This window comes from Hemiscyllium ocellatum, chromosome 22 (assembly GCF_020745735.1).
Source record: "Hemiscyllium ocellatum isolate sHemOce1 chromosome 22, sHemOce1.pat.X.cur, whole genome shotgun sequence".
In the NCBI taxonomy this organism is placed as follows: domain Eukaryota; kingdom Metazoa; phylum Chordata; class Chondrichthyes; order Orectolobiformes; family Hemiscylliidae; genus Hemiscyllium; species Hemiscyllium ocellatum.
In genome coordinates, this window is record NC_083422.1 from 55,640,903 (window position 1) to 55,785,081 (window position 144,179).

General features: G+C 46.0%; 3 protein-coding genes across 3 annotated transcripts in view; 1 reads left to right on the forward strand and 2 right to left on the reverse strand.

Annotated features, from left to right (window-relative positions):
- Positions 1 to 21,007: 21,007 nt before the first annotated feature.
- as3mt (arsenite methyltransferase) lies at positions 21,008 to 85,498 on the reverse strand. Its single transcript, XM_060842507.1, has 11 exons — positions 85,421 to 85,498; positions 76,066 to 76,111; positions 71,658 to 71,785; positions 67,001 to 67,151; positions 64,627 to 64,763; positions 57,828 to 57,897; positions 56,154 to 56,235; positions 54,623 to 54,754; positions 41,322 to 41,464; positions 38,645 to 38,779; positions 21,008 to 21,657 (listed from the first exon to the last, which is right to left on the reverse strand). The coding sequence occupies exons 1-11, from the start codon at positions 85,456 to 85,458 to the stop codon at positions 21,556 to 21,558; spliced, it is 1,164 nt and encodes a 387-aa protein (XP_060698490.1). The 5' UTR covers positions 85,459 to 85,498; the 3' UTR covers positions 21,008 to 21,555.
- Positions 85,499 to 96,775: 11,277 nt separating this feature from the next.
- Positions 96,776 to 118,093, reverse strand: borcs7 (BLOC-1 related complex subunit 7). The gene is made up of 5 exons (XM_060842508.1): positions 117,933 to 118,093; positions 109,806 to 109,868; positions 108,020 to 108,063; positions 106,949 to 106,969; positions 96,776 to 98,042 (listed from the first exon to the last, which is right to left on the reverse strand). The coding sequence occupies exons 1-5, from the start codon at positions 118,080 to 118,082 to the stop codon at positions 97,991 to 97,993; spliced, it is 330 nt and encodes a 109-aa protein (XP_060698491.1). The 5' UTR covers positions 118,083 to 118,093; the 3' UTR covers positions 96,776 to 97,990.
- A 19,433-nt stretch (positions 118,094 to 137,526) lies between these two features.
- The window catches only part of LOC132826540 (steroid 17-alpha-hydroxylase/17,20 lyase), a 22,574-nt gene continuing 15,921 nt past the window's right edge, over positions 137,527 to 144,179 (forward strand). The window contains exon 1 of the mRNA XM_060842509.1: positions 137,527 to 137,838. Coding sequence (XP_060698492.1) covers positions 137,527 to 137,838 — 312 coding nt within the window. The remainder of the gene's footprint in view (positions 137,839 to 144,179) is intronic.

Sequence of the window (144,179 nt, forward strand, 5' to 3'; positions counted from 1 at the left end):
GGCAGATGTTCGCAGTTAGAGGGACGGCTGGAAAATGGGAAGCCTTCAGAAATGAGGTAACAAGAATCCAGAGAAAGTCTATTCCTGTCAGGGTGAAAGGGAAGGCGGTAGGTATAGGGAATGCTGGATGACTAAAGAAATTGAGGATTTGGTTAAGAAAAAGAAGGAAGCATATGTCAGGTCCAGACAGGATAGATCGAGTGAATCCTTAGAAGAGTATAAAGGAAGTAGGAGTATACTTAAGAGGGAAATCAGGAGGGCAAAACGGGGACATGAGATAGCTTTGGCAACTAAAATTAAGGAGAATCCAAAGGGTTTTTACAAATATATTAAGGACAAAAGGGTAACTAGGGAGAGAATAGGGCCCCTCAAAGATCAGCAAGGTGGCCTTTGTGTGGAGCCACAGAAAATGGGGGAGATACTAAATGAATATTTTGCATCAGTATTTACTGTGGAAAAGGATATGGAAGATTTAGACTGTAAGGGAATAGATAGTGACATCTTGCAAAATGTCCAGATTACAGAGGAGGAAGTGCTGGATGTCTTGAAACGGTTAAAAGTGGATAAGTCCCCAGGACCTGATCAGGTGTACCCGAGAACTCTGTGGGAAGCTAGAGAAGGGATTGCTGGGCCTCTTGCTGAGACATTTGTATCATCGATAGTCACAGGTGAGGTGCCGGAAGACTGGAGGTTGGCAAACGTGGTGCCACTGTTTAAGAAGGGCAGTAAGGACAAGCCAGGGAATTATAGTGAGCCTGACCTCAGTGGTGGGTAAGTTGTTGGAGGGAATCCTGAGGGACAAGATATACATGTATTTGGAAAGGCAAGGACTGATTAGGGGTAGTCAACATGGCTTTGCGAATGGGAAATCATGTCTTACAAACTTGATTGATTTTTTTGAAGTAACAAAGAAGATTGATGAGGGCCGAGCAGTAGATGTGATCTATATGGACTTCAGTAAGGTGTTTGACAAGGTTCCCCATGGGAGACTGATTAGCAAGGTTGGATCTCATGTAATACAGGGAGAACTAGCCGTTTGGATACAGAACTGGCTCAAAGGTAGAAGACAGAGGGTGGTGGTGGAGGGTTGTTTTTCAGACTGGAGGCCTGTGACCAGTCAGATCTCATGTAATACAGGGAGAACTAGCCGTTTGGATACAGAACTGGCTCAAAGGTAGAAGACAGAGGGTGGTGGTGGAGGGTTGTTTTTCAGACTGGAGGCCTGTGACCAGTCAGGGAATTCCTAGAGGCATGGCACTCATCCACAGATTCAATCAACAAACATCGACCTGGACCCAATGTACCGGCCACTGCAGCGGACAGCTGGAACTGACAACCGGAAGCGGCAGATTCAAACCACTACAAATGCCGGAGGAAAGATCACAGAAGTGCTTCACAGGAGGCTCCCAAGCACTGAGGATGTCACCTAGACAGGGGATGAAACATCTGCAACACAAATTTCCAGCTCGGCGAACAGAACCACAACAATGAATTGGAAGGGTTTGGGGGGATATGGGCCGGGAGTTGGCAGGTGGGACTAGATCGGGTTGGGATGGACGGGTTGGACCGAAGGGTCTGTTTCTGTGCTGTACATCTCTATGACTCTAAAACAGGAAATGGGGGAATGCTACACTCGCATTGGCCATCAGTTAGCTTCAAATTTTGGAACTCCTTGTCTCTGTCTGTGAGCAATGGTTTCTGGGATTTGGAAGACCCATCTTTCCCAGTCACAAAGAATCATTCTGCTGAAACATTTGCTGTAAGTCAAATGGAAACCAGTCTCTGTGGATACTGCAATCTGATTCACCACGGTCACCACTTACAGCAATGGGAAGAGACGTTCCAGCCCGGAAAGGGTCCAGAGGAGGTTCTCAAGAATGATGACTGGGGTTGAATGCCTTACTATTTGAGGAGCAGTTGATGACTCTGGGTCTGTACTCATTGCAGTTTAGAAGGATGAGGGGGGATCTAATTGAAACTTACACAACACTGAGAGGCCTGGATAGAGTGGACATGGAGAAGATGTTTTCACTAGTAGGAGAGACTAGGACCCAAGGGCACAGCCTCAAAACAAACGGATGACCCTTTAGAACTGAGATGTGAAGGAATTTCTTCAGCTAGAAGGTGGTGAATCTGTGGAACTCATTGCCTCACAGGGCTGTGGAGACCAAGCCATTGAGCGTGTTTAAGACAGAGATAGATAGATTCTTGATTAGTATTGGGATCAGGGGTTTTTATATTGGATTGGGTTAGATTAGATTCCCTACAGTATGGAAACAGGCCTCTCGGCCTAACATGTCCATACTGATCCTCAGAAGAGTAACCCACCCAGAACCATTCCCCGACCTGACATTTACCCCTGACTAATGCACCCTATAGGAAATTTAGCATAACCAATTCACCCAACCTGCACATCTTTGAATTACAGGGAGAAGGCAGAGAACGGGTTTGAGAAACATCTCAGCCAAGGTGGAGCTATGGTTACTAATAACTCCTCACACAGTGGTCAGTGTACCTCAGTGCCTAAAAAGATCAGCTGAGTTAAGGGTGATATAAAGATTGTCAGATATAAGGATGACAGATACTTAGGCAGCACGGTGGCTCAGTGGTCAGCGCCAGGGACCCAGGTTCGATTCCAGCCTCAGTTGACTGTCTGTGTGGAATTGTACATTCTCCCCGTGTCTGTGTGGGTTCCCTCTGGGTGCTCTGGTTTCCTCCCACAGTCCAAAGATGTGCAAGTTAGGGTGGATTGGCCATGCTAAACTGCCCCACAGTGTTCAGGGATGTGTAGGTTAGGTGTTTTAGTCCGCGGTAATTATAGGATAATAGGGTAGGGGAATGGTTCTCATGGGTTACTCCTCCGAGGGCCCGTTTCCACACTGTAGTGATTCTAATTCTAAGCACTAGAGATAAGGGATATGGGACCAATTTGTGTAGATGAAGTTAAGAACCAGTTCAGTCATAGAGTCATTGATAGCTACAACACAGAAAAAGGGCCTTGGGCCCATCGAGTCTGCACTAGTCTAAAACAAGCACCTAACTATTCTAATCCCATTTCTCAGCATTTGACTTCTAGCCTCGGTCATTCCATGGTCTCAGTGAACTGCATTGAGGAGCTGAATGGTTTCCTGCTATTCCAATATCATGCTGGATGTCTCTGTGCGGGTGAGGGGGGGGGAGTGAGAGGATGCAGGGAACAAGCCAGAAATGTTTAAGTATACCTTATTAGGGTCTTCTCCCATTACGAAAGGGGGAGGAGACCCAATGGGAGGGAAGCAAGTAGCTACAACCTATAGAACATAGAACAACACAGCGCAGAACAGGCCCTTCAGCCCTTGATGTTGCTCCGACCTGTGAACTATTCTCAGCTCGTCCCCCTACACTATCCCAAAATCATCCATGTGCTTATCTAAGGATTGTTTAAATGCCCCTAATGTGGCTGAGTTGACTACATTGGCAGGTAGAGCATTCTACGCCCTTACCACTCTCTGAGTAAAGAACCTGCCTCTGACATCTGTCTTAACCTATCACCCCTCAATTTGTAGTCATGCCCCCTTGTACAAGCTGATGTCAACATCCTAGAAAAAAGACTCTCACTGTCTACCCTAACTAATCCTCTGATCATCTTGTATGTCTCTATCAATCCCCTCTTAACCTTCTTCCCTCCAATGAGAACAGACCCAAGTCTCTCAGCCTTTCCTCATAAGACCATCCCTCCAGACCAGGCAACATCCTGGTAAATCTCATCTGCACCTTTTCCAATGCTTCAGCATCCTTCCCAAAATACGGGGATCAGAACTGTACACAATATTCCATGTGTGGCCACACCAGCATTTTGTATAGTTACAGCATGAACTCAATCCCTCTACCAATGAAATCTAACACACCGTATGGCTTCTTAACAGCACTATCAACCTGGGTGGCAACTTTCAGGGATCTATTGTTTCACTGAGACTCCTACACGTCATACAGATATGCCCCTTCATGGCAGGTTACTTTGGACATTAGCCCCTCTCCCAACATCTTTCTGGGGACCGCGCCACCACCCCCCTCTCCCCGTCCAGTATAGCATGAAAATCTTCAACTCTTACATCTCCCTCCAACAGTGTGCACCTGCTATTTAGTAATTTGACCAGCAGATGGTGTCATTTGATTACTTTCTACAAGAGGAGACTATTCCACATTCTTTCAGAGAACTGTCTGGCCATTCGGCCCTTTTGGTTTGGACTAGCACCATACTAGCAAATCCTTTCCGATGCCTCTGACTATTTTATTGCTTTAAAGGTGCAACCAACAATGAGAGCACATGTTTCTGTTAGTTTGAAATACTTATTCTTTTTTGAATACTATAGAACGATAGATAAACATACAGATGAAAATGAAATGGTGTCGCTTAGATAGGCTTCAGATTTTTTTCCTCAGGTTGGTGCAAATTGAGGGCAGAAGGGCCTGTACTGCGCTGTAATGTTCTATGTTCTACCTTCTATCGAACATGGAACAGTACAGGCTCTTCAGCACTCGATATTGTGTTGACTTTTTATCAACTCTAAGATCAAACTAATCCACATACCTTTCATTTTACTGGTCTCTATCTCATTATTCCTCCATAGAAGGTCATTCTGTGTTCGAATAACTCTGTGTGAATCTCTGATCTTTGTCACCAAGATACCAATTAATGAAACAATTTTACATGAATTAAAACCCTTATCAATTGGCAACCTAAATCCTTCTTAAACATCTTTGCCAACAGGAAAACAAAAAGGTATAGAGGATGTCTTAGCTACAACAGTCTCTATTTGTTTTGGTAGTATCATCAATCCCCATTGCTCCTTTTCTGTCTCTTTGTCGAATTTGGGTTTTACAGTCACACTTCTAAGCTTTGTTTGTTGTAAGCGACAATGTGCGAGTTTACCACAGTGCCATCCAGGACAAATCAGCCCACTTGACGGACACCTTACCCACCACCTTCAACATTCACACCCTCCACCACCGACGCTCAGTAGCAGCAGTGTGTGCTACCTACAGGATGCACTGCAGAAATTCACCAAAGGTCCTCAGACAACACCTTCCAAATGTATGACCACATCCATCTAGAAGGATAAGGGCAGCAGATAGAGAGGAACACCACCACCTGCAAGTTCCCCTCCAAGCCACTCACCATCCTGATTTGGAAATATATCTCAGTTCCTTCACTGTCGCTGGATCAAAATCCTGGAATTCCCTCCCTAAGGGCATTGTGAGTCATCCCACTGCACATGGACTCCAGTGGTTCAAGAAGGCCATTCACCCCCACCTTCTCAAGGGGCAACTAGGAACAGGTAGTAAATACTGGACCCAGCCAGTGACACCCATGTCCCACAAGTGAGTAATGAAAATGAATGCAGTGCCCAGATGGGTAAGCATATGGCAGCTGTGAACGACAAAAGTCTGATTTTACTTCAGCAATTCCTCCTTGTCCCCCCCGTGTGGAAAGGGTCCAGCTGCTGCAGAAATGTGTGGACTAATCTCTGAACACATTGCATTAAAGGTAAAGCAGACCATATGGCTGCACTCTCATTATAGAGAGACTTGGGGGGAGGGTTTAACCTGAGGGTCACCGCACCTCAGGTGAGGGGAGAGGTTAAGCAGGAGAGTCCTTCATGAGAACCCCAGCTGGTGATGGGAATTGAACCCAGGCTGTTGGTGTCCCTCCGCATAACCATCCATCCAACTGAGCTAACCTTGACTGTTACAGTGAGGATGGAAAATATTGAAAAGTCAATGTCAAGGGCTCTTATGGTGATATGACAGAGTCCCTACAATGGATCCAGGAGGGTTCAAATCCCACCTGCTCCAGGGGAATGCAATGATCTCTGTAAAAACCCAGAATCCAATTCATCTTAGTCTGGTGACAAACCCAACTTGAAACAGGGAATGGGTTTAATTTAATTACAAGGCACTCTGCTGATTGGCAGCTTCTTTTCTGCTCAATTTTCTTGTCTAATTCACTTTACTCTCAAATATAAATCATGCCATTTACAGCATATCGACTGATTGACATAACTGTCTGAGGTGAAGTGACTTCTGTGACTGACCCTCTGTTCCTGTTTGGTGAATTCATTCACTTGCTCTTTCCCAATGGACTGAGCTGCAGCTGCCCAGTCAGAGGGTCAGCTTAGACTCAGTGAGTGACCCTTGGGTCTGACGCTACAGACAACTTTCACTCCAGAGGCAATGATCTGAGCAGATAATCCAGCAGGACGCTGCACTCTTAAAGCTGCTGCATTTCAGGACAGGCATTAAAGTGTGGTCTTGCTAGACAGAACTGAGAAAGGGTCACTCAACTCAAAACAATAACTCTGCTTTCTCTCCACAAATGCTGCCTGATCTCCTGAGTTTCTCCAGCAATTTCAGATTATGCTGTCTGAGTGCGGGTCAGGAGATTTGAGAGAGAAGCTGAAACATTGGTTCGGGTGTCCTGGCCGGTAATTATCCTTCAACCAACAACAGAGAATCAGATTGTCCTGTCATTATCACAAACAGGGAGTTGGGAGTAACATTCTCTCTAAGGTCCATGCACGGCAGTCACTTCCACCAATCGGTGTGCGTGCGGAACCTCAGAGAGGAGGCACATTGGAACGTCGACAGATAAGCAGGTTATAGGGAACGCAGATTAGGAAGAGGATCAGGAACCTCAGTCCCTGGAGACTGCCTCTTGTTATTTTTGCAGATCAGAGCTACTTTGATTACTCCACATTCACGTCTATAACCTGCTCATGGGATCCTCCGGTGCACTTTCTGGCTGCATTAGAGGCAGTATGAAGAGAGGTTGAGCCTGTTAGGCCTGCACTCATTGGAGTTTAGAAGAATAAGAGGCGACTTTATTGAAACAGGCAAGACCCTTGGGGGGAACCGAAGGGACTGCGGATGTTGTAAATCAGAAATTGCTGGAAAAGCTCTGCGAGTCCGGCAGCATCTGTGGAGAGAAATCAGAGTTAACGTTTTGGGTCCGGTGACCCTTCCTCTGTTTCTGTTCCTGAAGATTCTTTGGGGACTCGACAGGGGAGATGTGGAAAAGTTGTTTCCCCTTGTGGCAGAGTCCATGACCAGACAGTATCATCTCAGAATAAGGGGCTGAGATAAGGAGGAATTTCTGCTCTCAGAAGGGAGCGAATCTGTGGAATTCTTGACTGCAGAGGCCTGGCAAGGCTGGGTCATTAACTTCTTTTAGATTTAGATTGAGATTTTATTGTCACATGTACTCAAGTACAGAAGTACAGTGAGAAGTGTACAATGTTGTCACACACAGTGTCATCTTAGGTATAAAGCACAAAATGCAGATGCAACATAGCAACGGAAAGAGTTAAAAATGTTAAGCATTGCCTTCATAAAATAAGAAAAAAAATAAAGATTAGATTACCTACAGTGTGGAAACAGGCCCTTCAGCCCAACAAGTCCACACCAACCCGTTCCCCCCCTGATTAATGCGCCAAACACTATGGGCAGTTTAACATGGCCAAATCACCTAACCTGCGCATCTTTGGACTGTAGGAGGAAACTGGAGCACCCGGAGGAAACCCACACAGACACGGGGAGAACGTGCAAACTCCACACAGTCAGTTGTCCGATGCTGGGATTGAACCTGGGACCCCGGTGCTGTGAGGTAGCAGTGCTAACCACTGAGCCACCGTGCCAGTATAAAGTAACAGCTAAGATTAAAGTCCATCTTAATTTAAATTAGAAATTAAAGGAATAAATTAAATGTTCAGCAGTCTTTGATGAGTCCTCCACTTAGCTCACTCTCTGGGAGACCCCAGCTGCCTGTTCTCCACATCGTCACCGCCAATACAGAGACCGGGGTGGAGGTGGAGCTCCCTCATTGCTCACTCTCTCATGCTGCGTCGCCATGCCATCGCTGCTGCTGAAACTGCTGCCTCCCTGATTTCCTTCTGGGGCCTCAGGAACACACCCGGCGGGGCCCACTCACACACCAAAACACTGCCATGAACCGCCAGGAGATTGGGCCGAGACAGGCGGGAGATCAGGCCGAGTGATCCAGCTGAGAGACCAGGCCAAGAGACAAGGCCAAGAGACCAGGCCGAGTGACCAGGCCAAGAGATAAGGCTGAAACAGGCCGAGTGACCAGGCCGAGTGACCAGGCTGAGTGACCAGGCCAAGAAGGCTGAGAGACCAGGCCGAGTGACCAGGCCAAGAGACCAGGCCAAGTCAGGCCGACTGACTGGGCAGAGTGATCAGGTCAAGGTACTGAGCCAACAGACTGGGCCGAGAGACCCAGTGATCAGGCTGAATGACCAGGTCAGGATCCACCACGAGACGCCGAGAGACCAGGCTGAGACACCACCACAGGCACCTCGCCGGATCCCCGCTGAGACCAGGAAGATACACCAAGAGAGAAAGGAAAAAAGAGAAGGAAACGAGAAATAAAAGGATGGAGTGGACAAGCTCTGGCGGGAATGTTGTACTCTGTGGACATCTTGGATCTTGTTTAAGTCTATCAAAGTCTGAGGCAGACAGATTTTAAATCCGCAAGTGTTAGGGGGAAAAGGCAGGAAAGTGAAATTGAGTTTTACTAGATTAGCCATGATCTCATTGAATGATGGAGGAGACTCAATGGGCTGAATGGCCTACAGCTCCTTCTGAGTCATGTCATTTCCTACATTACATCAGTGAATAAACAGTAAGGTCAAGTCACCATAATCCCATGGGGCTGCTCTCTCGTTACAGAGGTGGTTCGACCTGAGGGTCACCCTGCCTCAGGTGAGGGGAAGAGGTTGGGAAGGAGAGTCCTTCGTGGGAACCTCAGCTGGCGATGGGAATTAAATCCCTCCCGTTGGCAGCTGCTCTGTATTGCAAACCAGCTGTCCAGCCAACTGAACCAACTTGTCACTGGCTGAATGAGCTGGTAAGCACTTTGTGAGATTGTCAGAATACAGCAGGCCTTATCGATTCCTCTGTGATCCATTGGATTCTTCCTCGGTTGGAGTTGTTCCTTAATTTTCCACCTTCGGTAATCTGTGTGCTTGCCCTTGTACACATCAGAGAGAAAACAAATGACCTGTTGGTGTAGGATCCTAATTTCCGGGAAAATGCAGGGAGCAGATCCAGGGGGATATCACTGAGGCATCAATTAAAAACCAGGATCATCCTTCACTTACTTCAAACAAATTCAATTGTCATTCTAAACAATGGGGTAATGTTTGGCTGCTGGGTGATGGATGCTATACTATGTCTTTACTACATTAAAGGGCCTCTAGAAATGCAAGGTGCTGCTTTTAGTGGAACCTCCAGGAATATAAGAGCCCCAGAAGGAATAGGAACAGCAGTAGGCCATCCAGCCCCTCAAGCCTGCACTGCTATTCAATCAGCTCTGACACTACTCGCATCCACTTTCCTGCACCGCCCCACCCCCCCACCCCAAGCCGGGATTCCCCTGATTAAGAACGATGCAGGAATTATTGAATATCCTGCAGTTGGTGTGCGGAGGCTATGACACAAAAATAACTGATGGCCTTGGCAGAACTTAGTGAATGAAACATGATCTGCTGTTTGTTTGAAACCTTGGTCAGGCCTCACAGAGAACATTGTGTCCCAGGATAGGTACGGAGGCGATGGCAAGGTTCACTGAGGGGCCATGGGATCAGTGCTTTGTGTAAAATGCCCCCACCGGGGTTACCAGAAAAGGCTCAGCAAACGGTGCCCTCCGCTTTAGGAAATCATTGCACGTCAGTCCCTACTCTATACCACAGAGGAGCGGAGATTGAGACCAATTCTAGATCTTGTGGGAACAGAGACTAGCAGTTACTAGCGGTGTTCCACAAGGATCTGTTTTGGAACCATTGCTGTTTGTCAGTTTTATAATTGACCTGGAGGAGGGGCTAGAAGGTTGGGTGAGCAAGTTTGCGGATGATACGAAAGTCGGTGGAGTTGTTGACAGTGAGGAAGGATGTGGCAGGTTACAGTGGGATATAGATAAGTTGCAGAGCTGGGCAGAAAGGTGGCAAATGGAGTTCAATGTAGCTAAGTGTGAAGTGATTCACTTTGGTAAGAGTAACAAGAAGATGGGGTACTGGGCTAATGGTCGGATACTTGGTAGAGTGGATGAGCAGAGGGATCTTGGTGTCCATGTACACAGATCTCTGAAAGTTGCCACCCAGGTAAATAGTGCTGTGAAGAAGGCATATGGCGTACTGGCTTTTATTGGTAGAGGAATTGAGTTCCTGAGTCCTGAGGTCATGTTGCAGTTGTATAAGACTCTGGTGCGGCCTCATCTGGAGTATTGTGTGCAGTTTTGGTCGCCATACTAGAGGAAGGATGTGGGCACTGGAACGGGTGCAGAGGAGGTTTACCAGGCTGTTGCCTGGCATGGTAGGAAGATCGTATGAGGAAAGGCTGAGGCATTTGGGGCTGTTTTCATTGGAGAAAAGAAGGTTTAGGAGTGACTTGATAGAGGTGTACAAGATGATTAGGGGTTTAGATAGGGTTGACCATGAGAACCTTTTCCACATATGGAGTCAGCTATTACGAGGGGGCATAGCTTTAAATTAAGGGGTGGTAGGTATAGGACAGATGTTAGGGGTAGATTCTTTACTCAGCGAGTCGTGAGTTCATGGAATGCCCTGCCAGTAGCAGTGGTGTACTCTCCCTCTTTATGGGCATTTAAACGGGCATTGGATAGGCATATGGAGGATAGTGGGCTAGTGTAGGTTAGGTGGGCTTGGATCGGCGCAACATCAAGGGCCAAAGGGCCTGTACTGCGCTACATTTTTCTATGTTCTAAGAGACTAAGGCCAACATTCCAGTGCAGCACTGAGGGAGCTCTGCACTGTTGGGGGCACTGTCTTTCAGAGGAGATGTTAGACTGATGCTCCACTCAGCTGGTTATAACCGTTTCCGGGGCACCATTTTGCTGCCATGGATGGTATCCATCCCTCAAACATCAGCTTATGATCACATCTGCTCACTGAAACAACTCCACAGAGGCTGGTATCCCATCACCAACTCACCTTTTATTTAACCGTGCACAGGACATGGACTCTGCCCAGCCAGCCCTTGACGTCATGACAATCCCTAAGACTCCTGTTTATTTTTTTTATTTTTATTTTTAAAAAAATTTTTCTTTTTTTTACTAACCCCCACACTACCGCCTAACTGCGGTAGTGCTTATTTTTTTCCCCAGCACCCATAGTGTGTGTGTGTGTGCAGGTGTGAGACACAGTGAGAGACACAAAGTGCATGTATCTTTATTCAATGTCCACCACCAGGAAAATAGGAAAACTCCTGAGTAGCCAGTGACAAGCAGTGCCCTTCACAAAAGGGCAATGCTGTGTGATCAAACAGTGAAGGGGAGGGCAGGGATTAAATCAAAATAGAGTTGGAGGGGGAAATAATGCACTCCACTCCCTGCGGCACCCACCTCTCCCTGAGCAACTCCAGGGTGTTGGTGGACACCGCGTGCTCCTTCTCCAAGGACACCCAGGCCCTAGAGACTCCTGTTTATATCTGTCAGCCTGGGCTCCCTGATTGGAGCCAGGTTGACATCCACAATCAGGGGAACTCACACTCAATGAGATCCACCTGTCCCTCACCTTTCCCAGTTATACACACGTATAATCAATAAAGTGGGTGTGGAATAGAAACGTGACTCTGTAACAGTGCCACAACCAAAGCAGAACCAAGGTGGCTCACTGAAGGCCATACATTTGAAGAATGCAGCTTTTGATTTCCTTTCATGGGATATGGGAATCTCTGACAAGACCACACGAGGCAGACTGGTCATCAACAGCCCATGGCATCCAAGGAAAGTTGGAACAAAACATGGCCCCACTGACAGGGAGTAACGTTCAATGCATGTTTCTGGGACTGGAAGGCTATTTCCAATGGATCCTTTTTCCCATCTGTGATTTTTTTTACAATGAATGTTGAAAATATTTAACGGGAGTGAAGTGTTTTTATTAATGCCTCAATGATGTCCTTCCGGATCTGCTCCCTGCAGTTTCCAGAGAAGGAGGCTGGAATTCCTGGAGAATACAGGATAACCTCCATCCCCTGCTCAGCAGTGTGGAACCCTGCAGTGTGTGCCCATATACCTGGCATTGCCACTATGGATCACGGCCTCTGTTTATATTAACAAGTATCAACCCTGCAAGATGTGGAGAGCAAAATCAATGAGCTGGGCTGAATGAAGTAGGCAGGATCAATAAGTGACTCTGTGGCTGATAAGGAAGAAGGAACTATAGGCTATAGTAGGATAATTCTAAAAGCTGGAACAGTGGCGTTCACTCTGGGGATGTGAAAGGTCACGCAGTTGGGAAAAGCTAACAAGGAAAGGAATAGACACAAAATAATAAGGTGTCTAGGACTGTAAGAGAGGGACATCGTATCGGATTCCTGAAGGGGTTGGACAGGTAGACAAGGTGGTGAAGAAAAATACATACGGTTGGCTAAGGCATGGTTTCCTGTACTGGGGAGGTTATGGTACAACTGTGCTAAACATGAGAGGGACCACTGCTGGAAAACGGAGTACAGTTCTGGTCACAGCACTAGACAAGGTACAGTGGAGATTTACAAAGATGTCGATTGGACTGGAGGATTTTATTTTGCGGGAATTATTGGATGGGCTAATGCAGCTGAGGGAGATTTAATTGAAGTGCCTAACACAATGATAGCCCTAGACTGAGTGGATACAAGCTGCAAATGTGTTGCTGGTCAAAGCACAGCAGGCCAGGCAGCATCTCAGGAATAGAGTGGATACAAGGCCTTATTCCCCTTGGTCAAGGGGCTGCTGTCTAAAGGATCACAGCTTCGGGTACAACATAAGTGGTTTAGAGAGGAGCCAATGGGAAAGGCCTACTCCCAGAAGTAGGGTCTGGAACTCACTGCCTGAGGGAGAAGCAGAGGCAGAACACCTCATAACATTTGAAATCAAATAGGATATGTACCTGAAATATTATAACCATCAAGAGATGGAAAGCAGGATTAGGTAGGATGCCTCCTGATGTGGAGTGAATGGGCTGAATGGCCTTCTTCCCTGCTGTAAATATCCAGCATTCCATGTGACTGCTGCAAGGTGCAAATTGAAGGGAAGAATTATGTTTGGTCTGTCAATGGGTTTAACTGGATTAAATAGATCAGGGAGGAGCAGGGAACAACTGAATATGAACTAAGTGTTAGGTCACAAGAAAGCTGTGGGCTAAAGGATAGTGTCTGACTGACCCCCTGAGAATGGAACCACAGAGGAAGGAGAAAGGCAAGTTGGATAAGTTGACGAATGTGGCTGACCCTAGGGTGGGGACTAGGGAGAACATGTCTCCAGGTTTTGGAAATGCCAGTGTTGGATTGGCATGGGCAAAGTTAAAAATCACACAACACCTGGTTATCATCCAGCAGGTTTAATTGGAAGTACTAGCTTTCAGAGCGCTGTTCCTTCACCAGGTGGTTGTTCCTGACAAAGGAGCAGCGCTCCGAAAGCTAGTGCTTCCAATTAAACCTGTTGGACTATAACCTGGTGCTGCGTGTGATTTTTAACTTTGTGTCCAAGTGACCGCTTCTTTCAGCACTTGTTTGTTTGACCCTCTAGCGGTGTTGGAAATTTCCAGAATTAATTATTTCCAAACTGCACCCTACCTACCATCTCCATACACACAGACACACACACAGACACACACACAGACACACACACTGCAGTTGTATTCCCTGGGGTTTTTTGCTGTGGGCCTGGAGGCAGGAGGAGAGATGATGATCAAAGTTGGCACAACTTACACCAGTGATGCGGCAAACTCAATCAGCCAATAGGCTGCACTGTCATCAGTCTCTGCAGCGGGATTTTTAGGAATCGCTGCACTTTCTGGCCAATCATTCCCCCATTTCTGAGCAAACATTGAGTAAGAGCTTAACGACTTGTGAATTCTGTTGAAAATGTGTTGCTGGTTAAAGCACAGCAGGTTAGGCAGCATCCAAGGAATAGGAAATTCGACGTTTCGGGCATAAGCCCTTCATCCTGATGAAGGGCTTATGCCCGAAACGTCGAATTTCCTATTCCTTGGATGCTGCCTAACCTGCTGTGCTTTAACCAGTAACACATTTTCAACTGTGATCTCCAGCATCTGCAGACCTCATTTTTTACCCGAAGACTTGTGAATTCTGCAGATGTTTCCTGTAACCATCCCAATCCCTCAGCAGAGGGAGCTATAGGCTGCTATTTCCAATTCTGAAAGAAAACCACGTACCACAATGTTTCCAACAGTTACTCTCTCCACAGATACCTGAGTTGCTTTTTAATTGTTTTAAACTTATTTTTCTAATCAACATATTCAGTGATGTTATTACATACCTCTGTTCCAAGGCAAACAATCACATCTTCAGAATAAAACAGAGGCCAGCAAACAGTACCAGAAGCAGAGAACCATGGCAGTACCGTATATATTTGTCTGAGTCAGGTCGATATTAATGGCCCTTCAACACAGGATGATCTGGACCAGGATTACTGGTGAGTAATTGAGAATTAAACATTTTGATACTAACTTTGTAGATGTTTTATAGTCCAGGACTTGAGTATTGCTGAAAAAAAAGACACATTTTATTGAAGATGTTCATCCTATTCTCATCAGAAACAATTTGCAAGAAAATGTCAATTCAAGGGAAAAAAATAACATTTCTACTGCATGAGAGGAAAGTGCTGCCTGGACACTGATTGGTAGATGCATATCCATGGAGAATGTATCAGTTAATGATGATCGACAGGTAACTACCAGGCTTTATTTAAATTTTAAAGCAGGTAGATTGACTCTGATCAGCATGACCTGAGAAATGATCCAGCAAGTGGCTGTAACCTACTTTGTGGTGTTGAAACAGGGGCAGTGTGTGCATATTCTTTCCATCTGTATGGGTGTAGCTTCCAGTTATGTGCAAATACACACAGGTACTGCACTCTGCACTGTCAGTTGGGCTCACATTTGTGTGTCCTGCTAGCTCTTAAAGAATAGAATCCCTACAGTGTGGAAACAAGCCCTTTGGCCCAACAAGTCCATACTGACCCCCTGAAGAGTAAACCACCCAGACCCATTCCCCTACCCTATTACTTTACATTTACCCCTGACTAATGCACCTAATCTACACATCCCTGAACACTAGGCAATTCAGCATGGTCAATTCACCTAATCTGCACATCTTTGGATTGTGGGAGGAAACCAGAGCACCCAGAGGAAATCCATGCAGACTCCACACAGGCAGTAGCCCAAGGCTGGAAACAAACTGGGGTCCCTGATGCAGGGCTAACCACTGAGCCACCGTGCCACCAAGTGTGTGTAAACACATCATGGATGAGATTCTGCGGGAGTTCATTTTCATCTTGCTACCTTGCTGGCTTGTGTGGAGAGAATGCTGAATGCATCTTCACAAGTTTATGGATCATTTATCCTTAGGTTAAGGCAGCCAGGGTACACTTTGGCAGAGGAGTGTGAGTGGAGGAACGAGCCAGGGGATTTGTTTTCAGATGCCCTCCCATATCCCAGCCTGCCTGCTTTGACAACATTGTCTCACTTTGAAACATGAGGCTGTGAACTTGTATCTGGTCAGATTCGTTGATCAATGGGTTTGAATGAATTCACACCCCCTTCTTTAAGATCCAAGACTGATGGTGCCAAGGTCTGTGGACCACCCTATGGTCACCAAGTGCCAGCAACATTGGCAGCTCCAGCAGTCTACGTTGGTGATAGGTGGGATCTGATCGGATCAATTCCCCTTTTTGCTTATTCATTCATGGGATGTGAGTGCCACTGGCTGGGCCCAGGATTTATTACCTGTCCCTAATTGCCCCCCTTGAGAAGGTGGGGGTGAGCAGCCTTCTTGAACCGCTGCAGTCCATGTGCTGTGGGTTGACCCACAATGTGCTTAAGGAGGAAATTCCAGGATTCTGACCCAACGACAGTGAAGGAACGGTGGTACATTTCCAAGTCAAGATGGTGAGAGGCTTGGAGGGGAACTTGCAGGGGGTGGTGTTCCCATGTATCTGCTGCCCATGTCCTTCTAGATGGATGTGGTCGGGGGTTTGGTAGGTGCCATCTGTTGATGGTTGGTGAATTTCTGCCATGCATCTTGGAGATAGTATATACTGTTGCTACTGAGTGCCAATTGTGGAGGGAGTGGATTCAGTACAAATCAAACAGGCTGCTTTGTCCTGGATGGTGTCAAGCTTCTTGTGTGTTAATGGAGTTGCCCCCATCCAGGGCAAGTGGGGAGTATTCCATCAAACTCCTGACTTGTGCCTTGTAGATGGTGAGCAGGTTTTGGGGAGTCAGGAGGTGAGTTACTCACTGCGGTATTCCCAACCCCTGACCTGTTCTTGAATCCATTGTGTTTATGTGGCGAGTCCAGTTGAGTTTCTGGTCAATGGTAACCCCCAGGATGTTGACGATGGGGGGATTCAGTGTTGGTAACACTGTTGAATGTTTGTGGAATTCATTGCCGCAGAGTGCAGTGGAGGCCGGGACGCTAAATGTCTTCAAGACAGAGATTGATAGATTCTTGATGTCTCGAGGAATTAAGGGCTATGGGGAGAATGCGGGTAAGTGGAGTTGAAATGCCCATCAGCCATGATTGAATGGCGGAGTGTACTCGATGGGCCGAATGGCCTTACTTCCACTCCTATGCCTTATGGAATGCCAAGGGGTAGTGGTTAGATTGTTATTGGTGATAGCCATAGCCTGGCATGAAAGTTACTTATTACTTGTCAGCCAGAGCCTGGAGATTGTCCAGTTCCCGTTACATTCGAACATGAACTGTTTCAGTGTCTGAACATTGTATAATTATTGGCAAACATCCCACTTCTGACCTTATGATGGAGGAAAGGTCATTGATGAAGCAGCTGAAGATGGTTGGGTCAAGGACACTACCCTGAGGAACTCCCTCTTGCTGCTACTCACATGTCATTTTGTTAGTGCCACATTCTCCCAGATTGATGCTTCCTGTGAGTGCCATTCTCTCTCTCTTTTACCTGAATTATTACCTGGAGTCACTCTCTCCTTCTGGGCATTTCCTTCAGGTGGAACTGGCTGATCACCAGTCGTTGTAGAGGAGTGTGCAGAACCTGATACTGCCAATAGAACACAGCACACTGACACTTTAAACAACATGAGAGGCTGACTGCCTGCCCCTCTTCCGCGGTTACGTTCGAGCCCGGGTGTCCTTGGAGAAGGAGCACGCGGTGTCCACCAACACCCTGGAGTTGTTCAGGGAGAGGTGGGCGCCGCAGGGAGTGGAGTGCATCATTTCCCCCTCCAACTCTATTTTGATCTAGTCCCTGCCCTCCCCTTCACTGTTTGTTCACACAGCATTGCCCTTTGATGTGAAGGGCACTGCTTGTCACAGGCCACTCGGGTGTTTTCCTACTTTTTCTGGTGGTGGAAATTGAATAAAGATTTGTACACCTTGTCTCTCACTGTGTCTCACAGCTGCACACACACACACCATGGGTGCTGGGGTTAAAAATAATAAGCACTACCGCAGTTAGGCGGTAGTGTGGGGGTTAATAATAAAAAAAACAAAAAAAAACAGGAGTGTTAGCATTGCCCTTTGATGTGAAGGGCACTGCTTGTAAGAAAAAAAATAAACAACATGAGAGGCTGACTGCCTGCCCCTCTTCCGCAGTTACGTTAGGGCCCGGGTGTCCTTGGAGAAGGAGCACGCGATGTCCACCAATACCCTGGAGTTGTTCAGGGAGAGGTGGGCGCCGCAGGGAGTGGAGTGCATCATTTCCCCTCCAACGCTATTTTGATTTAGTCCCTGCCCTCCCCTTCACTGTTTAATCACACAGCATTGCCCTCTTTGATGTGAAGGGCACTGCTTGTCACTGGCCACTCAGGTGTTTTCCTATTTTCCTGGTGGTGGAAATTAAATAAAGATTTGTGCACTTTGTGTCTCACAACTACACACACACATACCATGGCTGCTGGGGAAAATAAGCACTACCGCAGTTAGGCGGTAGTGTGGGGGGAAAAAAAGAAAAAGAAAAAAATAAATAAAATAAAAGAAAAAAAAGAAATAAAAATAAACAACATGAGACCACTCTAACCATGTTGCACACGTTTCCCCCCCCCCCAGGACTGACAGTGTCAAAGCCAACACTGTGGTGAAGTCGGGGAAAACAGTCCCTTCTTCAAAACTCTGCTGCAGTCGTACAAAATAATTCATCACTTACTCATCAATTTGTAAAGGTCTCACAACCAGAGGGGGCTAGCTCACAAGATCCTGGATTTAGAGGTGTTCGCTCCAGCCATGACACTGGAACATGGAGAATTTCAGTTGCCAGGGAAAAGGTTACTCATTCAGGTTGGAACACGAATTGGAACATCACACCCACTCGCTACGATAAAACCAAAACTTACTCCGAACCATGTTTGACAAATGCCAGCGCTGAATCTACAGTGGCCTCAAAGCAGCAGAGCTTGCAATGGGAAATGACACATACACCACAATAGTCCGGCCTTCCTCTTTATCCTGTTCTAGAACATGGGAACACAGACCCACAGAGAAGGGGACAAACATTTGGGAGAAACTTCTTCAAAGGATAGCAAATCTCCTCCATTCGCTATCCCCAGGAGCAGTGAGTTGTTGAATCTATTTAAGCCTTGAACACATAGATACTTGGTCCCTCTGGGAATCACAGGATAGAGGGAATGGGCAGGAATATGGAGATGAAACCCAGGATCAGCCATAATCCTATTGAATGACAGAATGGCCTACCTTTTTGCCTTATGTTTTTATGGAATATAGAATTCAGGAAGCAGCTCTTTGTATTAGTTTCAGAAATACAGACACGGATTTAAAAGAAATGACCTGGACAGTTTTGGCCATCCCCCCACTGTACATCATCAATACGATTTGCAATGGGCAAGTCCATCAATAAATCTACAGCCAGGTCAGAGGCTGTCCAATGTTCAAATGTACAGCAGTAAGGTGCTGTCAGTAACACTAGAAAAGGCAGGCACATTCAGCTGTCAACCAGGTCAAAGTTCAGATGAAGGGTGACTAAACCCCAAAACATTAAGTCTGCTTTCTCCAGGTGCTGTTGGACCTGCTAAGTTTCTCCAGCAATTTGTTTTTGTTTGGGACAACATGCAGCGGAGCAAACCTCTGTTAACAGCACCTTCCAAACCCGCAAGGACAAGAGCAGCAGATGAAGGGGGGGCACCCATTTGCAAAAGTTCCCCTCTCATCCAGTCCTGACTCAGAACTATCATTGTTCCTTCACTGGCACTTGGTCAAAATGACAGAATTGTTCCCGTGCATAAGGATTTTTTTTTAGATTAGGTTCCCTCCAGTATGGAAACAGGCCCTTCGGCCCAACCAGTCCACACCGACCCTCTGAAGAGTAACCCACCCAGACCCATTACCCTCTGACTAATGCACCAAGCACTATGAGCAATTTAGCATGGCCAATTCACCCTGAACAGCACATCTTTGGACTGTGGGAGGAAACCCACGCAGACATGAGGAGATTTGCAAACTCCACACAGTCACCCAAGGTGGGAATCGAACCCAGGTCCCTGGCACTGTGAGGCAGCAGTGCTAACCACTGAGCCACCATGCCACCCTATGGAGGCCATTTGCACCAAACTGGGAACTCTTCCTGACAGCACAGTGGGTATACTTGCACCTGGGACTGTAGATGGTCAAGAAAGTTGTTCAATACAGACTTCTCCTGGACAATAAATACTGGTCCAGCCAGCAACATCCATGTTACTAAAGTGAACAAGAAAAGACCCCCTAACTGCAACTTGACCAGTTACTGCAGGAAAACTGATGCCAATGCTAACCCATTGGTCAGGCCTCAGCTGGAATATTACGACAGGATGAGGAGGTGGTTTATTAAAAAGGACAGCTGAAATGAGGGAACGCTGTTGTATGGAAGGTTAGGGAGGTCGGGATAACTGCCCCTAAGCACAGAAGGTCACTGCGAGATCGCATAAGGGTGTTCGAACTGGAGAGATATTGAGGTAGTTGACAAGGAAAACGTTCCCCTGGTAACCAGGAGACAAAAATTGAAGCAAATTAGCAAAACCACCAGGGAGATGATGAGGAGAACATTTTAGCCAGTACAGTCAGTTCTTCGAGAACGTGATTCTTGTACAATCCCGCATTGTGGAAAATGCATACTTTAGAAATAGTGCTTAAAGTGTTGGTGATGTAATCACATTACAGCCAACACACCTTTTAAAAATTTGCGTGTTAGAAACAGCAAACCCAAGTAACCAATCGCATTTCAGCAAATTCACGTTGCCCAAACACAGGCTCTTGCAGAACGACCACTGCATTCTTGAACATAGTGACTGAGACGGTGACGGAAACAGATTCAGTGGGAGCTTTGAAAAGGAGGATAAATAATTCATTAACAAAAAGGTTTGCTGTGCTACAGGGAACAGCCAGGGGACAAATGGGGCCCTGAGAGGGATAAATCTCTCAAAGGCAACATGCCCAGCGAGGCAGCACTCCCTCAGTAACACAATGAAGTATCAGCCTGCATTCTGGGATCAAGAGGAGAATGTGAGGTCTGCAGATGCTGGAGATCAGAGCTGAAAATGTGTTGCTGGAAAAGCGCAGCAGGTCAGGCAGCATCCAGGGAACAGGAGATTCGACGTTCTGGGCATAAGCCCTTCTTCAGGATTCCTGAAGAAGGGCTTATGCCCGAAACATCGAATCTCCTGTTCTTTGGATGCTGCCTGACCTGCTGCGCTTTTCCAGCAACACATTTTCAGTTCTGGGATCAAGAGCCTGGAACAGGACTTGAACCTGCGACTCAGTGACTCAAAAGAGAGTCACTGATAGAGCCAGTGAAAATGGGGAGGCCAGCAATGGGAGCCACTGGAGGGAGTAAAGCAAGGCTCATGCATGGCAACATCCCAAAATGTGTCAGTGAATCACAGCAGCCTTATAGGTGATGTGCAGCCTGCAGTGCAGTGAACATGGCGATACAGTTACACAGTAAAGGACTCAGACATTACTGGTTACTCTGTAAGGTTTTGTTTATTGCAATGAAGAAGTATTTACGACAGATTGTGGCCTGAATTCGCAGCCAGCATCTCAAGTGGAGAGCACACAGTGAGTTTGGATTGTCCCAGCTCTCAGTGTTGGGACACAAAAAACCACACGAAAATGAGAGGCTTGGTGTCAGCTGTTAACTGCCTTCAAACACAAACCCTGAAATACTGCAGATGTTGGAGATCTGAGACAAAACCAGGAAGTGCTGGAGAAACTCAACATCTGTACAGAGAGAAAAACAGAGTCAGCGTCTCGAGGCTCAAACACCGAGGGATAAACACAAATCTGACTCGTTGTGAACTGTTGGTAACTTTGTTCCTCTCTCCACAGATGCTGCCAGATCAACAGACTGCTTCCAGAACTTTCTGTCTCTCGGACCATGTCAGGGTATTAGCTTAGCACTCGTCTCTGCAAAGCTCAGAGAAAATCTTCGGCTCACTCTCACTATTAATCAATCTCTTCATGTTGAGCTTCCTGGTTATCATTGTAAGCAGAGGTTAATCTCTCACCAACGGAGCAACTTCAGCAGCATTCCTGGCGCTGCACACAGCAACCTTTGGCAAGGCCTGCAGTCCCTTCAGCCACTGGCTGCTCCGTCAGCTTGAATGGATCAACAGCATGGTCCTAAAGAAATGGGAATCAACAAAACAAAAAGGTTAAAACCTCAGTAAGAACAAAAAGAACATAGGGACTAGGAGCAGGAGTAGGCCATCTGGCCCTTCGAGCCTGATCCCCCATTCAATAAGAACATGGCTGATCTTTTCATGGATTCAGCTCCACTTACCTGCCCTCTCACCAAAAGTTGAAATGCCCATCAGCCATGATTGAATGGCGGAGTGGACTCGATGGGCCGAATGGCCTTACTTCCACTCCTATGTCTTATGGTCAAATCCTTTAATTCCTTTACAGTTCAAAAAATTATCTATCTTAGCTTTTAAAATGTTTACTAAAGTAATATCAACTACTTCACTGGGCAGGGAGTTCCACCGATTCACAACCCTCTGGGTGAAGAAGTCTCTTTTCAATTCAGTCCCAAATCTGCTCTAATTTTGAGGCTATACCCTCTTGTCCTAGTTTCACCTGCCAATGGAAACATCCTCTCTACTTCTATCTTAGCTATTCCCTTCATAATGTCATATGTTTCTATAAAATTCACCCTTATTATTCTGAATTCCAGTGAATATAATCCCAATCTGCTCAATCTCTCCTCATAAGCCAACCCCCTCAACCCTGGAACCAACCTAGTGAGTGCCAGTCCATCCTTTCTCAAGTAAGGAGACCAAAACTGCCCACAGTATTCCAGGTGTGGCCTCATCAGCCCCTTGTACAGCTGCAACATAACCTCCCTGCTTTTAAACTCCATCCCATTAATAAGACAGCACCTCCACCAATCATTCTGTGGATTAGACATGTCCCCCACAGGACCACTGGGGCTCCCTGGGATACCCAAGACAACCACCAATGTCAGCCATGGCTCAAGTTGGTAGCACTGTCCTCACTGAACCATTGGCTCCAGCCTTTGAGTAAAACAATCAATACTGACAGTCCCAGGCAGTCCTGAGGGACAGCTGCACTGTTGTCGGTGTCACCTTTCAGCTCGGAATTGTAAACCCCATCTTCTGAAGAAGTCGTACAAGACTCGAAACATTACACAGTCATACAGCACGGAAACAGACCCTTCAGTCCAGGCAGCATCCAAGGAACAGGAAATTCGACGTTTTGGGCATAAGCCCTTCATCAGGCTTATGCCCAAAACGTCGAATTTCCTGTTCCTTGGATGCTGCCTGACCTGCTGCTCTTTTCCAGCAACACATTTTCAGTTCTGATCTCCAGCATCTGCAGACCTCACTTTCTCCTTCGGTCCAATCAGTCCATGCCAACCTTAATCCCAAACTAAACTAGTCCCATCTGCCAGCGCTTGGCCCATATCTTTCCAAACATCTCTTACTCATGTACGTTAACTCTGTTTTTCTCTTCACAGGTGCTGCTAGATCTGCTGATGTCTCCAGCATTCTCTGTCGTTGTTCTGGCATCTGCAGGATTTTGCTTTGAGTTGAACCCCATGCATGTGTTCAGCTGGCCATGAAGAGGAGATGTCGGGCAAGTGATCCACGATCTCCTGTCACTATTTATCCCTCCAAAAACATCACAAGGAAACAGATTACCCGATCATGATCACTTTTCTGATGGAGCTTGATGTGCTCCAATGCAACCACATTCAAAAACACACTGTAAAGCACTTTCCCATGGCCGGTGGTGGTGAAAAGTGCTATATAAATGCAAACCTTATGACACAGGAGCAAAAACATGAATTTATATAGCCACTTCTCAAAAGATGTCACAAAACATTTCAGATCCACTCAATTATGTTTTTTATTGTCCAATTATGTTTCTCTCAAGCTTTGTTTTTTTAACACATGCATTCGTGACTGTGGGCTGATTATGTGCCAGTGCCCAGCTCAGGGGTGACTCGGGCAGACGTGGAAGATCCCAGGGTATATCTTAATGAAAAACTGCTGCAGGATCTCTTTCTCCATCTGAATGAACAAACTGGTCTCTAATTTGAACAGGAACAGTTCCAACAAGACAGCACCCAGAATTCCTTCAGCCTAACTCAAGATCACCCAAACACATGCCCCGAACAGCCTCCACTTCTTAAAACTCTGCTGCGTCCCAACTCACACCAAGTTCCATTTGCTCACCAGCCTCGTGCTCACCGACCTGCACCAGCTCCTGATAAAACAACATCTCATGGCCACTTCCACAGAGAAGGACCAGGGCAGCAGATATATGGGAACACCTAACCCTACAAGTGCCCCTCCAAGCCACTCACCATCCTGACTTGGAAATATTTCGCGGTTCCTTCAGTGTCGCTGGATCGTAAACCTGGAATTCCCTCCCTAAGGGCATTGTGGGTCACCCCACAGCAGGTGGAGTGTAGTAGTTCAAAAAGGCAGCTCACCCCCGCCTTCTGAAGGGGCAGCTAGAGACAGGCAATAAATGCTGGCCCAACCAGTGATGCACATGTACCATAAACGAATTTAAGAAGTTCCTTTGTTCCATTTCTTCACCTTCCAAACCCACGACCACTTCCACCTAGAAGGCCATGGGCAACAGATACACGGGAACACCACCATCTTCAAGTTCCACTCACCACCCTGACTTGGAAATATATCACCGTTCCTTCAGTGTCACTGGGTCAGAATCCTGGAATGCCCTCCCTCAGGGCATTGTGGGTCCAATGACCTGCAGCGGTTCAAGACAACAACTCACCCCCACCCTCTCGTGGACAATAAATGACAACAGAACCCGCAATGCCCCAGATTCTTAGGTGAATTTTTTAAAATTAAAATTTGAAAACATTGGTTTTGAAGATTCTCATCTGTTTTTATAAAATCACTCCATCATCTTGCTCCTCCCTAACTCGGGAATGTCCAACCACTAAATATTGGTCTCTGAAACACACCCGAATTCAACCTCTCTGTCATTAATAGCTATAATCTCGGAAATTCCCTCCCTAAACCTTGCCTCTTCTCCCATCATTCAGACCAAGCTTTTAGATAGGGTATATTGTCTCCTCACGTAGCTAGCACAGGGTCAGACTTTGCTTGACATTTGTCTTCTGAACAACTTTGGAACATGTTACTATGTTAAAAGCTTCACAGAAACACACGTTGTTGTGGGGACCTAACCCAGGATTGAGTGCAAGGTTAAGCTGAGCTAAGTTGCTACTTGTAACAGCCAGAAATTACAAACGGAAATACCGACGAAAGAAAAGTTTACTAAACTTTCATCACAATATTACAAATAGAATGTAACTTTCTGCACATTCCCATGAGTCATGTGTGAGGGAAAATAATTGTAATGTAACTTTGCAAATTTTTATGTTGTAACAGTGCCAACCCTCGCCATTTTCTGTGGCTCCACACAAAGGCCGCCTTGCTGATCTTTGAGGGGCCCTATTCTCTCCCTAGTTACCCTTTTGTCCTTAATATATTTGTAAAAACCCTTTGGATTCTCCTTAATTCTATTTTCCAAAGCTATCTCATGTCCCTGTTTTGCCCTCCTGATTTCCCTCTTCAGTATACTCCTACTTTCTTTATACTCGTCTAAGGATTCACTCGATCTATCCTGTCTGTACCTGACATATGCTTCCTTCTTTTTTTTATATATAAATATTTTTATTAGAAATTTAACATTTTTACAAGTTTACAAAAATAAACAAAACTCAAGTACAAACATTAATATACAATTAAATCTTAAATAAATAATAACAAAATTTAACAAATGAAAAATACTGAGAAAGAAAAAAAACAAAACTCAACTAACTACTAATCTAACCTACAACTAACCAGTGTGTATAATTACGTCTCTTACATTATTCAAATAAGAGAAAGAAAAAAAAACAACGGATAACACAGAAATTGGATAGTGAGATACATGCTCGGAATGTGTTAACATCAAATGTAACAAAACCTGTATTCGTGCGGGATTCCTCTCCCAAGAGGCCCCGGACCAGCCAGATTCATAATCTCAATTAAATAAAAGCTCTTGTTAGGATAGCCGAAATATCTGTATTTATATAATGCAACAAGGGCTACCATATTTAATTAAATAATTCGGTCTTTCGGTGCACCATATTTGTAAGGAGGTCAAGGGGAATACATTCCATAATTAATCTGTGCCAATTTGAAAGTCCAGGGGGGCCCTCAGCCACCCAGTTCACCAAAATATTTTTCCTTGCACAGAAAGAAAGAATAGAAAATAGTCTCATCCCATGCATATCCAGGGAGGAAAAGTTCGAAAAGCCCAAAATGAGATATACAGGGACCACTTTAATTTCCGTTCCTAAAATTTCTGTCAGAGTACTTGCTACTTTAGTCCAGTATCTACGGATCTTATGACAGGTCCATAGGTAATGTACAAGAGTGCCCACCTCTATTTTACATTTGGGACACTTTGGAGATGCGCCTGCCTTAAATTTTGCCAATCGATCCGGTGCTATATGGGCCCTATGAAGAATCTTCAGCTGGATAGCCTGAGTTCTGTTGCAGATTGTGATTCTTCTGGCGTTTTCCCAAATCTCATTCCACGTTTCTATAGAGATTTCTAGTCCCAAATCCTGTTTGAAGCAGATTGTCCATATCTCCTGATACTTCACCATGTAGTAAATGATAAATAGTACTGACGGAAGATACCCTCATTGGCCGTAGCACTCTACATTCTCTATCTGATTTATAAAGACTATCTAGTAACGTAGTCTTCTTCTGTACATAATCTCGAATTTGGAAGTATCGAAAGAGGTCTCCATTAGGTAATCCGAATTTCTGATGCAGCTGTTCAAAAGACATCAGGACCCCTTCTTTAAATAGGTCCCCTAAACATGAGATACCCCTGGATCTCCAGAGTTTAAAAGTGGCATCTGTAAACCCTGGTTGAAATCCCCATGCTCCCACTATCGGCGCATAGGGGGCTGTTTTATGTGAGTCACCCTCATTTTTCTGCATTATATTCCAAGCTTTAATAGTGTTTAGTATTACAGGGTTTTTACAGTGTCTGTAATGATTTTCCTCTTGTCTGAAAATAAAAGGTTAATAAGTGGGTATTTTACTTGAGAAGCCTTGATGTCCAGCCCGATTGATTGCGGGTCAGACAAGATCCAATCAGCTATGTAACTTAATAGGGAACTTAACGGATATTTCCTAAAATCTGGAAATCCAGTCCTCCCCTTGCCTGTTGAAGCTGTAGCTTCTTCAGCTTAATGAGGGGCTGTCTATGATTCCAGATAAAGGAACCCAACCAGCCATATAATTTACATAGAGCCATCCTCGGCAGCATCACCGGGAGCATTCTCATAGGATATAGGAGACGGGGCAGGACATTCATTTTAATTAGTGCTATTCTACCCAACCAGGAAATTGAAAGGTCTCCCCATCACTGGAGGTCCTGCCTTATCCTTTCCAGTAAATGCACAAAGTTAGCCTTGTATAACTGACCAAATACTGGGGTAATAAAAATGCCTAAATATAAGAAACCCTTCATGGACCACCGAAAGGGAAAGTGTGATCCATCCACTAAGTGGGGTGTCATAGCGAGGTCACCCATTGGCATAGCCTCCGATTTTGAGAAATTAATTTTATAGCCTGAGAATGCGCTAAACATATTAATAACTTGGATTAAGCGAGGCACAGACATCAGAGGATTACTGAGGAATAGAAGAACATCATCTGTATAAAGGGTAATCTTATGTTTACCTGTACCAATCCTCGGGGCCGTTATATTAGGATCAGCCCGTACAGCTTCTGCTAGTGGTTCAATTATTAGCGTAAATAACAATGGCGAGAGAGGACATCCCTGAAGGCAGCCCCTATCCACACTGAACCTAATCCATTGGTAACCACAACTGCTTTGGGATCACTATACAATGTTGAGACCCATTTGGTAAACACCTTTCCAATGCCAAACCTTTCCAATGTGTAAAACAAATATGAACATTCAACCCTATTGAATGCCTTTTCCGTGTCTAATGAGACTACTACTCCTGGTATCTTTCCCTGATGACAGGCTTGAATTCCTTCTTTTTCTTAAATAAACCCTCAATTTCTTTTGTCAACCAGCATTCCCTATACCTACCAGCCTTCCCTTTCACCCTGACAGGAATATACTTTCTCTGGATTCTTGTTATCTCATTTCTGAAGGCTTCCCATTTTCCAGCCGTCCCTTTACCTGCGAATATTTGCCTCCAATCAGCTTTTGAAAGTTCTTGCCTGATACCGTCAAAATTGGCCTTTCTCCAATAGAGAATTTCAACTCTTAGATCTGGTCTATCCTTTTCCATCACCATTTTAAAACGAATTGAATTACTGTCACTGGCTCCAAAGCGCTCCCCCACTGACACCTCAGTCACCTGCCCTGCCTTATTCCCCAAAAGTAGGTCAAGTTTAACACCTTCTCTAGTAGGTACACCCACATACTGAATCAGAAAATTGTCTTGTACACACTTAAGAAATTCCTCTCCATCTAAACCTTTAACACCATGGCAGTCCCAGTCAATGTTTGGAAAGTTAAAATCCCCTACCATAACCACCCTATTATTCTTACAGATAGCTGAGATCTCCTTACAAGTTTGTTTCTCAATTTCCCTCTGACTATTGGGGGGTCTATAATACAATCCCAATAATGTGATCCCTTTCTTATTCCTCAATTCCACCCAAATAGCTCCCCTGGATGTATTTCCAGGAATATCCTCCCTCAGCACAGCTGTAATGCTATCCCTGATCAAAAATGCCACTCCCCCTCCTCTCTTGCCTCCCTTTCTATCCTTCCTGTAGCATTTGCATCCTGGAACATTAAGCTGCCAGTCCTGCCCATCCCTGAGCCATGTTTCTATAATTGCTATGATATCCCAGTGCCATGTTCCTATCCATGCCCTGCGTTCATCTACCTTCCCTGTTCAGCCGCTTGCATTGAAATAAATGTAGTTTAATTTATTAGTCCTACCTTGTCCCTGCCTGTCCTGACTGTTTGACTCACTTCTGTTCTCAGCTGTACCCATCTCAGATCGATCTCTTTCCTCACTATCTCCCTGGGTCCCATCCCCCCACCTTACTCGTTTAAATCCTCCCAAGCAGTTCTAGCAAATTTCCCTGGCAGTATATTAGTCCCCTTCCAATTTAGGTGCAATCCGTCCTTCTTGCACAGGTCACTTCAACCCCAAAAGAGATTCCAATGATCCAAAAATGTGAATCCTTCTCCCATACACCAGCTCCTCAGCCATGTATTCATCTGCTCTATCCTCCTATTCCTGCCCTCACTAGCCCTTGTGGAAGGGAATGGTGGGAGAGGATGGGAAAGATGGGAGGGAGGGAATGGTGGAACAGGGCAGGAATGGTGGGAGAGTTCGGGAATGGTGGGAGAGTTCGGGAATGGTGGGAAACCTCCACCTCTAGACTTCCTCAACTTCCTGACAATCACCTACAACATGCTATGAATAAACCTTTGCTGCAAATACCACAGATAATTACCAGACAGTGAGGAGAAAGTGTGTTTGATCCATTTTAGTTGGGAGAAGGAGTAACTCATACTTAGCACATGGACCAAAAGAATTAGGCCATTTGGCCCATCGTGTTTGCTTCAACATCCAATCATGCCTGATAAGTTTCTCAATCCCATTGCCCTCCTTCTCCCAGTAACCTTCGATTTTTTAAAAATTCATTCACAGCAGGAGGCCATCACTGGCTAGGCCCAACATTTATTGCCCATCCCTAATTGCCCAGAGGGTAGTTTGGAGTCAATTACATTGCTGTGGGTCTAGAGTGACATGTAGGCCAGACCAGGTAAGGATGGCAGTTCCCTTCTCTAAAGGACATTAGTGTACCAGATGGGTTTTCCAACAATGGATTCATGATCATTAGACTCTCAATTCCATGTTTTAATTGAATTCAAATTCCACCATCAGCTGTGGCAGGATTTGAACCGGAGTCCCCAGAACAAGGCCTTGGTCACTGGGTTAATAGTCCAGCGATAATAGCTCGAGGATGTTGATTCCCTCACTAACCTATCTCTGTCTAAATACACTCAATAAGTTGGTCTCTGCAGCAATTGCACAGATTCACCACCCACTGGCTGAAGAGATTCCAAGTTCTAATGGTGAATTGTCTGAAACTCCAATGTAGCCTCATCATTTCTGCCCAGAACTTAAAACTGAGTTCCCATATTTGGCCAGTCTTATTGCATCTGAAAGTTATAATTGGTTGCAGCATCCCTGATTTAAAAAGGCAGGCTGAGTATAGTCAGACACACTTTGACAGCACTGCCATTCTAACAGTCCCCAGTCAGCTCCTTGGCTTCATCAGCCTGTGGCTCAGTCAGGAGCACTCTCCTCTCTCAATCCCAGGGTTCTGGGCTCAAGAGTTGAACACAAAAAGAAATCAAAACCTGTACTTCAAGATGAACGGAGCTCTGTGCAGCTGCAATCCAACATTACGACACACCCTGATGTTTGTAAAAGTCTTAATTCCCTTATAATATTCCTGACCATCTGTTAACTTTTCAAAGGAAAAGCTGAATTCTTGCAGTCACAGAACTCCTTCATCTCATCACAAACATCTGACAAGGTTGAGAGAGCAGAGAACTGATAACGTCCTCGAGATTTAAATAGGCAGCTTTTTGGGTGGTCTCTGATGAGCCGTACTCAGACTAACAAATAGCCACTGAGAGGCACAAGGCTCTTCCTATTATTTATTGGAACATGATGTTCACTGCATAGCCCCAATGCTTCATGTGATTACAAAAAGTTCCAATTCATTTCAATCCTAATCAGCTGTCCTATTCTAAGACCTGAAATTCCAAGTTTGAGGTTCCCCAGCCAAGGGAAACAAGTTGTCAGTATTTACTCACTTGAGGTCCGTGAGAGTTATAACGGTTTCAATTAAATCCACTCTTATTTCTCTAAACCTTAGAAAACACAGTAGTCATTGTCCTGAAAAACAAACCCTTCATCCTAGGATTCAGTCTAGTGAACCTTTCCCGTGCACCCTCTAAAGCAAATGTCTCCTTCCTTGGGTAAAAATAATAACTGCAGATGCTGGAAACCAGATTCTGGATTAGTGGTGCTGGAAGAGCACAGCAGTTCAGGCAGCATCCAACGAGCAGTGAAATCGACGTTTCGGGCAAAAGCCCTTCATCAGGAATAAAGGGCTGATTTCTGATGAAGGGCTTTTGCCTGAAACGTCGATTTCGCTGCACTTTGGATCCTTCCTTAGGTAAGCCTATGACAGTGTCATCCAGATACATCAGTCAGCTGGGATTCATTACAGAGTCTAAGGTCAAGCACAACCTCTTTACTAGATAGTTTATCAGAAAGGCTAACTGAGCATTCCCTATGCTAATGGCTTGCAGGACCTCAAGTTCCAACCCCCTCCAATTCTGGTGAAAGAAATCTTATTTCTCTCCCAGCATCCAATCTCGTCCACTTGACATTGTAAAACCATCTGCTACATCAATCAACTGCTAAGTGGGATTCATTACAGATTCAAAGGGTCAAGAGCACAAAGTTAGCTGTAATGCCACTTGAAGCCAAAGATAAGATCCAACACGTCAATAGGTCTGTTCAGTTCCACACAATGTTAAAGAGTGAGAAGCGACATTCCATTGGGAAAATATGAAAGTTTGACGGGAACATTTTGTCCTAAAAATGCTTTGATGCCTAACAAGTTTATCAATTGTGTGCACATGCTTACCTCAATCATACTCAACATAATTTAGTATATTGTTTCCGAACTTAGCTTGACCTTGCATGAAACAACTGCAAAAGACTGGCGTTTGTAATCTCAAAGTTAATTATTAGTTCCAGAAAAAGGGGCAAGAAAATCTGCAACAAGCAAAACTTGTTAATTTAGAGCGTTCTTTTCAAAATAAAACACCGGAAAAGTTACATAAGTGACAAAGCAAATATTGAACTAAACAACATGGGAGTGGATTTATCAAGTGTCTGGTAAGAATGTCACAAACAGGTAAATCCAGAGGCCCAGGACGAATGACCTCAGAACTTTTAGTAAACCATACCACGACTACATTGAGAGCTGGAATTCAGATTTGAAAAAATCTGGAAACAAAAATAGGTGATTTGAGTCTAATGCTGTAAAAAATCTCTTTCAAATAAGGAAACATGTCACTCTGACAGCTGTCCCACACCCAGAACAGAGCTCTGAACTACCTGATTGCATCAAATCCCTAATTTCCTCAGGAAAGGCTGAGGCAGGCAAAAATGCAACAGGTTGGTTGGTGGTTGGTTGGTTGGTGTGGGGGACACGGTACACAATAACGTTTCTTTCATGGGATGTGGGCATTACTGAGAGAGCCCTGCTACATGTTGCCTGCTGCATGGAAGTTATGGGTCAACTACGTTGTCATGATTCTGGAGTCAGATGTAGGGCCAGGCTGACTGAAAACAGCAGAATTTCATTTTACACAACTGGTCACATTAGAATCATAGAATCCCGACAGTGTGGCAATAGGCCGTTCGGCCCAACAAGTCCACACCGAGCCTCGGCAGAGTAACCCACCCAGTCCCATCTCCCGACCCTATTACTGTACATTTACCCCTGACTAATACAGTCACAGAGGAATCGACGTTTCGGGCACGAGCCCTTCTTCCTGAAGAAGGGCTCATGCCCGAAACAGCGATTCTCCTGCTCTTTGGATGCTGCCTGACCTGCTGCGCTTTTCCAGCAACACATTTTCAGCTCTGATCTCCAGCATCTGCAGTCCTCACTTTCCCCTAATACAGTCATAGAGATGTACAGCATGGAAACAGACCCTTCGATCCAACCCGTCCACATCCCTGAACAAGCTGGGCAATTTAGCCTAGCCAATTCACCCGAACCTGCACATCTTTGAGTTGCATTTGGATTACGGAGACGAGCCTCTGTATTGCTGACATTTTATCAGAATTCAGATAGACCTACACTTCTCACTGACTCAGAAAGGCAGCCAACAGCAAAGACCCCTCCCACTCCGCTTAGAATCTCTTTCATCAGGCAGACGTTTAAACACACCCAACAGGTTCAAGACCAGCTTCTTCCCCACTGTTATTAGACTGACTGATGAATGGACCTCACAAATTTCAAATCGAATGCTGATCTTGCACTTTCTGCACCTTTGCTGCAGCCATAACATTGTATTCCTTGCCCGGTTCTATGACATTTGCATACTATGATCGGCATGTACAGCCTGCAAAACAGACCGTTTCACTGTACCCACCTAGACACGTGACAATAATAAATCATAGAATTCCTACAGTGCGGAAACAGGCCAACAAGTCCATACCAACTCTCCAAAGAGCATCCCACCTATATTCAATCAACTGCTAAGTAGGATCCATTACAGATTCAAAGGGTCAAGAGCACAAAGTTAGCTGTAATGCCACTAGAAGCCAAAGATAAGATCCAACACGTCAATAGGTCTCTTCAGTTCCACACAATGTTAAAGAGTGAGAAGCGACATTCCATTGGGAAAATATGAAAGTTTGACGGGAACATTTTGTCCTAAAAATGCTTTGATGCCTAACATAACCCTATAACCCTGCATTTCCCATGGCCAACCCACCTAACCTACTGTGGATACTATGGATAATTTAGCATCGCCAATCCAACTAATCTGCACATCTTTGGACTGTGGGAGGAAACTGGAGTACCTGGAGGAAACCCACGCAGATACAGGGAGTGTGTGCAAACTCCACACAATCGCCTGAGGCTGGTATCGAACCCGGGTCTCTGGCGCTGTGAGGCAGCAGTGCTAACCACTGAGCCACCGTGCTGTCCAAATCCAATCAATTCATCAGCTGCCATGGTGAGTTTTAGTCCGGGCCCCTAAATGATCAGTCCGCTGATGTGATCACAATACTACAGTCACCCAAGCTGCTGGGCCTGAGAAATTCAGCACCTGGTTCTTGACCTTCCACTTAAACTATCACCATCTCTCTCTCTCTCTTTCTTTCTCTCTCTCACACACACACAATGTTTCAGTGAGCTGCTGTTTCACATTCCCAGTCAGAAAACTCTCAGCAGTGAAAACCAGATTTGTGAAGTCTCTGTCAAACCACAATCTAAAAACAGCATTAACGTGGTGGACAATACACCTCAAAGTACAACAATAAAACCACTAAAACAAATGGCCACCCTACAAATTCTGAGGGCCATTTCTGAATAGTGCCGCGAGTGTGGTGCTGGAAAAGCTCCCCCTGTGAGCAGGAGAAACGATGCCTTGGGCAAAAGGCCTTCATCAGGAATCTTTTGCCCAAAACGTCGATTCTCCTGCTCCTCGGATGCTGCCTGACCTGCTGTGCTTTTCCAGCACCACACTCTCGACTCTAATCTCCAGCATCTGCAGTCCTCACTTTCACCCATTTCTGAATAGTGTCGATTGCACATTACCCACTGACACACTGCTTTTTAAAACCACAAGGACATAAGAATTTGCAAATTTGTCAATTTGCTAATGGGACTAAATGCTAATTCAGAATGTTAAGGACTTAATATGAAAGCAAAGCTGTAGGTACACAGAAAAACAGCAAGTAAGTTTCAATTCCAGTATGGTCTCTCTTTCACTCTCTATAGGTACTTTCAGCAGCACCCACTGTTTATATTTCCAATGTTACAGTGTTGTCTACACAGCTTAGCTCACAGTATTAGATAATTCTGTTTTCTTTTCCAACTTCAAAGTGAACACATAATGTTCAAGAAGAGACTGTACTGGTACAGTCCTGTCAACACACTGTTATCCACCAGCCGATCCCTCACTATGACACGCAGACGAGACTAAACATCACTCTGCACAGCCTGTTTGGCCAATATTACAGAAAATATTTGGTAAATGGGTTATTTCAAAACGTTAGTTTTCTAAAGTAAAGGCAATTCACTGTCACAGCAGCCACCGCAAATTCCTAGAACTTTTGGCTTGGAGGCAAGGACGCTACCCACTGTACCTTTAATGTTAAACCATGCAAATTAAATATCAGCCGAGGTTGCTATTCTCTATGTCAGTATGATCCAAGCGGACTGAGTGTAAGATGTGATTACCAAACTGGGCTGAATTTATTCTAGCAGTTGCCAGGATAGTTAAAGCAGCACAATTGCTTTCCAGGCTATGGGCAGAATTGCACAGATTGTGGAACAGCACAGGACAGGCCCTTCGGCCCACTGTGTCTGTGCTGACCATAATGCCATTCTACACTAATCCCATCTGCCTGTATGTGATCTGTATCCCTCTATTCGCTGCCTATTCATGTGTCTGTCAAAATGGCTCTTAAACCTTGTTATGGTCTCTGCTTCTCCCACCTCCCCTGGTGGCACATTCCAGGCACCTACCCCTATCTTCTGTGGCAAATACCTTCCTCACACACCACCTTTCAACTTTCCCCCATCACCTTTAACCTATGCCCCACAGACAATCGCCTGAGGCTGGTATCGAACCCGGGTCTCTGGCGCTGTGAGGCAGCAGTGCTAACCACTGAGCCACCGTGCTGCCCAAATCCAATCAATTCATCAGCTGCCATGGTGAGTTTTAGTCCGGGCCCCTAAATGATCAGTCCGCTGATGTGATCGCAATACTACAGTCACCCAAGCTGCTGGGCCTGAGAAATTCAGCACCTGGTTCTTGACCTTCCACTTAAACTATCACTACCTCTCTCTCTCTCTCTCTTTCTTCCTCTCTCTCACACACACAATGTTTCAGTGAGCTGGGAATAAGACTCCAATTTCCCACCCTATTGATGCCTCCCATAATTTTATACACTTCTACCAGATCGCCCCTCAGCTTGTGACATTCTAACAGAAACAATCCAAGTTTATCCAACCTCCCCTTACAGTGAATACACTCCAATGCAGTCCTGTCACATTCATTAACCTGGCCCAGTCAAGACATGACTGAACCTCTACCTTCTCCTCAATCACTCCACAGTTCTGTTCCAATTGTGTGTTGCATCCTGTAATCAATAATGAGGAAAGTTTGCATCAAAATACACTGACATCAGTACAGAACATCTTCAATTATCTGAACGAGACAGGTCGGGAGTATTTTGTTTGGATAACGGATAACATTTTCACAGGACCTTGAGATCTTGTTTGGATAATCCGAAATTCGGATAACTGATGTTCGGATAACCGAGGTTGTTCTGTCAACATCCAGGAATCTCAACTATCAGAGCCTTTTGGCTTCTGCACCCTTTCACTTGTAAAGAGATGTAGAAACCCGAAGTTTTGGTATTCTTTTTACATATCCCAGATTAATTTTATTGTGCCTTTTTCCTTAGTTCACCGCCTTTCTACATCCTGGGGAGGGTTTACTAAGTATTGCAAATTACCTTAGTAAACGTTTAACTTTCAACTAGCTTTACACAGAAACTTCAAAAACAGAAGTAGGAGGCCATTTGGCCCTTCGAGCCTGCTCCATCATTCACCAGGATCACTGCTGATTATCTAACTCAGTCCCCTTTCCCCGCTTTCTCCCCCATTCCCTTTGACCTCTTTAGTCCCAAGAACTACCTCCAATTCCTTCTTGAAAACATTCAATGTTTTGGTCTCAACTGCTTCCGGTGGCAGAGAATTCCACAGGCTCCCCACTCATTGGGTCAAATAATCATCTTAATCCCTAAAATCTTCCCGTACAAACTGTGATCTCTGGTTCTGGATTCCCCGGAACATCCCTCTTGCACTGACCCTGTGTAATTATGTTAGAATTTTATACGTCTCTTTGAGGACCAACACTCTCCCTCCACCCTCCCCAAACTCTGGTTATTATAATCTTAACTGATCCAGTTGCACTTCTGACATGAGTCCTGTTATTCCATGGAATCAGTCTGATAAACCTTTGATGCACTCCCCTCTAGAGCCCAAAACCAAACTCACCGAATACTTACCTGATTGTTCGTTTCGAGCTGTGTTGTTTCAGGTGAAAACCTCAGCTATCTGATGGTGAACCCACTACTTTGGTTTTTAGAATTAGCTTTATTGTCACATGTACTCAAATGGGTGCAGTGAAAAGTGTGTAAGTAACTGCTTATAGTACTGTCTTAGGTCCCCAAGTACAGCCTTTACAGTTCAGGTCCTTGGAAAAACAGAGATGTTAGAGAGAAAGTCCAGCACTGCAGATTTTGGAATAAGTTAGAGTCATAGAGTCCGACAGCACAGAGACAGGCCCTTTGGCCCAAGCTGGTTCATGCTGACCACAATGTCTATCCACACTAACCCCCATTTCCCTCCTCTTGGCCCATATCCTTCTAAACCTTTCCTACCCATTTATTTATCCGAATGCCTTTTAGAAATACAGAACGGAGACCAAAAAGGACAGAGATACTGTTTTCCGACCCAGTTCGTGTGGACACCAAGCTTCCAGTCCACATTGGGCCTTAATCCAGACCAAGCCTGGCTCCACCTCAGGGGTCACTATGCCGGGAGGTCGACCTGGTATCACCACCTCAGGACCGGAAGTACACTCTGAGGCCATGCCAGGCTGAGAGACCGCCAAGCTTTCAAAAAAAAATTTCCCAAACTTCTTTTTTAAAAATGTATTGCTCACAGAATATGAGGATCGTCACTTGTATTCATAACACTTCCTTAATCACCCCGGAGATTAAACCCAGTTGTTAGGATCACAATAAAGTGTTTCCGAGGTGCATAAGTAACTGCACACAGCAGTTGGCACTGGCATCCTGAAACTGCTGCAGTCCATGTGCTATCGTGCCCAGAGGAAGGGAATTCCAGGATTCTGACCCAGTGACAATGAAGGAACAGCAATAATGTTTCCAATGTGAAAATGAGGACTGCAGATGCTGGAGATCGGAGTCAAGGTTAGTGTGGTGTTGGAAAAGCATAGCAGGTCAAGCAGCATCCGTGGAGCAGGAAAATCAAGTCAGGATCATGACTCAGAGAAAACTCTTTCTTGTTTGTCTCCTATCCTTGCTGTGTGTGTATTGGAGGTGCCTCTCCCTGTCTGTCTGTCTGTCTGGATTGTGGCCTTCCAGCACTGCCCCTCTCTCCTCTCCATTCCACAATACGACACGTCTCTGCTGTCTGCTAAGTGCCATGCAGCAGTTGAGGTGAGGAGCGAAGCTACATTTAAAGGGTAGTGTTTAAGTGCAACAAAGTCCTCACAAGTTTAAGAAGACCATGTCAGAAATCACGCGACACCAGGTTATAGTCCAACAGGTTTATTTGAAATCATAAGCTTTCAGAGCACTGCTCCTTTGTCACTTAACAAACCACTGCACCCGACAAAACAGCAGCGCTCCGAAAGCTTGTGATTTCAAATAAACTTGTTGGAATGTAACCTGGTGTCATGTGACTTTCTGAATTGGTCCACCCCAGTCCAACACCAGCATCTCCACGTCATGAGGACCACTCTCTCCTGACGGAGACGAGAGGAGAGTTTAATCTGAGGATCACCTCATCTCGGGAGTGGGCCAAGGTTGGGAAGGCAGTGTCCTGCAAGCTAACGTCAGCTGGTATAAGAATTCAACCCACGCTGTTGGCATCAATGCACATTGCAAACCAGCCAACAGCCAACTGAACTCAACGGCCCAAGCTGTGCCCACCCTTTACTTCAGTGTACAAGGGATAAATGATAGGCCAGTAGGGAAAGATGAATAGGGTTGGGAAAGTAGAATAGAATAGGAATAGGAATAGAATAGAATTCCTCCAGCAGGCCATTTGGCCCAACAAGTCCACTCCTCTACCCTATTATATTTCCTCTGACTAATGCACCTAACCTGCACAGTGCTGAACACAATGAACAATTTAGCATGGCCAATTCACCTTAATCTTTACATCCTTGGATTGTGGGAGGAAACTGGAGCTCCCGGAGGGGAACCACGCAGACATGGGGAGAATGTGCAAACTCCACACGGTCACCTGAGGCTGGAACTGAACCCAGGTCCCTGGCACTGTGAGGGTGCAGTGCCAACCACTGAGCCATCTGCAGTAGGGTCGGAACAGGCTAACTTTCTCTAACGGCTTGTCGTGTTGAATGGTCTGCCTTAGTAAACCCCAGGCATTGCCAGTCTCCAGTGTGGACACAGGCCCAATGCCCCTCTGTACGTTTCATCGGCTTTTACCTTTGATTCAGTGGACGGATCTTCTCCAGAGCATGGAGCCACTTTTCCAGCTGGCTTAATGCTGAATGCATGAGCGAAACGCGATCCCTGAAGAATTGCTGCTATCTCTCCGTCCACCATCACCGCCTCTCCTTCCTGAGCAACAGGATTTAGAAAGGAAACAGAATTTAATTCAGGGGGAGCTGGAAAAGCAGGCAGGAGGCAAGCACTACCATCTCAAAATCTCGCTTCCGCAGGAAGTGGGTAGGGGAATGCAGGCTGGGTACGTACCAAAGGAGCCAAAAAAGCTGCAGATGCTGGAATCCAAAGTAGACAGGCAGGAAGCTGAAAGGACACAGCCAGCCAGGCAGCATCAGGGAGGTGGAGAAGTCAATGTTTCAGGCGTAACCCAAAAGGTACTTCCAGCCTCCTGCCTGTCCACTTTCCAAAGGACACAGGGAGAGTACAAGAGGGAAACGGAGATGCTGACAAGCCAGGATGAAGTGGATAGAAAGAGGGAAGTCTCAGGTGGCTGGGCTGAATGGCCTGTTTCCTTGCACATATTGTAAGAGAGAAGCACCTTTTAGAGTCTTAAAGATGTACAGCACAGAAACAGAACCTTCAGCCCAACTCATCCATGCCGATCAGAAATCCTAAATTAATCTAGTCCCATTTACCAGCATTTGGCCCATCTCCTTCTAAACCCTTCCCATTCGTATATCTCTACAGATGCCTTCTAAATGCTGTAATTGTACCAGCTCCACCACTTCCTCTGGCAGAGCTTTCCATACACGTACCACCCTCTGAGTGAAAAAGTTGCCCCTTAGGTCCCTTTTAATTATTTTCTCTCTCACCTTAAACCTATGCCCTTTAGTTCTGGACTACCCTATCCTGGGGAAAAGACCTTGTCTATTTACCCTGTCCATTCCCCTCATGACTTTATAAACCTCTATAAGGTCACCCCTCAGCCTCCGACGCTCAAGGGAAAACAATCCCAGTTTATTCAGCCCCTCCCTATTGCTCAAACCCTCCAACATTCTAGTAAATCTTTTCTGAACTCTTTCAAGTTTCATAACATCCTTCGTATAGCAGGGAGACCAGAATTGAACACAGTATTCCAAAAGTGGCCTCACCAATGTCCTGTACAGCCACAACATGACTTCCCAACTTCTATACTCAATGCACTGACCAATAAAGGCAAGTGTACCAAACACCTTCTTCACTATCCTATTGACCCATGATTCCACTCTCAAGGAACTACGAACTGATAGGCAATATTTGTTAATAAAAGTTTGATCTAGAGACAATTCTCAAGAAAACATATTATAAAAATTCACCCTACTCCTTATTTTAGAGTTACAAAAAAAGCGAGTATGGTTAGACATAAAAATAACACTTAGCTATTTTCCCTGTTGTGAGGAGCTCCCTTTACTGAGTTTCTCAACGGTCAGCTGTGAATTTCACTACTTGTTTATTTTTCGGAGAGTGAACTCCCACGTGCAGAGACACTTGACACCAGTCAGCTGTGAACGATCACTGCAGGTTCACCGCACCTCCTTGGAATTTACTGGTTTGGAGATTTTTAACACCTCGACAGTTTGTCTGTGTTTCCTGGGCTAGGGCAGGGCCACTTTTTGCTACCGATATCCAGCAGCCCTTGAGAATATCGATTTGAGCTGAATGGCTCGCTGGATCAATTCCGAATGAAGACCTGATCACATGACAATGGGCCTGGAGTCACCGAGAGAGCCTGATGGTTAATGATGACAAACTGCCTTCCCTTTAGTTTCACGGTCACCGTTACTGATCCTAGCAGTTTTTTTTGAAAAGAAAATTCTATATTTTACTATCTTTTGTAATTTAAAATTCCTTAACAATCATGGAACAACTTGAACACATACCTCTGGGTTCCCAGTCTAACAGCCCCCAGTGTTTCCAATCCAACTGTCCCCAGGTTCCCAGTCTAACAGCCCCCAGTGTTCCCAATCCAACTGTCCCAGGTTCTCAGTCTAATGGCCCCAGTGTTCCCAATCCAACTGTCCCCAGGTTCCCAGTCTAACAGCCCCCAGTGTTCCCAATCCAACTGTCCCAGGTTCTCAGTCTAATGGCCCCAGTGTTCCCAATCCAACTGTCCCCAGGTTCCCAGTCTAACAGCCCCCAGTGTTCCCAATCCAACTGTCCCAGGTTCCCTGTCTAACAGCCCCCAGTGTTCCCAATCCAACTGTCCCAGGTTCCCAGTCTAACAGCCCCTAGTGTTCCCAATCCAACTGTCCCAGGTTCCCAGTCTAATGGCCCCAGTGTTCCCAATCCAACTGTCCCCAGGTTCCCTGTCTAACAGCCCCCAGTGTTCCCAATCCAACTGTCCCCAGGTTCCCAGTCTAATGGCCCCAGTGTTTCCAATCCAACTGTCCCCAGGTTCCCAGTCTAATGGCCTCGGACTTCTCAGTGCAGTCCCCTCGCGATTGGTTAGCTCAGTTGGCTGAACAGCTGGTTCGAGGATTACATCAACAATATGGCTTCAACTCCCACACCAGACGGGGTTACCTTCCCAATCTCTCCTCCCTCACCTGAGGCAGGGTGGCCCTCAGGTGAAAGCACCATCAGCTCGCTCTCTCTCTCTGTGTGAGAGAGCAGCCTCTTGAATAATCAAAACAGTTGCAAATCTTGAGTGGACTAGGATTTGAAACCTGAACCTTACGTTAAAGGTGTAGTTGACATCAAACTTCAGCTTTTCCTTAAAGCCTCTGATCGATCCGTTGTAAGTCACACAGCACTTTTCTTTCGGACAGTTGGCCGGGATTTTGAACAGTCGGTATGTGGCAGAAACAAACTGGAAGTCTCCTAACAGGAGAAAAAGGAACATTTAAAATGGTCTGACGAAAAAATTGTAGCAATCACCTCAGCCAGAGGGGGAAATTTAAAATCCACATTTTCTGCCACTTTACTGCAATCTAAATTGGAATAATGAGGAAGTTGAATAAAAAGCTGACAGGTTCAGGAGGTGATGAGAACTCATTAAAGTAATCAGGGAGGCTTGTCAGTTTTACCAGAGAGAGGGGGAGACAGAGAGAGAGAGAGAGAGAAAGAGAAAGAAAGAGAGAGACAGAGAAAGAAAGAGAGAGACAGAGATAGAGTGAGATAGAAAAAGACAGAGAGAGGAGCAAGACTCTCGTGAGACTGCCATATGATCAGAGAATGATTCAGCACCAAAAGAGGTCATTGGCTCATTGTGTCCATGTGAAAACCAGTCAATTCACACAGGTTCAAATCCCAACACAGTAGATCGCAGAATTTAAACTTAATTCATAAAACTGGAATTAAAAAGCTGGTCTTAGTGACAGTGAACAATATTATCACCAATTGTTGTAAAACCCCATCTGGTTCACTAACTTCCTTTAGGGAAGGAACTCTGCCATTTTTACCCGGTCTGGCCTCCATGTGACTACAAACCCACAGTAATGTGGTTGACTCCTCACAGCCCACTGAATGGGATGAGCTACCCAGTTTAAGGGCAATTAGGGATGGGCAACAAATGTTGGTTTTGCCAGTGACACCCACATCCCACGGAAGAATCTCTCTCCTCTGCCATTTGCTCATATCTTTGAGTCTACCATTACCATCCATCAGGTGACCAATGAGGAGGACAGAACAACATCTTCCAAACCACAACCTCCACCATCTCGAGGGACTAGGGTAGCAGATACACGGGAACACCTCCCACTGCAAGTTCCCCTCCGAGCCACTCATTACCTTGACTTGGAATAAAAACAGAAATTGCTGGAGAAACTTCGCGTCCCTGGACAAAGAAACAACATTAACAATGCGAGTCTGGGGGGGGAATCTAAGATGGCGGCAATCTGAGAAGATCACGCTGCAGAGCTTCGTATCGCAGCAGGAGCAAGACGGTCCTTTAACCCACCCAACCCAGGTCATCAGGATTTCTTGGGGCGTTGGAAAGATTATGAAGCCCCAAAAAACATTTAAAAATTGACTTACCTGTATTTTCAGCTGTCCAGAAATGCCTAAAAAGGGAGGAGGATCATCTGAGGCTGGGTCTGCAGCTCAGCCTGCAGCAGCCTCAGAGCAGATTACTCTCCAGGACCTGGTGAACCAGCTCTCAAAATCTCGGGGAAACAGATTGAAGAGAAGCTGGCTCCAGTCTCTCTCATGCTGCAGAAGCATGAGCAGCAGCTGGGGGACCTGGAGAAGAGGACGAATGAGGTGGAGCACAGGGTCACAGCGGTGGAAGCTGATGCCAGTTCATTCAAGGAAGAGATCCAAGCCCTGAAGTCGCAGGTTCGTAATTTGCGTGACCAAGTGGATGATCTTGAAATCAGGGGCAGAAGAAGACACATTCGGATCATCGGTCTGCCTGAGGGTATGGAACGTGAGCGGCCTGCGGAATTTGTTGAAGATTGGCTTCCAAAATTCCTTGACTTGGAGACTAGCATGAGAGGATTGAAGATAGAGAGGACTCACTGGGTCGCAGCATGGAGGTCAGGTCTGGGTCAACGCTCTCATCTTTTCCTGGTGCGGTTCCATCATTACCGGGATAAGGAGAGAGTCATGGAGGCTTCCAGACTCCAGGGGAAGGATCCAAAGGCCCTAATTTACAAGGGGTCTAAGATCATGTTTCTTCAGGACTTTTCACCGGCAGTGATCCAGAAACGAAAATCGTATGATGGTGTCAAGAGAAAATTGAAGGAGCTTGGGATTCAGTACTCCCCGAGATATCCGGCAGTGCTTCGGATCACCTTAGATGGATCCATGCATCTCTTTGACACATCGGAGAAGGCAAGAGACTTTGTGGACAAACTAACCTAATTTAAACAATTGTAGTATGTATAAATATTGTTGTTTGGGTATGCGTTTATCATTCTGTAAAAGAAATGGAGGAAATCCAGTTGGAGTTTTGTTTTTCCTCTTTTTTTTCCCTCTATTGATAATAATTTGGTTCAAACTATGTCTGGCGGTGGTTAAGATGTACATTTTAAATTTCTAAGTTAGGACATACCAAAGGATGGGTTGGGTATTTATTCCCCCATTTTTAATAAAATTATTTTTTAAAATTCATATTGACATTCTATGGGGTGTTTATTATTTTTAGCTTGTGCTTGCGATGCAGCTCCAGCTGGGAGAAGTGAAGGTGATTGAGATGGTTAGATGCCTATTTATGGGCAGTTCGGGACGGGTAGTTGCCCCCTCCGGGCAGCATGTGAGTTCCCCTACTCAACGCTATTGGCGCTTTATACGTTGGTTTGTTTTCTGGATTTTGTTGTTTTTTATTTTTGATGATTTTGTATGTTGCTAAATGTAGTGGTTTTAGTTTATGTAGTTTTTATATTTGGTGGACCATTAAACACAAAGGCTCAGCAATTTGTGGTTCGGGTTCCTCCTCTCTGGAATTTAAATGTAGTTGCAGAAGATTATAGCTAATGATTTGATTAAATGGTGTACCTGGAATATCAAGTGAATCACTCACCAATTAAGAGGAAGAAGGTATTCTTGAGTCTTAGAAAGGAGAAGGTGGATATTGCTTTGTTACAGGAGACACATTTGGATGACAAGGAGCACCTGAAATTACAGCAGAATGGCTTTGACTGAGTTTATTTTTCATCATTTAATACCAGAAGTAGGGGAGTGGCTATATTGGTTAGGAAAGATCTCTCATTTAAATTGTTGGAATATGTTAAAGACACATACGGGAGGTTTGTAATTCTTAAAGCCTTGATAAATGGGGAAGAATGTGGTGTTTTAAATCTTTATTGTCCCCCAGCTCATCCTCTTAAATTCTTGGTAGATGCTTTTGCTAAACTGATAAGTCTCAAGTCTCAGCACATCATTCTAGGGGGAGATTTTAACTGTCTCATGGACCCCACGTAGACAGGTTGCCTAAAGGTCCCTCAATACCCTCTGCACAAACTAAACAGTTCTTGGGTTTGTGTGGGGAATTAGGGTTGGTGGACATATGGCGGTGTCTCCACCCTACAGGCAGGGATTTCATGTTTTTTTCCAATCTGCATAGATGTCACTCGAGGATTGTTTTTTTTCTGACCCCTGCAGTAACCCTGGATCTGGTGGCATCCTGTACGATTGGTAATATTGCCATCTCTGATCATGCTCCAGTGTACCTCATGGTTAGGATTAAGGATGTTACAGTGAATTCAAGGTACGGGCGAATGGACCCCTTTATTCTCATGAACATCAAGTTTGTGGAGTAATTCTCTTGGGAATTTCGGGCATTCCTAGACATCAACATAGGCTCGGTTGATAGCTCATCTGTTCTCTGGGAAACTGCCAAAGCTTATGCCAGAGGGATAGTTATTTCATATTCCACAAGTAGGAAGCGGCAGAAGGGTGAGCAGTAATGTCTCCTTGAAGCACGGCTGAAGGCAGCCAAGAAGGCCTATTTTGACAGACCCTTGTTGGTCAAACTACAGAGGATTACGGCACTGCAGTCTGCACTAAATTCCGTGCTCACACAGTTGCCAAAGGAGGAGCTGGCTTTTGCAAAGAAAAGGTTATATGAGCATGGTGGCAAGCCAGGCAAATACTTAGCATACCTTGCCAGAAAGAGAAGTGCCCCACAAACCATTACAGCGATTAGGGAAGGGTCTGGGAACCTAACTTATGATTCTAAAAAGATTAATGTGGTGTTCCATAGATTCTACTCTAAGTTATATCAGTCTGAGAATTGCGAGGAGGGGCAGGCCAAAATGGAATCCTTTTTTAGAGATCTGAAGCTCCCGGGTGTGACTCCTGAACAACAGTCCTTTCTCAATGCCCCATTATCAGAGCAAGAAGTGCAGGAAGCTGTGAGGCAGCTTCAGATTGGAAAGGCGCCCGGTCCTGATGGACTTCCCAGTGAATTCTATAAGGAATTTATAAGTATACTGTCAGGCTCGATGCTGAATATGTTTAATAGTTCATACAGTCATGATTGTCTCCCACCATCTCTGAGAGAGGTCATATTTCACATCCTTAAAAAAGGGAAGGATTTGGAAGACTGTGCTTCATACAGGCCCCATCTCGCTCTTAAATGTGAACTTAAAGATCCTCTCTAAGGCTCTTGCGTTAAGCCTGGAGACTGTGTTACCTTCTATTATTAAAGAGGATCAGACGGGCTTCATAAAGGGTCACAGATCCTCCAATAATGTTAGGAGGCTGCTTAACGTAGTTCAAGCATGCCAACAGCAGTCAATACAGGGATTGGTGATTTCTTGAGATGCAGAGAAGGCATTTGACCGAGTTGAGTGGCCGTACCTTTTCTATATTCTAGACCGGTTTGGTCTGGGCGAAGTTTTCATAAGATGGGTAAAGGTTCTCTACAGTGTACCTCTCGCGACGGTCATTGCCAATAGAGTATGATCAAGCAATTTTAATATTTCTAGGGGCAGCCGGCAGGGCTGTCCCCTTTCACCATTACTTTTTACGTTGGTGATTGAACCGTTGGCAGAGGCCATTCATGGAGATCTCAATATATCAGCTCCAGAAGTGAGGTCAAAATTACATAATATCTCGCTGTATGCAGATGATGTTCTAATTTTCTTGACAAATCCAGCAGTTTCAGTGCCTTGCCTGATACAATGCATTCACGCGTTTGGCGCTTTTTCAGGGTATAAGCTTAATTTTGCTAAATCAGAGGCTATGCCTATGGGTGGTCTTACAAAAGAGTTGGCTCTTGAAAGTGACTATAGATTCCCATTTAGGTGGTCACAGGGGGGTTTTGTGTATTTGAGCATATTCATTACTCCAGTTCTGGATTGGCTGTTCAAAGCCAATTTTACTCAATTATTTGAAAAAATTAAACAAGATCTCCAAAGATGGGAGACACTTCCAGTCTCATGGTTGGGTCGGATAGCGCTTATTAAGATGAATATTCTCCCTTGTTTACTATACCCTATATGGATGCTCCCCTGATTTTCAATACACAAACACTCAGGAGACTGAACGGTTGGTTCAGCTCCTTTATCTGGCACCGTAAACGGCCCCTCATTAAATTAGCCAAACTGCAGTTGCCTCACAGATTGGGGGGGAGTAGATTTTTCGGACATTAAAAATCACCAGTTAAGCTCGCTTTAGACCTACGTAAGTGATTGGGTTTGTGGGGACCCTCTTTCAATATGGCTAGATATCGAAGCCTCCCAGGCAAGGTGCCCCCTTATCAGTTTGCTGTTTTTGGACAAGGTGAGGACAGTGAGGGAATATTGCCATAACCCAATATTCATCAACACTGTTAAAGCATGGAGAGCAATTCGGCAGAGGGAAGGTAATATTGGCAAAACATCTTTGTTTACACTTTTAGTGGGTATGCCGAGTTTTCAACCAGGTATGATAGATTCAGGATTTAAACGTTGGGCATCTAGGGGTATATCTTGCATAGGTGATTTATTTGAGGGAGATGTAATGATGTACTTTGATCAGTTAGTACAGAAGTCCGAGTTATCTAATAGAGACCTCTTTCATTTTTTTTCAAGTTGGGATTTTATTCAAAAAAGGACCACACTTTTGACTGATCCCCACAAACCTGACAAAGAAAGTGGGGTACTAAGGGCTAAGACTACACCCTCTGTCAGTAATTTATATCACCAATTGGGGGGTGCCACTTCAGATGAGTCTGATCGACTCTGTAAGATGTGGGAAAGGGAGCTGGTTGTTGAAGTTTCTTCAGAGGCATGGGAGGGTATTTGGGAGAATGCAAGGAAGATATCAATTTGCAACAGGATCCATGCTTTACAGTTGAAGATTCTCCACAGGGTCCACTTAGTCCCAGACCGTTTGTCAAAATTTAAACCAGGGATATCTTCAACATGTCCCAAGTGCAAGGTCTGCACGGGTACTCTTACCCATTGTCTTTGGTCTTGTGACAGGCTTCAAACATATTGGAGCGCTGAGGTGGATGCAATGGAGAGGATTTTAGGTGTAGGGGTGGAGAAGGACCCTATTTCGCTCCTTTAGGGCCTACCCATTGTATTTCCTACAGACTCACATAAGGCAAAACTTTTCAATATTCTTACATTCTGTGCAAGGAAGAATATCTTGCTAGGTTGGATATCAGAAAACCCCCCAGGCCTGTCGGGTTGGCGGAAGATTGTTATGGAGCATATTCCCCTGGATTTTCTCACAATTATGGTACACCACAAAACTGAGAATTTTTACAAGACATGGCAACCCTTTTTGAAATACCTGGACACCGATTTATCTGCCACACTAACAAAGGCTTTTATATAGCCGTAACGATTGTGTTTCATGAGTCCAATATCCAGGGAGGAGGAACTGTGAATGTATGAGTGTTTTGTTTGGTTGGGCTGAGTTATTACTATTTATTTGTTTGTTGTTAGGTATTTATTTAGTCAGTTAAATAGCTAGTTTAGGTTTTTTTTAAATTTTATACTTCTCTATATATGTTTATACATTCATATAGGAGGGTGGGTTGGGGAATATTTTTTATTATTTGGGTTTGGTTTTGTACAATATTTGTACTATATTTGTACTGTTTTGAATTGCATTGTTTTGTATTTGCTGTAATATTTAAAAATCTCCCTTTTTTTCTTAATAAAAATATATTATATAAAAAAATGCGAGTCCAACATGACTGGAAACTTGCATCGGTGTTCCTTCACTGTTCCCGGGTCCTGGAATTCTCTCCCTAACAGCACAGTAGGTGGACCAACACTGTGAGGAATGCAGTGGTTCAAGAAGGCAACTCACCCCCACCTTGTCAAGGGGGCAACTAGGGACGGGCAATAAATGCTGGGCCCAGCCAGCGACACCTACATTCTGTGAACGACTTATATTTTTTAGAAAATCTAAAGAGAGTGAGAGAATGGAATCTGTGAAATGTTCACAGGAATGAATAGCTTTGATATTGGAAAGCACCCAGAAAAAACTAGGATAATTCAGAATGTGCGTGCGCTTGGAGGGGGATCCAGGGATCCAGTAGGTGGATATCCCATCCTTTCTCCTTAAATTCTGAGCTAAACAAACAGCATTTGTCAAGTGAATGTCAGTCAAAACATAAAATCATGAATAACTCACTCCCATATGCAGGTTCAAAGTTTTACATGACACCAGAAGAAAACACTAAAAAGGGAGAGAGATTTCATCTGGTAAATAACCCGCTTTTCCATTACTGCTACTTTTCACTACAAGTTTCAGAACTTTGAGGAAAAGAAATCAAAACAGAGGTACTTCAAAACGGGGTGAGAGGAGAGTCAGGGAGCAGGTGTCATGTGGGAGGTGAACAAAACAGAGCAGTGAACCCTCACAGCTGTCTGACCAGGCAGTGATCCCTCACAGCTGTCTGACCAGGCAGTGATCCCTCACAGCTGTCTGACCAGGCAGTGATCCCTCACAGCTGTCTGACCAGGCAGTGATCCCTCACAGCTGTCTGACCAGGCAGTGATCCCTCACAGCTGTCTGACCAGGCAGTGATCCTTCACAGCTGTCTGACCAGGCAGTGATCCTTCACAGCTGTCTGACCAGGCAGTGATCCTTCACAGCTGTCTGACCAGGCAGGGAACCCTCACAGCTGTCTGACCAGGCAGTGATCCTTCACAGCTGTCTGACCAGGCAGTGATCCTTCACAGCTGTCTGACCAGGCAGTGACCCTTCACAGCTGTCTGACCAGGCAGTGACCCTTCACAGCTGTCTGACCAGGCAGTGAACCCTCACAGCTGTCTGACCAGGCAGTGATCCTACACAGCTGTCTGACCAGGCAGTGATCCTACACAGCTGTCTGACCAGGCAGTGACCCTTCACAGCTGTCTGACCAGGCAGTGATCCTACACAGCTGTCTGACCAGGCAGTGATCCTGCACAGCTGTCTGACCAGGCAGTGATCCTTCACAGCTGTCTGACCAGGCAGTGATCCTACACAGCTGTCTGACCAGGCAGTGATCCTACACAGCTGTCTGACCAGGCAGTGATCCCTCACAGCTGTCTGACCAGGCAGTGACCCTTCACAGCTGTCTGACCAGGCAGTGATCCTACACAGCTGTCTGACCAGGCAGTGATCCTACACAGCTGTCTGACCAGGCAGTGATCCTTCACAGCTGTCTGACCAGGCAGTGATCCTACACAGCTGTCTGACCAGGCAGTGATCCCACACAGCTGTCTGACCAGGCAGTGATCCTTCACAGCTGTCTGACCAGGCAGTGACCCTACACAGCTGTCTGACCAGGCAGTGATCCTACACAGCTGTCTGACCAGGCAGTGATCCTACACAGCTGTCTGACCAGGCAGTGATCCTTCACAGCTGTCTGACCAGGCAGTGATCCTTCACAGCTGTCTGACCAGGCAGTGAACCCTCACAGCTGTCTGACCAGGCAGTGATCCTTCACAGCTGTCTGACCAGGCAGTGATCCTTCACAGCTGTCTGACCAGGCAGTGAACCCTCACAGCTGTCTGACCAGGCAGTGAACCCTCACAGCTGTCTGACCAGGCAGTGAACCCTCACAGCTGTCTGACCAGGCAGTGAACCCTCACAGCTGTCTGACCAGGCAGTGATCCCTCACAGCTGTCTGCCTCTGCTGTCCAGTGTCAAGTATCTCCAGACACGGAAGCTGGGTCTAAGAAAAATAAACTAAGAGTGAAATTCACAGCTGACCTTGGAGAAACTCATTAAGGGGAGCTCCTCACAACAGGGGAACAGCTAGGTGTTTTCTTTACGTCTAATCATCCTTTGTTTTTGTAAATCTGTAATAGGGAGTAGGGTGATTCTTTTTGTGTACATATGTTTTATTGAGATCTGTCTCTAAATTAAGCTTTTTTAAAATATAAAACATAACTACCAAGTAGGGAGTGTTGGACTCTCAGGGAAATGTAGCACTAACAGCCAAGATTCAGGTACCATGATTGACTCTACTGTAATGAGGGGTACATCAGGTTCCAAACTCCCTAGTCAGAGGCACAGACAGACGTTTCGGCAGAATACTATGAGACATTAGAATGGCACAATTTCTCCCTCGTGCCCTGCTCAAGGATATTTCAGAGAGAGTGTAGAATATTCTCAAACAGGAGAGCAACCAGCAGGAAATCATTGTACACACTGGCACCAACAACACAGGAAGAGAAAAGAATGAGGCTGTGAGGAGAGAATATAGGACGCTATGCAGAAGGTTAAGAAGTAGATCCTCGAGATTAGTAATATCTGGATTCCTCCCAGTGCGACGTGCTAGCGAGGGGAGGAATAGGAGGATGGAGCAGATGAATGAGTGGCTAAGGAGCTAGTGAAGGAGGGCGCTTCAGCAGAACTTCTGCTGTCTCCCCACAGATGCTGCCAGACCTGCTGAGTTTCACCAGCAATTTCTGTTTTTGTGTCAATGCAACTAACTGGCCGGTTATCTCCTGACTCCATTTCTCAACTGACCATGGCTACACTTCAAATAGAATTCATTGGCCGCACAGGACATTAGGATTTACTGAGGACAATGGAAGCCATTGCACAAAACGCCGGCTCCTCAAACCTTTTAAAATCCACTTGTCAAAATTCCCTCTTTGACTATGTTTCCCACCATCTGGGTTGTGGTGCCACAGTGGTTAGCACTCTCAGCGCCAGGGACCCAGGTTTGATTCTAGCCCTGGGCGATTTTCTGTGTGAAATCTGCACATTCTCCCCCGGTCTGTGTGGGTTTCCTCCCGCAGTCCAAAGATGTGCTGGACAGATGAATTGGCCATGCTAAATTGCCCATAGTGTTCAGGGATGTGTAGGTTAGGTGTATTAGTTGGGGTAAGTGTAGGATAATAGGAGAGGGGAATGGGACTGGGTGGGTTACTCTTTGGAGGGGTCCGTGTGGACTTGCTGGGCCGAAGGGCCTGTTTCCACACTGTTGGGATTCTATTCTAAAAAGTGTGGCACAGGAAAAGCACAGCAGGGGAGGCAGCATCCAAGAAGCAGGAGAGTCGATGCTTCCGGAATTCCTGACGAAGGACTTTTGCCTGAAACATCAATTCTCCTGCTCCTCGGATGCTGCCTGACCTGCTGTGCTTTTCCAGCGCTACACTTTTTGACTCTGCCTCTCCAGCATCTGCAGTCCTCAATTTCTCCCACAATATCATGAGTATACCCACTCATCCTACAGCTAAGCTGGACATTGTTAGCTGTTTTCCTCTGGATCCTCATAAAAATGCAACATACTAAATTAAATTTAGGCGAGACGGTGGCATTGTGGTAGTGACATTAAGCCAGGAATCCAGGGGTCAGCGTGATGCACTGTTTGCACATGGATTCAAATCCCACCACGGCAGTGACTGACATTTAAATTCAATGAATGACATTGAGAATATGATCTCCTCTGGCTCGGCAGGACTGAGGTAGGAGGAGAAAGTGGCTCAGTTACAATTGTATTCACTGGAGTTTCGGAGACTAAGGGAGTGAGACTAAGACTCACTGAAACTTATAAAATTCTAAAGGGACCAGCCAGGAGAATCATGGGATAGGATGTTCCTGATGACCAGGGAATGCAGGACCGGGGTCACAGTCTGAGGATACAGGGGTAGGACTGAGATGGGGAGAAATGTCTTCACCCAGACTGTGGGATTCTCTGTCACAGAAAGTGGTTGAGGTCAAATCACAGGCTGCTCTCAAAAAGGAGTTAGATGAGGTTCTTAGAGCTAAAGGGATCCAAGGGGATGACAGGAGAAAATGGGAACAGGGCACTGAGTTGGATAATCAGATTGAATGGTGAAGCTGACTCAAAGGGCCGAATGGCCTCCTCCAACTCCTGTTTTCCATGAAGCTAGTCTCAGTAATGGTGACCACAAATTGTCATAAAAACCCACCTGTTTCACTCAGGTCCTTTAGGGAGACAAATCTGCCAACCTTATCTGGTCTGGCCTACATGTACTCCAGACCCACAGTAATGTGGTTAACTACCCTCAAACTGTCTAGGAAGCCAATAACCCCCGGTAACTAAAGGAATTGGTGATAAAAGATGGACCTTGCCAACTGGGCCTACATGGAAGTGTTAAATAAAATGCTCCATCTTTTAAACAGCACAGCTTCTGAATTGTTTGAATGTGCGCGGCACTGGTGGTGTGTTCAGTCTCGGCTGTTACAGAGTTAAAGTTGACAAGACCCAAGTTGGACACTGAGCTGGCTGCTACAGCTCACCTGAGAGTCACACGTTTGTCAGTTCAAATCCCACTCCGGATCCTCTACACAGAAATCCACACTGCTGCTTCCAGAACAATCCTGAGGGAGCCCTCTCTGCAAGTAAAAGATCCCATGGAACTGTTCTGAAGTATATTAGGACAGTTCTGTCGCCCTAGGGCAGCATCTCAAGAACAGATTGCAGACAATGGGGAGAATTGGTTGACACAATACAACAGCAACATCTGAAAACTATTAAAATCAGCTGCAAAACACTTTAGCGTGGCCTGAGGTCAGGAAAGGTGCTATAGAAATGCCAGCACTCTCAACATTCAGTCTGACAAAATACACAATGGTTCATCTCACAAATAATCAGCTCTACAGAGACAAAACAAGCACCATTTAACACCAGCAATCCTTGACTGCTATTCAAAACTTGCCCCCTACTCACTCCCCTTCACCCCAGCAATTATCTTCAAAACATGCTGGATTTTCAAGGTCTGGGAGATGAAGGAAAACAAAACGGTCAACTCTATCACAAAGAAAGAGTGGATTTGTTCTGCATGTTGTTGCTGATGTGACCAACACGTGGCTCAGATTCAAGGCTTCCTTCCAAAAGGCAAAACATATTTATTCTGGCTGCGTCCAGCAGTTGAAAACAGCAGATTCATTTTGAAACACAAACTGCACCCAACAGCCCACAAACAGCAACACGTGTTCTCAAAGTGGCCTGTGATTTTTGGCTCCTGAATAATTAGACAATCACTTGGTGGTTTAGATAAGGACAGCCCAGTGGGACTGGACATCAGCCTCTGTGACCCACTGCTATTTACAGGGTTGTAGAGAATAATGTTTCCTTTTATTCATTTACAGGACGTGGACATTGCTGGCTAGGCAGCATTTATTGCCCATCCCTAATTGCCCAGAGGGTAGTTCAGAGCCTCCCACATCGCTGTGGGCTTGGAGTCACATGTGGGCCAGACCAGGTAAGGATGGCAGTTTCCTTCCCTAAAGGATATGAGACTAGCTTTTTACCAAATTCAAATTCGATCATCAGGATTCCAACCCATGCCCTCACAGTATTAGCCTTGGACTCTGAATTAATATGAATGACATTACACATTAACCCATTCCTGATGATGGGCTCCTGCTCGAAACATCGATTTTCCTGCTCCTCAGATGCTGCCTGACCTGCTGTGCCTTTCCAGCACCACTCTAACCTTTACACATTAACCCTGGTCATTGTATGTTGGCTCAGTGGTTAGCACTGCTGCCTCACAGTGCCAGGGACCTGGGTTCGATTCCAGCCTCAGGCGACTGTCTGTGTGGAGGTTTGCACATTCTCCCCAAGTCTTTGTGGGTTTACTCCCACAGTCCAAAAATGTGCAGGTTAGGGTGGATTAGCCAGGGGCAATGTAGGGTTCCAGGGATGGGGTGGTGAGTCTGGGAGAGCTGCTCTTCAGAGGGGTCAGTGTGGACTCGATGGGCTGAATAGCCTGCTTCAATGCTGTAGGGATTCTATTTCCCTAGCTCAGCACTTTCCAAACCGTAGCACCAGTGAGGGTCACCGGGTGAGATTTCAGGGTGACAGGCTGAGTTCAGCAATGGCACCGTGGACTCGGGTCAGATTTCTTCGAGTTGCAAGACCCTCCTGGAAACGTTCCCACTTCTACCTTCTAGCGGGTCAGACGGACTGACCACACAGCCTGCTTCGGCCTTTCCAGGGCAAGTCCGTCTGCTCCTCAACTCTCGCTTTACTCAACTCCTGGCCCCCACCTCCTTCCCCCAAAGGCTGGGGTCAAACAAAGCGGGAGGGATAAAACAGGAATCACGTTTGGAAACATTCTGGGAGAGAACAACCTAGATTGAAGGCGATACCTACAAATCCCTGAATCCTTGAGTTCTTACCAACAACTTTCTTGAGCTCTGCATTTGTTACAGGAATCCTCTTGGCAGTGACAAGACGAGGGACGCTGAAACCCACCTCCTCGGCGATTCTGAAGAGATCTTTCCACCACAGAGCTCCTCCAAGACATTCACCTGAACAAAGATTATCAGACCAAGCACAGAACACAGATGTTACCTGGTTGCCAGACGCAGATTATACCAGTCATAGAGATGTGCAGCATGGAAACAGACCTTTCAATCCTACTCGTCCATGCCGACCAGATATCCCAGTCCAATCTAGTCCCACCTGCCAGCACCTGGCCAATTTCCCTCCAAACCCTTCCTATACATATACCCATCCAAATGCCTTTTAAATGTTGCAGTTGTACCAGCCTCCATCACTTCCTCTGGCAGTTGCTGGAGATTAGAGTGGTGCTGGAAAAGCACAGCAGGTCAGGCAGCATCCAAGGAGCAGGAAAATTGACGTTTTTGGGTCAAAGCCTCATTCTCGAAGAAGGGCTTTTGGTCAAAACCACGATTTTTGTGCTCCTTGGATGCTGTCTGACCTGCTGTGCTTTTCCAACACTACTCAATCTTACTCACTTCACACACACACACACACACACACACACACACACACACACCCCTTAGGTCCCTTTTGAATCTTTCTCCTCTCACCCTAAACCTATGTCCTCTAGTTCTGGGCATCCCCACCCCAGGGAAAAGACTTTGCCTATTTGTCCTATCCATGCCCCTCATAATTTTATAAACCTCTATAAGGTCACCCCTCAGCCTCCGACGCTCCAGGGAAAACAACCCCAGCCTATTCAGCCTCTCCCTATAGCTCAAACCCTCCAAATCTTTTCTGAACCCTTTCAGGTTTCATAATATCCTTCCGAAAGCCAGGAGATCGGAATTGCACATGGCATTCCAGAAGTAGTCCAACCAATGTCCTGTGCATGACTTCCCAATAAAAGCAGCCTGGCAATGCATCACCAAGTCTCCACCCGAGTCCCTCTGGACCTAGGTGGGAAGAGGCCAAGTGATCTGCCCTCCTTCGCTACCCCGCACTCACCTGAGATCATGGGTAAAACAAAGTCACTGCTGGGCCAGAGGGCACGGGAGGGTGGAGGGTGAGTAATGAACTCTTGTGAGGCTTGGAAGTTAAAATCCAGAAGGTTCTATGTGGAGCAGCCGGCTCACCCCTGCAGTTTGCTGCACAAGTAAGAACAGTGACTGTTACCCCATATCGATACCTTCAGTGGACCCAAACAGATATGGAACCCACAGATTCTCTCAATGGCCACAACGGCCCACAAGTTTTCACTCATGCTCCCTTTCCTCTCACTTTGATCTCCCCCTCAATCTCCTCTCAACGAAATTGGCAATGCCCTAACTCTGGATCTCCTCCCTTCACTCGACACCTCGCGATATGATGGAGAAAGGTTTTGACATTGTCCTGGAGTCTGCGATTGGAAGAACACGGAATACAAATCAATTTCTCCGGAATGTTTGCCGCTGCGACAAAACAACTGGGTCCTTTGCCACTTACCCCACAAAACCTTGTGTGTTCTTATTGCTTCAGGAAGGATGCAGTCAGCGTAGACATCACTGAAGTACATTTCGCCCCCGTCCTAATAAGGGAGAAACCGTTTCCCATCAGCAAGAGCCTGTTATTCCTCTTTCAATAAAACGGAGCTCGGGTCTGTGCAGTTGCACGTATGATTCAATCAACCAGGGACAAGTGTAGGGTATTCAGCCATTCAATAACATCATGGCTGATCTGACATTAACAGGGAGAAAGTAAGGTCTGCAGATGCTGGAGATCAGAGCTGAAAATGTGTTGCTGGAAAAGCGCAGCAGGTCAGGCAGCATCCAAGGAACAGGAAATTCGACGTTTTGGGCATAAGCCCTCCCTGATGAAGGGCTTATGCCCGAAACGTCGAATTTCCTGTTCCTGATCTGACATTAACCTCAACTCTGCATTCCTGTCTGTCCCCAGATAATCTTCCACCCTCTTGGTCATCGAGACACTATCACCCTCTACCCCAGCAATATTTAAAAGGTTCTGCCCTTTTCAGGACTTTCCTACTGTCCAAAGCCAACAAACCCAACGCAAACTAAGGGATGGAACTGCAACACTCCAGAGTTCTCTGCTTGTTTCATCTTTCAAATTAAAGACTTGATTTTAAAGGATGAAACTTTTAAACTGAAGTCTTGAATTCAAGGATTGAGCAGCTGGTTATGACAGAAAGGGGGAGTCAACCGACCCCCACCCCCCAAGACCCCTCCGTCACCATCCCCTCCTTCAAAAGCATCCTCTCCCGAACTTGCCAACCCTTGTGGGCCCAGCAATTGGACTCTGCCAGCTCACCTAATGTAGCGATAGGCTTAACTACAGGCCTCAATCACTCCCTCCCCACCTCCATCGTTCACACACAGGCAAGCGATGGCTTAGTGGCATTATCGCCGGACTGGTAATCCAACGACCCAGATAACGTTCTGGGGAGCCAGGTTCAAATCCCGCTGCAGCAGATGGTGAAATCTGAATTCAATTTTTAAAAATCTGGAATTAGAGTCAAACGATAATCATAAGTCCATTGTCAGAAAATCCCATCTTGTTCACTAATGCCCTTTAGGGAAGGAATCTGCCATTGTTCTCTGGTCTGGCCTACATGTGACTCCAGACGCACAGCAATGTGGTTAATACTTAACTACCCTCTGGGCAGTTAGGGATGGGTAATAAATGCTGCCTATCCAGCGATGCTCTCATCCCATGAATGGAGACAAAACAAACCTTGCAGCGATATTAAAGTCAGGAACAGCGCTGATTTCCTTAATCTCCACACCTTCCTTGATCTCAGGAGCATCCTGGGCCGGAGCAGAATTACTCTAGCCATCTGATGTGGAGGAGCCAGTGTAGGACTGGGATGGACAAACTTAAAAATCACACAACACCAGGTTATAGTTCAACAGGTGTATTTGGAAACACTAGCTTTCAAGAGGCAGTGCTCTGAAAGCTAATGCTTCCAATTAAACCTGTTGGACTATAACCTGGTGTTGTGTGATTTTTAACTTTGTCCACCCCAGTCCAACACCAGCATCTCCACATCATTTGTGAAGGAAAGGAGAGCGGTAATGGACTTAGGGTGATAACAAACAGGCAATCTGTTCTCCAAACACAGCTGCAACTTGTCAGATATCAGGGGAAACATCGCTTGCATACCTTTAACACTCGATATGCTTCTTTCAGCACAGCCTTTTTATCAGGTGATAGGTTAATCACACAGTTAGATCTGAAAGAAAACAAAATATGGTCCAAACGGTTCCTCTCTGTAAGATTATTTTAATCTATGACAACCAAGGACATCTACCCAAATAAACAGGATACTAACATTTAAACTGGGGTGGATAAAGTTCAAAATCACTCAACACCAAGGTATAGTCCAACAGAATTATTTGGAAGCAATAGCTTTCTGAGCACTGGCCCTTCATCAGGTAGCTAGTGGGGCAGGATCATAAGTCACAGAATTTATAGCACAAGATCACAGTATCATGCAACTGATATGATTTTTTGAACAAACCCAGATTGCTGTTAAGTCTTTCATCTTTCAGAATGGGTTGCAGGCTTCTGTTCATTAATATTTAAATCCCGGAATTTCTTTCATGCCACATTCCCGAGATAAGGTTTTATTAAAAAAAAGGGGGCATCTCAGTTCAGACAATGCATCAAAGGTATGAGGTTAGAATCTATCTGTATCCCAATCTTGAGTCAGACTGGCTCTATTTCCAAATTAGGGATGTGTAAAATGTCACATGGATTGACTGCCTGTAGATTGCACGCTTTTAGGGCAAAATAGAATGTATCTGCAAATGTAAATTCGCCCCTTAGACTTACATATGCGTGCACGTGTGAAGAGAGAGACGGAGAGAGAGGGGCAGATTTTCTGTGCAGGAAAGTGTGTGAATGTGAGTGTGTGCGTGCGCGTGCTTGGTAGACTGTGCATGAGTGTGACGGAATATGAGCCTGGGAGAAGGTAGGTGTGTGCACGCGTGTGTCGGCGTGCGTATGTACGTGCATATGTGTGTGTGCGCGTGTATGCGCATGTGTATATATGCGTGCGCGCGCATGTGTATTGGGGTGTGTGTGTGTGTGTGTGTGTGTGTGTGTGTGTGTGTGTGTGTGTGTATATGTTGCAGTGGGGTCACCTGTAGTGTGACATGAACCCAAGGTCCTGGTTGATGCCATCCTCACGGGGATTGAACTCGGCTACTAGCCTCTGCTCGGCCACTCTGTGTTTTTGTCTATCGCGAAGTCCACCTTGGAGGAAGGTCGTCAATATTTACATATTAATGAATCGAAATCCGCAACCCATTCTAAAAGATGAAAGACTGAACAGCAATCTAGGTTTGTTCAATATGTCGCATCAGTGTATGACACTGTGATCTTTTACCATACAATCTGTGTCCTACACACCTGCTCACTAGCTCCCTGCTGAAGGAGCAGCACTCCGGAAGCTAGTGTTTCCAAATAATCCTGGGGGACTCTGAATTGGTGTTGTGGGATTTTTAACTTCGTCCATCCCAACCCAGCACCTGCTCCTCCATGTCACTGAACTGGGTGTGGGCTGGAATCCAATCACACAACAGCTAGAGATGTAAATATCCGGCAATCCCTCCTCTCTGCGAGGAGCGTCCAGCTCCCTCTGCACCATGGAGAGTGGTAGGAGTGTCAGGCTCCCTCTGCACAGAGGGTCATGGGGTGTTGGGCTCCCTCCGCGTGGAGGGTAGTAGGGGCGCGGGCTGCCTCCGCGTAGAGGGTAGTAGGGGCGTCAGGCTCCCTCCGCGCAGAGGGTAGTAGGGGCGTCGGGCTCCCTCCGCGCAGAGGGTAGTAGGGGCGTCGGGCTCCCTCCGCGTAGAGGGTAGTAGGGGCCCCTCCGCGCAGAGGGTAGTAGAGGCGTCGGGGTTCCTCCGCGCGGAGAGTAGTAGGGGCTTTGAGCTCCCTCCGCGCGGAGGGTAGTAGGGGCTTTGAGCTCCCTCCGCGCGGAGGGTAGTAGGGGCTTTGAGCTCCCTCCGCGCGGAGGGTAGTAGGGGCTTTGAGCTCCCTCCGCGCGGAGGGTAGTAGGGGCTTTGAGCTCCCTCCGCGCGGAGGGTAGTAGGGGCTTTGAGCTCCCTCCGCGCGGAGGGTAGTAGGGGCTTTGAGCTCCCTCCGCGCGTAAGGGGTGGACATCGGGCTCCAATCACACCGGGGGCAGGACTGTCAGGCTCACTCTGTGGCGGGGGAGGGTCCATTGCGCTCCCTCCACATTGATGGGGGGGGCGTCGAGTTCTCTCTGTGCAGAGAGGGGGAAGGGCATCAGGCTCCCTCCTCACTCCACCTCACCCTGGTCAGCCTCTGGCTGAAGAGCTGGGCTCAGCATCGATACTGTCAAGGTGGAAATGCAGCCGCAGACACACGCTGGTGTGAGAGAAAAATGTTGTTACAGTGCAGCCAGCAGACTGTGTGGAAGGTTACAGGAACCATCTATCCAGCAGCAGACATAGCACACCACCTCACCCTGACTAGAACAGGCTGGCATGCTGTTTACTGGTTCAGCATTTCAGACAAAATCCAGTTAAACCAATCCAGCAAAAACCTGAAGATTTTCTAACCATACCTTGCAATATCTTTCCATTTATTCATAGTTGTGCATTCTGAATAATTCATTTTCTAAGTAGCATATCTGCATATCAATGTTAATTAAGTTGTTTACTTCCTGTCACTGGGTACTTTAGGATGCAAGATGTAAACTTGGAATGATCAGTCTCTGAATTTATCCTCTCGAATTCCACTATCCTTACTCTGCATTTCCTTTACTAAGGCTTTGGACAAGAAACTGATGGAACCAGGAATATGAAGAATAGCTTTAAATCAAGAGTATAATCTCTGTCAATTCAGATAATGCTTTATCCCCACACAAAACAAATTAAACACGGAAGACTGGATATGGGCCGGGTGCTGGCAGGTGGGACTGGATTGGGTTGGGATATCTGGTCGGCATGGACAGGTTGGACCGAAGGGTCTGTTTCCATGCTGTACATCTCCATGACTCTAAGAGGTGACCCGATTGAAATATACAGGATTCTTAGGGGACTTGACTGGGGAGATGTGGAAAGGTAGTTTCCCCTTGAGGGAGAGTCTAAGAGTACAGAGCAGCTTCTCAGCGGAAAGGATCACACAGGTGATGGGGAATTAATTTGGTTATGCAGGAGTGAACTTTTCACCAAAGAGGGCCGTTGAGGCTGGGTCTTGAAGAATATTCAAGGCTGAGATAGAGAGATTTTAATCAGGAAGGGAACCAAAGCGTAATGGGGATAAAGCAGGATGTTAGAGGTGACCAAATCAACCACAAATCTCACTGAATGTGCTCCACCATTCAACGGGCCAAATGGCCTACTTCCAAATAAACAGGATGGATTTCAACTTGGCATTGTGCAATTTTGACCTTATTTAAAAAGGTGAGGTTTGATGATAAATATTTGGCAATGCAATTCAATTTAAGTCACACTAATTTTTTTTTCCCTGTCAGCCCACCACTTATCTAATTCTCTATCTGCTTGGGTCACCGATTCTTACCCGCGGTGAAAATCTCACCCTGGAGCCAGCCATGGCAATGGCCACTGAGTCAGATCAGAATGTAGCCCGTTTCCCTAGCGACACCCCTCAGTCTCTGTGCCCACACTCCTGTGACTGATCAGCTGCCCCTCACCCACCCCCACTTTACTCTCCACCCTGTAAAACTCCCGATCAGATCCAGGGGTCAGTTCCTGACTCTCCGATGAAGCTGCCTCAGCAAACACCCAGAGGTGCTGACCCCTACCCAGAACCATTTGTTGGGAGATGCTGCAGGGCATCAGGTGAGGACAAGATTTCCTTGCCTTGGAAACAGATTTCCCAACATGTCCCTGACACCCACCCCCTCCCCCCACCAACCCCAAAAGGGTCATCCATCCCGACCTTAGCAATATTAAATTGGCCAGCTTCAGATACCCGTTAATGCAGAGCTTTAATGCACAAGAGGTGGCTATTCGGTCCATCAGGTCTGCGCTGGCTCTATTACTGAGTGCCATCCTCCTGCCTTTTCCCATTTCTATCCAAATAACGAGGCAATGCCCCTCCTGAATCCCTCAGTTGAACCTGCCGCCAGTATATTTCCAGGCAGTACATTCCAGACCCGAACCAATCGCTGTGTGAAGAAAGCTTTTTCTCACATCACACTCGCTTCACTTGCACATCTCTGTAAATGCATGTTCGCTCGTTCCTCTTTCACATGCTATCTCCTCTTTCCAGACCACTCATGAATTTGAAACCATCAATCAGATCTCGTCTCTCCAGGGAGAAGAGTCCTCTGTCCTCCTAACTCTCTAACCCAACAAGGAAAGCACCAGGGGAGATGTTTCTGTCCCGATTTGTGATGTTAGAACTCAATCACAAGACCATAAACTGTAGCAGAAGCAGGTCATCCAGCTTGGTCCACGCCACCGTCCAGCCTGCCACGTCCATGCCACCGTCCAGCCTGGCACGTCCACGCCACCGTCCAGCCTGGCACGTCCACGCTACTCTCCAGCCTGGCACGTCCACCCCACCGTCCAGCCTGGCACGTCCACCCCACCGTCCAGCCTGGCACGTCCACCCCACCGTCCACGCTACTCTCCAGCCTGGCACGTCCACCCCACCGTCCAGCCTGCCACGTCCACCCCACCGTCCAGCCTGGCACGTCCACCCACCGTCCACGCTACTCTCCAGCCTGGCACATCCACCCCACCGTCCAGCCTGCCACGTCCACTCCAACGTCCAGCCTGGCACGTCCACCCCACCGTCCAGCCTGCCACGTCCACTCCAACGTCCAGCCTGGCACGTCCACTCCACCATTCACTGAGAGTCGTGACTACCAACATGTTTGTTCTTGTGATCTGACGTGCAGGTTCAAGCTTTTTATTCCCTTAAGGTAATTGATCAGAGGATATGGGCATGGCTGGTTCAGCTGGTATTTACTGGACCCCCCCAATCGCCCATGAGAGTTGTCTTCCTGAACTACTGCTATCTAGGCAGTGTCGCTACACCCACAGAGCATGGCTGGAAGTTCCAGAGTTTGTACCCGGCATGGGCTACTCAGAGTTTGTAGTTAATAGAAGCTTCCTGTCTGTTCCCTCCATTTGCTACAAGTGTCCAGTTATGAGCCACTCATGAAGTTCGACACCATCCAGGCCACTTGATTGGCACCTGATCCACCATCGTAAACATTCACCCCCACCAATGCACATTGGCACCAGTGTGTATCACCCAGTAGGTGCCTGACAGTAACTCACCCAGGATACCTCAGTAAGCACCTTCCAAACCCATGACCTCTTCCATCTGGAAGGACAAGGGCAGCGGGTACATGGGAATACCATCAAGTTCCCCTCACCATCCTGACTTGGAATAATGTAACTGTTCTTTCACTATCAGTGGGTCAAAATCTTGGGATTACCTTCCCAACAGCACTATCATTGCCCCTACCCAGATGGAGTTTAATTTGGATAAATGCAGGATATTGCATTTTGGTAAAATAAATAAAGGCAGGAATTATACAATTAATGGTAAGGCCCTGGGTAGTGTTGTAGAACACACACCTTGCATTCAGAAACTTGGAGGTTTGCATCACAGATAGGCAGGGTGGTTAAGAAGGCGTTTAACACACTTCCTTTCATTGCTCAGACCTTTGGAATATAGGAGTTGGGATGTCATGTTGAGGTTGTACAGGACATTGGTGAGGCCAATTTTGGAATACTGTGCCCAATTTTGGCTCCCCTGCTATAGAAGGATAGTATTAACTTGGAGAGGGTTGAGAAAGGATTTACCAGGATGTTGCCAGGAATGGAGGTTTTGAGTTACAAGGAGAGGTTGGACAGGCTGGGACACTTTTTCACTGGATGTGGGTTTGCTCGCTGAGCTGGAAGGTTCATTTTCAGACGTTTCATCACCATATTAGGTAACATCTTCAGTGAGCCTCCAGATGAAATACTGGTGGTGTAGCCCACTTTCTATTTATTTGTCTTAGGACAAGTCAAACAGACACACGCACAAGAATTCCTAGAAGCATGGCATTCTAACCAGAACTCTTATCAACAAACACATTGACTTGGATCCCATTTACCCCCATGAGAAAAAGAACAGGAAATGACGTCACCGACCCAAGGAAACCTAAACATATAAATAGAAAGCAGGCTACACCACCAGTGGCTCACTGAAAATGTTACCTGGTGTGGTGACGAAACATCTGAAAATGAACTTTCCAGCTCAGTGAGCAAGCTTACATCCAGAACCTCAACCTGAGCTTCTCAAAACTCACTACCTTTTTTGAGGAATGATCTTTTAGAGGTTTATAAAATCATGAGGGGCATGGATAGAGTGAATAGCAACGGTCTTTCTCCTACGATAGATGAGTTCAAGACTAGGGATAACCATTTTTTTTTAAACAGAGTAGTTTGCGTAATCAATGACCTGCCAGAGGAATGGTGGATATGGGCTCAGATACAACATGTAGCAGTTTGGATAAGTACATGAATAGGGAAGGTTTGGAGGGAGGTAGACCAAGGACAGGCAGGTGGGGCTAGCTTAGTTTAGAATTATGGTCAGCATGGACTGGTTGGGCTGTAGGGTCTGTTTCGGTGGTGTATGACTCTATAATCCAATGAGGACTGCAGATGGTCAAGGTGATGGCTCACCATTCCCCTTCTCAAGGGCAATGAGGAAAAAGCAGCAAATGCTGGTCTCGTCAGGAACATCACCAAACCAAAGAAGAATGGAAATAAATACAGCCTGCCTGTGAATAACAATATTCCAAACACAATAACAAATTCTTAATCCTGGCAACTAATGACCCACGCATCTTACCAGAAACGAAGTCTTTATTCTTCTAACTGGCAAGGTTCAGAGTAAAGAAATTATTTCATTGCTACTGCTTGATGACGAAAAGAAGAAAATAATCAAAACTTTTACATACATAATGATATCAAAGCTGTTGTCCTTCAATCCAGCATCGCCGAGTTTTTCAATGTAGCCTTGGAGGAACTCCACATTGGGTTTACTGAAGCCAAACAGCTGACTGTGGTACTCGATAAACTTCTGAGCAACTTGGATCTGTGGCACAACAGCAATAGGGACACAAAACAACACCCTTTACACAGACCACCCGCAAATTACTGCAACAGCTCCTTTTCCTCTACAACGAAACACTATCAAAGTCAGGAAAGAAAAACTTATATTTACACACTGCCATTGATAGCTTCGGAACTTTGCAAACCCTAAAGTGTTGGAACTATCTTAACATAGTCGGTGTGGTGACCAATTTGCAAACAGCACATTTCTGCAACCAACAGTGTGATAAAGTTCAAAGAATCTCTTTTCAGTGGTAAACTCAGCATGTGCACATACACACATGGACATACGAGCGCACACAGGCTTCCAGGCATGTGCATGCACACACAGGTGTAACACATACACACATAGGTACACGCGCACGCACACACACCCACGCACAGGCATATTTGCATGCTACACTCACACACACAGGTGTACATGTGCACACGCGCACACACACAGGCCTACACATGAACATGCACACACACCCAGGCACAGGCATATGTGCACGTGCACACACACAGGCGTACACGTTCACACACACACACACAGACACACACACACAGACACACACACAGGCGTACACGTTCACACACACACACGCGTACACGTTCACACACACACACGCGTACACATGCGCGTGCCCGCACACACGGACACATGCACAGGCATACATGTGTGGCGGACACATGCACAGGCATACGTGTGTGGCGGACACATGCACAGGCATACGTGTGTGGCGGACACATGCACAGGCATACACATGCACACATCCACAGGCACGGGTGTACATTTGAGGCACGCACAGGCATACACGTGTACACACATGCACACACAGGCGTGCACAAGCATGCCCGCACACAGGTTTTTTTTTAGATTAGATTTACAGTGTGGAAACAGGCCCTTCGGCCCAACAAGTCCACACCGACCCGCCGAAGCGCAACCCACCCATACCCCTAACCTAACACTACGGGCAATTTTTTTAGCATGCCAATTCACCTGACCCGCACATCTTTGGACGGTGGGAGGAAACCGGAGCACCCGGAGGAAACCCACGCAGACACGGGGAGAACGTGCAAACTCCACACAGTCGCCTGAGGCGGGAATTGAACCCAGGTCCCTGGCGCTGTGAGGCAGCAGTGCTAACCACTGTGCCACCGTGCCGCCTGTAGACGTGTAGACGTGTGCATGCGCACTCACACACAGACACCCCCACACAGGTGTACAAATGCTCTCACACACAGGCACACACGCGCGTGCACACAGGCGTACGTGAACACACACAGGTGTAGACATGTACGCGTGCACTCACATGCACACAGGCAATCACATGCACAAACATACTCAGACACGCAGCCATAGGTGTTCACATGCACACAGGCACAGGAATGGGCAGGCATGTACACAGACACAACGTATGTGTGCTCATACGCACAGAGGTATGTCCACACACATATATGCATATTCATGGATTTGCAACCACTGTCCGACAATATCTTTACATGTTATCGCTACAGAGCTCATAACTAAAGAGTATAAGTATTGCTGGGTTAAATAAAAAAAGACATTCACGTCAAAAACAGTGTAAGATTCTGATGTTTTCATCTAAGTACAGAACCAATTCAGTGACGGACATTGTGCATTCTGGTGTGTGTGTGTGTGTGTGTGTGTGTGTGTGTCACTGTAACCCTTCTGTTACTGCACAATACCCCCAGGCAATATATTGTACAGACTGCAGGTATTGGCAAAGTGTGGAGAATAGGCCCATCGGTCAGCCTCAGGTTATAGAGGAGGCCGGAGAGAGCGAGAGCGAGAGAGAGCGCGCAAAAGCGAGAGAGAGAGAGAGAGAGACACAGACAGATAGAGAGAGAGAGAGAGAGAGAGACAGAGAGAGAGCGCACAAAATCGAGAGACAGAGACACACAGAGACACACAGAGACACACACATTGACTAATGATGCCACAGGTAGGTGGAAGTAGTAAGAAGGGATAGCCATTTGCGAAAAGACCAAAGAACATTGCTAGAGAGTGAGACATGACATGGAGAGGTATGGGGAGTTTGAAAAGGCCAGGCCATTTGACTGACGTACGTCAGCTCAGGTCCTGGTTGTAATGTCAATGCTGAAGCATACAGATTTCTCACCAGCCCTGCATTCAGAAAGAGCAGCAAGTGGAGGCAGTGCTGATGACCCTCCAAATCCCCCTCAGGGGCAGGCTGTCCCAACCTGAAACACTACCTGCTCCTGGGTCATGTCAATCCCAGTCACGTGACCTTGCTCTCCCACCAGCTTGCTGAGCATGTAGCAATCCCTGCCGCTCCCACTTCCCAGGTCCAGGATCCAACAGTTTTCCAGACATTCAGGAATCACAAGTCCACATCCATAGTACCTATCAGAGGCCATAAAGTCAAACTCAAATTAAAACCTTTTCAAGGAGAAATAATGTACACAGCACACAGGTCCAATAAAAAGGCCTTTACAGAATCAGAAAAGCAAATGGTAAGAGTGCAGGCCATTTGGCCCATCATGCCTGAGCTAATTCTTTAAGGCAGCTATAAATTAGTCCCACTTGATACAACAGGAACAATGGGTGACCAATATTATCATGTTCCCTTTGAATTTTGACCCATTTCACCTTCCTTTTGCTCTCTTAGGGTGGAGTTAGAGGCAAAATCACCCTGGTACTGGACACTAATGTGGAATATTTATCCATTTTCACGTCCCTACTAGTCAGCCCCAGCCTTGATTCCTTTACAGATAGCTCCACCCCTTCCCATCCCCCATCCACAGCAATCCTAGGGAGCAGGAGCACAACATCTCTGGGACACCAGTGCAGGCAGTTGCATCTTATTGTTGTGTCTGGTCATGGTGTTGTCTCTGAGGCTGTGCCCAGCTGGTGGGTCCAATGTAAAGAAACTGCTCCTCTCAACAGCTCGTCTTGATACATAATGAACGGTAATGGGGACTTCAACTTTACAGACAGCATTGCTGGGGTTCAATGGGAGATTGCATTGCTGACCAGTAAAAACAAAAGACTGACTAAGATTAGATTAGACTTACAGTGTGGAAACAGGCCCTTCGGCCCAACAAGTCCACACCGACCCGCCGAAGCGCAACCCACCCATACCCCTACATTTACCCCTTACCTAACACTACGGGCAATTTAGCTTGGCCAATTCACCTGACCCGCACATCTTTGTGACTGTGGGAGGAAACCGGAGCACCCGGAGGAAACCCACGCAGACACGGGGAGAACGTGCAAACTCCACACAGTCAGTCACCTGAGTCGGGAATTGAACCCAGGTCTGACAGGCGCTGTGAGGCAGCAGTGCTAACCACTGTGCCACCGTGCCGCCCTGACTAACCAGCCCTGACAAATTTATTTTTCATTAAACTCTTTATCTCAAAGGCAATTGTGTTTTGTTGGATACCACTCTGCACAAGACATGGAGAATGCCTCTCAACATTTGCTCCCTCTCTCACAACTCAAGCACACAGCAAAGAATCATTCTCATCAGTTGACTGTAAGGGGAGGCCATCACAGCAATAGTCAAGAGAAATTCTTCAATCTGCTTCTGCCCATGTATTTATTATTTAAAGAGATTTCGCTCATATCCCAATCACAGCCTGAACCTTAACCCCACAGCATTTCCCATCAATTTGAAGGTCATGGGGCTGGTGCATGGTTCAGTGGTTAGCACTGCTGCCTCACAGTGACAGGGACCCGGGTTCAATTCCAGTCTCGGGCAACTGACAGTGTGGAGTTTGCACATTCTCCCCATGGCTGTGTGGGTTTCCTCCGGGTGCTCCAGTTTCCTTCCACAGTCCAAGATGTGCAGGTTAAAGAGGATTGACCATGCTAAATTGTCCCCTTTTATCTAGGGATGTGCAGGCTGGATATGTTAGGTGGGTGATGCGGGGTTACAGGGATAACGTATCATAGAATCCCTACAGTGCAGAACAGGTCTAGCCCAACAGGTCCACATGGACTCTCTGAAGAATATTGCACCCAAACTCATTCCCCAACCGTATCACTCTACACTGACCCCTAACCAACACATTGCTGAACACTACGGTCAAGTTAGCAAGGCCAATACACTCGAACCTTTACGTTTGGAATGTGGGAGGAAACTAGAGCACCCGAAGGAAACACACGCAGACACGGGGAGAGTGTGCAAACTCCACATAAACAATCGCCCGAGATTGGAATCGAACCTGGGTCCCTGGCGCTGTGAGGCAGCAGTGCTAACCACTGAGCCACCGGGTAGGGGTTGGATCTGGGTGGGAGGCTCTTCGGAGGGCTGTTATGGATTCGATGGGCTGAATGGCCTGGAGGGATTCTGGAACTCTATGTCATAGAGGGTCTCAGTGCGGTGGGTATCGTCTCTGCCTCTTAGCCAAAAAGCTCCAGATTTAGGTCCCACTCCAGGACTGATGGCCAAGGAAGGTGTGTTCACAACACCCACTCATTGCTTAAGCATCAACTTGAAAATCATTGCACCATCAGCATTAAGTGTTGGATAGATTCCTTGTTTACAGGTCACACCATCATCCACAGGCTTCCCTCCCAGCCATTTACATCCTGACTTGGAAATATGTACTACACCAGGATGGTCAGACTGACACAGGAAGACAGACTGGATCTGGTAGTGTGGTATTCATTAGAGTTTAGAAGCCTGGGGAGTATCTCACAAAAACCTATAGAATTCTGACCAGACAGAGTAAATGCAGGGAGGATGTTCCCGATGAATGGGGAGTCCAGAACTAGGAGTCACATTTGAAGGATACAGGGTGGGCCATTTCGGACTGAGATCAGGAGAAATATCTTCACCCAGAGAGTGGGGAGTCTGGGGAATTCTCTGCTCCAGAAAAGTAGTTGAGGCAAAAACATTGAACGTTTTCAACGAGATAGAGAGATAAAGTTCTTAGGTCTAAAGGGAACAAAGGATGTGGGGAGAAAGCAGGAACAGGGGACTGAGTTTAATGATCAGCCAGGATCATATTGAATAGTGCTAGAAGGCTCAAAGGGCCAAATGGCCTGCTCCTGCTTCTATTTTTCTACATTAATACTGCATATACTCCAGTTGTGGTCAAATTCTTTTGACTACTTTTTAAGGTTAAATTTACGGGGTCGACTATTATATGGATAATACTTTTGAGGGGCTGAAATTCATGTCCACCAAAATTCACAACATATTAGCAGAAGACCAATTGGTCTCTAAACAAATAAAGATTAAAAAACCCAATGAATTATGGTAATTGTGAAAGCCCGGAGTGGAACACAACAGCCAGTGGACTGGAAGACCAGGAGGTAAAAGGTAAAACCAGGAGCAGAGTGGAACAACCGGCAGACTGGAATGCTGGAGTGGGACGTGATGGCCAGCACACTGACTCATAAACTTTGATCTGATATCCGTGAGGAACTAGGGTCGACTTTTACATGAGATACGTGGAAAAGTACAGGTTATTTGGCCCAAATGATCGGGTTGACTTTTACATGAGATTAACTATTACTTGAATGTACAGTGTATTTCTATAACTGTGTCATTTTGGAACTCACTCCCTAAAGTCATTGACGGTCTACCTCCAGTACATAGACTGCAGCTCACCACCACCTTCTCAAGGGGCAGTTAGGGATGGGCAGTATATGCAGTCCAGACAGTAACACTCATATCCCTTCAGCTGAAAATCACATAACAGAAAGAAACTTGGATCTTCTCCCTTCACTATCCATAACTCCAGACACAACATGCTGTTAATCAATTGAGACTCCCTGTAGGAACGACAACACCAGAATTATCTATTACCACCCCGTGACTGACAGCACAGGGTGGGTACTGTGTGATTAGATTAGACTTACAGTGTGGAAACAGGCCCTTCAGCCCAACAAGTCCACACCGACCCGCCGAAGCGCAACCCACCCATACCCCCACATTTACCCCTTACCTAACACTATGGGCAATTTAGCATGGTCAATTCACCTGACCCGCACATCTTTGGACTGTGGGAGGAAACCCACGCAGACACGGGGAGAACGTGCAAACTCCACACAGTCAGTCGCCTGAGTCGGGAATTGAACCCGGGTCTACAGGCGCTGTGAGGCAGCAGTGCTAACCACTGTGCCACCGTGCCGCCCACCCACCGTGCCGCCCACGGTGGCTGTAAGATTATCAGTTAACCCTGGTGTATGAGCTCAGGTTTCACAAAACTCTAGTGTCCATAGGCAGGATAGTCTGACAGCTCTGTCTGCAGATTTCTGCCCCTGAACATCTATAACATTGGCCAAAGGCGCAATCTTTCTGCCTTGCCATGATGTTAGCAGTCAACATGCTGGCTCAGTGGTTAGCACTGCTGCCTCACAGCACCAGGGATCCGGGTTCAATTCCCGCCTTGGGTGACTGTCTGTGTGGAGTTTGCACATTCTCTCTGTGTCGGTGTGAGTTTCCTCCGGGTACTCTGGTTTCTTCCCACAATCCAAAGATGTGCAGGTCAGGTGAATGGGCCATACTAAACTGCCATAGTGTTAAGTACATTAATCAGGGGTAAATATAGGGTAGGGGAATGGGTCTGGGTGGGTTACTGTTCGGAGGGTCAATGTGGATTTATTGGGCCAAAGGGCCTGTTTTCTTACTATGGGGAATTTAATCTTAAAGCAAAATGCCCTGCCAGTAATCACTGGCTCACAGATTAACAGCACTTGCTCAGAGAAAATAATAATGGTTCCTGTACCAACACCACATGCATGGGCCAACAAAAGGAGAGATATTTTGACTGAGAGAGAAATGTTACAATGAACTTGGAAATAAATAAATGAGATAAATATGTATAATACCACCTTGAAAGGAAATACATTGGTGTATTTTTAACTGAAATTAGTAGCAAATTGATTACATACCTTGAGCTCACTTCTTCATGAACAACTTTCAAGACATCCCGTATGTACTTAGGGAGAGGTTGAGCAGGAGTGACACACATATCCAGGACCAGATCTTCAGTCTTCTGCACCCTCCTTCCATAGTAATCCTTGTGACAGAGAATGACAAAACAGGTATAGGACCCAACAATCAACCCATCACAGAGCTCTCTCTCCTCCCGACTTCATCTAATCTCTTTAAAATGCCCTCCCATCCCCTTCTCCCTCATGGTTTTTATCCAGCTTCTTCATCAAGGGCAACACATGCTGACATATCCCACATTCTCACCACTCTCTGGGAGATGGCACAATGAAAATTGAGTGCAAGAAACCCTTTCTCTCATGAAATCTGGATGGCACCAACATTTATTATTTTAACATCCAGCCCTAATTCGTTATTTTCATTTGTTAACCCAGCCAGCGACAAAGTTTCGGATATAACCCTTCTTCAGGATTTGACTTCTCCACCTCCTGATGCTGCCTGGTTTGCTGCGTTCTTCCAGCCTCCCGTTTGTCTACTTTGCATTCCAGTATCTGCAGGTTATTTTTGTGTCTACAAAGCAGTGACTGGCCAGAACACTTCAGAGAGTCAGCGAAGACTCAATGACATTGCTGAGGGTCTGGAATCACGTGTAGGTTTCAACAGTAAAGGATGATAGATTTCCTTCCCTGTCGGATGTTAGTGAAGATGGGCTTTTCTGAGATTGACACTGGTCATTAGTAGACCCTTAATTTCAAATTCTTTATTAAATTCAAATTCCATCATCTGCCATAGAGTCATAGAGATAGACAGCATGGAAATAGACCCTTCGGTCCAACCTGTCCATGCCGACCAGATATCCCAACCCAATCTAGTCCCACCTGCCAGCACCCGGCCCATATCCCTCCAAACCCTTCCTATTCATATACCCATCCAAATGCCTCTTAAAACTTGCAATTGTACCAGCCTCCACCACATCCTCTGGCAGCTCATTCCATACATGTACCTCTGCGTGCAAAGATTGCCCCTCTCACCCTAAACCTATGCCCTCTAGTTCTGGACTCCCTGACCCCAGGGAAAACACTTTGCCTATTTACCCTAACCTGGCAGGATTTGAACTCAGGTCCCCAGGACATGAGCTGAGTTTTTGGGCATTAGTGATAATCCTACTTGGCCACTGCCTTCCCAATTTCCTGCAAGTGCTGTGCTGGGATTTGAAGCCATGCCCAGAAAAAAACACACACCCAGATGCTGGAAACCTGAAACAAAGACAGAAATTGCTGGTGAAACTCAGCAGCTCTGGCAGCATCTGTGGAAAGAAACAAAGTTAACATTGAGTCTAGTGATTGTCCTTAGAACTCCAGAAGACGACACACTGGATCAGAAATGTTAACGGTTTCTCTCTCCACAGATGCTGCTGGACCTCCTGAGTTCCTCCAGCAACTTCCTGTCTTTGTTTGAACCCATGCTGTCTGGATAACTAGCCCAGTGAGGCTGCACCACTATTCAGGGGTATACTACATGGTGCTGTGCAGTTAGCCGGTTGTGGATGGTGAACTTAATAGCTGCTCTGAATCACAGCAGAATAAATACAACATTAATTCCAACTAGTGTGAGCGTAATTTGTATAAACTTGGTACACTTTTATTACAGATCAAGTTTGTGTAATCAAGGTTACAAATATACAATATGCAGCTTGCTAACAACTCTCACCTCTACATCAGAAAGTCTGGCCTTGAGCCTCACTCTCGACAGATGACCATGTAATATAGACCTGTGTTTCAGTGATGCACTGGGGGGAGTGCTGCACTGTCTGGTGAACTCTCTTATGAATCAGATTTTGAATGCTGACCCAGCTGCCTGCTCTCAACTTCGCTCAATGACAGACAGGTTTCCTTGTGAAGACCATTCACTGGAACCAAAACATTAACTCTGCTTTCTCTCTCTTCAGCTGCTGCCGGACCTGCTGAGTTTCACCAGCAATTTCTGTTTTTGTTTGTTTCAATAGTCCTCAAGTCTTGGCCAACAATTTTTATCCAATCAAACTGGCAAAAATAAAGGATTTATCAGGTGACTTAATTTCGATATCTGTCGTGTGAAAATGAGACATTGACCTTGTCTCTTCACTAAGATTCCCAAGGTGCTAAAGAAATGCAAGATCAAGCTTTCTCTCTCTCTCTCTCTCTCAATGTCTCTCTATGGTTGATGAAAGCTGAGTCTGGTTTTACCAACCTGAGATCAAAAGCAGAGCTTTTCATTATCTGGACATTGTATCTTTGGCAGAAAAGGAGAGAAGATCTGCATTTACATAGCAGCCTTCAGCGGCTCAGCACGCTCTGCAGCTCATTAGAAACCAAAGGTGCATTGTTGGTTGAAAAGTGAAGTCGCTGTTGTGAGGCAGAAAATGCAGCAGGCAATTTGTGAACTGCAAGATCTCACGACCATCAATGGGAAAGGGCGAGGCCAACCTGTTATTGCTCAAGGGATACATAATGGGCACAACACCACCTCGTTTCTTCAAATAATACTGCAAGGTATTTTACAAACGTCTGGGGCTCCAGTTACCATCACTGAATCCTCCACTGTCGACATCTTTAGAGGTGACTGTTGACCAAAACTTAACTGGATGCACATTGGCTACAAGAACAAAAGGCTATGAAAAGCTCAAACGTTACAGGCATTCCTTCAGATTATCGGCTGATATATCAGTGCAGCAAAGTCCTCGGCTCTCTGCAACGAAACGTGAACCCACGGCATTTCAAAAAGAGATTCAAGAGGCCGATTCCTGGGATGGAGGAGTTCACTTACCGCAAATGGTTAAATAGGTCAGGCCTTTATTCCTGACAGTTTAGCAGAACAAGGGTGACCTCACTGAAACATAAAATATTTTGAGAGGGCTCAACAGATGTTGACAAGATTTTTTTGAGCATTGCAGGAGCCTCAAACTACAGGACGTCATTTCTATATTCTGTTACCTCTCATTCAAAACTGTGAAGGAATTTCTTCCCTCAGAGTCATACAGCATGGAAGCAGACTGTTCAGTCTATGCCAACCATAATCCCAAAGTAAATGAGCCGCACTTGCCTGAACTTGGCCCATATCCCTGCAGACATTTCCAATTCACATAAACGTCTTTTACACGTTGCAGGGAGTAGTGTTCCAATGTATCTGTTGCCCTTGTCCTTCTAGACAGAAGCAGTCATGGGTCTGGAAGATGATCTCTCAGGATCTTTGGTGAATTGCTGCAGTGCATCTTGTAGACAGGACACACTGCTGCTATTGAGTGTCGGTCGTGCAGGGAGAAGATGCTTGTGGATGTGGTGCCAATCCAGCAGGCTGCTTTGTCCTAGATGGTGTCAAGCTTCCTGAGCATTGTGGGAGCTGCACTCATCCAGGGAATTGGGGACTGCTCTATCACACTCCTGACTTGCACCTGACAGATGGTGGGCAGGCTTTGGGGAGTCAGGAGGTGAGTTACTCACTGCAGTATTCCCGTGTCTGATTTGTTCTTGTAGCCACTGTGCGTTTGGTCAACATTAACTCCAGAGCTGTTAACAGTGGAGGATTTAGTGATGCTAACAGCATTGAATGCCAAGGGATGGCAGTTAGAATGTCTCTTATTGGCGATGGTCATTGCCTGGCATGTGTGTGGCATGAATATTACTTGCCACTTGTCAGTCCAAGCCTGGATATTGTCTAGATCTTGTTGCATTTGAACATGGACTGCTTCAGTATCTGAGGCGTCTCGAATGATGCTGAACATTATGCAATCGTTGGCGAATATCCTCACTTCTGACATTATGACAGAGGGGAGGTCATGAATGAAGTAGCTGAAGATGGTTGGGCCTAGGACACTACTCTGAGGAACTCCTGCAGAGATGTCCTGGAGCTGAATGATAGATGCCCAACAACCACAATCTTCTTCCAACCAGCCGAGAGTTTGACCCCAATACTCATTGATTCCACTTTTGCGAGGGCTCCTAGATGTCACTCTCTGTCAAATACAGCCTTGATATCAAGGGCTGTCACTCTCTCACCTCTGGAATTCAGCTTTTTTGTCCATGTTTAATCTGAGGTTATAATGAGGTAAGGAGCTGAGTGGCCCTGGTAGAACCCAAACTGACCACATTTAGAGTTTTAATTAATTCACTGATTGAATTTTGATTTGATTCAACATTCCCATTGCTTACCTTGAGAAGCATTAAAATCATTCGTCATGCTACAGCTGAGAAGCTGAGCAATGGGAGCGTGTGTAGTTTGCTGTTGACCCTCCCTCCTCAACATTTGTGTATTCAACTCACTGAGACGGACCAATGTAAATTTACAAAACCCAATAGTTTAAGAGATTGGTCAATCAAAGATTAGAAATGAATTTATAATAGTAAGACAACGTTTTCTAAAGTACATTACCTTCACATCTTCATGAATTCCCATTTCTCCAGAACATCCAGAGGAACTAGAAAAATATTTTAAAATTAAATATTGCCCTTAGCTGATTTCTTTTTTAGTGTACCTTGAATTCGGAAAAAATATTTATAGAAGATCCACTTACATTGTAGGTGATTATAAATTGCGCTCATGTTAACAACCTGATACATCAATAGCCCAGGAAGGGAAAAATACGTACTGCTATCGGTGTTCGCAAATGAAGAGTTTAAAAAAGTTGTTTTAGGTGCTCCAGAGAGACATTCAGTTGAAATAATGCACAGTATGTATCCAAATGTTCAGTCAAGGTAAGCAGAAAGGTGCAACGAGAGGGATTTGTAGTTTATTGTTGACACTCCCTCCTTGATAGGCTGAGTGGTTTAGGAAAGAATTCCATTGCTAAGGGTGTAGGCAGATGAAGGCATGGCCATCATTGTCACAGTAATAGAGACCAGGGATCAAGGAGCAAGAACTGGGAGAACTGCAGGGACCTCAGGGGACTGGAAGAGGTTAGAGGATGCAATAAATACTTTGTAGATGGAGTCCAGTGAGAATAAGGCCTTATCGAAGGGAGCAGGGTGTGTTTCTGAGATCGAGGTTTTTCTTATTATTGATAGGACTCTCCATAATCTATTGGAGTAGATTTTACTACATTCCTGGGAAGAGAAGAAATCTACCACATTTTATCTAACTTCAGCACAGCTCAGGTCTTGCTTCTAATATTACATCTCTCCAAAGATATTCAGGGTAGGATAGAATTAACAATGCAGTTATAATTCATCACTGATCAAGTATCCAGTGCTTCAAAGAGCAGATGATGTTTGTCTGCCCTTTGAGCTGGGACCTCAGTGCAGCACTGAAGGGAATACCGCACTGTAGGAAATGTCGTCTTTAAGGATATATTAAACTGAGGTCCCATTTAGAATCACAGAATCCCTACAGTGTGGAAGCAAACCCTTCAGCCCAGCAAGTTCATACTGACCCCCTGTAAAGTAACCCACCCAGAGCCATTCCCCTACTCTATCGCCCTATATTTACCACTGAATAATGCACCTATGGGCAATTATCACGGCCAATCCACCCTAACCTGCACAGCTTTGGATTTAGAGGATACCAATGCACCCAGAAAAAACCCACGCAGACACTGGGAGAATAGAGTCATAGAGATGTACAGCATGGAAACAGACCCTTCGGTCCAACCCATCCATGCCGACCAGATATCCCAACCCAATCTAGTCCCACTTGCCAGCACCCAGCCCATATCCCTCCAAACCCTTCCTATTCATATGCCCATCCAAATGCCTCTTAAATGTTGCAATTGTACCAACCTCCAGCACATCCTCTGGCAGCTCATTCTATACACGTACCACCCTCTGAGTGAAAAGGTTGCCTCTTAGGTCTCTTTTATATCTTTCCCCTCTCACCCTAAACCTATGCCCTCTAGTTCTGGACTCTCCCACCCCAGGGAAAAGACTTTGTCTATTTATCTTATCCATGCCCCTCATGATTTCATAAACTCTGTAAGGTCACCCCTCAGCCCCGACACTCCGGGGAAAACAGCCCCAGCCTGTTCAACCTCTCCCTATAGCTCAAATCCTCCAACCCTGGCAACATCCTTATAAATCTTTTCTGAACCCTTTCAAGTTTCACAACATCTTTTCGATAGGAAGGAGACCAGAATTGCATGTAATATTCCAACAGTGGCCTAACCAATGTCCTGTACAGCAGCAACAATGACTACCACCCAGTGGCCCTAACTTCGGGGGTCCTGAAGTGCTTTGAAAGGCTGGTCATGACATTAATCAACTCCAGCCTCCAGGCTACTCTTGACCCACTCCAATTTGCCTATCGGACCAACAGATCCACGTCAGATGCCATATCACTTGCCCTTCACTCCTCCCTAGAACATCTTGACACAAGAACAGCTGTGTAAGAATCCTACTCATTGACTACAGTTCAGCTTTCAATACTATTATCCCCTCGAGACTGATTATTAAACTTAGCGATCTCGGACTAAGCCCCACTCTCTGCAACTGGATCCTCAGTTTCCTGACCCACAGGTCACAATCAGTGAAGATTGGGGACAATATTTCAACCCCACTAACACTCAACACTGGAGTCCCTCAGGGGTGTGCACTCAGCCCCCTACTGTACTCACTGCATACCCATGACTGCATTGCCAAATACCAGAACAATGCCACTTACAAGTTCGCCAATGACCGCACCACAAATCTCAGATGGGACAAAACATACTACAGAGGGGAAGTGGAAGACCTGGAAACATGGTGCACTGAAAACAACCTTGCTCACAACGCTGGCAAAACCAAGGAACTTATTATTGACTTTCGGCGAGATGTTATCCATGCCCCCCTACACATTAACAGTACAGAGGTAGAATGAGTGGAGAGTGTCAAGCTCCTGGAGGTGGTCATCCACAACAAGCTTGCTTGGAATCTTCATGTGGATGCACTGGTCACAAAGGCCCAACAATGTCTCTTCTTCCTTAGACAGCTAAGAAAATTTGGCACAATGACGAATACCCTTGCCAAATTTTGTAGATACACCATCGAGAGCATTCTGGCAGGATGTATCACTACCTGGTATGGCAACTGTACCATTCAAGTGGTGAACTCAGCCCAGACAATCACAAAGGCCAACCTCCCATCTATAGAATCCATCTACCAGGCCCTCTGTCAAGGAAAGGCCGCCAGCATTCTCAAAGATCCATCCCACCCTGGCAATGTTTTTCTACAGCTGAAAATGTGTTGCTGGTTAAAGCACAGCAGGTCAGGCAGCATCCAAGGAATAGGAAATTCGACGTTTCGGGCATAAGCCCTTCAAAGGGCTTATGCCCGAAACGTCGAATTTCCTATTCCTTGGATGCTGCCTGACCTGTTGTGCTTTAACCAGCAACACATTTTCAGCTGTGATCTCCAGCATCTGCAGACCTCATTTTTTACCCAAATGTTTTTCTACAACCTCTACCATCGGGGAGAAGGTACAGAAGCCTGAACACATGCACCAGCCGGTTTCAAAACTACCCTAGTGTTGTTAGAATACTGAATGGACTCACAAACTCTTAACATTCACCTGTACCTGTGTTTTTGTTTTTGCCGTTGTTTACCTACTATTTACTTATCTGTGCTACTTAACTCTGTGATCTGCCTGTATTGCTCGCAAGACAAAGCTTTTCACTGTGCCTTGACGATAAATTCAATTCAATTCAATACAATACAAGTGCATCAATTCACATGAAGAATGGTCAGTCAAGCCTAGAGTGTGACTGTCTCAGAGCTTGCTTCAAGGGAAGAGGCAGAAGTTTGATCAGTGAAACAATTTGTCCTGCTTGGAAATAGAAACAGTTTTCCAATAATCAGTTCAGAAACAAAATCCACAGCTGGACTGGTTGACATAGTTATTACCACAAGATCAAGTGCAGACCAATTGCAAGAATCCAAGATTAGACTGATTGCAAAATTCCTTTTCAATTGAGACCTTCAAAACAGCAATGACAAGAGTGGAAACAGCAGTGTGGAGGTACCAACAAGGACTGCAGACTGCAGCTCACCACCATCTGCTCCAGGCAGTTAGGGACGAGCAGTAAAATAATGGCCCACTCTACACCTCTCCGATCTCATGAGTGAAACAACCCATCATGAGAACCTCTTGCCACAACAAACCCGAGTGATGAAGGCATTACAACAATCCATGGCTTTGTAATCGTCTCTTTCACAACCTCAGGTTCCAGTGCAAATAATCTTATTTCTATGCCTCTTAACTTTGCTGGTCACAACCTTGAAAGGTTCTCTCAAGATACCGCACTAACAGTTTAAGCAAAAAAAGTTAATGTTGCAAGCCTTAATTACTTTCTGATAAGACCTCAGTTGATAAGTCCAACATTGAACCTTTAACCCATTGCTTTTTAATAGCCTTACTGTAATTATATAAAAATATATAAAACATTGAACATTAACTACAGCCTAACATCTTATGAAAAAATCGTAACTCTAATTGCAAACAGATTCTAATTTTAGTAATTCATTTATCGTTCAATAGTCATTCAGGGGATGTAGGCAATGCAACCCCGGTCAGTATTTATTGCCTGTCCCTAGTTGCCCCTTGAGAAGGTGGGGGTGAGCTGCCTTCTTAAACTGCTGCAGTCCATGTGCTGTAGGTGGATCCACAATGCCCTTTGGGAGGGAGTTCCAGGATTTTGGCCAAGTGACAGTCAAGGAACGGTGATGGATTTTCAAGTCAGGATGAAGTCAGAAGTCACACGATACCAGGTTAGAGTCTAACAGGTTTGTTTAAAATCACAAGCTTTCAGAGCGCTGCTCCTTCATCATCACTTCACCCAATTTTAAATAACTCGGTTGGATTATAACTTGGTATCACGTGACTTCTGACTTTGTCCACCCCAGTCCAACACCAGCACCTCCACAACAAGTCAGGAAGGTGAGTGCCTTGCCCTGCCCCCTGTAAAAACGCCATCCCATATTCCCAATTCCTTCGTCTCCGCCGCATCTGCTCCCAGGAGGACCAGTTCCAAATCCGAACAACCAAGATGGCCTCCTTCTTCAAAGACTGCAATTTTCCCCCAGATGTGATCGGCGATGCCCTCCACCGCATCTCCTCCACTTCCCGCTCCTCCGCCCTTGAGCCCCGCCCCTCCAATCACCACCAGGACAGAACCCCACTGGCCCTCACCTACCACCCCATCAACCTCTAGATACATCGTATCATCCGTCGTCATTTCCGCCACCTCCAAACGGACCCCACCACCAAGGATATATTTCCCTCCCCTCCCCTATCAGTTCCGGAAAGACTACTCCCTCCGTGACTCCCTCGTAAGGTCCACACCCCCCACCAACCCAACCTCCACTCCTGGCACTTTCCCCTGCAACCGCGAGAAATGCAAAACTTGCGCCCACACCTCCCCCCTCACTTCCCTCCAAGGCCCCAAGGGATCCTTCCATATCTGTCAGAAATTCACCTGTACCTCCACACACATCATTTAATGCATCCGCTGCACCCGATGTGGCCTCCTTTATATTGGGGAGGCAGGCCGCCTACTTGCGGAACATTTCAGAGAACACCTCTGGGATACCCGGACCAACCAAACCAACCACCCTGTGGCTCAACACTTCAACTCCCCCTCCCAATCCACCAAGGACATGCAGGTCCTTGGACTCCTCCATCGCCAGACCATAGCAACATGATGCCTGGAGGAAGAGCGCCTCATCTTCTGCCTCGGAACCCTCCAACCACAAGGAATGAACTCAGATTTCTCTAGTTTCCTCATTTCCCCTCCCCCCACCTTGTCTCAGTCAAATCCCTCGAACTCAGCACCGCCTTCCTAACGTACAATCTTCTTCCTGACCTCTACGCCCCCACCCCTCTCCGGCCTATCACCCTCACCTTAACCTCCTTCCATCTATCGTATTTCCAACGCACCTCCCCCAAGTCCCTCCTCCCTACCTTTTATCTTAGCCTGCTGGACACACTTTTCTCATTCCTGAAGAAGGGCTCATGCCCGAAACGTCGACTCTCCCGCTCCTTGGATGCTGCCTGACCTGCTGCGCTTTTCCAGCAACACATTTTCAGAGGGTGGTGTTCCCATGTATCTGCTGCCCTTGTCCTTCTAGATGGTGAAGCGCCAGATTACAGTCATAGAGATGCATAGCACTGAAACAAGACCCTTCGATCCAACGCGTCAATGCTGACCAGATATCGGAAACAAACGTAAGCCCATTTGGCCCATATCCCTCCAAACCCTTCCTATTCATATACCCATCCAGATGCCTTTTAAATGTTTCAATTGTACCAGCCTCCACCACTTCCTCCGGCAGCTCATTCCATACACGCACCACCCTCTGTGCGAAAAAGTAACCTTTTAAGTCCCTTTTAAATCTTTCCCCTCTCACCTTAAACCTCTAGTTTTGGACTCCCTCACCCCAGGAAAAAGACCCTGACTATTATCCTATCCATGCTCCTTTTGGATAAACCTCTGTAAGGACATCCTTCAGCCTCCAACGCCCAGGGAAAATAGCCTCAGCCTCTTCCTACAGCTGTAAATTGGGAGAGGGGTGTGTGCAGTGGGACCTGGGTGTTCTTGTGCACCAGTCGCTGAAGGTAAGCATACAGGTACAGCAGGCGATAAAGAAGGCAAATGGTACGTTGGCCTTCATTGTGAGAGTACAGGAGCTGGGATGTGTTGTTGCAGTTATACAGGGCCTTGGTGAGGCCACACCTAGAATCGTGTGTGTAGTTTTGGTCTCCTTTTCTGAGGAAGGAGTTAAGCAAAGGTTTACCAGGGATGGTGGGACTGACATGAGGAGAGATTAACCAGGTTAGGATTGTTTTCACTGGAGTTCAGACAAATGGGGGGAAATCTAATAGGAACTTAAAAGATTCTAACAGGACAGGGTAGATGCAGAGAGCATCTTCCTGATGGTAGGTGTGCCCAGAACCAGGGGTCACCTTCTGAGGATTTGAGGTGGACCATTCAGGACGAAGATGAAGAGACATTTAGATTAGATTACTTACAGTGTGGAAACAGGCCCTTCGACCCAACAAGTCCACACCAACCCTCCAAAGAGCAACCCACCCAGACTCATTCCCCTACATTTACCCCTTCATCTAATACAACCGGCAATTTAGCATGGCCAATTCACCTAACCTGCACATTTTTTTTGGACTGTGGGAGGAAACCCACGCAGACACGGAGAGAATGTGCAAACTCCACACAGACAGTTGCCTGAGGCAGGAATTGAACCCGGGTCTCTGGCGCTGTGAGGCAGCAGTGCTAACCACTGTACCACTATGCTGCCCACAGAGTGGTGAGCCTGTGGAATTCATTACCACAGGAAGTAGCTGATGCCAAAACATCAAATGTATTCAAGAGGAGGCTAGATACAGCACTCTGGGCGAATGGGATCAAAGGTTATGGGGAGAAAGCAGAACTGGGCTGTGGTGTTGGGCAATCAGCCATAATCGTGATGAATGTTAGAGACAAAAAAACTGCAGATGCTTGAATCCAAGGTAGACAAGCAGAAAGCTGGAAGAACACAGCAAGCCAGACAGCACCAGGAGATGGCAAAAGTGAGGTCTGCAGATGCTGGAGATCAGAGTCAAGATTAGAGTGGTGTTGGAAAAGCACAGCAGGTCAGGCAGCATCCGAGGAGCAGGAAAATCGATGTTTCGGGCAAAAGCCCTTCATCAGAAGGAGGTGGAGAAGTCGATGTTTCAGGTGTAACACTCCTTCAGGACTGGGGTGAGTGTATGGGGAGGGTGCTGGGTGGGAGGGTAGGGAGGTGACAATGGTACTAGGTGGGGGGAGGACGAGGAGGGGGGTTCTGGGTGGGGAGGGGGTTGGGTGGTGAGGTAGGAATAGGTGAACACAGGTAGATGAATGGAGGGGCAGGACCCTGTCCTGCTTCTATGTTTCTCTAAGTGTGGGGAGTGTGGGGAGTGTGGGGAGTGTAGGGGGTGTGGGGGGTGTGGGGGGTGTGGGGAGGCTGAAGGAGTAGTTAAATGCAGCATCGTTTGACAAAGTGCAACAAGAAAACAGTCAGATGGACACAGGAAGATGATGTTGATGTAGAGGAGCCACTGTTGGACTAGGGTGGACAAAGTTAAAAATCACACAACACTAAGTTATAGTGCAACAGGATTATTTGGAAGCTTGAGCTTTCAGAGCGCTGCTTCTTCATCAGGTGGTTGTGAAGCAGGATCTTAAGACACAGAATTTATAGCAAAGGTTTACAGTGTGATGCAACTGGAATGGCATACAGGGTGATGCTTGTATCCATGGAATTGTTTTCCATGGTTGCAGTTTCCCAAGATTTACTGTGGCCAGAACATATAAAAAGAGAACCTTCCGGAACGAGGGACCAGGAGGCTGCCAGGAAGGTAAATCGCTCCTATCTGCGGTTTCAGGTTTCCGCAGTGAGTTTAGCAAGATATCCCCCATGGGGGTGGGAGAGGGACTACCCTGACAGCAATCTAGGTTTGTTCAATATATCATTTCAGGAGGGAGTGACTCCTAGCTCAGAGACTGAGACAGAGACAAGGGTGGGGACTCCTAGCTCAGAGACAGAGACAAGTGTGGGGACTCCTAGCTCAGAGACAGAGACAAGGGTGGGGACTCCTAGCTCAGAGACAGAGACAAGGGTGGGGACTCCTAGCTCAGAGACAGAGACAGGGACAGATTAGATTACATTACTTACAGTGTGGAAACAGGCCCTTCAGCCCAACAAGTCCACACCGACCCGCCGAAGCGCAAGTCACCCATTCCCCTACATTTACCCCCTTTACCTAACACTACGGGCAATTTAGCATGGCCAATTCACCTGACCCGCACATCTTTGGACTGTGGGAGGAAACCGGAGCACCCGGAGGAAATCCACACAGACACGGGGAGAATGTGCAAACTCCACACAGTCAGGAATTGAACCCGGGTCTCTGGCGCTGTGAGGCAGCAGTGCTAACTACTGGGCCAGTGTGCCAATTCACAGGGGTGGGGACTCCTAGCTCAGAGATGGGGGGGGGGGGTGGAGGGGGGTGGAGGGGGGTTGGGGACTCCTAGCTCAGAGACTGGAGGTGGGGACTCCTAGCTCAGAGATGGGGGAACGGTGGGATGGGGGATAGGGGTTGGGGTTGGGACTCCTAGCTCAGAGACAGAGGGAGGGTAGGGTAGGGGAGGGGAGGGGAGGGTAGGGGAGGGGAGGGGAGGGTAGGGGAGGGGAGGGGTGGGGAGGGGAGGGCAAGGGGGTGGGGACTCCTAGCTCAGAGACGGGGGACGGGGGACGGGGGACGGGGGGGGGGGAGGGGACTCTCAGCTCAGAGACGGGAAGGGGGAGGGGGGAGTCCTAGCTCAGAGACGGGGTGGGGACTAATAGCTCAGAGACGGGAGACGGGGGATGGGGGACGGGGACTCCTAGCTCAGAGATGGGGTCGGGGACTCTCAGCTCAGAGACGGGAAGGGGGAGGGGGGTGTCCTAGCTCAGAGGCAGGGGGTGGGAGTTCTAGCTCAGAGACCGGGGGAGGGGTTGGGACTCTTAGCTCAGAGACAGAGGGAGGGAAGGAGAGGGGAGGGCAAGGGGGAGGGGACTCCTAGCTCAGAGACGGGGGTGTCCTAGCTCGGGGGGGGGGGATGGTGGGGGACTCCTAGCTCAGAGACAGGGAGGGGGGGAGGGGTGGGGACTCTCAGCTCAGAGACGGGAATAGGAGGGTGGAGGGTGGTGTCCTAGCTCAGAGACGGGAGGGTGGGGTGGGGGGAGAGTGCTCCCGCAGACACTCCGTTCGCTGCAGACACTGTCCTCCTCCCGCAGACACAGACCTGTCCCCGGCGCCGCGCTGCTGCTGCTGCTGCTGCATTGTCGGCCTCCCGGACTCCGCGTCAAAGTCCCCAGCGCGGCTCAGTGCGCATGTGCAGTAACCCTCTCCCCGCCGCAGGTCCCGAGTTCGAGGCTGGACTTTGACACTTACCCTCCCACAGCCCCTGGCTTACAAAACAAAGCCAGCAACACTGTCTAAAGGCTGCAATTTTATTTTTAAAGACCCCAACGTGAACAAAGGCTTCCGTGATCACTGGAGGAGGCCGTTCGGCCCATCGCGCCTGCACTGGCCCATTGATCAAACTGGGCTCTATTGCAATCCCCGGACTAAACCGCCTCGTATTCCCATCCCATCGTGATTGATTTTCAAAAGAAAATGTGCATTAGTCTGTTTTTATTTGATAATACGGTTTTTTTTAAACAGTGATGGCTCTGAAGGAGACCATTCGGCCCATCAAGGTCATGCCCCAAGATGATTCCATTCAGAGACACTAGCCTTGGAACCTGTTTTCCTTTATTGTTAGGGCCAACATCCCTCCTTCTCCATTTTAGAAAGTTCTTCTAAAAGATAGACATTCCTCAATTCCCATTTGCTATTCAGTGATCAGTGCGGGATACCCAAAAATGAGGTGTCAACCAGATGCAGCTACCAATCAGGACTATGAGCATGCCAAACACCATAAGGTGCAAGTAATAAATAGGCAGAGCTAAGCCACCCCACAACCTATGGATCAGATCTAAGCTCCACAGGCCTGTCCATATCCAGTCATAAATGATGGTGGACGATTGAACAACTCTCTGGAGGAGGAGGCTCCACAAATGTCCCCATCCTCAAAGATGGAAGCGCCCAGCACATGTTTTCCCGGGAGCGTCAGAGGCTGAGGTGGGAGGGTGAGGGTTATAGAGGTTTATAAAATCACGAAGGGGCGTGGATAGGAAAAATAGACAAAGTCTCTTCCCTGGAGTGGGGAGCCCAGAACTTGAGGGGATAGGTTGAAAGTGAAAGGTGATATAAAAGGGAGCTAAGGGGCAACTTTTTCATACAGAGGGTGGTGCATGTATGGAATGATCTGCCAAAGGAAGTGGTGGAGGCTGGTACAATTACAGAATTTAAAAGGCAGCTGGATGGGTATGTGAATAGAAAGGGTTTAAGAGGGATATGGGCCAAATGCTGGCAAATGGGACTAGATTAGATTAGGATATCCGGTCGGCATGGACAAGTTGGACTGAAGGGTCTGTTTCTGTGCTGATTTGCACCAGTCTTCAGCCAGTAGTGCGACGTAGGTGATCCATATTGGCCTCCTCCAGAAGTCTCCAGCATCGCAGATTTGGCTGATTTGATTCAATCCACGTTATTATCAGGGAACATTTTGAGGCACTGGATACTGCAAAGGCTATGAGCCCCGAACATTCCAGGCATGGTGACCAGCCTAGGCAGAAGTGAGGACTGCAAATGCTGGAAATCAGAGTTTAGATTAGAGTGGTGCTGGAAAAGCACAGCAGGTCAGGCAGCATCTGAGGAGCAGGAAAATCGATGTTTTCATCAGGATTGGAGGCAGGGAGCCTCCAGGGTGGAGAGATAAGTGGTGGTGGGGGAGGGGGAGGGCTGCTGGGGAGAAGGTGGCAAAGAGTACAACAGATGAATGGGGGTGGAGATGGAGGTGATAGGTCAGAGAGGAGGGTGGAACAGATAGGTGGGAAGGGAGATTGGCAGTTAGGACAGGTCATGAGGACATTGCTGAGCTGGAAGGTTAGAGCTGGGGTAAGGTGGGGGGAGGGGAAATGAGGAAACTGGTGAAGTCCACATTGATGCCCTGGGGTTGAAGTGTTCCGAGGCGGAAGACGAGTTGTTCTTCCTCCAGGTGTCAGGTGGTGAGGGAGCGACGGTGAAGGAGGCCCAGGACCTCCATGTCCTCGGCAGAGTGGGAGGGGGAGTAGAAATGTTGGGCCACGAGGCGGTGGGATTGATTGGTGCGGGTGCCCTGAAGATGTTCCCTAAAGCACTCTGCTAGAAGGCGTCCAGTCTCCCCAATGTAGAGGAGACCGCTTCGGGAGCAACTGATACAATAAATGATATTGGTGGATGTGCAGGTGAAACTTTGATGGATGTGGAAGGCTCCTTTGGGGCCTGGGATGGAGGTGAGGGAGGGGGTTGGGCGCAGGTTTTGCAGTTCCTGCGGTGGCAGAGGAAGGTGCCGGGGGGGAGGGTCGGTTGTAGGGGGGTTGTGGAACTGACCAGGTAGTCACGGAGGGAACGGTCTTTGCAGAAGGTGGAAAGGGGTGGGGAGGGAAATATATCCCTGGTGGTGGGATCCATTTGGAGGTGCCGGAAATGTCGGTGGATGATTTGGTTTATGCAAAGGTTGGTCGGGTGGAAGTGAGGACTAGGGGGGCTTCTGTCCTTGTTACGGTTGGAGGGGTGGGGTCTGAAGGCGGAGGTGCGGGATGTGGATGAGGTGCGTTAGAGGGCATCTTTCACCACATGGGAAGGGAAATTGCGGTCTCTAAAGAAGGAGGCCATCTGGTGTGTTCTGTGGTGGAACTAGTCCTCCTGGGAGCAGATACGGCGAAGGGGAAGGAATTGGGAATACGGAATGGCATTTTTGCACAAGGTAGGTGGAGATGAGTTTGGTGGGGCAGGGGCATGCTGAGACAATGGGTCGGCCGGGGTGGTCAGACTAGCCTAGGGTGCCTAGCCTAGCAGGATGTGTGTTTTCACTGTAATAAAGTGGGACACATAATGTCACAGTGCTGGTGGTTTAAGAAAGGCAGTGGGAAAAAGGATATGGTAAAAGAGGCGAAACCAATGGGATTAGTTAAGGCAATCCCAAAAGAAGTCAAAAAACATGCAGGAGAGTGCACAGCCTGGTCACCATTTGGATAGTAAGATAGTACCTGATCTTTTCAAAGACTTCATCAGTGTGGGTAAGATTTAGTCAGGGAGAACAGAGGGTGTGGGTAAAGAAGTTAAAATATTGACAGATACGGGAGCTGCTCAGTCTCTAATAGTTAAAGTGTTAATCAAGGGAGTGATAATCTGTGGAATACATGGAGAGAGGTTTAGCATTCACCTCTTTAAGAAAGTCCAAACAAGACTGAGAAAGTGATAGTAATTGAAAGATTGGCTATTCCAGGAATGCAGTTTGTTCTTGGAAACTATATAAAGAGGAACCTTGATTATCTGAAGGGCACAGGCAGGAACTATTTCGCTCGGTTAATTGAATGCTGGATAACATAATTAGCCACGCTTCAGGATCTTGTAATCTTGTTCAGATGATCCGAAATTTGGTTAATCAAATGGCAGATAATCAAGGTTCCTCTGTAGCCGAATCCAAAGGTGGGAGTGATGCCCATTGTAGTGGAGAAGCCGAAGGAAAACCAGGAAACTGAAGAATTAAAAGAAAAATATCCTGGAACTTTTCCAGACTATGTGGTGAAAAGATCCCACAGTCATAAGTTAAAGCAAGAAAGAAAAACCAAGGAGAAGAACAAAGGAATTGAAGTCCAGTTAGTTGACACTCTGTTTGATGAAATGGTAAAGGAGAAACCTTTATTTTATTTTATTTATTTATTTTATCCGGATATTTTATTATTCCTGTCACTTTACTGGGCCATTTATGAAAGAAATGGCCAAGAAAGTAAACGCGTGTGAGGTGGTGCTTCTATCGCTACACTGAGTTCCCAGAAACTGACAAATGCTTGCTATCGTGGAAGCTGTTTGGGACCTTGTTTAATGCTGGGATCAGCATGGCTTCCCTCATTTCAGGTAAAATGGATTATCCAAATAATCAACAATCCGACTGAAACAGTGCCCATCTATCTTGTTCGGATAATCGAGGTTCCTCTGTACATGGAAAGATCACATGGTGCATTTGGTAGAGCTTTTTGAAGGAGTAAATTGTTTTGGTTTGTAATGTAAGCGGGGCTCGCATTTGTTTAAAGAATATACTGTTAGGGAAGGGTTACTAAGCCCAGCTCAGAAAAGGCAAAGTTTAAGTGCCAGTGCAACCATATGTTAATTCTTTATCTTCCCTCAATGTTGTATCAACGTTTTCAAGTTGATGTTTGGGATCATGGCAAAAACATTTGAATATATGGGAATAGAGTTCATAACACATCCATGTGCTCAGAGTCAAATCACCCATACCAAATCTTAATGTACCATGTACAAATATACATCTCTAAAATACTTAGTACAAATGTTAATGCATTGCAGCTCCACGGGATTCTTTATCAAATGATTTTGAGTTTCAAGATCACAATAGGAGGTGAGGAGGTGTCACAACGCTACTATCACTCTTAGATAAATTATCAAGGCTCAGTTACGTTGAACAAGGGAAGGAGATAAGCCACACAGTTCCAGAATATAAATTCAAGGTTGTGGCAATGCTAAATGTGACTTAAAGCAGCTGTGCACTCTTACTTTACAAATTAAAACAAAGAACATTTGCTCTTACACCATTTTTAAGCATTAGCAACACAAGCAATGTGCAGTTTACAAACTCACCATCGGCTCCTCTTTCTCTGTAAGGAGAGGCTCTGGCTATCTGATTGTTGGGAATTCATGGCATTTCTGATAATGTTTTATAGATTACTTACAGTATGGAAGCAGGCCCTTCGGCCCAATAAGTCCACATTGACCCGCCGAAGCACATCCACCCAGACCCATTCCCCTACATTATCCCTGCACCTAACACTACGGGCAATTTAGCATAGCCAATTCACCTAACCTGCACATCTTTGGACTGTGGGAGGAAACCGGAGCACCCGGAGGAAACCCACACAAGACACGGGGAGAATGTGCAAACTCCACACAGTCAGTCGCCTGAGGCGGGAATTGAACCCGGGTCTCTGGCGCTGTGAGGCAGCAGTGCTAACCACAGTGCCACCGTGCCACCCAAAATTCATCTATTGTCCACTTCATGCATTTTTCAGAAAAGCTAATTATTTTGTTTTACTTCAATTGCAATAATAAAACCACTAACCACTCTGAAATCAGGATTTATTTTTGTTTAAACATGAGTTAGACACTTAGGAGTGCAGAAAAGAGCATTTTCTAGGAAGTTTTGTTGGATATTGCTGTGAATGAAATGCATTGTGCTGCACATCTATTATGGAACTGGATACATATTTGTTGGACAGAGCATTCAAGTCCATATATCCAAACACAAAGCCACTAACAAATTGCTTCAAGGTCTGGACTTTTTAAGTGTTTTGGCTAGTGATAGTGTTAAGTATTGTTTGGACAAATTTTATTGGAAATGTTGTGTGAAGGAAGTTTTACTAGATTGTCCTCAGTTCTGATAGTCTCAGTTAGAAAAAGATTGCAGAAATGCAACTGTCTGGGTTCACGCACAGGATTGTGGAACATGCCAGCACAGAAAGTGGCCATTAAACCCATCATGTCCATACCGGCCAAAATAAAGCTCTTCAGTCTCATCTTACTTTCAAACTCTTGCTCAATAGCACATCAAGCACAAAAGCCAGAGCAGTTTTTTTTAAACACAATGAGGATTTCTGCTGCTACCATTTCTTTCAGGTCGTGAGTTCCAAGCCTTCATCCCCCTCTGGGTGAAATAATTCTCAACCGCCCTAATTCCTTCTACCAGCTACTTTAAATCAATATCACACCCTGATTAATGGCCTCTGCTAACTGAAATAGGTCCTCCTATCCACTGTACATCGCCCCTCAGAACTTTACACACCTTAATTCATTCCCCTCTCAGTTCCAAAATTCCCTTATGTCTCTCACTTATTCTGTTGCCTAAAATTCTCCATTCATAGCAATATCTTGAGAAATCATCTCTCTAGTATGATCACTTCTAAACAGTGCCCTAGCTGTGAAGAATAACCTCTTGAGTGAAGTGTAAGACCCTGTGAAACAATCCAATTAGAATTTCATAGAATCTCTCCAGGATGGTAACAGGCCCTTCGGCCCCGCAAGTCCATACCAACTCTCAAAGAGTATTCCATCCAAAGCCATTCCCCACAACTCTACATTTACCCCTAACCTACACATCCCTGAACACTATGGGCAATTTAGCATGGCCAATTCACCCTAACCTGCACATCTTTGGATATGGGAGGAAATCGGAGCACCCGGAGGAAACCCACACAGACACAGGGAGAATGTCCAAACTCCATACAGAGTCATGCGAGGCTGGAATCGAACCCGGGTCCCTGGAGCTGACCACTGAGCCACCGTGCTGCCTAAATATCTGTAGTCCTTATATCTGACAATCTTTATATCACCCTTAACTCAGCTGATCTTTTTAGGCACTAAGGTACACTGACCACTGTGTGAGGAGTTATTAGTAACCATAGCTCCACCTTGGCTGAGATGTTTCTCAAACCCGTTCTCCTGCTTTCTCCCTGTAATCCAAAGATGTGCAGGTTAGATGAATTGGCTATGCAAAATTTCCTATAGGGTGCACTAGTCAGGGGTAAATGTCAGGTCGGGGAATGGTTCTGGGTGCGATTACTCTTTGAAGGGTCGGTGTGGACATGTTAGGCCGAGAGGCCTGTTTCCAATACTGTAGGGAATCTAATCTAATCTAAAAACCCCTGATCCTAATACTAATCAAGAATTTATCTATCACTGTCTTAAACACGCTCAATGGCTTGGTCTCCACAGCCCTGTGAGGCAATGAGTTCCACAGATTCACCACCCTCTAGCTGAAGAAATTCCTTCACAGCTCAGTTCTAAAGGATCATCCCTTTGTTCTGAGGCTGTGCCCTTGGGTCCTAGTCTCTCCTACTAGTGGAAACATCTTCTCCATGCCCACTCTATCCAGGCCTCTCAGTGTTGTGTAAATTTCAATTAGATCCCCCCTCATCCTTCTAAACTGCAATGAGTACAGACCCAGAGTCATCTACTGCTCCTCAAATGGCAAGGCGTTCAACCCCAGTCATCATTCTTGTGAACCTCCTCTGGACCCTTTCCGGGCTGGAACGTCTCTTCCCATTGCTGTAAGTGGTGACCATGGTGAATCAGATTGCAGTATCCACAGCGACTGGTTTTCATCTGACATACAGCAAATGTTTCAGCAGAATGATTCTTTGTGACTGGGAAAGATGAGTCGTACAAATCCCAGAAACTATTGCTCGCAGACAGAGACAAGGAGTTCCAAAATTTGAAGCTAACCGATGGCCAATGAGAGTGCAGTGTTCTCCTGTTTTCTCGAGAAATTAGAAGGATAAGGGGTGATCTGTCAAAGTCTTCAAGATAACAACAGGAAAAGTCAAGGCCAATAAAGATGGACTATCTCCACTGGCCAGAGATTCTAGAACTAGGGGCATAGTCTGAGAATGAGGGCCAGACTGTTCAGGAGAGATGTTGGGAAGCACATCCACACACACAGGGTGGGAGGGGTTTGGAACTCTCTTCCACAAACAGCAGTGGATGCTGGATCAATTGTTAATTTGAAATCTGGGAAAGATAATTTTTATTTGGCCCGATATTAAGGAATGTGTGCCAAAGGGCAGGTACATGGAGTTATGCCACAGATCAACTATGATCTCATTACAAGCTGGAACAGGCTCAAAGGGCTGAATAGCCTACTCCTGTTCCCATGATCCTCTTGTTCAGATGGAAATCTGACACTTTGTTAAGTGTGGCTGTTCCTAGTTGAGTCCTGGAGCCTTGCCTTTGGTAGAGGGTTGTTCTGAGACGTAAGACCGTAAGATACAGGAGTAGAATCAGGCCATTTGTCTCATTGAGTCTGCTCCACCATGGCTGAGATGTTTCTCAAACCCATTCTCCTGCCTTCTCCCTGTAACCCCTGATCCCAATACTAATCAAGAACCTATCTATCTCTGTCTTAAATACACTCAATGGCTTAGTCTCCACAGCCCTGTGAGGCAATGAGTTCCACAGATTCACCTCTAGCTGAAGAAATTCCTTCACATCTCAGTTCTAAAGGGTTGTCCTTTTGTTTTGAGGCTGTGTCCTTGGGTCCAAGTCTCTCCTACTAGTGGAGACATCTTCTCCAAGTCCACTCTATCCAGGCCTCTCAGTATTGTGTAAGTTTCAATCAGATCCCCCCTGTCCAGGAATGTGCAGATTAGGGCGAATTAGCTATGCTAAATTACCCATAGTGCCCAGGGATATGCAGATTAGGGTGGATTGGCCGTGCTAAGTTGTCCCACAGTATCCAGGGATGTGCAGGTTAGGGTGGAATCAAACCCGGGTCCCTGGCGCTGTGAGGTCACAGTGCTAACCACTGAGCCACCGTACCACCCTAACAAACAGACTCTGCAAGTGTGGGAATTGAACCCACGACCTTGGAGTTATCAGCACCATGCCCTAACCAACTGAGATAACCGACCTATACAAGGAGGGGAGAGAAAGTGTGACAGGCAGAGCAAGTGGATTTTGTTAATATTTTCTGTCAATCAGATACACAACTGTGCAATTTCTTAAAACCATCAGTGACGTTTGTTGAAATTGCATTCAAGTTAAATGATCTTCTCTGACAACATCCTGAGGGACGACCAGCTCACATTCTGCATCAATGGGCTGACAAGTCCAAAGTATGACCTAGAAACTCTTGCCACATGCAGTGCAAATGGTTGTCTCAGGGTCAGGTGAATGGATTTTTTTAAAAACATTATGACTTATTGTCATATGTACCTAAATACAATGAAAGGTTTTGTTTTGCGTGCAGTACAGGAAGGTCAAACCATTCAAAGTGCATTTGGGCAATTCAAGAAAACAAGGAATACGATTGTTAACAGCTGCACAGAAGGTGTGCAGAGTGAGGTCAGCATTAGGTTTGACTTTTGAGAGGTTAATTCAGCAGTCTAATAACAGTAGGGACGAAGCTGTTCTTGAATCTGTTGGTATGTATTTAAGCTTGTGTATCTTCTGCCCAACGGAAGGGGTTGGAAGAGATTCTAACCGGGAGGGGAGGGGTCTTTGCTGATGCTGGCTGTCATTCCGAGTCAGCAAGATGTATAGACGGAGTCAATGGAAGGAAGGTTGGCTTGTGTGGTGGACTGGGCTGTGTTCACAACTCTCTCTAGTTTCTTAAAGTCCTGGGAAAAGCAGTTGTTACACCAAGCTGTGATGCATCTGGATGGAATGCTTTCTATGGTGCAGCTTTAAAAATTGGTGGAGGATTATGTGCTTCTTTGGATGTCTCGATGTTGCCTCTACATGTTCCCAACAAAGTCACTGGATGCATTCATTGCCTCCCTAAGTAAACCTTCTCCATCTTGGTTTGTGCCGAGCCAGAGTTGCCCATGATTAGATAATGATGTTTAATCTCTCCAGGGGAGCTTTGAGGACATCCCTAAAACATTGCTACTGTTTTCCCGAAAGCCTCCTGTTGCACTGTCCTTGCCACTGACATTGTGCTCACCACAGATATTTATCTCACCCAAGAAATGTTAACGATTTTCAATTACCACTGAAATCAACCACAAAAACACTCCTTATAATGTGTTGTGCATGCAGTTCAATAAATGCTGATCAAATTTAAAAAGCTAGGCTCCCCTTCCTAGACCTTTCCATCTCTATCTCGGGCGACCGACTCAACACAGACATCTACTATAAACCGACTGACTCCCACAGCTACCTGGACTACACCTCCTCCCACCCTGCTCCCTGCAAAAACTCCATCCCATATTCCCAATTCCTTCGTCTCCACCGCATCTGCTCCCAGGAGGACCAGTTCCAACACCGCACAGCCCAGATGGCCTCCTTCTTCAAGGACCGCAGATTCCCCCCAGACGTGATCGACGATGCCCTCCACCGCATCTCCTCCACTTCCCACTCCTCCGTCCTTGAAACCCACTCCTCCAACCGCCACCAAGACAGAACCCCACTGGTTCTCACCTACCACCCCACCAACCTCCGCATACAACGTATCATCCGCCGTAATTTCCGCCACCTCCAAACGGACCCCACCACCAAGGATATATTTCCCTCCCCTCCCCTATCAGCGTTCCGCAAAGACCACTCCCTTCGTGACTCCCTTGTCAGATCCACACCCCCCACCAACCCAACCTCCACCCCCGGCATCTTCCCCTGCAACCGCAGGAAATGTAAAACTTGCGCCCACACCTCCACACTCACTTCCCTCCAAGGCCCCAAGGGATCCTTCCATATCCGCCACAAGTTCACCTGTACCTCCACACACATCATCTATTGCATCCGCTGCACCCGATGTGGCCTCCTCTATATTGGGGAGACAGGCCGCTTACTTGCGGAACGCTTCAGAGAACACCTCTGGGCCGCCCGGACCAACCAACCCAACCACCCCATGGCTCAACACAACTCCCCCTCCCACTCCACCGAGGACATGCAGGTCCTTGGACTCCTCCACCGGCAGAACATCATAACACGACGGCTGGAGGAGGAGCGCCTCATCTTCCGCCTGGGAACCCTCCAACCACAAGGTATGAATTCAGATTTCTCCAGTTTCCTCATTTCCCCTCCCCCCACCTTGTCTCAGTCGGTTCCCTCAACTCAGCACCGCCCTCCTAACCTGCAATCTCCTTACTGACCTCTGCGCCCCCACCCCACTCCAGCCTATCACCCTCACCTTGACCTCCTTCCACCTATCCCACCTCCATCGCCCCTCCCCCAAGTCCCTCCTCCCTACCTTTTATCTTAGCCTGCTTGGCTACTCCCTCTCATTCCTGATGAAGGGCTTATGCTCGAAACGTCGAATTCCCTATTCCTGAGATGCTCCCTAATCTGCTGTGCTTTAACCAGCAACACATTTTCAGCTGTGATCTCCAGCATCTGCAGACCTCATTTTTTACTCGATGATTTCAGGCAGAGTCAAGTCTTCAAACAGTTTCAATCAGCTGCTTGTAAGATGTGATGATGATGATTAATGATAAGATTGTGGAAACAACTGCTACCTCTCCTTGCTTTTTAAATTTTACAGTCTGAGTTTGAGGGCGGCACGTTGGCACAGTGGTTAGCACTGCTGCCTCACAGCGCCTGAGACCCGGGTTTAATTCCCGACTCAGGCGACAGACTGTATGGAGTTTGCACGTTCTCCCCGTGTCTGCGTGGGTTTCCTCCGGGTGCTCCGGTTTCCTCCCACAGTCCAAAGATGTGCGGGTCAGGTGAATTAGCCATGATAAATTGCCCGTAGTGTTAGATAAGGGGTAAATGTAGGGGTATGGGTGGGTTGCGCTTCGGCGGGTCGGTGTGGACTTGTTGGGCCGAAGGGCCTGTTTCCACACTGTAAGTAATCTAATCTTAAAAAAAACATAAATTTCATTAATACCACTGAGTCAGCTATAGAGGAGAATTTAATGTTACAGAGTTGAGAAGCAAAGGTCTTAAATAAAATGATATCAGTTAAAAATAGACAATAAAGACATTCAGGACAAAAAGAGAACAAGAAATAACACATTGCATGTGTGCTTTAATAATTCAGCTTGAGTTATTAAATTCAGTTTTGTAACAAGTAAAAAAAAAATCAGATATACATTTTAACATCACAATGCATGATTACACATATTATACAGAGGGTTCTGCTACAGTATATTAAGCCTGCATGTTAACTTGGTACTTATTACATTGTCACATTCCTGGATACTAGTGTGCAGAATGAGGCAGTTTGCATATACACAGGGGAAGCATGGACCCAAACAACATTGGAAAAGGAAAGATTAAGGCAGCAGTCACCACAAAGACAAGCTGTCAATAATTCTTAAAGAGCTGGGATCTCTCCTACATTGGACAATGTAACAAAATGTTAATGCCACTTCCACTGACAAATATAACTTAGCAGTGAACCTTATACAATATTAATCTGAGGGCTCTGAAAGCCTGTTTTGCCAATGTTTATGGAGTTGTTCAATTCGATATGAAATACACTTTAAAATGCCTATAAATCACTGACAAACGCCCTTATCACTCCTTATTTTTCCAATGGTAATTTAGCTAAGAATATTGACAGCGCACCATTGATGTTTAACCCAGGAAGCAATTAGAACATATGCAAAGCACTCAATTCTATCACTGTTCACGAATACATTTTAATGTATCAGTGCACTGACATTACAGTATCAACCTTGTAAGAAACATCAAATATTAGGTACAGCAGTATTATTGTCTGGATTCTTCTCCTCAAACATATCAATTCTCTACCTTTAACTGCGCATTCAAGTATTAATGACTTAGAAATTCATATCAGTACTGCATACATAATGACTATAAAAGTTGCACTGCAAAGTCAGCACTTTCAGACTCTGCACAAGATATAGAATTCCCCATTATCTGATCCCCCTCCCCTGAACTATCATGTAAAGGACTGTAGCCAATCTTGTTGTTAATAATCTATACACATACAAAGCCAACTTGTTCATACTCAACAGGCACACTATGTATCTGACCTGAGCAGAAGCCACTGTGTTTTTCATCACCACTAAGTCAAAGGAGCACCTGGAAAAGGTTCTAAACATTGCACATAAAAGCTGAATGGTTTGCTTAAGAACATGGTTCTTGGTGGATTGTAGCTCTCACAGTTTCCTTCCCTCCGCCCCTTCATACTTCACCACCTGCAGGGCTTCAGCTCCTCTTATTCACCTTCACGCCATCTTTCATCTCATTTCAACAGATGCTTCAGCTGGTCTTGAAGATTTGTAGAAAGTTCAACACTGTCAAAACATTTAATTAAGGGAGGAAGAAAATGGGTTATTTGATCTGGTTTTACACCAACATTTCTTAATTTTATAAATATCAGCATTCCTCCCTCATGATTTTAGCTTCCAGCAATCAGGATAATAGATGAAATAACTTGTGTCAACTGAGAAATATTTATATCTTAAGGAGGTACACTTGTTTCGTGTTTGAACATGCTGCTTTTTCAATACCTGAGAGAATAAATACTGCTTTATATCTGTTCTCATTCATTTAACTTGATATGAATATATGACTTAAGACCAAGAGTGGGTAATTTGGCTCATTGAGCTTCTCCAGCATTCAATAAAACCAAGATGTGGAGGGGCCGGTATTGGACTGGGGTGGACAAGGTCAGAAGTCACACAACACCAGGTTATAGTCCAACAGGTTTATGTGAAATCACAAGCTTTCAGATCACTGTGTTATGTGACTTCTGACTCAATAACTTACAGTTGACTGGATCACTCCATATCACCCTCTACCTCTAAAAATCTTTCAATTCCTTACTTGACAAGAATCGATCTACTTCTGTCTTCAAGATATTCAGAAGGCATGTTTTTGTAATGTAGATTTCTAGAAGGGATTTGATAAGGTACAACATAAAGGTTATTGGGGAAATTAGAAGTTTGTGGTGCACAGGGTAACATGGATAGCAGATCAGTTAGCTAATTGGAGCAGTAGGCATGAATGAGTCATTTTCTTGTTGACAAGATGTAACGAGTTGGACACTACAGGGAACAGTGCTGCAGCCTCAGGTTTGTATAATTTATTGACGTGTCTTGGGAGCCCTTGCTCTAGATTGTTCCACAAGAGGAAACATCCTTTTCACATTCACCCTGTTAAGGCTCCTCAGGATTTAATGTTTCAAGCCGTCTGTCTCTCTTCATAAGATAATCTGCCCACTCCAGCTATAAGAGTCGAAAAGTGTGGTGCTGGAAAAGCACAGCAGGTCAGGTAACATTCAATAAGTAGGAGAGTCGACGTTTCAGGCATAAGCCCTTCATCAGAAATGTGGAGGGGGAAGGGGACTGAGAGATAAATAGGAGGGTAGGGGTCGGGTTGGGGAGAAGATAGCTGGGAAGGCGATAGGTAGATGCAGGTGGGGGATAATTGTGACAGGTAGCTGGGGAGGGTGGAGTGGATAGATGGGAAGGAAGACCAACAGGTAGGACAGGTTAAGAGGGCATCTCCATTCCAGGTATTAGTCTGATAAACTTTCTCTGAACCACTTCTAACACATCTACATTTTTCCTTAAATAAAGAGACCAATACTGTACAAAGTATTCCAGACATAGTTTCACCAAAGTCCTATATAACTAAAGCATGTGACTTCCTTATTTGTGTTCAATTTGCCTCGCAATAAACAATAACATTGTTAGCTTTCGCAATTACTTGCTGTAGCTGCATACTTACCTTTTGCAATTCCTTCACTGGGATACCCAAATCTTTCTGCATGTTACAGCTGTGCAGTCTTTTACCATTTAGTTAGTTTTTATTCTTCCTGCCAAAATGGTCAATTTCACCTTTCCCCACATCACCCCACCTGCCAGATCTTTGCCTACTCACACAAGTTATCGATATCCTCTCATAGTCTCCTATATCCTCTGCACAACCTACTTTCCTCCCTCTCTTAGTGCCTTTAGCAAACTCAACAACATTTGATCACTTCATCCAAATCACCTCAATAAATTATAAAATCTTGAGGCTCCAGCACTGATGCCTATGGTATATGGCTCATGACATTTTGGCAATCATAAAGTTACTTGTTTATGCCTGTTTCCCGTTAGCTAGCTAGTCTACAACCTAATAGGTAACCCTCAATACCACAAACTTTCTGCAATAACCTTTTGAGTTTGCACCTTATCAAATCCTTTGTGGAAATCTAAGTACAGTCCGACTGCAGTTTCCCTTTGTCCATAGGCGCACTTCTTAATTAAACATAATTTCCTTTTCACAAGATCATGGTGACCTTGCTTGATTAACTTGAACCTTTCTAAATGCTCTGCCATAATGTCAGACTTTAATAATAGCATCTAACATTTTCTCAATAACAAATATAAAGCTAAATTTCAATCTGTAGTTTCAGTCTCCTTCCCTTTCTTGTACAATCTAATTAAAATATCCTGTAATTGCAATGAATCACATGTAAATAAATGTTAAGATTGAAAATTTATTTGACTTGTGACTCATTCTATCATTACCACTGAGAGTTGTCAGCTATTTCACACACTGCTCATCTGACATTTCAACTAGTGAAAGCTTCAAGTAAACAAACACTTTTGCTTTATTTGCGCCATTATTTAGGAGCACAGATTTTTATTATAATTTGTGGACAGAGGTAAAAGACCTCTCAATCCATATTTATCAATTTCCTTAAAAGGCAAATCTTTAACTTGTGTCTTGACAGATTCTCTCCCCATATCCCTCTTCTTCTCCCATAACTTGCTTTGGCCCCACAACCTTCTGTGCTCCTTCAGTCGGGACCTCTCACACATTCCGATTTTAACTTCTTAATCGTCAGTTGTGCTTACATGTGCCAAGGCCCCAGCATCTGGAAGTTCCTCCCCACACCTCCCTTTTCTTACAATTTTGGTCATCAGTCCTCACATGTTCTTACATGACTCGATGACAAGACTTGTATGATAACACCTTGGGATGTTCACACATGATGGTGCAGTATAAACAGAAGTTGGTGAAAATGAGTGATTTTCAAGCAGCTACAACATGTGACTAAGTATATGTATGATCAGCTGGAATGAGTGGAAAAGGGTCAAACATGTTTTTTGCAAGATGTTTTCGGAAGCAAGACATTTTGAAAGGTCACCACCAGTGAATGTTAAGACATCTCTGAGGAAGACCATCTCTCACACCTGGTGAAGTTTGGTGTGCGTGTGGGGGGTGGGGAGTGAACTTCAATCCACAAACAATCTAAAGTCTTATCCTTCCTCAGTGAGCATCAGATTATTTTTCCCTACCTACAACAACAAAGAAATTCAGCACAAACTTACAGAGACAGTTAGGTATAGAACAGAAGAACATAGACACTACAGAACAGCAACAGAAGCTTCTGCCCATCATGTCTGGGCTAACTATGATGCCATTCTAATCTAATTCCATCTGCCTGCATATTGTCCGTAACCTTCTATTCTGTGTCTTTATATGTGTTTATCTAAATGCCTCTTAAATGTCGTTATCGTACTTGCTCTACCATCTCCACTACCAGGGTGTTCCAGTAGCTACTACTCTCTGCACAAAAATCTTCCCTCCAACATCGCCTTTAAACTTTCCTCCTCTCACCTTAAACCTATGCCTCCTAGTATTTGGCATTTCCACCCTGGGAAAAAGACTTCGACTATCTACCTTATTCATTTCTCTCAATTTTCTACACTTCTATCAGATTGCCTCTCAGCCTCTGACGTTCTTGCAAAAACAATCCAAATTTGTCCAACATCTCCTTGGTAAATTTCTTTTTCACCCTCTCCAAAGCCTCCACATACTTTCTATTGTGTGATGACCAGAACTGCACACAATACTCCAAATGTGGCCTAATTAAAGTTTCATACAGCCGCAACATGACTTGTCAACTTTTATAATCAACGCCCTGACCGATGGAAGCAAGCATACCTTCTTTACCATCACTTTCAGGGAGCTCTGGACTTGCATTCCAAGATCCCTCTGTATATCAATGCTTCTAAGGGTCCTGTCATTTACTGTATACCTTCCTCCTACAACTGACCCCCCCCAAATATATCATCTCATACTCGTCCAGATTAAACTCCACCTGCTATGGCTCCTCCCTACTTTCCAAATGATCTATATTCTGCTGTATCCTTTGACAACCTTCCTCACTATGCGGGACACAATTTTCATGTCTGCAAACTTACTCATCAGACCGCCTACATTTTCATCCAAGTCATTTATGTATATTACAAACAACAGAAGTCCCAGCACTGATCCTTGTTGAACACCACTGTTCCCAGACCCTCTAATCAGAAAAACTCCCCTCAACAACTACTCTCTGTCAGCTCTGACCAAGCCAATTTTGTATCAGGAAAGGAGAGGTCACCCTGTTGGGAGTTTTCTATAGGACTCTGAATCGTTCCAAAGATGTAGAGGAAAGGATAGCAAAGATGATTCTTGATAAGAATGAGAGAGACAGGGTAGTTGTCATGGGGGACTTCATTTTCCAAATATTGACTGGGAACACTATAGTACGAGTACTTTAGATGGGTCAGTTTTTGTCCAGTGTGTGCAGGAGGGCTTCCTGACACAGTATGTAGACAGGCCAACAAGGAGCAAGGCCACATTAGATTTGGTACTGGGTAATGAGCCCGGGCAGGTGTTAGACTTGGAAGTAGGTGAGCACTTTGGGGATAGCGATCACAATTCTGTTATATTTACTTTAGTGATAGAAAGGGATAGGTGTATACCACTGGGCAAGAGTTACAGCTGGGGGAAAGGCAATTATGATGCGATTAGGCAAGATTTAGGAAGCATAGGATGGAGAAGGAAACTGCAGGGGATAGGCACATTAGAAATGTGGAGCTTATTCAAGGAAAAGCTACTATGTGTCCTCGATAAGTATGTACCTATCAGGCAGGGAGGAAGCTGTAGAGCGCGGGAGCCGTGGTTTACAAAGGAAGTAGAATCTCTGGTCAAGAGGAAGGAGAAGGCTTATGTTAGGATGAGATGTGAAGGCTCAGCTAGGGTGCTTGGGGGTTACAAGGTGGCCAGGAAAGACCTAAAGGGAGAGCTCAGAAGAGCCAAGAGGAGACATGAGAAGTTGTTGGTGGATAGGATCAGGGTAAACCCTAAGGCTTTCTACAGGTATTTAAGGAATAAAAGAATGACAAGAGTAAGATTAGGGCCAATCAAGGATAGTAGTGGGAGTTGTGTATGGAGTCAGAGGAGATAGAGGAAGCACTAAATGAATACTTTTCAACAGTATTCACTCTAGAAAACGACAATGTTGTCGAGGAGATTACTGAGACACAGGCTACTAGGCTAGGTGGGATTGAGGTTCACAAGGAGGAGATATTAGAAATCCTGCAGAGTGTAAAAATAGGGAAGTCGCCTGGGCCGGGTGGGATTTATCCTAGGATCCTCTGGGAAGCCAGAGAGGAGATTGCCGAGCCTTTGGCATTGATCTTTAAATCGTCATTGTCTACGGGAATAGGGCAGAAGACTGGAGGATAGCAAATGTAGTTCCCTTGTTCAAGAAGGGGAGTAGAGATAATCTTGGTAATTATAGACCAGTGAGCCTCACTTCAGTTGTTGGTAAAGTGTTGGAAAAGGTTATAAGAGATAGGATTTATAATCATCTAGAAAAGAATAATTTGATTAGGGACAGTCAGCACGGTTTTGTGAAGGGTAGGTCGTGCCTCACAAACCTTATTGAGTTCTTTGAGGTGACCAAACAGGTAGATGAGAGTAAACTGGTTGATGTGGTGTATATGGATTTCAGCAAGGTGTTCGATAAGGTTCCCCACAGTAGGCTATTGTACAAAATGCAGAGGAATGGGATTGTGAGAGACATAGCAGTTTGGATCAGTAATTGGCTTGCTGAAAGAAGACAGAGGGTGGTGGTTGATGGGAATTGTTCAACCTGGAGTCCAGTTACCAGTGGTGTACCACAAGGGTTGGTGTTGGGTCCACTGTTGTTCATCATTTTTATAAACGACCTGGATGAGGGCGTAGAAGGGTGGGTTAGTAAATTTGCAGACGACACTGCATTATAAGAAGGATGTGTAAGTTTTGGAAAGGGTGCAGAGGAGATTTACTACGATGTTGCCTGGTATGGAGGGAAGGCCTTATGAGGAAAGGCTGAGGGACTTGAGGCTGTTTTCATTAAAGAGAAGGTTGAGAGGTGACTTAATAGAGACATATAAGATAAGCAGAGGGTTAGATAGGGTGGACAGGGAGAGCCTTTTTCCAAGAATGGTGATGGCGAGCACGAGGGGGCATAGCTTTAAATTGAGGGGTGATAAATATAGGACAGATGTCAGAGGCAGTTTCTTTACTCAGAGAGTAGTAAGGGTATGGAATGCTTTGCCTACAACAGTAGTAGATTCGCCAACTTTAAGTACATTTAAGTTGTCATTGGACAGGCATATGGATGTACATGGAATAGTGTAGGTTAGATGGGCTCAGATTGGTATGACAGGTCAGCGAGGAAAAAGTGAGGTCTGCAGATGCTGGAGATCAGAGCTGAAAATGTGTTGCTGGAAAAGCGCAGCAGGTCAGGCAGCATCCAAGGAACAGGAGATTCGACGTTTCGGGCAAAAGCCCTTCATCAGGAATGAGGAAAGTGTGTCCAGCAGGCTAAGATAAAAGGTAGGGAGGAGGGACTTGGGGGAGGGGCGATGGAGATGTGATAGGTGGAAGGAGGTCAAGGTGAGGGTGATAGGCCGGAGTGGGGTGGGGGCGGAGAGGTCAGGAAGAAGATTGCAGGTTAGGAGGGCGGTGCTGAGTTCGAGGGAGGGCTTATGCCCGAAACGTCGAATTTCCTGTTCCTTGGATGCTGCCTGACCTGCTGCGCTTTTCCAGCAACACATTTTCAGCTCATGACAGGTCAGCGCAACATCGAGGGTCTGTACTGTGCTGTAATGTTCTATGCTAATTTTGTATCCAACTTACTGAAATTGAAAAAGAACTGAAAATAACCCACGTCAGACACATGGAGTACAAGGTTTAGATTTGATTTGAAAACTGTGTTGACCTTTCCCCAATGTCACTCTTTAATTCAGGCATTAAGTTATTTGGCATACACCTTGTGTACTATTCTTTAATGAATATGCTACACTATTAGACAATCTACTGTGTATTCAACATATCTGTCAGTTATCCACATGCATGTGTGTAGTAAAACAAAAGAACTACAGATGCTGAAATCTGAAACAAAGACAGAAATTGCTGGAGAATTTCAACAGGTCTGACAGTATCTGTGGAGAGAAAGCAGAGTTAATGTTTCGACTCCAGTTCTGAAGAAGGCTCACTGGACTCAAAACATAAACTCTGCTTTCTCTTCACAGGTACTGTCAGACCTGCTGAGTGTAATGACTATGCATTATGCAAGTAATAAAGTATTAGCTAACCAATGCATCATCATACCAACCTCAACAACACTTCTGCAATTCTCCCCACGTGCAGCAAGTGAAAATATAGCCCAGGAAAAAAATCAGCAACATTTAAAAGGAGAATTAAAGTGGGCAAATATATTGTGGGTGAGCAGTCACCACCTTGCACTTCCTGATTCTGATTGACTTATAGAGTCGTGGAATGGCACAGTCATCAACTAACCTAGTCCCACTTGCCTGATCCTGGCCCATATCCTTCCAAACATTTCTTATTCACATACTTAACGTTGTAACTGTAGTCGTATCCGCCACTTCCCCTTCTGGAAGTTCATTTCACACATGAACCACCCTCTGTGTAAAAAAAGTTGTCCCTCGTGTCTTTTTTAAAACTTTTCTCCTCTCACCTTAAAAGTATGCCCCCTATTTCTTGAAATCCACCACCCTAGAGAAAAGACACCTGCTATTCATGTCATGTATACCCTTTATGATTTTCTAAACCTCTTAAAAGATCAGTTCTCAACCTCCTATGATCCACTGACAAAGGTCCCATCCAGCCTCTCGTTATAACTCAAACATTCCATTCCCAGCAACATCCTAGTAAAATCCTTTCTGAACCATCTCCACTTTAATAATCTCCTTCCTCCAAAAGGGTGACCGGAACATCACAGTATTCCAGAAGAGGCCTCACCAACATCCTGTACAACCTTAACTTAGTGTCCCAGCTCCTGTACTAAAAGGTCTGAGCAATGAAGGAATGCTACATGCCTTCTTAACCACCCAATCTATGTGATGCAAACTTCAAACAATGATTTACTTGAACCCCTAGGTCTCTCTGTTCTACAACATTACTTTTAATTGTATAACTCCTGCCTTTATTTTACCAAAATGCAATGCCTCGCGCATTTATCCAAATTAAATTCCATCTGCCAATCTTCAGCCCATTGACCCAATTGATCAATTGTGCATTTCCAGTGTTTTGTGGCTTCCTTATAGATTTCTAGCATATTGAAGCATTGTCTGATGCTGAACCGGGTTGTATGGATATCATGCTGTCCTGTTTGACCTTGAACTGAGCTTTCAACCTGTTATCTTCTCTATCTGCAAATCTGCTGGTGACGACCTCCACAACCATCACACAATGCCACCCTATCACAGCTCACCTGCTTTGGAATCCCTCAGTCACATAACCCAAGACTAGTATGTGTTGGGATCCATTATTAAGGTTAGGCAGTGTAAGAAACTTTATTGTTAGGTAGTGCTCACGTAAGGTAGTATTAGCAAGTCTGGAAATTGTTAGCTTCACTAGACAACAGTAAGCCATTATGTTACACTAAGAACAGACTGAAACGCTGATGGCATAATGAGGCCCCAGGGAGGGTGAACAGATAACAGGACATTGAAACCGTGTCTAGATACACGTAGCTCAAACTGAGGTAATAGAACGTTATCAGGCGAGACCCAATCACATATGAAAATTCTGAGTTTTACCAAATAAGGATGTAGCACTGGGATGCGAGGGGCTAAAAGCTAGACAAAGAGAACAATAGATCAGAAGGCGCTTTCTCCAGTGAGCAGTAAACATCTCACTGTATTTTTTGTGTACGGCTCTCTCTCATTAAACCAGCTTATATTTTGAATCAGATCCAGTGTTTCTCTCCTTCAAACGAACACGGGGACGGTAGCTCCGTCCTAACATATGATACTCAGAAATGGAGAAATCAAGATACTCCTTCCATAAAAAATGATCACATTTTAACTGAAGTTAAGTTTACGAATCTGCAAACAAGACTACAGCAAATACTCACTTTTTCTGTATAGCTTCCTGCCTGAGAGGGAGGAAGAAGTTTACGGTTAGTTAAAAGAAACTTAATTGCAAGAATATCAAATACATTTTACCAAAAGTATTTTCTTTGGAGTCTACAAGTCTGCTTCCCATTTATAGAAAAGATATTAACCAACATAATACTGAATCCCAGAAACCATAGCATGAATTACTCAAAATAGCATTCAAGTTCAGCAGGTAAATGTTCTATTGGTCTTTATTTTAAAAGAAGTGGAGTATAAAAGGTTTTGCTAAAAGGCACTACTCAGAACATATCTGGAACACTGTGAACGATTCTGGGTCCCTTACCTAGGGAGAGATATACTGGCATTGGAGATAGTCTAGAAAAGATTTACTCTGCTGCTTCCAATCATGGAGGGATTTTCATATGAGGAAAAGTTGAATAGGTTGGGCCTGTACACATTGGAGTTTAGTGAAATGAGAGAAGACCTTATTGAAACACTCAAGATTATTGGGAGGCTCCCCAGAATGGATGTGGAGAGGTTGTTTCTTCTTATGGAAGAGTCTAGAACCAGAGGGGATAATCTCTGAGTAAGAGATTGCTGTGGAATTCTTTACCACAGCGGACTGTTGAAGCTGAGCCATTAAGTGTATTCCATGCTGAGACAGACAGATGGTTAGATCAATAAGGGGAGCAAGGTTTATAGGGAAAAGACCATAAAATGAAGTTGAGGATTATCAGATCAGCCATGATCTTGTTGAATGACACAGCAACCTCAATGGGCCAAATGGTTTCCTTTTGCTCCTGTGTCTTTTGGACCTTCTCCTGAAGCCCAATTACTGTGAACATTTTTATATTCCGAATTTCCCTCAGTTTCTTGTTCTCTTCCTCCAAATTTTCCTCCTTTCTTGAGTCAAACTCTCACGGGAACTTCTCAATTTAGTGGCAAGTTCCCAGGGTTTGACAACTTTACTCTGAACATTTTTGTAAAAGTCAGGTGGAGCTCAGAATCTGACATTGGATGATAAAAAAAATTAAAACATTGGATAGGGAAGAAAGGAAGAACACAAAGAGAAAAGGAATAATACTTACTGGTACTGTAGATGTGTTGTAATAATTGCCATTTTACGCAGGCTCTGTCAAAAACAAGGACCAAATGATGAACACAATATTGTGAAGAGATGAAGTGATCAAGAATAATGAAGTGAAGTTAACAGAGCTGAAAGAAACTATAATGACTCTTTTTATTCTATGGAATTTTACATACCCCAGTCTCTGGACCATTATCTATCCTCGAGCAACAGAATTAAAATATGTGTATCTGGTCATGAGCACATTGCTTGCAGGAACGTGCTGTGTGCACACAGTATTTCCTCATGTTCACAGAATACATTTCACTGACTGAAAAGTACGTTGAAAAACTTGAGGTTGTGAATGTGATGATATTATGGCTTTAAGAGTTGTATTTTGTCCTGGTGTTTTTTGTTTGAAGAGAGTTCTTAAGGCAGAGGTTCTGAGCTGCCAATTGAAAATCCATAAACAGCTTGTGAAGCCTTGTTTTTTTTAAGTTGGAACAATAGAAGCAGCCTGAATGGGTGGAGTCAACCTCCTACAGAACCAGGATTTTTAGTTTTAGGTTTTCAATTGCATTTATTGCTGGGGTCTTGAAGCTGGATGTGGAAGCTGCCATATATCTCTCCCCGCTACTCACTCTCCCTGTCACCCAGAGTCTTCTCTTGATGTTTTTCCTCACCAGAATTGCGTATGAGACAATCTATTTTATTGACTTCGCCTTTGCAAGGGGTGTTTTTTATGAGATTTTACTACACTAAAACATTTATTGTTTCATAGTAAAATAATCTATTATTCTGTTAAGTTTTCCAATACAGCCAGAGTCATACAATGTGGAAAGAGACCCTTTGGTCCAACTAGTCAATGCTTAACATAATCCCAAAGTAAACTAGTCTCACCTGCCTACTCCTGGCTGGTATCCCTTTAAACCTTTTCTATTCATGTACATATCCAAGTATCTTTTAAATATTGTAACTCTGTGACCACATCCACCAGTTCCCCAGGAGGTTCGTTCCATACGCGAACCACCCTCCGTGTAAAACATTAGCCCCTCGTATCTTTTGCAAATGTCTGTCCTCTCATCTTAAATATATGACCCCAGACTTTAAATCCCCCATCTTCGTAAAAAAATACAACTACCATTAGTTATTCCAATTTCTTATTTTAGTTGTTGTATTTCAACCATAGCGAATCAATAAAGTGTGTTTTGTTCCAGATCTGGTAGTTTAACCAGAACACACCACCTTACATTTAACATTAAAATAAGAAAAAAAGCTAGCTTCTGGACTATATGCTTAATATATTTTGAGGTGGTTTGATCTGGTCCATAACATAAAAGAGACCACATGGCTACGGCTTTTCCAAGCTTCAATTTAAAGAAATTCCACCAAGGTGCATTTTCAAATGCAGGTGACTAATTTTATATTTCACACAGACCAATCTGTGTGTTCTGTACACCAAGCATATAAGTGCTGATTCATTCTCAGGGGACTCTGTGTATTGTCTCTCATGAATTGTGACCAAATTTTCACAATAATATGACGGATGGGCCCTTGATTTAACATCTCACACAACAATAATGGATGAGATTGCACTGGGAGTGTCAGCTGAGGTTTGAGCGCTGGACCCAGCAGTGAAAGTACAATTGTCAAAACCTTTTTATTGTAGATATACTTTTTGTTGATTCTGACAACAATATAAACAGGTGCTGTGCTTTGAGAACCAGCTGCCAAGTAAATAACATTATGAAAGGAACGTTTCCCAGGGGACTGCTTTGATGCAAGTGGTTAAGAGATGAAGTACTCACATCCTCAGAGTGTAGTATCGAATCCTCCTGCATCACCATGTTTCTAGCTGCTTGACCAAGGAGCTGAAACCAGAAACAAAATCACAATTTACTCCTTAAAACACTGCAGACTGGGGAACCTTTGTAACAGCAAATATTAATGGTTCACCAGGTAGAATTAACATACACTACTGCAATTCTCAGAACTTTCAGGAACTTCAACTTTGTTTTTTTTGGAAGTAGAGTCTCAATGGAGTGTATTTCACGAGTAAAATAAAATCAAAAACAGAAATGATATTTCACACCACAGGCCACTTCCAGAAGTAATGCAGTGGCTGTGAAACAATAATTGATATTATGAAGCCAAGTTGTCGACACCAAGATAACTTGGAGGAGGAATATAAGCAACTAGATTATCTGATTTACTGTGGTTAGGGGGGTACAAAGTGGCCAAAGCATGTGATTTTCTTCCAATGGTACTGTAGGATTTTTATATCTATCTGAAAGGAAATATGAGAGCTCATTTCAGCATTCCATCCAATAAAAAATCTTAGACAGTGAAGTAGTTCCTCAGTCATCGGCTGAGATTACGTCCTCAAAGTTCAGCAGCACAGTTTGAGTCTGTAACCCACCGACTCAAAGAGGAACCATCACTGAAAGAAAGTGAGTGGAAACCCACTGAGGGTACAGCTGATGTTCAACATTGGGTCCACAGGCAGGGACACTACCAATGAGTGTTCAAGTCTCACCTACTCCAGAGGTGTGTAATAACATCTCTGATCAGGTTGATTAGGAAATATCAAACTGACACTTAGCACTTAATGATTGGATGAAGTTGGCAAACAAAACAGCCACAAGACGACGGAAAGAAAACTTCAGTTGTTCAACAACTACTGATTTAAAGGTTCATAAAAAAGCCTCGACCTTCAACTAGATTGAAATATTCTAACTGGAACAGCCTTGGAACATCAATAGCAGCTCCTGAACAGAGACTTCTCTACCTTGACCGGTATAAAGACAAGGGCAGAAATAAAGGACAGTAATTCTCCAAAGGAAACATGCTGTGCCTTTGGAAACAAAAAAGGACACAACACAGATAATCTTAAAAAAACTCCATAAATAAGTAAACATCAATAAATGCTTTGTTCATATTTACCTTCCTTCAAATTATTCTCACTAACACCAAAACAAGTGTTAATAACCCCAGGAACAACTCAAATGAAAATCGATCACTATATGACTAGGTACTTTCAATAATTCAGACTGACTGTTTCTTTTACTTGCTTGCATTCAGTAGAGAGGGTTTATCTCTGCCACAATGTGTTAACTCAATGTTATTACAATTATGCCACCCTTCCTCGAGTCTTCTCCCTGACTAGTTTGCAATCAAAGCCCCAAAAAGAAAAAATACTAATTCTGAAATTAGAGGAATCTTAGGAATCTGCAGACCAATCCCATATCCAACAACCTGCTCTGAAAATGCTGCTCATATATTTTGACAGTTGTGACAAACTCCACAACAGCTGCCACAAACCACATATTCAAATCAAATGACTTTCTTGAAACAAAATTAATTTTTCCCATCTCCCATTTTAAAAGATTTTTGAAAAAAATCCAGAATTCACATCTGCATATTCACCAAAAACGAATCCATTCTTTCCTGGGCTATATCCTATCAGTACTCCAAAACTTGTTGATATCTTTTGTTTAGGTTTTGAGATTTATTATATACAGGTTAAGAGGAGAAAACATTAGCTCTGTCTCAATGCCACAGGTAAATTTCACTTACCCACCAGTTCACTCAGTGTCAATGCTGAATATCTGCAAACTAAAATAGATCCAAAGAACCCCGAAACAAAATCCTCTTTTTGGGAAGAACAACATACTTATTTGCAGTCAACATCCATTCCTAACGATAACACTCTATATCGTCCTTGGTAAAAACAATGACTACAGATGCTGGAAACCAGATTCTGGATTAGTGGTGCTGGAAGAGCACAGCAGTTCAGGCAGTATTCCTGATGAAGGGCTTTTGCCCGAAACGTCGATTTTGTTGCCCCTTGGATGCTGCCTGAACTGCTGTGCTCTTCCATCTCCACTAATCCAGAATCTATATCGTCCTTGCCTGGCTCATGTGGGATTTCAGACTCACAGCAGTGCAATCGTCTCTTAACTGCCCACTGAAATGGTCCAGCAAGCAAGTCAGTTGTATCAAAAAACACTGCAAAGCCTAAAGAAAGGAACACACTTGGAGATACGGCCCTGGTGTTGAGCTAACACTGGAAACAAAAATTGCAAAACCTATCCCAAGTTAGATCCCATGGGACTCGGGCTACAAAAGTGGCTTAACGATAATAGACAGAAGAGAGTCGTTTTCACAACTGGAGGCCTGTGCCCAGCAACATTCTGCAGGGATTGGTACTGGGTCCACTGTTGTTTATATAAACAATTTGGATGGGAATATAGGAACGTGGTTAGTAGGCTTGTATAAGACACCAAATTGCTGGTGTGGGAGATAAGGAGGAAGATTATCTAAGATTTTAAAGTGATTTTGATCAATTGAGCCATCTGGCCAAAGTGTGGCAAATAAAGTTTAATTTGGATAAATGCAACATATTGCATTTTGTTAAGACAAATATGGGCAGGACCTCTCTAGTTAATAATAGGGGCCTGCGAAGTGTTGTAGAACAGAGAGATACAGGGTTTCAAATACATAGTTCATTGAAAGTTGTATCATAAGTAGACTCAATAAAGGTGGCATTTGGCACATTTGCCTTCATTGCTCAGACCATTGAGTATAGGAGTTAGGAAATCATGTAATTGTCGTACAGAGCATTGGTGAGGCCATGGTTGGAGTACTGTGTTCAGTTCTGGTCGTCCTGCCAAGGGAAGGATATAATTAAGTTGGAGAAAGTGCAGAAAAGACTTACGAGGATGTTGCCAAGACCACAGAGTTTGGGTTATAAGGAGAGGTTGGATAAGCTGGGATTTTTTTCACTGGAGTGTAGAAGGTTGAAGGGTGACCTTATTGAAGTCTATGAAATCAGGTAGTATGTAGATATGGTGAATAACAAAGGTCCCCTACAGTGGTGAGTTCAAAGGTAAAGGGCATAATTTTAAGGTGAGAGGGGCAAGATTTAAAAGGGGTATATGGGATGAACTGCTGAGGAAGTAGTAGGTGCAGATATTGTTACAATATTCAAAATAAAATTGGACAGATACAGGAATAGGAAAGGTTTGGAGGGATAAACAACAAAAATGCTGGAGGAATTCAGTAGATCAGGCAGCAACTATGAAGAGCAAATAGAGTTAATGTCTGAAATCCTTCTTTGGTATTAGTAGCAACTAGGAAAAGGTGATATTAATGCTCGATGATAGAGAGTGGTTGGGGAAGGAGTGAGTGGATAGGTGGAGAGGAGGCCCAGAGAAAAACAGAAAAAGAAAGGTTGACAGACAAAAGGATTGTTGATAGTGAGCCAGGGAATATTGTGTGCACTTCTGGAATTCATAGTATAAAAGAGATGTGATGTCACTGGAGATGGTGTGGAGGAGATTTACCAGGATGTCACCTGGTCTGGAGAGTTTCAATTAGGAAGAGACATTGGACAGACGGGGCTGGTTTTCTTCACAGCAGAGGAGATTGAGGAGGGGTCGTGACTGAGATTTATACAATGATGAGGGAACAGGTAAAGTAGCCAGAAAGAGACTTTTCCTTCTGGAGAATCTCACCCATTTCCTCTGACTCCACACATAACCTCCCTCCTTTATCTTTGAGTGAGCATACGCTTTCCTTCGCAATCCTCTTGTTCTAATATGTGCATAAAATGCTTTAGGATTCTCCTTAACCCTGCTGGCAAAGAACATTTCATAGCCCCTTTCAGCCCTCCTAACTCCCCACTTCAGCTCCTTCTTACTTTCTCTGTATTCTTCAATGATTTAGTCTGTATTTAGTTGCTTCGACCTTGGGTATGCTTCTGTTTTTGCAAGTAAACTGAACATTTCCCCGTATCCAAGGCTGCTGAATCCTGCCATTCCTTGCCTTCATTTTCACAGAATCATGTCTGTCCTCCACTCTTTAAAAGATTCCCACATCTCAGATGTGGATTTACCCTCAAATTGTAGCTCCCAATCCACATTCTCCAAATCTTGCCTAATTCAGTTGTAATTGGTTAAGGTAAGAGCCAGGAAGTGTAAAGGAGATGTGAGGATAAACTTTTTCACCCAGAGTGTAGTGAGAATCTGGAACTCTCTGCCTGTGACAGTGATAGAGACAGAAACCCTCAGAACATTTAAGTATTTAGATGGGCAAAAGTGAGGACTGCAGATGGTGGAAACCAGAGTTTAGATTGGAGTAGTGTGGAAAAGCGCAGCAAGTCAGGCAGCATCCAAGGGGCAGGAAAATCGACGTTTCAGGCAAAAGCCCTTCATCAGCATCACTCAGATTTAAATTTTAGATAGGCACTTGCGATGCCAAGGCTATGGGTCAAGAGTTGCAAAATAAGATTAAGATAGGTGGATTATTTGACTGATCGGGATGTAATAGCCTTTTTCCACTGCTGTAGATCTCTATGGCTCTAAGAGAAGCTAGCTAGGTGTTAATGTGGGAGAAAGTGAGGACTGCAGATGCTGGAGTATCAATGTTGAGAGTGTGGTGTTGGAAAAGCACAGCAGGTCAGGCAGCATCTGAGGAGCAGGGAGAATCGATGTTTCAAGCATAAGCTCTTCTTCAGGAGCTATGAATAGTGGAAAATGGGTTGGCTGCATTAATAACAACCCATTTCCTTGAAATGTTAGCTTGCTTTCTCTCCATGGATGTTGCCTGACCCGCCGTGATCTCCAAAACATCAGTCCCAGAACGTTAACTCTATTTCTCTCTCTCTCTACCAATGCTGCCAGATCTGCCAAGCATCTCCAGCATCTTCTGTTTTTATTTCATGTTTAGACCTAGAGTGGGGTGGTGATAGTACCTGGTCACAAACAAAAACAGAAATTGCTGGAGAATCTCAGCAGGTCTCAAAGCACCTGTGGAGAGAAATCAGAGTTAATGTTTCAAGTCGAGTGACCCTTCCTCAGAATCGCACACAAGGGGATGCACAGAACTGTACGGGGTCTCCCAGTCATTCAATGCATTGCCGTCCGTGGGATCTTGCTGTGTACCAAGTGGACGCCAGCCATTACAAATGACGCCGTTGGCGGTGAGGCACTCATTCAGTTCCATGAGGGGCGCCAGCTAGGGTCACCAGGTCAATCTCTTCCCAACTCACCCCTCCCTGTGGAGTTCATCTTGAGCTCAGGTCCTTTTGGGAGTTCTAAGGGTGGGGGGGGGGGGGAATGGTGGTGGCACGGGCAAATTGACCCTGAATCTCCAGGAAGAGGGGGAGGTCAGTGAACCACTATCACTGGGTCAGACCTCCCCTGCAGCATCCTTGTGTGGGTGAAGGGCAAGAAGGTGAGGGGATGGGGATCGGAGTGGAGAAGTAGGGGAGGGAGGCGATGGGGAGAGGGGTTAGGATAGATCATGGGGGGGGAGCAAGAGGGGGAGGAGAGGCAAGAGGGGTTGGGCAAAGGTGACGACTTGTGGTTGGGTGACAGGGTGGAGGTTGGGGGGAGGGGAGAGAGTGGGGGTTCAGTGGAGTGACAGGATGGGGGTTGGGGGAGGGGAGAGTGACAGGGTGGGGGTTGGGGGGAAGGGAGAGTGACAGGGTGGAGGTTGGGGGGAAGGGAGAGTGACAGGGTGGAGGTTGGGGGAGGGGAAAGTGACAGGATGGGTGTTGGAGGGAGTTGGGGGGGTGATAGGCTGGAGGTTGGGGGGCTGAAGGTGGATGGTGGGATGGGGTGGGGGTTGGGGAGACTGACAGGGTGTGGGTTGGGGGGTGAAGGGGGGGTGGGGTGAAGGGGGGGTGGGGTGAAGGGGGGGTTGGGGAGACTGACAGGGTGGGGGTTGGGGGGCTGAAGGTGATGGTGGGGTGGGGGTGGAGGTGGGGGTGAAGGGGGGTGAAGAGGGGGTGGGGTGGGGTTTGGGGAGACTGACAGGGTTGGGGTTGGGGGGATGAAGGTGGATGATGGGGTGGGGTGGGGAGTGTGAAGGTGGATGATGGGGGGGTGGGGGAGTGTGAAGGTGGATGATGGGGTGGGGTGGGGAGTGTGAAGGTGGATGATGGGGGGGGTGGGGAGTGTGAAGGTGGATGATGGGGGGGGTGGGGAGTGTGAAGGTGGATGATGGGGGGGGGGAGGAGTGTGAAGGTGGATGATGGGGGGGGTGGGGAGTGTGAAGGTGGATGATGGGGGGGTGGGGAGTGTGAAGGTGGATGATGGGGGGGTGGGGGAGTGTGAAGGTGGATGATGGGGTGGGGTGGGGAGTGTGAAGGTGGATGATGGGGGGGGGGGGGGAGTGTGAAGGTGGATGATGGGGTGGGGTGGGGAGTGTGAAGGTGGATGATGGGGGGGGGGGGGAGAGTGTGAAGGTGGATGATGGGGTGGGGTGGGGAGTGTGAAGGTGGATGATGGGGGGGGGGGGGGGAGTGTGAAGGTGGATGATGGGGGGGGTGGGGAGTGTGAAGGTGGATGATGGGGGGGGGGGGGGGAGTGTGAAGGTGGATGATGGGGGGGAGTGTGAAGGTGGATGATGGGGGGGGGTGGGGAGTGTGAAGGTGGATGATGGGGGGGGGTGGGGAGTGTGAAGGTGGATGATGGGGGGGGGTGGGGAGTGTGAAGGTGGATGATGGGGGGGGTGGGGAGTGTGAAGGTGGATGATGGGGGGGTGGGGAGTGTGAAGGTGGATGATGGGGGGGGGGAGTGTGAAGGTGGATGATGGGGGGGGGTGGGGAGTGTGAAGGTGGATGATGGGGGGGGGGGGAGTGTGAAGGTGGATGATGGGGGGTGGGGAGTGTGAAGGTGGATGATGGGGGGTGGGGAGTGTGAAGGTGGATGATGGGGGGGGGGGGAGTGTGAAGGTGGATGATGGGGGGGGGGGGGAGTGTGAAGGTGGATGATGGGGGGGGGGAGTGTGAAGGTGGATGATGGGGGGGGTGGGGAGTGTGAAGGTGGATGATGGGGGGGGGGGGGAGTGTGAAGGTGGATGATGGGGGGGGGGGGGGAGTGTGAAGGTGGATGATGGGGGGGGGGGGGAGTGTGAAGGTGGATGATGGGGGGGGGGGGGGAGTGTGAAGGTGGATGATGGGGGGGGGGGGAGTGTGAAGGTGGATGATGGGGGGGGGTGGGGAGTGTGAAGGTGGATGATGGGGGGGGTGGGGAGTGTGAAGGTGGATGATGGGGGGGGGGGGGAGTGTGAAGGTGGATGATGGGGGGGGGGGAGTGTGAAGGTGGATGATGGGGGGGGGGGGGGGAGTGTGAAGGTGGATGATGGGGGGGGGGAGTGTGAAGGTGGATGATGGGGGGGTGGGGAGTGTGAAGGTGGATGATGGGGGGGGGGGGGGGAGTGTGAAGGTGGATGATGGGGGGGGGGGGGGAGTGTGAAGGTGGATGATGGGGGGGGGGGGGAGTGTGAAGGTGGATGATGGGGGGGGTGGGGAGTGTGAAGGTGGATGATGGGGGGGGTGGGGAGTGTGAAGGTGGATGATGGGGGGGTGGGGAGTGTGAAGGTGGATGATGGGGGGGGGGAGTGTGAAGGTGGATGATGGGGGGGGTGGGGAGTGTGAAGGTGGATGATGGGGGGGGGGGGGGAGTGTGAAGGTGGATGATGGGGGGGGGGGGGGAGTGTGAAGGTGGATGATGGGGGGGGTGGGGAGTGTGAAGGTGGATGATGGGGGGGGGGGGAGTGTGAAGGTGGATGATGGGGGGGGTGGGGAGTGTGAAGGTGGATGATGGTGGGGGGGGGAGTGTGAAGGTGGATGATGGGGGGGGTGGGGAGTGTGAAGGTGGATGATGGGGGGGGGTGGGGAGTGTGAAGGTGGATGATGGGGGGGGGGGGGGAGTGTGAAGGTGGATGATGGGGGGGGGGAGTGTGAAGGTGGATGATGGGGGGGGGGGGAGTGTGAAGGTGGATGATGGGGGGGGGGGGGGAGTGTGAAGGTGGATGATGGGGGGGGGGGGGAGTGTGAAGGTGGGGGTTGGGCGATGATGTGAAGACCCCCCCCCCCCCCCCGGGTTTATGTGGCAGTGTAAGGAGCTGGGTGTCCGCTCCGGTACCTCTGAGCTGCGGGACCCCTTCAGGATCTGTTTGGTGAGAGCGATAACATCCGTGGTGCAGGTGGAGACCTTCTCCGACAGTAAACCCTTCACCGACTGCCCGTACCGGGCCTGAGCGTCCGCCGCTGTCCCCGCCGCCGCCGCCGCCATCTTACCCCCCGGCGCCGCGACGGGAAGCCCAGGGCGCCCTCTCCGCATTTCAAAACCGCGAGCGCAGGCTGCATCAGGCACAGGCAGTGGGACAGGGACAGGCAGTGGGACAGGGACAGGCAGTGGTTCTGGGACAGGGACTGGCAGTGGTTCTGGGACAGGGACAGGCATTGGTTCTGGGACAGGGACTGGCAGGGGGACAGGGACAGGCATTGGTTCTGGGACAGGGACAGGCATTGGTTTTGGGACAGGGACTGGCAGGGGGACAGGGACAGGCATTGGTTCTGGGACAGGGACAGGCATTGGTTTTGGGACAGGGACTGGCAGGGGGACAGGGACAGGCATTGGTTCGGGGACAGGGACAGGGACAGGCAGTGTCATAGAGTCATAGAGATGTACAGCATGGAATCAAATCCTTCAGTCCATCCTGTCCATGCCGACCAGATATCCCAACCCAATCTAGTCCCACCTGCCAGCACCCGGCCCATATCCCTCCAAGAGTGTCCTATTCATATACCCATCCAAATGCCTCTTAAATGTTGCAATTGTACCAGCCTCCACCACATCCTCTGGCAACTCATTCCATACACGTATCACGCTCTGCGTGAAAAAGTTGCCCCTTAGGTCTCTTTTATATCTTTCCCCTCTCACCCTAAACCTATGCCTCTAGTTCTGGACTCCCTGACCCCAGGGAAAAGACTTTGTCTATTTATCCTATCCATGCCACTCCTAATTTTGTAAACCTCTATAAGGTCACCCTTCAGCCTCCGACGCTCCAGGGAAAACAGCCCCAGTTTGTTCAGCCTCTCCCTGTAGCTCTGATCCTCCAACCCTGGCAATATCCTTGTAAATCTTTTCTGAACCATTTCAAGTTTCACAACATCTTTCCGATAGGAAGGAGACCAGAATTGCACGCAATATTCCAACAGTGCCCTAACCAATGTCCTGTACAACCGCAACATGACCTTTCAACTCCTGTACTCAATACTCTGACCAATAAAGGAAAGCATCCCAAACACCTTCTTCACTATCCTATCTACCTACGACTCCACTTTCAAAAAGCTATGAATCTGCACTCCAAGGTCTCTTTGTTCAGCAACACTCCCTAGGACCTTACCATTAAATGTATGAGTCCTGCTAAGATTTGTTTTCCCAAAATGCAGCACCTCACATTTATCTGAATTAAACTCCATCTGCCACTTCTCAGCCCATTGGCTCATCTGGTCCAGATCCTGTTGTAATCTGAGGTAACCCTCTTCGCTGTCCATCACACCTCCAATTTTGGTGTCAACCACAAACTTACTAACTGTACCTCTTATGCTCGCATCCAAATCATTTATATAAATGACAAAAAGTAGAGGGCCCAGCACCGATCCTCGTGGCACTCCACTGGTCACAAGCCTCCAGTCTGAAAAACAACCCTCCACCACCACCCTCTATCTTCTACCTTTGAGCCAGTTCTGTATCCAAATGGCTAGTTCTCCCTGTATTCCATGAGATCTAACCCTACAAATCAGTCTCCCATGGGGAACCTTGTCGAATGCCTTACTGAAGTCCAAATAGATCACATCTACCACTCTGCCCTCATCAATTTTCTTTGTTACTTCTTCAAAAAAACTCAGTCAAGTTTGTGAGACATGATTTCCCGTGCACAAAGCCATGTTGAATATCCCGAATCAGTCCTTGCCTTTCCAAATACATGTACATCCTGTCCCTCAGGATTCCCTCCAACAACTTGCCCACCACCGAGGTCAGGTTCACCGGTATATAATTCCCTGGCTTGTCTTTACCACCCTTCTTAAACAGTGGCACCACGTTTGCCAAACCTCTAGTCTTCTGGCACCTCACCTGTGACTATCGATGATACAAATATCTCAGCAAGAGGCCCAGCAATCACTTGTCTAGTTTCCCACAGAGTTCTTGGGTACACCTGATCAAGTCCTGGGGATTTATCCACCTTTAACCATTTCAAGACATCCAGCACTTCCTCCTCTGTAATCTGGACATTTTGCAAGATGTCACCATATAGTTCCTTACAGTCTATATCTTCCATATCCTTTTCCACAGTAAATACTGAGCCAAATTTTCATTTAGTATCTCCCCAATTTTCTGTGGCTCCACACAAAGGCCACCTTGCTGATCTTTTCTCTCCCTAGTTACCCTTTTGTCCTTAATATATTTGTAAAAACCCTTTGGATTTTCCTTAATTCTATTTGCCAAAGCTATCTCATGTCCCCGTTTTGCCCTCCTGATTTCCCTCTTAAGTATACTCCTACTTTCTTTATACTCTTCTAAGGATTCACTCGATTTATACTGTCTATACCTGACATATGCTTCCTTCTTTTTCTTAACCAAACCCTCAATTTCTTTAGTCATCCAGCATTCCCTATACCTAACAGCCTTCCCTTTCACCCTGACAGGAATATACTTTCTCTGGATTCTTGTTATCTCATTTCTGAAGGCTTCCCATTTTCCAGCCGCCCCTTTACCTGCGAACATCTGCCTCCAATCAGCTTTCGAAAGTTCTTGCCTAATAGCATCAAAATTGGCCTTTCTCCAATTTAGAACTTCAACTTTTAGATCTGGTCTATGCTTTTCCATCACTATTTTAAAATGAATAGAATTATGGTAGCTGGCCCCAAAGCGCTCCCCCACTGACACCTCAGTCACCTGCCCTGCCTTATTTCCCAAGAGTAGGTCAAGTTTTGCACCTTCTCTAGTAGGTACATCCACATACTGAATCAGAAAATTGTCTTGTACACACTTAAGAAATTCCTCTCCATCTAAACCTTTAACACTATGGCTGTCCCAGTCGATGTTTGGAAAGTTAAAATCCCCTACCATAACTACCCTATTATTCTTACAGATAGCTGAGATCTCCTTCCAAGTTTGTTTCTCAATTTCCCTCTGACTATTGGGGGGTCAATAATACAATCCCAATAAGGTGATCATCCCTTTCTTATTTCTCAGTTCCACCCAAATAACTTCCCAGAATGTATTTTCAGGACCCTCAGCACAGCTGTAATGCTATCCCTTATCAAAAATGCCACTCCCCCTCCTCTCTTGCCTCCCTTTCTATCCTTCCTGTAGCATTTGTATCCTGGAACATTAAGCTGCCAGTCCTGAGCCATGATTCCATAATTGCTATGATATCCCAGTCCCATATTCCTAACCATGCCCTGAGTTCATCTGCCTTCCCTGTTAGACCCCTTGCATTGAAATAAATGCAGTTTAATTTATTAGTCCTGCCTTGTCCTTGCCTGCCCTGACTGTTTGACTCACTTTTGTCCTCACTTGTACCTGTCTCAGATCGATCCCTTTCCTCACTATCTCCCTCGGTCCCACCCCTCACCTTATTTGTCTGAATCCTCCCAAGCAGTTCTAGCAAATTTCCCTGCCAGTATATTAGTCCCCTTCCAATTTAGGTGCAATCCGTCCTTATTGTACAGGTCACTTCAACCCCAAAAGAGATTCCAATGATCCAAAAGTGTGAATCCTTCTCCCATACACCAGCTCCTCAGCCATGCATTCATCTGCTCTATCCTCCTATTCCTGCCCTCACTGGCTCATAGCAGTGGGAGTAATCCAGATATTACTACCCTTGAGGACCTCCTTTTTAAATTTAAAAGGACAAACTTAAAACATCAATTAACTTATCTGATTCTGTGCTGTGAACTTCGCCCAACAGTTCCTCCAAGATTAGTTGTGAATTTCACTGTTTGTTAATTTTCCCAGATGCACTCCTATGTCCAGCGATACACGAATTCAAACAGCAAAGGCAGTAACTGTGCAGGTTCTCTCTCTCTCTCTCTCTCCTGCACTGTCCTCACCATGTGCTTCCTTTGTCTGCTCTTCTCCCTTTTAAACTGCTGTTCTTTTGACTTTTTTTTCCCAAAGTTCCAAAACAATGCAACAGCGTATAAAACAGGAATTGCTGCTCCTGGAATTCGACGAAATCACCTCCACCACCTAAAATACCTCAAAGAAAGGTGCAGCTCTTACAGCCAGAAATTTTTCCCATCCTCCATTACCCAGAATAGCATTGGTTCTGGGGCAGGCACAGGCAGGGGCCAGGGACAGGCAATGGGACAGGGACAGGCATTGGTTCAGAGACAGGCGCAGACAATGGGACAGGGACAGGCAGGGGAGAGCCCCGTGCCCCAGCAACACCATCCAACCCTGGCCTGCAAACACACTGAACCAACTTTGTACACGCCAGTCCAACACCAGCACCTCCAAATCACTTCAAGCCCTACACCACAGCCATTGCATATTGCACATTTAATAACCTGCAATTTAAATGTGGGCTTTTTTTCAATGTTTTTAAACAAAGGATTAATCATTTTGCCGATTTAAAAACAAGCGCTGCGATCAGTTTTAAAATCTTATGTAATGAGATTTTTAAAAACCTGTCACTTGGCAGAGCAGAATTTGAGTAATGCTGAGAAAAAGAGACAGGCTGTTGATCTCATCTGGACAGTTGCAAAAATCTCGAATTTCAAAGCGAGTAACAATTTTTAATATTAACTACTGCTTGTTAATAAATCCTTTCTCATTGGTTGAGGTGTCACTATAAGGAATATATCAGGGAACTACTTTCTCCCACATTTCTGTTCAATTCAGGAAAGGGACAAAGGTTGGGAATATTCCTTTGTCTTGCAGAGGACAGGTCCATGTAAATGAAAGTAAGCAACTTTTAGCAAATATATGTGAGCTACATTATGAGTCCAATTGATAATCTTAAATTGGTCATACACACTTAAAATTATTCAGCAAGTGCTGATTCCTCTCACAATCCAAAGATGTGCAGACCAAGTGAATTGGCCATACTAAATTGCCCACAGTATCAGGTGCATCAGTCATGGATAAATGTGGGGTATGGGTCTGGGTGGGTTACTTTTGGAGGGTGGGTGCAGACTAGTTGGGCCGAAGGGCCTGTTTCCATACTGTAGGGAATCTAATCTAATCTAATCGAAATTCCTGATGAAGGGCTCTGGCCCGAAACGTCGAATTTCCTGTTCCTTGGATGCTGCCTGACCTGCTGTGCTTTAACCAGCAACACGTTTTCAGCTCTGATCTCCAGCATCTGCAGACCTCACTTTTTAATCTAATCGAAAGTCATGGAATCACGTCTAATGTTAGACATAATGTCCTGAGTTTTGCAAGGCTGTTTGAGGCTGCCAGTAGTCTGGTTGTGTGGGTTGGTTGAGCTCAGTTGGCTGGATAGTTGGTTTGTGAAGTAGTATGATACCAAAAATATGGGTTCAATCCCCCCACCAGTAAAGGTTACAATGAAAGACCTTCCTTCTCAATCTTTCCCATTGCCTGATGTGTGGTGACCCTCAGGTTAAATCAGCACCAATTGTCTCTCTCTAATGAAAGAGTAGCCCTGTGGTCTGGTAAGACTACAGTGACTTGATTTGATTCTGTCTGTGGCAAACAGATTAAAGCTACATGCTGAATATGACAGTTTACCAGTCATTGGCACATATAGCCTACATATCTGGCATTACATCAGCACTAAAATTCTTAGAGTAAAAAGTGAGGTCTGCAGATCAGAGCTGAAAATGTGTTGCTGGTTAAAGCGCAGCAGGTCAGGCAGCATCCAAGGAGCAGGAGATTCGACGTTTTGAGCTTTCATTGTAACCTTTACTGGTGGGGGGATTGAACCCATATTTTTGGTATCATACTACTTCACAAACCAACTATCCAGCCAACTGAGCTAAACCAACCCACACAACCAGACTACTGGTGGCCTCAAACAGCCTTGCAAAACTCAGGACATTATGTCTAACATTAGACGTGATTCCATGACTTTCGATTAGATTAAAAAGTGAGGTCTGCAGATGCTGGAGATCAGAGCTGAAAATGTGTTGCTGGTTAAAGCACAGCAGGTCAGGCAGCATCCAAGGAACAGGAAATTCGACGTTTGCCTTTTTCCTTTTCCTTGGATGCTGCCTGACCTGCTGCGCTTTAACCAGCAACACGTTTTCAGCACTAAAATTCTTAGACCAGCTTAATCATTTGCATGGTAGTTAGAAGATTATTTTGGCTTTTTCTAAACTAAAAGACCATTTATGGGATGTGGACATTACTAACTGAGCCAGCATTTGTTTTCTGTTCTGGTTGCCTTCGAACAGAGTGGCTTGTAAGGAGCACATTAGAAGGCAGTTGGAGTCAACAATAAGGCTGTGGATCTGCAGTTACACGTAGACCAGACAAGATAAATATGACAGATTTCCTTCCCTATAGGACATTCATCTTTTTGGCTTGACCGTAGCACCTTGTTAACAGAATTATAACTTGTGTTGCTCTTGCACTTGTGTGAAACAGGTAATTTCGACTGTTGTTCAAACTTTGAGATACCTTACATTTGCACTGAGGTACACTGGGAACTTCTTAGGTCTGAAAGGACAGCTTTGGGCCTATTTGTGAGAGTGCATGATAGGCAGCAATCAGTTGGAGGGGTCTTGTTTCAAGCGTACATAGTGACCAAATGGCTCATGCGCTATTTACAAATTTCCAGAAATACCTAGACGTAAAGTGTATGGACTTGTAAGAATCCCAACATGTCAGGTGACCATGAAGGAAAGGGGGCTTATTGGGCTAATCCACTTCAACGGTGAATCTGAAAGTAGGATGGAGCCCATTCAGGTGTGTAAGGAAATTCTTACAAGCAGCTCCTAAATAAAGTGAAGCAATCAACATGTTTCACAATTTCAAAATCTTGAATCAAAAGAATTTGATATGACTTGTAAAGCCATAAATGAGGTTGTTAGCAATGTTTAACTTTTATTGTAATGAAATGCAAGGCAATCAGATAATAAAGTGTCTCTTGATATTTTAGACTGTGTTCCATGCTGTTAAATCAATAACTAATTCAAATGCTTGGAACAAATAATCTGTCACAAATTCTTTTCTTGGTCCTGTGAGTGTTGCTGGCTTTTTCTGATGTTGTGTCAGATTTCCAGCATTTGCAGTACTTTGAGATTAATTCTGATTGTTATCTGTTCTGACTGTTGTTAAGGACAGTTCTCAGAAATAGAAAGCCATTGCTGTGAATCAAACTCTCTGTGTATCAGCCACTCTCAGACAACAACTCACCAGGTCAAAGGACCTGATACCCAGCATGAGCAAAACCAACGAAGTGTACAAAATCCCATGCAAGGACTGCACAAAACACTACATAGGACAAACAGGAAGGCAGCTAACAACCCGCATCCATGAACAACAACTAGCCACGAAACGACACGACCAGCTATCCCTAGTAACCATACACTCAGATGACAAACAACACAAATTCGATTGGGACAACACCATCATTATAGGGCAGGCCAAACAGAGAACAGCCAGGGAATTCCTAGAGGCATGGCACTCATCCACAAATTCTATCAACAGACACATTGAACTGGACCCTATATACCGGCCACTGCAGCGGACAGCAACTGACAACTGGAAGCAGCAGATTCAAACCACTATAAATGTCAGAGGAATCAGCACAGAAGCGCTTCACAGGAGGCTCCCAAGCACTGAAGATGTCACCTAGAAAGGGGACGAAACGTTTGCAACAAAAACTCCCAGCTCGGCGAACAGAACCACAACAAGGTACTTGACAAGCTAATACAAAAGTTACCACATGGAATAAGAGCTAATTGTGTAAGGGTTAACATATGAGCATGGATAAAGAGGTGAACTGCTGTGGGGATCATGTTATAACCTCAACCATTTGAAATCTACAAATGATTTGAATGAAGGGATTTTTAAAACATTCACTTGTTGGATGTGGCCATCGTTGACTGGGCCCAGCATTTATTGCCCATCCCTAGTTGCCCATTAGAAAGTGGGGGTGAGTTGCCTTCTTGAACCACTGTAGTCCATGTAGGTGTATTCAAATGCCCTCAGGAAGGGAATTCAGGATTTTGACCCAGCAACATTGAAGGAATGGTGATAAATTTCCAAGTCAGGAGGAGAACCTGCAGGTGGTGGTGTTCCCATGTATCTGCTGTCCTTGTCCCTCTGGATAGAAGTGGTCATGGGTCTGGAAGGTGCTGTCTGAGGACCTTTGGTGAATTTCTGCAGTGCATTTGTAGATAGTACACACTGCTACTATTGAGTGTTGGAGGAGAGAGTGGATACTTATGGATATAGTGCCTATCAAGTGGGCTGCTTTGTCCTGGATGGTGTCAAGCTTCTTGAGTTTTGTTGAAGCTGCACCCATCCAGGCAACTTTGGACTATTCCATTACACCTCTGATTTGTGGCTTGTAGATTGTGGACAGGCTTTGGGGAGTCAGGAAATGAATTACTTACTGCAGGACTCCTAGCCTCTGATCTGCTCTGGTAGCTTATGTATTTATATGACTTGTACAGTTAAGTTTCTGGTCAAAGGTAATATTCAGGGCTTTGATAATGAGGGATTCACTGATGGTAACACCATTGAAAGGTCAGGGACAGATATTGTCTAGATCTTGCTCCATTTGGACATGGCCTGCTTAGGTGTCTGATAAGCCGCATGGTTGTTAAATGTGATGACATAAAGATAGCTACGAAACATATACACACACTGCCTATTTCAACTCAGCAAAACAGATGACAACCATGCTGCAGTTCATTTCTATTCTTTGCCCAAACAGAATCAATCTGCTTGGTTTAATCTTAAACAAAGTTTGGCAATGAACAGTCAGTCATCATTAACTGGTGCATTCTGCATGGCAATGCCTCTGCTACACTCAAAGTCCATTTGCCAAAAAGTCAATGCTGACCTTTTTCCCACAGCAATGAGAATGTCACTGGGGGGTCCTGCAGGTCTCTTCTGTGACATCACCCTCCAGAGAGTTTACAGGAACTGAGCCAAGCTTTGTCCTACCTTGTGATGTACCACATTGCAGATCCTGACTCTAAGCTAGCGCCTAACATTGGTGCTGGGTCAATATCTGAGCCGATGGTTGTGAGTTTTAGATCGAGTGATGGAGTTGGCTCCTCTAGTTTCTCTTTCTCCCCTCAGCGGCTTTGCAGGAGCTCTGCAGTTGGACATTCTTGACTATCCGAAAGCACGAAACATAGAAGGAGATGAAGGGGTAAGTCAGGGGGTCGTGAAGGTTCTGCAGTCTATTCATCTTTAAGGATGAGGAGCATGTAGATAATCTGTATGAAGCACCAACCTGCCATCATCCTGAATGGAGCAGGTTATGACATTTGATTCCATGGCACCTTTGCCCATCGCCCAGTTGCTCAAGGGTAAGAGGGATGCATTCTTGGTGGGGTCTTCCACCAGTCATCTATGTCTCCTACCCATGATGGGCATCATTCTCCTGCATCACCCAGGGAAAAAAGACTGTCAGTAACTGCATGCCACTATGTCTGAGTGATGCCATAGTAAATATCTTTGCCAACATTCCCAAGATTAAACTCAAGAGTTTCCAGCTTTCTGCTAGAAGTAGGAACCCTCCTTCCTGGCTTTGGCCTTCTGACAATGTGAGTGTGGGATGGCATCGAGGAGGTTGTTTCTTCCTCTGGTTGTAATAGCAAGTTTCTTAATGGTCTTTTATCCAGAAGACTACAGTCCACATCCCCCTTTAAGAGGGACTGTGCCTTTAAAAAGGACTGCCAGGAATATGTGGATCTCCACAATATTATTTGGGCCATTGCTGGTGTGACAGATGAAATAAGGTCATCCTTTATTTACACAGGAACAGTCCTTGACAATAGTACTGCCTCACATACGGTCATTGAGATTTAGGGCATGGTCCAACTTGTCCATGCCGACCAGATATTCTAAATTAATCTAGTCCCATTTGCCAGCATTTGGCCCTCTAAACCCTTCCTAATCATATATGCATCCAGATGCCTTTTAAATGTTGTAAATGTACCAGCCTCTACCACTTGCTCTTGCAGCTCATTCCATTCATGCACCACTCTCTATATGAAAAAATTGCCCCTTATGTCCCTTTCAAATCTTGCCCCTCTCACTTTAAATCTATCCCCTCTAGTTCTGGACTCACCCACCCGAGGGAAAAGACTTTGCCTATTTACCCTATCCATGCCCTTCATGATTTTGTCAACCTCTACAAGGTCATCCTCAGCCTCTCACGCTCCAGGGAAAACAGCCCCAGCTTGTTCAGCCTCTCCCTGTAGCTCAAATCCTCCAACCTTGGCAACATCCTTGTAAATCTTTTCTGAACCCTTTTAAGTTTCACCACATCGTTCCTATAGCAGGGAGACCAGAATTGCATGTAATATTCTAAAAATGGTTTCAGCAATATCTTATACAGCCGCAACATGACCTCCCAACCCCTGTACTCAATGCTCTGACCAATAAAGGTGAAACATCTTCTTCACTATCCTATCTACCTGCAACTCCATTTTCCAGGAGCTATGAACCTGCACTTCAAGATCTCTTTGTTCAGCAACACTTCCCAGGACGTTATCATTAAGTGTATAAATCCTGTCCTGATTTGCCTTTCCAAATCTAAATTTATCTAAATTAAACTCCATCTGCCACTCCTCAGCCCATTGGCCCATCTGATTAAAATCCCATTGTACTCTGAAGTTAACCTTCTTCGCTGTCACTACACCTCCAACTTTGGTAAATGTACTAACGATTCCTCCAATGTTCACATCCAAAATCATTAAACAAATGGCAAGAAACAGTGAACCCAGCACCAAACCTTGTGGCACACCGTTGGTTACAGGCCTCCAGTCTGAAAGGCAACCTTCCACCATCACCCTCTACCTCCTACCTTTGAGCCAGTTCTGTATCCAAGTGCCTAGTTCTCCCCGTATTCCATGCGATCTAACCTTGCTAACCAGTCTACTGTGAAGGACCATGTCGAACACCTTACTCAAGTCCATATAGATCACAGCCACTGCTCTTGCATCATCATTCTCTTTGTTATCTAGAGTCAAAGAGATGTACAGCATGGAAACAGACCCTTCGATCCAACCCGTCCATGCCGAGCAGATATCCCAACCCAATCAAGTCCGACCTGCCAGCACCCGGCCCATATCCCTCCAAACCCTTCCTATTCATATACCCACCCAAATGTTTTAAATGTTGCAATTGTACTAGCCTCCACCACTTCCTCTGGCAACTCATTCCATACATGTACCACCCTCTGTGTGAGAAAGTTGCCCCTTAGGTCTCTTTTATATCTTTCCCCTCTCACCCTAAACCTATGCCCTCTAGTTCTGGACCCCCCCACCCCAGGGAAAAGACTTTGTCTATTTATCCTATCCATGCCCCTCATAATTTTGTAAACCTCTATAAGGTCACCCCTCAGCCTTTGATGCTCCAGGGAAAACAGCCCCAGCCTGTTCAGCCTCTCCCTATACCTCAAATTCTCCAATCCTGGCAACATCTTAGTAAGTCTTTTCTGAATCATTTCAAGTTTCACAACATCTTTCTGATAGGAAGGAGACCAGAATTGCATGCAATATTCCAACAGTGGCTTAACCAATATCCTGTACAACCGCAACATGACCTCCCAACTCCTGTATTCCATACGCTGACCAATAAAGGAAAGCATACCAAACACCGCCTTCACTATCCTATCTACCTGCGGCTCCACTTTCAAGGAGCTATGAACCTGCACTCCAAGGTCTCTTCGTTCAGCAACACTCTCTAGGACCTTACCATTAAGTGTATAAGTCCTGCTAAAATTTGCTTTCCCAAAATGCAGCACCTCGCATTTATCTGAATTAAACTTCTTCAAAAAACTCAGTCAAGTTAGTGAGACACAATTTCCCCCACACAAAGCAACATTGACTGTCCCTAATCAGTCCTTGCCTTTCCAAATATGTGTCAATTACTTCCCTCAGGATTCCCTCCAACAACTTGCCCACCATTGATGTCAGGATCACTGGTCAGGCACCAGAGTGTTAGTATCTCTGACATTCCCCTTTTGGTCTGCAAGCCAGGGATCCCTGATTGGACCAGACTAACAGCCCCAATCAGGGAACTCATATTTTATGAGGTCCAGCTGGCTGACCACATCACAATCACTAATTCCCTCCCCCTCTGAGTCCATGGACATCAGCCAGTCCTTTCTCTTGGAGAGCCTCCTGGGGCTGTTTTAGCATCGGCTCAGGTTCTGGAGACTTGGCGTCCGATAAAGTGGTGTGTAACACACAGGAGCTCAGCTCTTGCATCAGGAACACCTTGATAGACTTTCACTCTCTTCTTCTGGCAGCAATAGGCATCAAGGCAGCTACATCCATCATGTCCAGCTTCGTGAAGGACAGCCCCTTGCCAGTTTTGCATATTACGTGAAGCTTTGTGTATTTATCCAGCCACAAAAAGAGGTTTACCATTTGTTTAAAATCCCCACGAAGGTGAACTGACCCATTGGGCTTCACAATCACTACAACCAGAGCAAGCCACTCTGCATTCTGTAGAGATTTGATGGTTCCTTCGCTTTCCAGTGCTGCCCCTACTTTTACACAAGAGGAAAATTGCACTCAGTGGGCCTTGCAGACTTGCTTTCTGGTCAACATGGAAAATGGCCTTGGCTCCTTTGATAGTCCCTCGACCTTCCTGCAAAACTTCCGGCTATTTAAGTAGGACTTCACTCAAGCAGCCATTTTTTAATTGAAAAATGTTGAGCCAATCAAGGTGAATCTCTTGCAACAAACACCGCCCCATCAGGGTTGGACCTGAACCTTATATTATAATCAGCGGTAACTGAACCAGCTGCTTCTCAATTGAGACCAAAACCAAAGTTGTCCCCTTAATCTGTCAAGGTTCCCCGATACAGGTTCTCAGACTAGCTAAGATCTTATGCAAACTTAAAGGTTGGCGTCAAATTTTGTTAAAGACTGGTTCTGCAATCACCGAAACAGCTACACCAGTATCAACTTCCCTTAGAACTGGGTGGCCATTTAACCAAACATTTATTTTGATTGGTTCTGATATTGATGTTGCTGAGCAATGTAACAGTTCTAAACCAGATGTAGGTGAGCTTTCCCAGGTGTGAAACCTCCTGGATACTGGTATATGAACTGTCTTACTCAGTTTACACTTGGTAGACTCTTGTTGCCTTGAGTCTGCATACCAGCAAAAACTACAATGGCCTGCTGATCCTGAAGAAAATGTTAACCATTGGCCGAGGCTTGGCTTAGTTTTGGAGTTTTGCCGAGGGCTGACCTCTGATTGGGATTTGTCCTCAGAGAGGACATGTAATTGCCTTCCCTCAAGTGGTGTTCCCTCAGTTGGTATTCACTTCCATCGGAATCCCTTGTAACTCATATGCTCCTCTTTTCTCACTGTCCACCAATAAAGCCAGTTGCCTCAGTCGGGCTTCAGCTCATAGGTGTTTGTGCATAGTTACATCATTAGTCCCACATATCTGACAGTCTCTAAGCATCTCATTAAGGGTTAAACCAACATCACAGGCTTCTGCCAGTCGTCTTAAACTAGTCAAAAATCCTGATATGGATTCCTCTGATTTTCAAGCTGCCAATTAAAACTGATAATGTGTCAGAATTAATGGAGGTTAGGGGTTGCAATATTCCACAATTAACTATATCTGTCGACTCTTGAAAGTTTTGGTATCCAGTACCTCAGGGAACATTAGGCTCCTAATTACAGAAAAAGCTGCAAGTCCACAGGCCGTTAGGGGGATTACTCATTCCTTATCTGCTAAAATGTCACTTGCCTGGCAAAAATAACACATTGTTTCCACATGCTGGGCCCAGTCGTCAATGACAGGGTTGAATGGTCAAACTTCCCAAGCAGGCACTATGTACGAAATGCTTCCTCCCAAATCAAAAACGACTGCTGTGATGGAGTTTCTTCAGGATCATGCTTTACTCTTGTCACCACTGAAGTAACTCCACTGAGGCCAGTATCCCACCACTGAGTCACCCTTAAAATACTCATGAACAGCCCTTGACTATAGGACTGCCTCTTCCTGAGTTAGGGACCAGAATGTCAGTATCTCCAACCCTCACTCATTTATTGGTCATCCAGGGCTGTCTGATTGGACCAGATTAACAGCGCCAATCAGGGAACTCATATTCTATGAGGTCCAGTTGACTGACCTCATTGGAACAGGGATGTTTGCACTGAAAAGGATCCTGGCACTGTGCAGAAACCACTCTTAGTCACATTGCAACTGGGGAAGTAAGGAAGATTGACAAAGTGTGGCATCTCCCCCACCTCATTCCTAATAGGGATCATAACCTCAGCACCCAACTGTCAGGGCAAACACACTTCATACCTTGCTGTCAGTTACGTTCTTTAATATGATTGGTTGAAGAGCCTCTCAGTTACTTGTCCTACTCCATATATCACCTTTAGGGGGTAAGGTACAGTATCAGACATGTGGGGCTGAATCTTACATGAGTTGTGTGTGATTTTTGCAGAGATTCTTGTCACGAGACTAAATGAGATTTCTCACTGTTTCTTACTGGATGCTGCTTATTAACTACCCACCCAGCCTCTACTGCATTTTTCATGCCCAATTCCATCTCCATCTTAACCACATGCTATTTCTAGAACAATCCACCAGTCACCAGATACCTGTTGAAAGACCAGCATCCCTGGCGCCCATACCTGGTCTGCGGTTGGGAATCTATCCTGCTCAGTCTAGGTCGGAATTCTGAGCAGAGGAAGGTAGCATCTCCACATATTGGGGAGGACCCCACCCTTCAGATCCCTTTCCTGCTGGGATTTTCTGTAAAGCTGTAGACTTCACACCTCCCCGAATCCCACACAAACTTCCCAAGTCACTCCCAAATCTCCTCAAGCTCCATCCAAACTCCCCAAGTCCCTCCCACACCTCCCCAAGTTCCATCCAAACCACCCAACCCTCCCCAAGTCCCACCCAAACCTCGCCAAGTCCCACCCAAACCTCACCAAGTCCCACCCAAACCTCACCAAGTCCCTCCAAAACCTCGTCAAGTCTCACCCAAACCTCCCCAAGCCCCACCCAAACCTCACCAAGTCCCTCCAAAACCTCACTAAGTCCCCCCAAACCTCCCCAAGCCACACCCAAACCTCCCCAAGTCCCCCCAAACCTCCCCAAGCCCCACCCAAGTCCCATCCAAACCACCCCAGGTCCCACCCAAACCTTCCCAAGTCCCACCCAAACCTCCCCAAGCCCCACCCAACACATGTACATGAGCTTGCACATGTCCACACTGCCTCCGCACCCAGTGTTCCTGGTATCTAAGGTAATCATGCCAGGTGTGGTCACGCACTGTCTTCAGATTGTACCCCAACCATGGACAACATTCCCCCATTACCTCCCCCCAGCCTCCATAACAGCCATTCACATCCATGCTTAACCATATCACCCTTTACAGATTCAGTTCCCTCCTTTTCAACTGTCACCTCCCACTTCTCCCAATCTCCTGCACAAATCCCACTATAGCCCACATCACTCAGACTCCCAGAAGATCTCACCCATAAAAGCAACAAAGCTGCTGGTGGGAAAGGTCCAGCCAAGTGTCCCGATCGGAATCAGTGATGGGTCTGGTTCCCTGCAGGCTGCCTGCACAATAGACCAGAAGACACACTGTCATAGGGATGTACAGCACGGAAACAGACCCTTCGGTCCAACTTATCCATACTGACTGGATATCCAAAACCAATCTAGTCCCACTTGCCAGCACTTGGCCCATATTCCTCCAAAGCTCTCCTGTTCAAGTGGAGAAAGTGAGGACTGCAGATGCTGGAGATCAGAGTTGAGAGTTTGTTGCTGGAAAAGCACAGCCAGTCAGGCAGCATCTGAGGAATCCTGATGAAAGGCTAATGCTCGAAACGTCAATTCTCCTGCTCCTCAGATGCTGCCTTCCTATTCGTGTATCCATCCAAATGTCTTTTAAATGCTGTAACTGTATCAGCCTCCACCATATCCTCTGGCAGCTCATTCCATACACACACCATCCTATGCATGAAAAGGTTGCCCCTGAGGTCCCTTTCAAATCTTGCCTCTCTCACCCTAAATCTATTTCCTCTCATTCTGGTCTCCCCCACCCCAGGAAAACGTCTTTGTCTATTTACCCTATCCATGCCCCTCACGACATTTTAAACCTCTATAAGGTCACCCCTCAGCCTCCGATGCTCTAAAGAAAACAGCCCCTGCCTATTCAATCTCTCCCTATAGCTCAAACCCTCCAAACCTGGCAATATCCTTGAAAATCTTTTCAAGTCTTACAAGTAATGGGTAGGGGAATGGGTCTGGGTGGGATGTTCTTTGGAGGGTCGGAATGGACTTGTTAGCCTGTTTCCACACTGTAGGGATCCTTCTTGTAGCAGGGAGTCAAGAACTGCATGCAGTATTCCAAAAGTGGCCTTACCAATGTCCATAGGAACAGAATTAGGCCATTTGGTCCATTGAGTCTGCTTCGATCTTAGTGATTCTCATTCCCATTCTCCAGCCTTCTCCCCATAAGCCTTGATCCCCTTACTAATCAAGAACCAAAATGTAGAGTTTTTTTCTATTATCACACACTATGACTTGGTTAGTTCAGTTGGCTGGATGGTTGGTGTCGCTGAAAAAGCACAGCAGGTCAGGCAGCATCCAAGGAACAGGAGATTTGACGTTTCAGGCATAAGCCCTTCTTCCTGAAGAAGGGCTTATGCCCGAAACGTCGAATCTCCTGTTCCTTGGATGCCGCCTGACCTGCTGCGCTTTTCCAGCAACACATTTTCAGCTCTGATCTCCAGCATCTGCAGACCTCACTTTCTCCTCCTGGATGGTTGGTGTGTTGGAGTGTCGGTTCAATTCCCACAACCAGCTCAAGTTATCATGAAGGACTCTTCTCAGACTCTCCCCTCGCCTGAGGCCTGGTGTCCCTCAGGTTAAACCAACACCAATCATCTCTCTCTGCAGGGGAAGCAGCCCCAAGGTCCGGTAAGACGATGGTGATTTGACCTTTTCTGACACGGCTTGGATTCAAGATACACAAGTGAAAGGCTGCAGATGCCAGAGGCTAGAAATAAGAAAACCTAAAAGCTGGAAAAACACAGCAGGTCAGGCAGCAAATGTGAGACAGGGACTGAGAAAGAAAAGAGAGCACAGAATTTCACCGAGTGGCGAGGCTACAGAATTCATTACCACACAAAGCAGTCGTGACCAAAATATTCGAGGAGAAAGTGAGGTCTGCAGATGCTGGAGATCAGAGCTGAAAATGTGTTGCTGGAAAAGCGCAGCAGGTCAGGCAGCAACTGGGCGGCACGGTGGCTAGCACTGCTGCTTCACAGTGCCAGAGACCCGGGTTCGGTTCCCGACTCAGGCGACTGACTGTGTGGAGTTTGCGCGTTCTCCCCGTGTCTGCGTGGGTTTCCTCCGGGCGCTCCGGTTTCCTCCCACAGTCCAAAGATGTGCGGGTCAGGTGAATTGGCCATGCTAAATTGCCCGTAGTGTTAGGTAAGGGGTAAATGTAGGGGTATGGGTGGGTTACACTTCGGTGGGTCGGTGTGGACTTGTTGGGCCGAAGGGCCTGTTTCCACACTGTAAGTAATCTAATCTATACAAAATATTGTATAGTTTCAGATGGAAACGGAGAAGGAGCACCGTTGGCTGGAGGGACAGTGTGGGGACATGCCTGAGTCCAACGTGGTTAGATTGACCCCCAAACTGTTTAATGCCCATGTTCCATAAATGAATAAACTTTCAAAACACAGACTCCTGACTTTCTTTGAAAGCTCTGGGCTGAACTGAGTTTCTTTCAACACCACGGCACGGTGGTTAGCACTGCTGCCTCACAGCGCCAGGGTCCTGGGTTCAATTCCCGCCTCAGGTGACTGACTGTGTGGAGTTTGCACATTCTCCCCGTGTCTGCGTGGGTTTCCTCCGGGTGCTCCGGTTTCCTCCCACAGTCCAAAAGATGTGCGGGTCAGGCGAATTGGCCATGCTAAATTGCCCGTAGTGTTAGGTAAGGGGTATATGTAGGGGTATTGGTGGGTTGCGCTTCGGCGGGTCGGTGTGGACTTGTTGGGCCGAAGGGCCTGTTTCCACACTGTAAGTAATCTAATCTATACCATTCGGGCTGGCCTGGAAGCACAATATTGGAAAGGCTTCTTTAGATTGTGGTGATATTAGTGTAGGAGCTCCCTCTGCAGGCTGTGTCAGATTTTACTGAGATGGGATTGGCTGTGTGCTGGGGGGAAGTGAGGGGGATGAGATTGGGTTGTATGGGGGTGAGGGGGATGGGATCGGCTGGTTTTGGGGTGAGGAGGTTGGGGTTGGCTGGTGTGACTGTGAGGGGGTGTGATTGGGTGGTGAGGGGGTGAGGAGGATACGATTGGCTGGTGGGATGGTGAGGGGGATGAAATTGACTGGTGTTGGGGTGAGGTGGATGTGATTGGCTGGTGTTGGGGTGAGGTGGATGTGATTGGTTGGTGTTGGGGTGAGGAGTATGGAAATAGCTGGTGTGTTGGGGGGTGAGGGGAATGTGATTGGCTCGTGTTAGGGTGAGGAGGATGGGATTGGCTGGTGGTGGTGGTGGGGGGGGATGGGATTGGCTGGTGTGGGGGTGAGGAGGATGGAAATGGCTGGTCTTGGGGGAGGGATGGGATTGGCTGGTGTGGAGCGAAGGGAATGGGATGGGCTCGTGTAGGAGTGGGGTACGGGTGGCGAGTGTAAGATGGGGGAGGTAGGAAGGCTGGAGTGGGGGTGGGACTGGCTGAGGTTGGATGTAAGTGGAGTTGGACTGGCTGAGGGTGGGGGGGAAGATTGAGTGATGTTCGGATGGCAATGTGATTGGCTAAAATTGGGGCATGGAAATGAGATTGGCTAAGGTTGGGGGTGCGGGAATAGGATTGGTTGACGTTTGCGGATAGGGAATGAGATTGGCTGAGGTTTGTGGAGAAGGGGGAATGGGATTGGTTGAGGTTTCGGGGGTAGGGGAATGGTTTGAGAGATATTTGGGGGTAGGGTAATGGGATTGTCTGAGATTTGTGGAGTGGGGGAATGGGTTTAGCTGACCTTGGGGGTGGGGGATTGGGTTTAGAGATGTTTGGGGATAGGGGAATGGGATTAGCTGAGGTTTGTGAAGTGGGAATGGAATTGACTGACCTTGGGGGTGGGGGATTGGGTTTAGAGATGTTTGGGGGTAGGGGAATAGGATTGGCTGAGGTTTTTGGAGTAGGGGATGGGACTGGCGGACCTTGGAGGGATGGGCTGAGGTGTTTGGGGGTAGGGGAATGGGATTGGCTGAGGTTTTTAGAGTGGGGGGGGATGGGACTGGCGGACCTTGGGGGTGGGGGAATGGACTGAGAGATGCTTGCGGGTTGGGGAATGGGATTGGCTGATGTTTGGGGACGAAAGAGAATGGGATTGGCTGAGGTTGAAGGAGGGGAGTGGGAAATATTTGCTAAGGTTGACATGATTTGGCAGGCAGAGAGGTTATCTCAGCAGTGGGGAAGGCTGCACCGTTATCAAATAAAAAGGCTCCGTGCTGCCGCTGTTGGATCACTGCAGAGAACACACAGCTTCAGGATGTCCCTAGTAGAGGCACTCCTCTTCCTAAGTGTGGTCCTGGTGCTGCTCCTTTTAACCCGAAACGCCCAGGACAGGTGGAATGCAGCCAGGTTTCCCAAGAGCTTGCCATCGTGGCCATTGATTGGAAGTTTGCTGAGTTTGAGGAGTGATGTCCCACTTCACCTGATGTTTCAGAAACTCCGGAAATCGTACGGGAGTATCTTCTCCTTGATGATGGGCTCTCAGTATATGGTGGTGATCAACAGCTACCAGTATGCCAAGGAAGTGTTGCTGAAAAAGGGCAAAGTCTTTGCGGGGAGACCCGACATGGTAAACTTTTCGAATGAGGACGTTATCGTTGCAATAATGTAGTTCATACTGTTCGGTGCTTAATGTTGTGGAGGTGCCGCTGTGGGACTGGGGTATACAAACTTAGAAAGATCACACAACACCAGGTTATAGTCCAGCGGGTTTATTTGGAAGCACTAACTTTCGAAACGATGCTCCTTCATCAGGGAACTAGTTTCAGCAGCGCTCCCAAAGCTAATATTCCAAATAAACCCTGCTGGACTATAACCTGGTGTTGTGTGATATTTAATGCAATCTCGACGTGTAATGAAATTAATTTGCAAACACGCGGTGACTGTCTTGTTGGGTTCTCTTTTTGCTGGAAGGTTGAAATTTGCGCACTGTTCCTCGGCAAAAAAAAACAATGAGACTGTCTTCTGTTGAATTTCAGACGGGAATAAAATCAGAAGATAATGGGATCTGTTTGCTTATTGTCTTGTGGTGATGTTGTGACTGCTTGCATTGATGTTCAGGAGCACAGATCCAACCCCTCGACATGCCCCAAACTCTCCATTTCTGGGTTTGCTAAGGCTTTTTGTTTTATTTCTGCAAAATCCTGAAGACCTGGCCATTCGGCACCACTATCCCCCGAATGTTCTCCGGGAGCCGCCTCCTATTCCTGCCTCCCCCTTTCTCTCTCACTCTCCTGTGGGTGTCTGCCTTTAGCTGTGTGTCCATGTGCTTAAAGGTGTTCCAGGCTTCACGGTGTGTGAGTAATGCCAGGGAGCAGCGCACGCAAACCACAGCCCATTCACTTAGGGGTGAAGTGCACTGCACTGCACACCATTATCTTCACCCTTGCCTTCTTGACAAATCCCCACTGCTAAGGTTTTCATCACCTCACTGTTGACACCTCCTTACATTGTCCACGGCCCCCTCAGTCCAAATTGAACCAATGGGAGGTTTGGATAGCTCTGTTTGTATCCCTGCCATCAATTATTAGAAATGAAAGTGGTACAAGTCTATCCATCCTTCTGACTGTACCTGTGGACCATTAAATAGTGAGAAATTTATTCTGGTATGGAACCTGAATTCCATACTTGGTCCAAACAATCCTGGGATGAATTTAGAATTCCTGCCACAAACCTCCAACAGTTCATTCTCTATTCTGTTTTCCCACCATCAAAATGTATCTTCTTCCCTCACTCAGTGCCTCCCAGCACATTGAAAATGTTAAACTCCTCATCTTTGAACAGAATTACAACATATGGAGGCCATTCGGTCCATCTGTTCTATCCTGTGTTTATCCTCCACATGAGCCTGCTCATAAGCTGCTTTCTCTAATTTTATAACATATCCACTTGTTGCTTTCTCTGACATGAAACATAGAAACTAGGATGATTTGGAGGTGCCAGTGTTGGACTGGGATAGATAAAGTCAGAAGTCACATGACACCAGGTTACAATTCAACAGATTTATTTGAAAAGTGCATGAAGGGACGGTGCTCTGAAAGCTTGTGATTTCAAATAAACCTGTTGGACTATAACCTGGTGTCATATGACTTCTGACATAGCCTACTCCTCTCCTAGTGTCTATCATCTTCAGTAATTTGCTTCAACTAGGCTAAGATTCCAGCAGCTGCCAAGTTGGAAGTTCACCTGTAAGTATTGAGGGGGTCTAAAGAGTGAGATGTCTGTGTTGCTGAAGGCACATTCTGGCCCAGTCACCCAGTTTATTTCACAGAACAATCCACGAGGTTGGCTGTTCTCCTTGACACCTTCTCTTGATCAGAGAAGGGACAGCATTTACACAGTTAGATATTGCCTGCCATGCTTTCTGAACCTCTTTATGTGTATCTGACCACAGCACCATGGGTCAGGCAAGGAGCCAGGTTTTGTGTCCACTCCAGCCAGAATGCTGTCCACCCCACTCTAATCCCCAGACACACCGGCAATGTGCACGAGTGTTGTAGCCTGGAGTTGTGAAAAGTGATGGTCATCACTTGGATAAACAGGAGTCTGCCCACTCTTGCCACCAACTATTGGTGTGTGTTGGAAAGATTCACAAGTAGATGTCAGGTCAGATGCATTCCAAACCTTGCTCCTTCATTGGCCACCAAGTCCTGGACTGAAACTCAAACCTGGAGTTTCTGGTTCAGAAGTTACCACTGCACCCTGGGACCCCTGGCTTAATGTACAGCGGCGATGTGTGGGAGGGCTGTTCCGTGCACACAATATTAATAGGCTAAAAAAAAGTCAGCAGCATTCTTGAGAAGATGACTGCTTCTCTCTCCATGTGCCATACCAGGTTGGCAGTAGACGCAGTTTTGCAGCATCAAGGAAATTCTGTCTCTGAGCAAGATATAATGTTGAACCTTTAAGAAAGGCAAATCAGGGCAGGACTTATACACTTGGTGGTAAATTCCTCAGGAGTGTTGTTGAAAGGAGAGACCTTGGATTGCAGATTCATAGTTCCTTAAAAGTGGAGTCATAGGTAGACAGGATAGTGAAGAAAGCATTGATGAACATTGACTATAGGAATTGGGAGGTCATGTTGTAGCTGTACAGGACATTGGCCACTTTTGGAATATTGTGTTCAATTCTGGTCTTTCTCCCATAGGAAGGATGTTGTGCAACCTGAAAGGATTCTGAGAAGATTTACAAGGATGTTGCCAGGGTTGGAGGATTTATAGAGTCATAGAAATGAACAGCATGGAAACAAACTCTTCGGTCCAACCCATCCATGCTGGCCAGATATCCCAACCCAAACTAATCCCACCTGCCAGCACCCGACCCATATCTCACCGAACCCTTCCTATTCATATACTCCTCCAAATGCCTCTTAAATGTTGTGATTGTACCAACCTCCACTACTTCCTCTGGCTACTCATTCCATACATGTACCACCCTCTGTGTGGAAAAAGTTTCCCCTTAGGTCTCTTTTATATCTTTCCCCTCTCATCCTAAACCTATGCCCTCGAGTTCTGGACTCCCCCACCCCAGGGAAAAGACCTTGTCTATTTATCCTATCCACGCCCCTCACAATTTTGTATACCTCTATAAGGTCATCTCTCATCCTCCGACGCTCAAGGGGAAACAGCCCCAGCCTGTTCAGCCTCTCCCTGTAGCTCAAATCCTTCAACCCTGGCAACGTCCTTGTCAATCTTTTCTGAACTCTTTCAAGTTTCACAACATCCTTCCGATAGGAAGGAGACCAGAATTGCACGCGATATTCCAACGGTGGCCTAACCAATGTTCTGTACACCGCAACATGACCTCCCAACTCCTGTATTCAATACTCTGACCAATAAAAGAAAGCTTACCAAAAGCCTTCTTCACTATCCTATCTACCTGTGACTCCACTTTCAAGGAGATATGAACCTGCACTCCAAGGTCTCTTTGTTCAGCAACACTCCCCAGGACCTTTGCATTAAGTGTATAAAGCCTGCTAAGATTTGCTTTCCCAAAATGCAGCACCTCACATTTATCTGAATTAAACTCCATCTGCCACTTCTCAGCCTATTGGTCCATCTGGTCCAGATCATGTTGGAATCTGAGGTAACCCTCTTCGCTGTCCACTACACCTTCAATTTTGGTGTCATCTGCAAACTTACTAACTGTACCTCTTATGCTCACATCCAAATCATTTATGTAACAAAAAGTAGAGGACCCAGCACCAATCCTTGTGGCACTCCACTGGTCACAGGCCTCCAGTCTGAAAAACAACCTTCCACCACCACCCTCTTCTACCTTTGAGCCAGTTCTGTATCCAGATGGCTAGTTCTCCCTGTATTCCATGAGATCTAACCTTGTTAGTCAGTCTCCCATGGGGAACCTTTAAGCTTTAGGGAGAGGCTGAATAAGCTGGCACTATTTTCTCTGGAGCGTTCGAGGCTGAGGGGTGATCATATGGAGGTTTATGGTCATGAGGGGCATGGATAGGGTGAATAGACAAGTTCTTTTCCCTGGGGTAGAGAAATCCAAAACTAGGCGGCATAGGTTTAGGGTGAGAGGGACGAGATTTAAAAGAGACCTAAGGGGCAACCTTTTCACACAGAGGGTGGTGGGCGTTTGGAACGTGTTGCCAGCAGAAGTGGTAGAGGCAGGCACAGTAGATTCATTTAAGGTGCATCTGGACAGATGCATGAGTAGGTGGGGAGCAGAGGGATACAAATACTTAGGAATTGACCGAAAGGTTTAGACAGTACATTTGGATCAGCTCCGGCTTGGAGGACTGAAGGGCCTGTTCCTGGGCTGTAAATTTTCTTTATTCTTTGTTCTTTGTGTATGGAATGAGCTGCTAGAGGAAGTGGTGGAAGCTGGTCCAATTAAAAGGCACCTGGATGGGTTTATGAATAGGAGTGTTTGGAGGGATATGAGCCAAATGTTGGCAATTTATTTAAGATATGTGGTTGGCATGAACAAGTTGGACCAGAGGGCCTGTTTCTGTGCTGTACTTCTCTAACACTCTATGCCATTTTAACTTATTTCTTTATTTCTCTATTTCTGTAACTAAGATTTTGTACCTAAGATGGTAATGTCTGTGGTGACATTGTGCACTTTTTACTGTACTCTTGTAACTTGTATTTTAATACACATGTCTAAATCTTAAACAAATACACTTGAACAAAACTAAAACCAGTCTCAATTTGTATTGATGTTAGAAATCACACAACACCAGGTTATTATCCAACAAATTTATTTGAAATCACAAGCTTTCAGAGCGTTGCTCCTTTGTCAGGTAAAGTGACTTCCTCTGACAAAGGAGCAGTGTCCCAAAGCTTGTGACTTTAACTAAACCTGTTAGACTATAACCTGGTATCATGTGACTCCTGACATTGTCCACCCCAGTCCAACACCAGCACCTCCACATCGTGAATTAGTGTAGCACAGGCTCCCGTCGTGGTCTCAGATTACAACACCATCTGGTGGCACAGAAAGAACTTTGGATGTACAGTAAACTGTGTTCTTCATGTCACAGAATCACATACGTGTTCATAGAGTCATTGAATCATTTAGTACAGAAGAGATCCTTTGGTCCATCAAGTCTGTACCACCAAAACTTTGGCGTTTTGGATATGATGCCAAGGCATAAAAGCTATGGGAATAGTGAAGATCCCTATTGCTAGCCTAACAACCTCCCCACAGCCCCATCCCCCACTTATTTCTCAGCCCCCATCCCCCTCCCCACTCCTGATGAAAGGTTAAGCCCGAAATGTTGACTGTTGCTCCTCAGATGCTACCTGACCTGCTGTGCTTTTTCCAGTTATGGGTCAAGTAGTTATGAGAATAGTTATGTGGTTGGTTGGTTTTGACTGGCACAGATGTGATGGGCCAAACAGCCCTTTCCTGTGTTGTCGATCTCTATGGCACTAACTATATCCCTATAGATCTTAGTCCAACTTTAACATACAAGGTCTGTAGCCTTGTACAAAGCACAACAGTTGAAGTGCTTAACCAAGTACTTTTTTAATGATTGTGAGGTTTGCTACCTCCCAGACAGTCTATTTCAGACCCCCTCCCCCACTGCCATCAATCTCTGGGAGAAACAAAAATATCATGAAGTAGAAGGAGGCCATTCAGCTCATCATACTTGTACTGGCTCATTACCTAGTGACAATCTCCTGCTATATCCTCATACCCTTGCATATTATTTTTATTGAAATGATTATCCAGAGGCCTCTTGAATGCCTCAATTGATCCTGGGTCCACTGCACTTTCAGGCCCAAGCTACTCACCGAGAGAGAGAGGTTTTTCCTCACTTCACCCTTTGCTGCTTTTGCAAACCACCTGAGCTGTACATATTGTTGTTGTTGTTACCTCAAGGAGCAGAAACACTTACTCTCTGTCTACTGTGGTTCAGCTTGTTTCGGTTTTGAAAACCTCTATCAGACCTTCTCTCTGCACTCTTCACTCCAGGGAGAATAGTCCCAACATCTTCAATTCATTCTCATCACTGAAGTTCCTTTTCTCTAATGTATTTACATCTTTCCTGTAATGTGGTGCCCACTAACGTATGCAGTATGTTCCAGCTGAGATTGAGCACTTTGTTTAAATTCACCATCACCTCCTTGCTCTTCTGCAATGTGTCCTGACTAATTAATGCAAGAGCATTGTATGCTTTGCTTGCTGTTCACTCTACCTGCCCTGCCACCTCCAGTAATGTGTCCCTCTCCAATTGACGTTTTGGGCATGAGTCGATTCTCCTGTTCCTTGGATGCTGCCTGACCTGCTGCGCTTTTCCAGCAACACATTTTCAGCTCTGATAACTCTGTTTGCCAATATTCAGCCAATTTTCTATCCATATTGCCATTTGTCCTTTTATTTCATGAGCTATAACTTTCCTCACAAGTCTATTGAGTAGCACTGTATCAAACATTTCTG

What these genes read in the sequence shown, in the direction of transcription:
- as3mt (XM_060842507.1), bottom strand. Translation starts at nt 85,458, where the DNA reads ATGCAGCAGCAGCAGCAGCAGCGCGGCGCCGGGGACAG. An exon ending in TTGACATGACCCAGGAGCAG is followed by an intron (nt 64,764 to 67,000) that starts GTAGTGTTTCAG and finishes GTTGTGCCACAG; the next exon opens with ATCCAAGTTGCTCAGAAGTT. An exon ending in AGAGCTCAAGAAAGTTGTTG is followed by an intron (nt 41,465 to 54,622) that starts GTAAGAACTCAA and finishes TTCTCCTGTTAG; the next exon opens with GAGACTTCCAGTTTGTTTCT.
- borcs7 (XM_060842508.1), bottom strand. Translation starts at nt 118,082, where the DNA reads ATGGCGGCGGCGGCGGCGGGGACAGCGGCGGACGCTCAGGCCCGGTAC. An exon ending in CGATACTACACTCTGAGGAT is followed by an intron (nt 108,064 to 109,805) that starts GTGAGTACTTCA and finishes TGTTTTTGACAG; the next exon opens with AGCCTGCGTAAAATGGCAAT. An exon ending in ACAACACATCTACAGTACCA is followed by an intron (nt 106,970 to 108,019) that starts GTAAGTATTATT and finishes CCTCCCTCTCAG; the next exon opens with GCAGGAAGCTATACAGAAAA.